We start from the raw sequence: 144,179 nt of genomic DNA, 5'->3' as shown, positions 1-144,179 counted from the left end.
AAATATTGATGGAAAAAAACAGATAATCTTGGAAGGCTGACCCAGAAAATTTTCCCTTTTGCCTCCCTTGTTGTCACAGCAATGAAGGGAATAGACATGGAAGTGTTTCAGAGGAAAACGGTGGATTATATTTTGGCTCCATATGTACCCCTGTATTCATTCATTTAATGCATCAGTACTTTTATCAAGTAGTGTTCTAGGTGCTTCAGGTACATCAGTGAGGAAACAGTAAAATTAAAAAGAAAAAAAGAAAATCTTTGACCTGATTAAAATTCTCAGCATCACTGCCATGAAAATATTTTAGGCTCCATATGTGTTCAATGTGTCAGCCCAAGTGTCAGGGTTTACAAAAGCCTCTTCAACTAATATGATCAGCCTCCTAAGAAACAGAACAGCTAAACTCTTCAACAACAATCACAGGAGCTTGTTTGAGGCCTGGTCAAGTTGCTGGATTAGGTAAGCTTTATAACATGGGTCTTCCTGTTATGGCACCTAGAATATGCCCATTCCTCTTCCCTGAAAAACCACTGACTCAATAAACTTAAGAGTTTATAAATAAATTTGACATTCCATATTTATTATCATTCCATGAACCACAAGAAAATACCAAGCCTTAATAAATATGACCCTGATGTGGAGGAAAGCAAGAGACTGAGTTAAAAACTGGATCAAAGGGGTGCCTGGGTGGCTCAGATGGTTGGGCGTCTGCCTTCGGCTCAGGTCATGGTCCCAGGGTCCTGGGATCGAGTCCCGCATCGGGCTCCCTGCTCCTTGGGAGCCTGCTTCTCCCTCTGCTTCTCTCTCTCTCTCTCTCTCTCTCTCCCTCTCTCTCTCCCTCTGTCTCTCATGAATAAGTAAATAAAATCTTTTAAAATAAATAAATAAATAAATAAATAAATAAATAAATAAATAAATAAAAACTGGATCAAAGTATTAACCAGTTCTTCCTAGACTTAACCAGCCTACAAATCCACAGGCACTAATGCAAACAACCACACTATGCCAGTGACTTTTTGGAGAAGGATGCCAGCTTCAGTGAAGAAGGATCCCATGATAAAAATGAGAGAATTGAAGTCTAATTATGGACCATTTCCTAAGAAAACATGGGCTCTACCCAATGTACATAAAATGACAAAAAAAAAGTTTTCTCATAAGAAGATGCAAGATGGTGTAACATGAAGAAGGAAAATAGAGCCAATGATTTTGGCTGCTTATGAGGACTCAGTTTAGATGTGATATATTCCCTCGAAATCAATGGCAATCTACATCATTTCTCATACACTAATGTCATGAGAAAGAAAAGAAAGGGAAAGGAAGGGAACAGAGGGAGAAGGGGAAGAGGAAAACAGAAGAGAATAAATGTTGCTTGAGGAGAGGAACAGCCATGGCTGGCATTTGAAGAGTGGCAGAAAGGACAAACAACTTTAGTTTCAAAATCCCATGTAACAGCGGAGTAGGCACGTAGTACCATAACAGGTAGAGCAGTGGAAATAAAAATTGTCAGAACATATGTAGACCATAAACTAGAAGCACCTGCAGACAGAGAAAATGCACATTAGTAATCCTGGGAAGTGGTCCTTCCCATGAGGAGCAATGTGGGTCTTCAATCAGCTTGGGTTGAAAAGACATCAAGGGCACCAACTTTCTCTTGTAAGATGAATAAGTTCTGAAGATCTAATAGAAAACATGGTGAGTGTGGTTGAGAGCACTGTATTGTATAACTGCAATTTGCAAAGAGAGTAGAATTTAAATGTTCTCACCAACTCCAAAAGAAGATAACTATATAAGATCATGTATGAATTAACTCAATGGAGAGAATTCTGTCACAGTGTATACATATATGAAATAATCCCATTGTGCAATTTAAATATCTTACAATTATATTTGTCAATCATGCTCAATAAAGCTGGAAAAGTTTTAAAAAGAAAAAAAGAAAAAACATCAATGAACAGAAAAAGGATGAAAGAAATTGATCTGGAAAATAGGACCTTAAACCACACTTGTGTCCAGGTTGTTAAGAAAGATGATAATTAGGACTTTAAGTAACTATACGCATATTTTTTTGTCTTATTCACTCACTCATTTAACACTTTTTTTCCTGAGAACTTCCACCTAGGGCTTCCATTCATTGTTTACAAAGGGTTAAAATTTCATTAGATTTTTTTTGTGCCCAATTATTTTTAACAGAGACTTGTGTTATTATAAAGTACTGAGTTGAAAAGCCTTGCAGGTAATGTATTGAGTTCAAGGATTGGAAAGGGAGAATAAGTCCCTAGAAAGGAAAACTGCAAAATTGGGGGATATTATATTATTATATAAAGAGCTAGAAAGTTCTTCTTTCCTCTTTTTTGTGGCTGTATGAAAAGATAGCATTCATGGGAGTTTGAACATATTGTATAAAATCATAGAATTTTAGGAAAAAAGTAATTTAGATGGCATTGAGTCAGTTACTCTCACTTTACAAATTAAGACATTGAGAACCAGAAATGGTATAGGATTTGCTTTTAATTCTTTTTTCAAATACCAGAGAAATTTATTTAAAATGGTATGGTTCTAGGTCTAAAAATTATCTTTACAAAAGCAGAACTCCAACAGGTCATGCTTTCTATACACTCTAAAATGACAGTAAGAATGATTAAAGTGTAATTATCAATTAATATCCAGGCACATGCAAATTTAAGACTGTCGAATTACTATATACTACACCTGAAACTAACACAACACTGCATCTTAACTTTTAATCCTCTTGATAATTGTAAGACTCAAGGTTTAAAGTCACAACTCCTTAAGCCAAGTCCACCTCTTTTTTAGTACACATTTTAGCCATGCCACCTGCACAATGGCAAAAGCTTCCTTCTGAATCACCTACCTAGCAGAAAATTCTTCCTAATGAATGGTCCTCCTAAATGCATCTTTTACATCTGTGTTCCTCAGGCTGTAAATGATAGGGTTCAACATGGGAATCTATGTAGCATAGAATGCAGAAACCATTTTATATTTTTTTATTTTTGTATTATGTTATGTTAATCACCATACATTACATCATTAGTTTTTGATGTACTGTTCCATGATTCATTGTTTGCGTATAACACCCAGCGCTCCATTCAGTGTGTGCCCTCTTTAATACCCATCACCAGGCTAACCCATCTGCCCACGCCCCCCCCAAGAACCCTCAGTTTGTTTCTCAGAATCCATAGTCTCTCATGGTTCGTCTCCCGCTCCGATTTCAACCCCTTCATTTTTCCCTTCCTACTATCTTCTTTTTTTTTAACATTTAATGTATCATTTCTTTCAGAGGTACAGGTCTGTAATTCAACAGTCTTTTTTTTAAAGATTTTATTTATTTATTTGAGAGAGAGAGAATGAGAGATAGAGAGCATGAAAGGGAAGAGGTTCAGAGGGAGAAGCAGACTCCCCGCTCAGCAGGGAGCCCGATGTGGGACTCGATCCCGGCACTCCAGAATCATGACCTGAGCCAAAAGCAGTCGCTTAACCAACTGAGCCAACAGTCTTAAAAAATTCACAGCGCTCACCATAGCACATACCCTCCCCAATGTCTATCACCCAGCCACCCCATCCCTCCCACCCCCCACAACTCCAGGAACCCTCAGTTTGTTTCCTGAGATTAGGAATTCCTCATATCAGTGAGTTCATACGATACATGTCTTTCTGCAGAAACCATTTTATTAATGTCCTGAGATGAACTTGAAATGGGCTTTATATAAATGAAGAAAAGTGTCCCATACAAGATGGCCACAGCAGACAGGTGTGAGGAGCAGGTAGAGAAAGTTTTCCGCCTCCCATCAGCAGAGTAGATATTCAATATGGTTTTGAGGATAAAAATATAGAAGACCAGGGTGATCAGGGCACTGATATTCCTATTAATCCAGCCATAATGAAAAGAACCAACTTACTGTTCTGGGACACATGCCAGGTAGAGAACAGGGAGAATGTCACAGAAAAAGTGGTTGACAGCATTGGGACCACAGAAGGGTAAGCGAAAAGTGAAGGTCTCATGGGTAATGGAACTTAGAAGGTCCATGGCATAAGGCCCTATCACCAGCTGCACACAGGCCTTCTGGCACATGATGACTTTATACAACAAGGGGTTGCAGAAGGCTATGTGCTGGTCATATGCCATGGTGGCCAAGAGGAAACAGCCGGTCACCACAAACTGACCAAAAAACCACATTTGTACAGCACAGCCCACAAAGGAGATGATTTTTCTCTCCAGAAAAGTATCACACAACATCTTTGGAACAACAGAAGAAGAGGAGCGGACATCCACAAGAGACAAGTGGCTAAGAAAAAAGAACATGGGGGTTTGGAGTCAGGAATCCATGCATATCAGGGTGACCATCCCCAAGTTCCCCCGCAATGTGACAAGATAAATAAAAAGAAATATCAAGAAGATATGAACAAACAATGAATCATGGAACAGTACACCAAAACAAATTATGTAATATATGGTGATTAACATGACAATAAAAAAATTTAAAAAAAAAGAAATATCAAGAAGAGAAGAAGCTTCTGTGGAAGATGATTTGTGAGCCCCACAAAAAGAAATTCAGTCACTGCTGTTTGATTATTGTCCATTGTTGGGTGACAGTCTGTAATGAGAGCAAGAAAAAAAGTTTTTATAGATCAGTAGTTAACTGGGGGCTAGCAATATAATCAGTAATTAAAGGTTAATAATTAATAGCCTTTTACTCCATGAGCAAATACATAAAAAGTTACAGAGATGTATATAACAAACACCCTTGCATTTGCTACTCAGCTTTATTAAATCATAATATGCTAAATAACTTGTTTAAAAATCATGAAAAGCACAGCAAACATTCATGGAATTAGTCAAATTCCCAGGCTCTGAGGTATGGATATTTTCCAGCTGTCTATGTGACCTTGAGCAATTTATTCTTAATGTCTATGAGTTTTACTTATTTATTTAACTTATATGAATGGTCCAAAATTGCCTTCAGCTCTTTAGTTTCATGATTTTTAGACAACAACATCTAGTTTCCATTTCCTTCTGGTTGAATGGAAAAAATAATAACTGGTTCTGAGCCCACATTCCAGGAAAATTGCAAAAATAAATAAAATGTTCAAATCCTGAGTGTGTTCAGCTTGAAAAGGTAACTCACGTTACTAAGATGGGAAAACCCTTCTCCTCCACAGCTATTACTATTATACTTCCTTGTCCTAACAACATACTAATAAAAACTCAAACTGATGTTTTTCACTGTATGTGATATACGTAGAAATGGACCTTTAAAGAGAAAAAGGAGAGGTATCAAAAATCTGGAATTCACAAATTTGTTCACTTACTTCTTTATTCAACAAACATTTTTGACTATCCAGGCATGGACTCCAGGCATAGCCTTGGACACTGTAACCATGTCTGTGTGAAAAACCAAGTATTTGTGAAATAAGAGGGCCTTACTTTCCAGTTAGATACAACACTATAAACAAACACATAAATGCATTTTTATTGCATGTGTATATTAGTTTTCTAAGGCTGCCACACCAATAACCATAAGCCAGAAGTCTGAAAACAAAGGTGTTGGCAGGGCCGCACTCCTGAAGGCTCTAGGAAGGAATCCTTTCTTGTCTCTTCCACGTTCTGCTTCCTCCCAGCATTCCTTGGTTTATGACAGATTAACACCATTTTTTGACTCCGTCTTCCCATGGTTTCCTATTTTTGTGTCTCTATGTCTTCTCCTGTTTTTATAAAAGCATCAGTCCTTGGATGTAGGGACTTCCCCTAATTCAGTATGACCTCAATCATATCTGCAAAGAGCCTATTCCAAATAAGGTTATATTCTCCAGCCCTGGATGGACATGAATATTTTGGGGAACTATTCAACTACAAGGGGAACTATTCAACCCACTACAATGTATAAACATGTATCATCTCAGGGAGCAAATAGTGCCATGAAGGAAAGAAGGAATCTCAGCTCAAATGCCACTATATGCGAGAGACCGCATGAGAGACAGGAATCAGCTCAAAACTAGAACCAAGTGAACCTACAATTAAACACTGGCTCTGCTTTTTTCTACATATATAACTTTGTATTATTAATGTAAATTTAAAAAGGAATGAAAAATACTTAGCTCACAGAGCTGTTTGAAAGACTGGAATAAATAAGCCATGCAAAACACTTGCTATATAGTAAGGGCTCACTAAAAATCAATTCCCTGCTTCTTCTCTTCTCTCCTCCGCCACGTTTGTCTGGGACCTCAAGTCACCTTTTGTTTGTCCCTCATCATAATTCTAAAGCACATAATGTCCCTTTATACAGCATTTATCAATATACTACATTATTTCCCAACACAGAAAAATGTGAGCAAAGCACATCTTTCCTAATGTTTGTATCCCCAGTGCTTATCAGAGCGGGGAAAGTATTAGATAATTGAATAAATGAATGAGGGGAAAAAATTATCATTATCATGTCAACCATATTTTCTCCAATTCCTCATTTCCCTAAGAACACAATTCAAGACATCATGATGAAGAAATATTGATTTTGATAAATTCCTGATTAAATATTTCTGACTCATAAAATAGGAATAGGGAAGACAGACCATTTCAAACGACCCACACAATGTCAAGGTATAGGACACTGTGGAACAGTCATCTGAACTGTCTACGGCCTCACTATTCAATGTCTGGTCCATGAATCAGCAGCACCAGCACTACCTGAAAGCTTATCAGAAATGCAGAATCTGAAGCACCACTCCAGTTAAACCTAGTCAAAATCTGCATTTTTAACAAGATTTCCAGATGATACACACACACATTAAGTCTTCTAAGCACTGCTATAGAGTCTCTTACATTTCTCTACATGTGAACCCTCCAGTGAATCCCTTGTGTAACAAATACAATATAAAATGTCATTGTCCTATGAAATCTAATAATGTTTAAAGTAAAATTTCAATGCTATTATGATATGACTATAGTTGGCAAAAGTGGTTACACATTTATTTCTCCAATAAATTATTCATGGAAGATCCCTAGGAATTGTGTTTGCATTAGTCAAATGGGTGAATGTCACTTAATGATGTTCCGTACACAAATCTAAGCGTCCAACAGAAGCATGACCCATTGCAAATAATGTTTTTATTTGTTCATGAATGGACATGTACAATTGCAGGAAAAGTAATGAAATAGAATTCAGGAATATTAGTTTTGAAAGAGTATATGTAAAAAAAAAAATCCACTAGCTGTGGAATACTAGTCATGTTACATCACCAGACCCTCATTAAAATGGAGAGATTGAAAGAACATTTTGGTAACTCAAAAAGACCAAAAAGACCTGCTATTCAGGTTTAAGAGTCATGTAAATTTTACATTTAATGTCAAGTGTGCACAAGAACACTTGAGCTGATCTATCCTATTTGGAGAGTTTAAAAACTAATTTTGGCCATATCATCATAGCAATATCATTCTATGGACTTGGCTTACCCAATATTTAGCAAACTTACCTCTTTGGTAAAATCCTTTATTCTTCCCCTTTTAATTACTTCAAAATTGTACCAAAATGTTTCAACTTCTGACCTCAGGCAAAAAGAATAAAATGTCTCCAATGTGGTGTTGTTGAAGTATCATGAATTTTTATTATATTCTGATGAAAAAGATGGGTTATCTTTGTCCTGATTAACCAGGGTTTCTTAGCAGATGAAATAATTCCTTGTCCTTTTCTAAATCTCATGTGGCACAGTATGAAGTGCATATTTTTCTCAAGTTTCGAGTCACTTGGCAGCTGATCTCTGAAGAATCCTGAACTTCAAGTCTACATCCATTGAGGAGAAATTAAAGCGACATAGATTTTAGAGTTTGAGCCGATATTACCTCACAATGGAATTTCTCTCAAGGAAGGATTCTGAAGAAAAAAAAATACTGTCATCTTGGGATCATCTCTGAAAAATGAATCAGAGTTCTATGGAACAAGAAGCACTGGATGCCAAGAGACAGAAACTCACAATTCAAAAACTACCCCTGAAACTTGGTACAGATTGTTTAGGGAGACTAGACATAAATGCAGAAAAATCAAATACACACACAGTTTGGAAATATCTTGGTTTAGGTTTATTCAGAATGACTGGGGAGGTTTCTCAATCGGGAAAAGAACTCCAAGAGACAACTTGCAGGTACACTTTTATACAAGTAATATACTCTCAGGGGTCAAATATTTCTGGTTATCAGTGAAATAAATATACTATATTTTTAACTTTGAAATCATTCATATTAGGTGATGCCCCAGAACAGAGCTCTACAGACTAAATTCCATATGTACTCTAATACATATGTAGTTAGAAATCAGAGCACCTGGAAAATTCCACAACCACAATATTAAGTTTCATATATAATTGACATTTGAACATTGCTGGGGTTAAGGGCACCAACCCGCTGAGCAGCCATAATTCTGCATTTAATTTTTGATCCCCCAAAACTTAACTACTACATTGTTATGACCTCATTTAACCTAAATTACCTCAGTAAAGGCCCTATCCCCAAATACAGTCACATTGGGGTTTAGGTCTTCGATAGATTAATTTTGGTGGAATACAATTCAGTCCACAACACCAAAAATAGAGGATATTTTTTAAATATCAAACAACTAACACATAGGTGTTTTTCCTTTTTATTAAAAAAGCTGCAACCTAAAATCAAAATGAGCTTTTCCTCTTGAAATCCCAAAAAACTTATTACAGTTGACCCTTGAACAACATGGGTTTGAACTGCACAGTTCTACTTATATGTGATTTCTTTTTCCATACTGTATGGAAAAAGTACTATAATGTGTTTTCTTTTCCTTAAGATATTCTTAATAATACTTTCTTTTCTCAGCTGAGAATCCTACACTAGATGAAACTATCCACGAAGATGAAATGAAGGCATATTCAAACATGCAAAATCTAAGAGAATTTTTTCATGTGTAGGCTGAACTAGAGATAATACTAATCAGTTCTTTACTCAGAAAGAAAATTACTTCTTATGGAACCTTAGGGATCCAGAGAGGCACGTATTTCAATAGAAAAATTAAGATGTGAATAACTACAGAGATATTAACTAATAGAAACTGATAACAGTGTCTTTTATAGAAAGCTGATGTAAATGATAACAATAAACATTCAAATTAAGAGTGGGTTGAAAGGAATTAAAGTGTTCTAAGACTCTCGGGTTATCGGAAGATGGAGAAACAAGCACTCATTTGTGTTAGGCTCTGATACATCAAGAATGCATGTAGTCAGCATAAGAATGTGTGATGACTAAATAATAGTGAGGTTACCCACATATCACATGAGTCAGACTTTTTTCTCATACTTGAAAGTCACATCATCTTACTATTGAATAAATATCAAGCATATACTATGTCCAAATAGTGGTTGAGTTGTGTAAGTTTAATAAAAAAACATGCACACATGGAACTTTAATTTTAATGAGGGAAGATAATAAATAATAAATTTTAAAATCAATTAATTTCTTCTCTTCCCCTATGTTCATCTGTTTTGTTTCTTGAATTCACATGTGAGTGAAATCATATGGCATTTGTCTTTCTCTGACTGACTAATTTCGCTTAGCATAATATACTCTAGCTCCATCCACTTCATTGCAAATGGCAAGATTTCATTCTTTTTGATGGCTGAGTAATATTCCTATGTGTGCGTGTGTGTGCGCACGTGCGCGTGTGTGTGTGTGTATCACATTTTCTTTATCTATTCATCATCCGATGAACACTTCAGCTCTCTGCATAGTTTGACTATTGCTGATAATGCTGCTATGAACATCAGCGTGCATGTGTCCCTTTGAATCAGTATTTTTGTATTCTCTGGGTAAATACCTACTAGTGCAATTGCTGGGTAGTAGGTTGTATATGTAGGTTTATATATTGTAATATGACTGCTACCTGTATGTCTTCTTTAAAAAAATGTCTATTCATGTCTCCTGCCCATTTCTTAACTGAATTATTTAGTTTTTTTTGTAGAGTTTAATAAGTTCTTTATAGATTTTGGATACTAACCCTTTATCAGATATGTCATTTGCAAATTACTTCTCCCATTCCCTAAGATGCCTTTTGGTTTTTTTCATTGTTTCTTTCTCTGTGCAGAAGTTTTTATTTTTTTTTATTTAAATTCAACTAACCAACATATAATACAAAATTAGTTTCAGATGTAGAGTTCAATAATTCACCAGTTGCATTTAACACCCAGTGCTCATCACATCACATGCCCTCCTTAATGCCCATCTCTCAATTACCCCATCCCCCACCTACCTCCCCTCCAGGAACCCTCAGTTTGTTTCCTATAGTTAAGAGTCTCTCAAGGTTTTTCTCCCTTTCTGATGACTTCCCATTCAGTTTTCCTCCCTTCCCCTACAGTCCTCTGCCCTGTTTCTTATGTTTCCCATATGAGTGAAACCATATGGTAATTGTCTTTCTCTAATTGACTTATTTCACTCAGCATAACACCCTCCAGTTCCATCCACATCAATGTAAATGGTAAGTATTCATTCTTTCTGATGGCTGAGTAATACTACATTGTATATATACACTACATCTTCTTTACCCATTTATCTGTCAATGGACACTTTGGCTCTTTCCACAGTTTGGCTATTGTGGACATTGCTGCTATAAACATTGGGATGCAGGTGCCCCTTCGGATCACTACATTTGTATCTCTGGGGTAAATACCTTGTAGTGCAATTGCTGGGTCGTAGGGTAGATCTATTTTTAACTTTTTTTTATTATTATTATGTTATGTTAGCCACCATACATTACATCATTAGTTTTTGATGTAGTGTTCCATGATTCATTGTTTGCATATAACACCCAGTGCTCCTTTCAGTACGTGCCCTCTTTAATATCTATCACCAGGCTATTTTTAACTTCTTGAGGAACCTCCATACTGTTTTCCAGAGTGGCTATACCAGCTTGCATTCCCATCAACAGTGTAAGAGGGTTCCCCTTTCTCCACAACCATGCCAACATTTATTGTTTCCTGACTTGTTAATTTTAACCATCCTGACTGTTGTGAAGTGGTATCTCATTGTAGTTTTGATTTGTATTTTCTTGTTGCCAAGTGATGTGGAGTATTTTTACATGTGTCTATTGGCCATTTGGATGTTTTCTTTGGAAAAGTGTCTGTTCATGTCTTCTGCCCATTTTTTGATTGGATTGTTTGCTTTCTGGGTGTTGAGTTTGATAAGTTCTTTAGAGATCTTGGATACTAGCCCTTTATCTGATATGTCATTTGCAGATATCTTCTCCCATTCCATAGTTTGCCTTTTAGTTTTGTTGACTGTTTCCTTTGCTCTCAGAAGCTTCCTTTGATGAAGTCCCAATAGTTCATTTTTGCTTTTGTTTCCCTTGCCCTTGGAGATGTGTCTAGCAAGAAGTTGCTGCAGCCAAAGTCAAAGAGGTTGCTGCCTGTGTTCTCTCCTAGGATTTTGATGGATTCCTATCTCACATTTAGGTCTTTCATCCATTTTGAGTTTATCTTTGTGTATGGTGTTTTTATCTTGATGGAGTCCCAATGGTTCGTTTTTGCTTTTGTTTCCCTTGCCTCTAACAACATGTCTTGTAAGAAATTACTACAGCCAATGTCAAAGAGGTAACTGTCTGTGTCTCTAGGATTTTGATGGTTTCCCATCTCACATTTAGGTCTTTCATCCATTTTGAATTTGAGGCAAAGCCTTAGAAACTTTTAACTGTAGAGAACAAAAGAACAAACTGATGGTTACCAGAGGGGAGGTGGGTGGGGAAGGGCTAAATGGTTGATGGGTATTGAGGAGGGCGCTTGTTGTGATGAGCACTGGTTGTTGTATGTAAGTGATGAATCACTAAATTCTTCTCCTGAAACCAGTATTATGCTATATGTTAACTAACTACAATTTAAATAAAAACTTGAAATAAAAATAAATTAAAAATAATCCATTTAAATGTATTATTTGTTGGAAGGTGATAAATGTGATCAATAACAGAAAAGATTAGATCAGAGAAAAGGGAATCTAAATTTCCTGATGGGGTAATGATGATAACAAATTCAATATTCAATAAGTTAGAGTAAATATCATTGAGAAAATGAGCTTCAAGCCAAGGCAGAAAGGTCAGGAAGTCCCCCAGGCACATATTGGAAGATGAGAGATCTCAGCCAGAGAACATTATTGCAAAAACCATGAAGGGACTTCAGGTTCCTAGTTCTGCAGGTAAGGGTCTTGGAAGTTACCAGTCTGTCCTAATAAGTAAAAAAGCTAAAGATACTGAAGAATCAATAACTCTTCTTGGATCTATAAGAGAGGGGAGAACACAGGGCAAACCACTGCCCCCAAGATTGGAGAGATAGACAGGTGAAAGCAGAAAAACACAGTTTGCTCACAAGAGGAAACTGCCATGGGAACCAGGGCCTTGATAGGAAAACCTGAACTAAACAATAGAGTGAGATTTACCTCCAGGAGTTCGACCAGGTCCCCATGGTAAATGTAAGAGAAAAATCCCCTTGTGCTTACATCAGGGGAGAAGAGGAAGGACTCTGAAATCTATCAGAGGCTCTGTATTTCTTAACAAAGCCTGCCCTCAGGAGAAACTGGTTAACTATACAATCCCCTGCTGGGATACTCTCAGAGCCTGATGAATCCGGGGAAAGAGAAATGGCCAACTTCGGCCTCCTCTAACCTTCCACCTGGTGGAAAGAAATAACCCACTCCAGTCTGCTCTCATCATCCTGTCCCAATTTACAAGGGAGAAAAAACACTAAGAAACTCTTCTGAAGTTCATAGTCCAGAGGCATAGCTCCACCAAAAGCCTGAGACCTAATCAGAGGACTACAGAATGCTCCCCTCCCTCCACATCTTGCCACCGCCTTGCTAAAGACCTTTTTATAGCAGGCCCTCTTACCTGGAACATCACCTGGCTATCAAAAAAAATTACAAGGCAGATACAGAAAGGCAAAAACATGATCTGAAGAGACAGAGCAAGCATTAGAATCAGACATGGTAGAGATGTCGGAATTATCAGACCAGGAATTTAAATCAACTATGATTAAAATGCTGGAGATCAAAAACACTGTAAACCAAAATGAAAAATGCCTTTGATGGGTTCATCAGTACACTGGACATGGCTGAGGAGAGAATCAATGAGCCTGAAGATATAGCAATAGAAACTTCAAAAACTGAAAAGGAAAGAAAACAAAGACAAAAAAAAAAAAGAATGGGGACAAATATCTAAGTAAGGTCTGTGGAGCAACAGCAGCAAAAGGAGTAACATATACATAATGGGAATATCAGAAGAAGAAGGAAAGGAATAGAAAAAATATTTGAGGGGTGTCTGTGTGGCTCAGTCAGTTGAGTGTCTGACTCTTGATTTTGGCTCAGGTCATGATCCCAGGGTCATGAGATCAAGCCCTGCATCAGGCTCTGTACTCAGCGGGGAGTCTGCTTGAGATTCTCTTCCTCTTCCTCTCCCCCCAACTCTCTTTCTCTCTCCCTGTAAAATAAATAAATAAATCTTTAAAAAAATAAATATTTGAAGTGACTATTTTCCCCAAATTAAACTTAGACACCAAACCACAGATCCAGGGAGCTCAGAGAACACCAAGCAAAATAAATGACAGCAAAAACTATACCTAGCCATATAATTTTCAAAGTACAGAAAATAAAAAAATAAAGAAAAAAATCTTGAAAGAAGCCAGAAACAAAAATGCTTCATCTACAGAGGAACAAAGATTAGAATTACAGGCTGACTTCTCAGAAACCATGTGCCTTATGAAAATCAACAGCCTTCTGCCAGGAGCCAATATTACAAATCAGGAGATTTCAGTGAGTGGTGGCCTTAACTGACAGAGAATTTCCCTCTGATATCGGGGTTTATTCACCTTTTCTTTACAAAATAGGGGAACCACTTAAAAACTTTCAGGGTGAACAAACAAACAAAAAATGCACTTGCATGTGAATTTCTGTCACTGCCCTATAGGAAGAATCAGTTGGGAAAATTTCTTACTAATACAAAAAAAAACCACCAAAAATCTATTTTAAGATGCGCTGTGTTACACCTATAAAGTCTAAAGGAAAAGAATATGGTGCCATAAGAGCAAAATACAGAGGGTCTCTAACTGATCCCATCTCTAATCACTCCTTTAGGGTGAGTCTCTGGGTGGCAGTAATACTTAGATGGTATATGAAAAACAAGTAGTTAATCCACATGAATACGATAGGAAGAGAACTCTAGGCAGAATACATTAGAAGATCAGAACAGCAATAACTGGAGCTAGAGGAAGACAGTTGGTTTGAATATATTTGCATATTCTTGGAGAAGGACCATAGAGCAATTGAGGAAATTTATAATTATCACTTGCTTCCTGCTGTTCTCCCAATCCCCATTCAACAGAATGTACATCATAAATGTTTAAGAAGTCATTAAAACAACAGAAAATACTTTAGCTCTCATACTAAGAAATGACTATCTCAATAGGTGACAGATTTGAGACATGTTATATGATGAAGATGCAGAATAGAGTCGTTTTAAGGCAAAGTCTTACTGGGAAGAAACTGTTGATCTTTCTAGATAAAAATACATTTCCCTTTGGCACACCTAAGCCCAAGTTTTAACAATTCTTAGTAAGATGGTGTTAGGAAAGTTCACAAAACTGACAATTAACAAAATGAACCGTTCATAATCTTTGATCTAGCTATATCTTACATTTGGAAATCTGTGCTACAGGTATATAAACACCAGACACAAATGTTGGGACATCATTTGTAGGGGGAATAAAAAGGCAACAAGCTGTATCAGTAGGAGAAGGATCCATTCTTTCTATGAAATGTTGTGCTACAAATGTAGTTTAATATGGATATATTTAAGATAACATTTAGTTTACTTTTCAAACTTCATCATTTACATTGTGTTGTTTTGCATTTTATCATTTCAATGTTTTTAATAAGGAGAAAACTTAGCACCTTGTATAAAAATTATAGACTGGGGGGGTGGAGAAAATACTGATCTTTAGAGGGAAAAACTAAGCGATTGAAGCATAGAGTTGCTAAGAATCTCTCCATTTTACTTAGTTTTTGACAAAGATTTCATTCACCAGTATTTAAAAATGTTTCATGAAATCAGAGAATGTTAGAATGGAGATGTAGCCTTGCCAGAAGGCATTGAGTCCATTTGCCCAAATTTATTTACTTACGGATATATTCATTCATTCATTCAGTCAGTCAGTCAGTCAGTTTTGACACATATTACAGCTTTTCAAAAGTAAATTTTAGTTACAAAATTAAATACTTGTTTTAAAATAAGTCCAACAATTCACATGAGCATGAAGCACCCCCCCACCACCACTTGCTACTTCCAAATCACCCTATTGAAGTAACCAATATTTAACAGTTTGGAAAGGAACTGCACACTTCTCTCCATGATCATGTACATACGCACATACCAATATATTTCACACATTAGGTAAGATTTACCTCTACCTTTTTTACTTTTTTTTTTTTTACAAAGTATTGGGAGAGGTCATCAAAAAGACCTGAGCTCTGGTTGATCTGTGAGATGGACCCTGGCAACCGGGGGCTTCTCTCCCCTCTATCTTTGGAATGTGCATTCTACCTACCTTCTCTGCTCCTAAGAACTGCCCCAGGGTCATAACCTTGAAATAGTGATCTGTTCTTGGGAGTCTCTATATGTGAATGAACCCCAGTAAGGCCTCTATATAAACTTTGAAGATTTGGCAGGTCGTAGCTGAGATACATTTTTACTGCAGCACTCAGAACAACCTACTTTATAAGTCCCCTTGCCTGTTAAACCTGCCATCTACCGTTCTGAGGTGGCCTGCATCTTTCTTTGGTCTCTCCCTGCCCTTTGTGATGGGGGCCACTTACTGATTTCACTGGAAGTTCCCAAGGAAGTTGCAAACCAACACAAACTGTGACCAGTTCTACAGATTAAATTTTGGCTTGATTTTTTTTCCATCTATCAATGATTGTATCATTGTTTAAGTTTCCTCCAAACTAGAGCATGAATATCTAATTTCCTCTTTTTATAATTAGCTGTGCAACATTTCAAAGAAAGAATGTATGCTTCTCCTAATGATACAAATTAAAGTAGTTTCCTTTTATTCCCCCTACAAATGATGCTGCAACATTTGTGTCTAGTATTTATATTTCTGTAGCACAGATTTCTAAATGTAAGATACCTAGGTCAAAGATTATGTGAATTTGATAGCTATCATCAAATTACTTTCTGAAAATGTAGCTATTCTGTACTTAGCTATTATAGTTAAGTGTAATATGGCTGCCTATATCCAGTAATAACCTTACCAGCATTGCACATAATCATTTTAATGTTTGCTAATGTGATAAATGAAAAGAAGCATTGCATTGTCATTTTGATTTCATTTACTTAAAAATTGTGAAGTTGAGCAATTTTTTATATATTTATATTTTTGGCCATTTGCATTTCCAGTTGTGCCAATTGCTCATCCATCCATCCATCAGTCCATTTCTCTACTGTGTGTCATATATATGTACATATATGTTCAGCACTTTCCTACTGGGACATTAACTCATTATGAGTCACCCATTTTGCAAGTGTTCTCTCACTTTCCATTGTTCAACTTTTAACAAGATCTATGAAACCTTTATTAATGAACTCTTTCTTTCACTCATAACATCTTTCCCTTATAACATCTGCTTTTTTAGTCTGGAATAAATGTCATCCTACATATGAGAATACATAACTGTTCTGGATTTTCTTCTGGCATACATTAAATTTATACCTTTAATATATCTGTAAAAATATATCTGTAAATTATTTTGTATCCCCCATCATTTAGCAATGAAGACAACTGAAGAAAAAAATATATAGACTGTCTATAAGTAACCTGGTAACCACCCAGGAATTAAAGAGAGCTTCTCATTCTCAGCCCAGTGTTCTTTTTACAACACATTATGAACCAACATCTATGGTATGACACAACAGAGTTCTATTTTACCAAAACTATTAGAGAATTTTTCCTTTCAAACATCCTCCCAATGCATTTTTCACCTCCTTGTTCCTCAGGCTGTAAATGAGGGGGTTCAACAGGGGCTTACCACAGGATAAAATAGAGGAATCACTTTATTGATATCCAGGGAGGAAGTTGAGCCAGGGCAAACATAGATAAAGAAAAGAGTCCCATACAGGATGGAGATAACTGCCACGTGAGAAAAGCAAGTGGAGAAAGCTTTCTGTCTCCCATCTGCAGTCTGGATCTTCAAGATGGCCGCCAGGACGCAAACATAGGAGATCATGATGATCAGGCCACTGAGTATTCCTATAGATCCAGCCAAAAAGAAAAATACAAACTGAATCATGGAAGTGTCTGCACATGCAAGGGAAAGCAGTGGTGAAAAATCACAGAAAAAAATGATTGATGATATTTGGACCACAGAAGGGTAAGCAAAAAGTCAATGTCATAGAGGTCATGCTGCTTATAAAAGCCATGGCATAAAGCCCCATAACTAGCTGCACACAGACCCCCTGAGACATAATGAGTGTATACAGCAAGGGCTTACAGATGGCCATATACCAGTCATATGCCATAGAAGCCAGGAGGAAACATTCAGATACCACAAAGAAACCAGAAAACCACATCTGTGTGGCACAACCCATGAAAGAGATGCTTTTTTTCTCTGCAAAGATACCACACAGCATCTTGGGGGCAATGGAAGAAGAAGAACAAATATCTACAAAGGACAAATGGCTGAGAAAAAAGTACATAGGCGTGTGGAGTCTCGGATCAGTCCATATGAGAATGATCATCCCCACGTTACTCCCCAGGGTGACAAGATAGACAAAGAGAAGCATGACAGAGAGGACAATCTGCTGATAGAGATGATCTGTGAGGCCCAAGAAAAGAAATTCAGTGACTTCTGCCTGATTCTTATCTCCCATTGGTCAGTTGTAACCTATGTAAGAAATTTAAAAATACATTTTATTTTTAAAATATCAATTGGCATATACAAAACAGCCACTTAAACTTATTACAGGGCTGTTTTTTGGTTTTTGGTTGTTTTGATCTGTAAAAGAGGCAGTTATGGAAACAGTGTTGGACTGGTCAACAGTGTTCCCAAGGACTAGTTCCTGTCAGTTGTGATCCCTGTGTAAACTTGAGCAATTCATACTTGATCTTTTTAGATTCAGGTACTCTTGGCCATCAAAAGAGCAGTCTAACTATAAAATCTAAAACTCCCTTGGGTTCTAAAACTGTATTTGAAATTAAATTCAGTCTCTGTATTTCATCTTTATCACATGATAGAATAGTAATGCCTACCTAGGAATACAGTAACCAGTGATATTGTAAGAAATGATGAAAAATTCAGATCCTGATAATTGACAGTTGGGATGGGGTAAACAGAACAGAAATAAAGACCTTTCAGTTCCTGTTTTGATGGAGTAGATAAGTAGCATTCAGATGTCATGAAGACAACACCCATATCTGTGTATATTAATCTCTTCCCCTTATAAAAGCCTTACAAAGGGAAATGTAAGCAAATGTCAGTAGGGTTATTTAGAATGGGGAGGATTCTATCATAACACATAATAATCTTATTAATGTTTATAAAGGACTGCCCTGCAAATGAGAGATTGGATATATTTACTTTTGACCATGATGGACACAGAAGTGGCACAAAGAGATAAGAACAGAGGATTCAAGTTGGGAGTTAAATGAAGTGAAGAAAATTCTACCAGCCATATAATTCAAATGAAGAAATATAATGGTTTGGGAGGCACTGAGATGCCTTTCCTTCAAGATTAATTAATCTACCAAATATTGTATAACAACTTTCCATGGAAATCATATAGAAAAATAATTATCCACTGGAAGCTCAACTGACTTCATCTTGAGTGGTAATTTCTACCAGTAATTTCTATGAATACATGAATATATTTTTTTCACCAAAATAAAATGATTTCCCCTAATTCCCTGTAATGTTTATAAACCTATTTAAGGCATAAATTCAGACAGGTAATTTCCATTTTATTAACGAAATGTGTAAAATGCTTGACATTTTTATTTAGACAAAATTTTCAGGCAAATGTTTTTCTGACTCATCAACTGAGGAAGAATACACCAAGCTGTTTAAAATGACAGTAAGAAGCACAAGGTGTGGGAGTATCCATAAGAAAGATTCTAGGTTCAAAAAAAAAAAAGGATTCTAGGTTCATATGTTTATTATCAACTCAAATAATTCCCTCTATAAACAAACAAAAACATTCCATACTTTGAGGATAGAATGATTAAGATGTGGTCCTTGAAATGCCACAGTGACAAAATAATAGTTAACACACTATTTACGCCTCTTGAGTTTATTATTATTATTTGAGAAAATATTTGTGGCATGCATTATTATTAATGCATACTTATTAATGTCAGCTACTAATATCAATTATTTTTAGGAATTTGCACCTATTGGGGGAAATAAGACCTAGGCATAAAAAGAAAACCTACATTTCAAAATAATATTTGGTTGGTCTAAGACTACATATGCCACAGGATTTCAGAAAAATCTTCTATGTTCACTGCGAGCTGAAGTGGTTGGGAAAAACACTGCTTTAGTTTCATGTCTGAAAGAGTTTGAAATCTATGTTGGAACTGGCAGGCAGTGGTTGTAGATGTCTGTGGACATACCAGGTGAGTGTGTTTGGTGAGGGGAATATGCTACCATCCCTGCCACTGTTCAGCATGCCAATATGAATAAAACACCCTGCCTCTCTTATAAATAAGGGGGGGGTGATCTCTTTGGCTTTTTCATTTCCAGCATTCTCTGACCCTAAAATTCTTCCTGGACATTGGAGTATCAAAAATAAAAAAACAAGTCAATGTTAAAAGATCAAAAAATCAGTTACTTAGTGAAAAGCTGGACTAAACCAAAGACCACTCTCTCTGGAGTACTTGGGCTGGTGAGTTTTTGTTCCCAAAAGTCAAGGTTCATTCTAAAGTCTTTCCACTGTATTTCAAAATTTCTTTTTAATCACTGTGTGGGATACTCACTTCTTTAAGGGAATCCTTTGTTTCCCTCCTAACTGCTTCAAGACGAATGGCAAAACCTAGAGTTTTTTGGTCTTCATAGAAAAATCAGTTTGGAAAATTTAACTTCTTTCTTGGTAGTAACCTTCTGCAGCAGACATGACATCCTAAGCACTTGGTAAAGAAGATAAGTCTCCATGCAGATGAGCCTGAGAGCAAAGAAGTGCTCCTTGTCCCACAGCCTGACTCACATCCAACACAAAATAAGGGGCTCGTGTTTCTGATAGTTTTAAATACATTAAAACCAGGTCTCTGAAGAACTAAACCCTCAAGAGTTTATACCTGAGGGACAAAATTAAAGTGATATCATTGGCATTCGTGCCAAGATTTTTCTCCAAAATTACACCTTCTCTCCAACAGAGGATTCCTGAAAAAAAAATTTTTTTTTCCCCTTTGAGATCCTGCTTGTCAAAACAGGCCATATTTTCCATCTGCAGTGATATTAACAGTAAACACATGTTAAGATGGAGTAGTGTGCTGCCTGGATCCTGAAGCCTGAGTGCAAATCCCAGCTCCACAGTTTGTTCCACAGTTTGGCAAGTGGGCCTTGCTCTTCGTTTTGTTTGTTTTTAATGCTCTGTTCCTCAATATCTTCTTCTGTAAAATGGACATAATAATAGAGTCTGGCTCACAAGACATTGGAAGAATTAGATGAGTTATTACATGTACTGGGCTCACAAGAGTACATGTGACATGATAGTGATCAGTAATATCAGTTACTGTTTTTAGGAATCTACAGCCTAGTTGTGGAGACAGGACCTAGGAATAAAAAGAAAGCCCACAGTTCAATGTATCACTGGCTTGGTTCAAGGCAAAACAAACCACAGAATTTTAGAAGAATGAAGGATTGTTGTCAGCTGAAGTGGTTGGGAAAAATTTCATGTGCAGATTAGTTTGGAAAGACAGACAAGTTTGAGATGATGACCTGAAATTAAGAGGGAGGGCATCACAGGTAGAAGTAAGGAGATGAACAGAGACAAGGAGGCAGGAACATTCAACTTGGTTGGAATAAAGGTTTATAAAGGAGAGAAGAAAATATCGCATCTGAGGAGATAGTGTGATAGGCAGAATAATGGTCTCCAAAGATGTCCACCACCTAATCCCAGGGACCTGCAAATAGGGTACCTTCTGCAACAAAAAGGGACTTGGATGAGGTTATTAATCTCAGGAACTTGGAATGAGGAGATTATCTGGTGGGCCTTCTGGTGCAAGAGAGGGAGATGGAACTAGGGAAAAATAGTTAGAGATATACAACTCCTGGTTTTGAAGATTAAGGAAGGGGGCCATCAGCTGAGGAATGTGGGAAGCTTTGAAAAGATGGAAAAATCAAGGAAACAAATTTGCCCTAGAGAGTCCAGAAAGCAATGCAATCCTGCCAACACCTTGATAGCCCAGTGAGATGCATGTAGGACTTTTTAGGCTGCAGAAATTTAAAGTAATAAATTTGTGTTGTTTTAGCCACTAAGCTTGTGGTAATTTGTTAGGACAGCACTGGGAAGCTAATACAATTAGGTTGGATGACCTCAGTCACCACTTCCTCTGGAAAGCTTCCCATGATCCCCTAAAAGGGATGTGATCTCCCACTCCAGCAACCACCATAGCATTTTCTTCATAGCTCATCCTATCACCTGACTTTGCAAGTTCAAGGATATAGCCTTACAATTGTCTTTATCCTTTGAAGTACCTATCTCAGAAAGTTGCAAAGAAGACAAATTCTATAAGTATTTTTGAGCAAAATGGAAAATAAAACAAAAATATTTTGCAATCCATAATGGTTTAAATGTAGCAATTTAAATCATATCATACACTTCAATTAAAGAAGGCAAAACAAAGGCATTTTACCCTTTTCTTCTACTTGAAATCACCCAAAACTGGAAAGGAAACTGAAAATAACAAAAAAAAAGATAAGTAAAATGACACTTTATTAAACTTCAAAAGGAGGAAATAATACGATATGAAAAAATATGATAAAGCAAATTCTATTACAGGAAAATGCTTCGCTTGGACATTTATAAGAAATTTTCCCTCTGGAGAATGAAAACATTTTAAAAAAAGATAAAATTGCTTAATATGATAGTCAGTTAGCTGGCTGACTGGAGGTGGTCCTCAAGAGGACATAACCATCCATTGACCCTCACACTGGACCTGGGCAATCAGAGGCTCTGAGTCCCTATTCCCTGTCCTTGGAATGTATATGCTGCCCACCCTCCCCACAGTGGGAGCCATTTTCAAGATGCAGCCTCAAGGGGGTAATGTGTTGTTGAGACCATCTGGATGGTGTATGTGACTGAACCCAGTTAAGGCCTCTATATAAATGTTTAAGATTCTGGTGGGCAGGTGTGGAGATCTGCTGCCTAAGACAAGCCTTGAATGGCAGTTCTCTAGCATATTAAACTTGTCACCTGCCATCTGAAGTGGCCTGCCTCTTCCTTAAGTCTCTCCCTGCCCTCTGTGTAAAGGGACTAGTTTTAGATTTCTACCCAGGAAATACCCGAGTATTTGAACCAACAGTTGGTGAGCCAGCTAGGAGACCTAAGAATGGAGACTTGGGAAAGAGGACTCAGGAGGGAAATCCTGAGTTGGCCCATAATCTCTATGTGGAGAAGTGTGGCCTGTATGTCAGAGGCTTGTGGACTGCACCGAAGTACAGAGATGCCCCCCATGCCAGATGCTTTAATGCACTTGTTTGAGGAACTGAAGCAAAGCAGGAAAAAAATGGCTGCTGGTGTGCTGGCCTCTACTGTGGGCAGCTCGCCCAGTCACTGATGCCCAACAAGAGACCGACACGTGCATTAGAGAGTTAGAAGAGCTCAGGTTAGAGAAGAATGTGCAGGGATCCACCCCTCTGCTACCTTCAGGGCTGGCAGACAAGGAGTACTTATATAATACTAAAATTAAATTTTCCCTCATCTGCTAAAAGCATGAAGTTTTCTTGGACTATGGGTCTATTCTTGATAAGACTGTGGAAAGTTTTTCTTTCTCTTCTAAGTAATCTGCCCAGAAAACAAAAATTCTGTGTTTTATCAAAATAATTTCCGGTGGACGAACCATGAGAGATGACGGACTCTGAAAAACAAACTGAGGGTTCTAGAGGGGAGGGGGGTGGGGGGATGGGTTAGCCTGGTGATGGGTATTAAAGAGGGCACGTTCTGCGTGGAGCACTGGGTGTTAGGCACAAACAATGAATCATGGAACACTACATCAAAAACTAATGATGTTATGTATGGTGATTAACATAACAATTAAAAATTTAAAGAAAAACAAATAAATAAATAATTTCCGGTGGCTTCATGTTGCCTTTATCGAGCCTTCAATTACTTAAGAATTCAGTCTTTACCAGACTGACAGGGAAAAGACAAACTAAAAGACTATCAGAAAAATACAGTCCTCAAAGCTTTATTACGTGAAAGTAAGATATATATATATATTTTTTAAAGATTTTATTTATTTATTTGACAGAGAGAGACACAGCAAGAGAGGGAACACAAGCAGGGAGAGTGGGAGAGGGAGAAGTAGGCTTCCCGCGGAGCAGGGAGCCCGATGCGGGGCTCCATCCCCGGACCCTGGGATCATGACCTGAGCCAAAGGCAGACGCTTAACGACTGAGCCACCCAGGCGCCCCAAATATATTAATATAAATATGTTTCAATGATTGTATACATGTTAGGTTAAAAGAAGCTCAAGCTCAAGTATACAACTCTTACAATAACTGACTGAAGGCTTTGTTTCTAAATAGTAAACCTGTATCAAAAGGAGACAATTAGTGGCAACAATGTGTGTGTGTTTTATCATTACATCAAAGGCCTTGAAGATTAGTCAGTGTCCTCCTTGTTTATTATATGTGGTTACCTTGAGGGTAATCATGGGCTAAATCTTTATTAATTATGTGTTATCCCTCAGCAGAGGATTTCATACTTTTCTATATTTTATTGCTGGCTAACAAAATAATAGAGGAAAATTGACTAAAATCTTAGATCAGCATTGGTAGGGCAATTTTGCTTAATATTATTGAGACTATTTCTTTTTTTTAAAGATTTATTTATTTATTTTAGAGAGAGAGAGAGTTAGGGGGAAGGGGTAGGGGGAGAGGGAGAGAAAATCTCAAGCAGACTCCCTGCTGAGCACAGAGCCCAAGGCGGGGCTCCATCCCACAACCCTGAGATCATGACCTGAGCCGAAATCAAGAGCCGGACATTTAACCAATTGAGCCCCATAAAGTATTGAGAATATTCTAGCACATGTTCCATCAGCCAAGCTTAGAGCTCAGATAAAATTCTAAACGTAGAACAAAGGTAAGAACCAATGCAGAAAGATCATGTGACTATTTGCATTTTAAACAATTGCCTTCAATCCACTAGACTTGCTTTCCTGGTTAGGACTAGGAAAGATAAGGGGACACAAAGGAGACATTTCAGGGTCTATTAATGCTATTACTTCCTTACCACTAGAGCCCCATATTTTATACTGCTTGAGTTTAAATGCCTCTGTGTAACTGCTAAATACTAACTCAAGAGATGATTTCAACCATCCCAGAAAATCGAAATACTAAATCTTAGCCAACCTCCAAAATTCTTAGCTTCCAAATGTTCCTCCCCACCCCTTATCTCGAAGTGACCTTAAGCAGCCAATAGCTGTTACTCTGAGATTCCATCTTCCTTTTCCTACATCCTGTCCCATGATTAAGATAACTCATTTCCCCCCTACTTTCCAAGAATGTGAACAGTGAATACTTCTCAGAACAAAACTAAACTTGGAATGACCCTCCCCAGTCAGTCTTGTGAAATCTTTCAGCTACTTGCTCCCCACAGAATACTCATCTCAAAGCTACTCCCAGATTTTAGCATTCTTAGTACATACTTGAGTTAATGACTTCGGATTTTTTTTTTTTTAAGAGAGAGAGAAAGGGAGAGGGGCAGAAGAAGAGGGGAAAAAGAGAATCTCGACAGACTCCCCAGTGAGCGCAGAGCCTGACAGATGTGGGGCTCAATCCCAGGACTCTGAGATCATGACTGAAATCAAGAGTCAGATGCTTAACTGACAGAGTCACCCAGGCGCCCCTGTTTTTGTTCCTTTCAGTGTAGTATCTACTGTACAGAGCTGTAAATATAAAATATATAGGCAGATCATTTAGCAGGCGTCATAGCAGATCTTCCATAAATGGTAGTTAATACTGATGCAGCCAATAAATAAAACATTCATTGCCAGATCATTGATAATGAGGATGATGATGATAATAATGTAGCCTAAGAAGGTTAATGGCAAATAATTGGGTAGCAACTTGAAACAATCACAGTGGAAAAGTAAACTTTTTGAGGACAGACCAAACCCAACAGAAGGGCAACATTGTCAGCAGTAAATCGAAATGCAAAGAGCAAATTACTTTGCCGATTTAAAATTATTGTTTTCATTAGTGATACCACACAGCCTTGCAGATTTCAGGCCATTGTCTCTTTACTGATACATATCTCCAAATTGCTTGCAGACATTTTTGAGAGGAAATTTTATATTTCTTGTGAGAGATTTCTTTGTCAAACCTCTAGAAACAAACTTGGTATTTTCTGGCCATATAAGCCTCTGCCATTAGGATAGAAATAATAAGATTTCTTTTTTTTTTTTTCTCATGGTAAAAGGGAAGGTCTAAAAATTGGCAGTCTTATCACTTGACACTGTGAAATGTGAAATGAAATAAGGTCACTTATGTCCAGGGGTTTTTAAATTGAGCCAGGAGGCCATTAAGGAGATGGGCCTTCTGTGCACCCTCCTCAGTGAAACCATCAACTTTTGAACTGGGTCAAACCACAAATATTCCAAGGACTCAGCCCAAATACCTGCAACCTGCTACAGTAGGACACTGCGGCTTAGTGTTAGCCTTAGCAACCAATTATATTCAGCTAAGATTAGTTTTCTGCCACCAACACCAATCAGAAGTCTTTGTAAACAACATATGCAAGCATTCACTTTTGTCTTTAAAATCCCTTGACTTTTGTTCCCTGAGGGGACACAATTTGGGGGCTACCAAAAGCTGTGCTTCCTGAATTGCAATTCTGAGACCCTCAATAAATGCTTTTGTTTTATTTTAGCTTTGCGTCTTTCTTTGGTCAACACCAAATTTTCTAGCGTCAAAGACTTTCTACGTCTTTGAAAGATGCTTATATTCAGAGAGTGGATTTATTTTTAAAGTGCTCAGGGATGGGGCACCTGGGTGGCTCAGTCAGTTAAGCATCTGCCCTCAGCTCAGGTCATGATCCCAGGGTCCTGGGATCGAGCCCCACTTCAGGCTCCTTGGTCCGCAGGAAGCCTGCTTCTCCATCTCCCTCTCCCTCTGACTCTCTTCCCAGCTTGTTGCAGGTGTACAACACCTTATTTCAACCATCTATACATTACTCGATGCTCACCATGATAAGTGTAGTCACCATCTGTCACTATATATTATTTTTTTAAAGATTTATTTATTTTAGAGAGAGAGCACACAAGCAGGGGGAGGGGCAGAGGCAAAGGAAGAAAGAGAAGCTCAAGCAGCCTCTCCATTGAGCACAGAACCTGATGCGGAGCTCCATCTCACCACCCTGAGATCGCAACCTGAGCTGAAATCAAGAGTTGGCCACTTAACCAAATGAGCCACCCAGGCGCCCCTATTACCATGCATTATTGACTATGTTCTCTATGCTGAACTTTATTTTTTTTCACTTGAAAATGTCTTTATTTTATAAAATTTAGAAAACAAAAAAGGAAGAGGAGAAAAATGTTACCCAGTATCTTAACCATCCAAAGACAAATAATAACATTTGAGCCAATTTTCTTTCAGTTTTTTATTCTGCCTTGTTCCTTTTTCATAATTATGATTTTTTAACCCTCATTTTAATACATATTATGTATTATTACTGTTTTTTTTTCAATTCCAGTATAACTAACATCCAGTGTTATATTAGTTTCAGGTGTACACCATAATGATTCAACAATTTTATACATTACTCAGTTCTCTCCATGATAAATGTTCTCTTCATCCCCATCACCTGCTTCACCCAAACCCCCACCTACCTCCCCTCGGGTAACCACCAGTGCATTGTCTATGTTCAAGAATCCGTTTTTTGTTTGCCGCTTCTTTTCTTTGTTCATTTGTTTTGTTTCCTAAATTCCACATATGAGTGAAATCATGTGGCATTTGTCTTTCTCTGACTTGTTTCGCTTAGCATTATACCCTCTAGTTCATCTGTCTTGCTGCAAATGGCAAGATTTCATTCATATATTCCCTATATATATATATATAAAACACATAAAATAATTATTATATATGTTATACATAATGGAATATTACTCAGCCATAAAAATCTATTATATATAATTTATAATTATCTAATTATAATTTATATATAAATAATATATATTAATATATATAACTATAATATCTATTATAAAATATATAACTTAATTATATAATATTCCATTATATATATGTGTGTGTGTGTATATACAAAACAAATGCTATACTTTCTTAAGTGAATTTCCTTTTAATCTGTTAGCCAAAGTCTTGTATACTGTATACTAGGTTCAAGATTTAGAGAGGCAGAGTCTGTTCTTTTTTTTCTCCTTTTTTTAATTAATTAATTTATTTATTTATTTTGGATGTAGTGTTCCATGATTCATTGTTTGCATATAACACCTAGTGCTCTATTCAATATGTGCCCTCTTCAATACCCAACACCAGGCTAACCCATCCCTCCACACGCCTCCCCTCTAGAACCCTCAGTTTGCTTTTCAGAGTCCATCGTCTCTCATGGTTCATCTCCCCCTCCGATTTCCCTCCCTTTGTTTTTCCCTTCCTGCTATCTTCTTTTTTTTTAACATATAATGTATGATTTGTTTCAGAGGCACAGGTCTGTGATTCATCAGTCTTACACAATTCACAACACTCACCATAGCACATACTGTCCCCAGTGTCTATCACCCAGCCACCCCTACCCTCCCACCCCCCACCACTCCAGCAACCCTCAGTTTGTTTCCTGAGATTAAGAATTCATCATATCAGTGAGGTCATATGATACATGTCTTTCTCCGATCGATTTATTTCGCTCAGCGTAATACCCTCTAGTTCTAACCACATCATTGCAAATGGCAAGATTTCATTTTTTGATAGCTGCATAATATTCCAGTGTGTGTGCGTGTGTGTGTGTGTGTGTATCACATCTTCTTAATCCATATATCTGTTGATAGACATCTTGGCTCTTTCCATAGTTTGGCTATTGTGGACATCGCTGCTATAAACACTGGGATGCACAAAGCCCTTCTGATCACTACATTTGTATCTTTGGGGTAAATACCCACTAGTGCAATTGCTGGGTCGTATGGTAGCTCTATTTTCAACTTTTTGAGGAACCTCCATACTGTTTTCCAGAGTGGCTGCACCAGCTTGCATTCCCACCAACAGTGTAGGAGGGTTCCCCTTACTCCGCATCCCCACCAACATCTGTCGTTCCCTGACTTGTTAATTTTAGCCATTCTGACTGGTGTGAGGTGGTATCTCATTGAGGTTTTGATTTGGATTTCCCTGATGCCAAGCGATGTTGAGCACTTTTTCATGTGTCGGTTGGCCATTTGGATGTCTTCTTTGGAAAAATGTCTGTTCATGGCTTCTGCCCATAGCTTGATTGGATTATTTGTTCTTTGGGTGTTGAGTTGGATAAGTTCTTTATAGATTTTGGATACTAGCCCTTTATCTGATATGTCATTTGCAAATATCTTCTCCCATTCTGTCGGTTGTCTTTTGGTTTTGTTGACTGTTTTCTTTGCTGTGCAAAAGCTTTTTATCTTGATGAAATCCCAATAGTTCATTTTTGCCCTTGCTTCCCTTGCCTTTGGCGATGTTCCTAGGGAGAAGTTGCTGCGGCTGAGGTCGAAGAGGTTGCTGCCTGTGCTCTCCTCTAGGATTTTGATGGACTCCTGTCTCACATTTAGGTCTTTCATCCATTTTGAGTCAATTTTTGTGTGTGGTGTAAGGAAATGGTCCAGTTTCATTCTTCTACATGTGGCTATACAATTTTCCCAACACCAATTGTTGAAGAGACTGTCTTTTTTCTATTGGACATTCTTTCCTGCTTTGTCAAAGATTAGCTGACCATAGAGTTGAGGGTCCATTTCTGGGCTCTCGATTCTGTTCCATTGATCTATGTGTCTGTTTTGGTGCCAGTACCATACTGTCTTGATGATGACAGCTTTGTAATAGAGCTTGAAGTCCGGAATTGAAATGCCACCAGCTTTGCTTTTCTTTTTCAACATTCCTCCGGCTATTCGGGGTCTTTTCTGGTTCTCCCCAAATTTTAGGATTATTTGTTCCATTTCTTTGAAAAAAGTTGATGGTATTTTGATAGGGATTGCTTTAAATGTGTAGATTGCTCTAGGTAGCATTGACATCTTCACAATGTTTGTTCTTCCAATCCATGAGCATGGAACGTTTTTCCATTTCTTTGTGTCTTTCTCAATTTCTTTCATGAGTATTTTGTAGTTTTCTGAGTACAGATCCTTTGTCTCTTTGGTTAGATTTATTCCTAGGTATCTTATGGTTTTGGGTGCAATTGTAAATGCGATTGACTCCTTAATTTCTCTTTCTTCTGTCTTGTTGTTGGTGTATAGGAATGCCACTGATTTCTGTGCATAGATTTTATATCCTGCTGCTCTACTGAATTCCTGTATGGGTTCTAGCAGTTTTGGGGTGGAGTCTTTTGGGTTTTCCACATAAAGTATCATATCATCTGCAAAGAGTGAGAGTTTTACTTCTTTGCCGATTCAGATGTCTTTGATTTCTTTTTGTTGTTTGATTGCTGTGACTAGGACTTCTATACTATGTTGAATAGCAGTGGTGAGAGTGGACATCCCTGCCATGTTCCTGACCTTAGGGGGAAAGCTCTCAGTTTTTCCCCATTGAGAATGATATTCGCTGTGGGTTTTTCAGAGATGGCTTTTATGATATTGAGGTATGTACCCTCTATCCCTATACTCTGAAGAGTTTTGATTAAGAAAGGATGCTGTACTTTGTCAAATGCTTTTTCTGCATCTATTGAGAGGATCATATGATTCTTGTTCTTTCTTTTGTTATGTTTTGTATCACATTGATTGATTTGCAGATGTTGAATCAACCTTGCAGCCCAGGAATAAATCCCACTTGGTTGTGGTGAATAATCCTTTTAATGTACTGTTGGATCCTATTGGCTAGGATTTTGGTGAGAATTTTTGCATCCATGTTCATCAAGGATATTGGTCTGTAATTCTCCTTTTTGATGGGGTCTTTGTCTGGGTTTGGGATCAAGGTAATGGTGGCCTCATAAAATGAGTTTAGATGTTTTCCTTCCATTTCTATTTTTTGGAACAGTTTCATAAGAATAGGTATTTATTCTTCTTTAAATGTTTGATAGAATTCCCCTGGGAAGCCATCTGGCCCTGGACTCTTTTTTGGGAGATTTTTGACGACTGCTTCAATTTCCTTAGTGGTTATGGATCTGTTCAGGTTTTCTATTTCTTCCTGGTTCAGTTTTGGTAGTTGATACATCTCTAGGAATGCATCCATTTCTTCCAGATTATCTAATTTGCTGGCATATAGTTGCTCATAATATGTTCCTATAATTGTTGGTATTTCTTTGGTGTTGGTTGTGATCTCTCCTCTTTCGTTCATGATTTTGTTGATTTGGGTCATTTCTCTTTTCTTTTTGATAAGTCTGGCCAGGGGTTTATCAATCTTGTGAATTCTTTCAAAGAACCAGCTCCTAGTTTCGTTGATCTGTTCTACTGTTCTTTGGTTTCTATTTCATTGATTTCTTCTCTGATCTTTATTATTTCTCTTCTCCTGCTGGGCTTAGGCTTTATTTGCTGTTTTTTCTCCAGCTCCTTTTGGTGTGGGGTTAGATTGTGTATTTGAGACCTTTCTTGTTTCTTGAGAAAGGCTTGTATTGCTATATACTTTCCTTTTAGGACTGCCTTTGTTGCATCCCAAAGATTTTGAACAGTTGTGTTTTCATTTTCATTGGTTTCCATGAATTTTTTTAATTATTCTTTAATTTCCTGGTAGACCCATTCATTCTTTAGTAGTCTGCTCTTTAGCCTCCATGTATTTGAGTTCTTTCCGACTTTCCTGTTGTGATTGAGTTCTACTTTCAAAGCACTGTGGTCTGAAAATATGCAGGGAATGATCTCAATCTTTTGGTACTGGTTGAGACCTGATTTATGACCTAGGATGTGATCTCTTCTGGAGAATGTTCCATGGGCACTAGAGAAGAATGTGTATTCTGTTGCTTTGGGATGGAATGTTCTGAATATGTCTGTGAAGTCCATTTGGTCCAGTGTGTCATTTAAAGTCTTTATTTCCTTGTTGAACTTTTGCTTAGATGATCTGTCCATTTCAGTGAGGGGGGTGTTAAAGTCTCCTACTGTTATTGTAGTATTGTTGATGCGTTTCTTTGATTTTGTTATTAACTGGCTTATATAATTGGCTGCTCCCATGTTAAAGGCATAGATACTTACAATTGTTAGATCTTCTTGTTGGATAGACCCTTTAAGTAGGATATAGTGTCCTTCCTCATCTCTTATTATAGTCTTTGATTTAAAATCTAATTTGTCTGTTATAAGGATTACACTCCCCAGCTTCCTTTTGATGTCCATTAGCATGGTATATTGTTTTCCACCCCCTCGTTTTCAATCTGGAGGTGTCTTTGCATCTAAAATGAGTCTCTTGCAGACAGCATATTGATGGGTCTTGTTTTTTTATCCAATCTGATACCTTGTGTCTTTTGATTGGGGCATTTAGCCCATTTACATTCAGGATAACTATTGAAAGATATAAATTTAGTGCCACTGTATTACCTGGAAGGTTACTGTTACTGTATATTGTCTCTGTTCCTTTCTGGTCCATGTTATTTTTAGGCTCTCTCTTTGCTTAGAGGACCCCTTTCAATATTTCTTGTAGGGCTGGTTTCGTGTTTGCAAATTCTTTTAGTTTTTGTTTGTCCTGGAAGCTTTTTATCTCTCCTTCTATTTTCAATGACAGCTTAGCTACATATAGTATTCTTAACTGCATATTTTTCTCGTTTAGTGCTCTGAATATATCATGCCAATCCTTTCTGGCCAGGCAGAGTCTGTTCTTAATGAAGTCCTCCCTTGACTTCCAAGAGGTAAATGAGAAGTAAAATTTCCTAGGCAAGCAGTTTCTAAAGGATATCTTTTTGTAATATAATTGTCCAAAATTTTATTTGGAATTGTTTTCCTTATCTCTTTTTATTATAATTTCATTGAACCACATATGTAAGTGGATTGATTTAACTTAGGCACTTGCACCATATTAAACAATAAGGGTTCTTTTTGTTTGTTTGTTTGTTTGTTTGTTTATAATATGGGTACTAAATTTTGTTTAGGTTTTGTGATTCCAACAACTTTCGTTAGGTTACCTCTTACATGACCATAATTAATTACCCCCTTTCTTGTAAATGTGTGCTAGTCTTCCATTGTAAGACTGAGGGGTTTTTCTTTTTCCATGTCTTTGAACATAGGCTGAACTTACTAACTTGCTGGATCAATGAATTGAGCAGATTCTTGGATAGAATTCTGGAATTGGAATGCTCACTGGACAGATGGCAGTAAGAGTCCAATGCTGGGTCATAACCACTAGCATGCCCAAGCATTACAATTACTAAGACTCACCAGCAGTGAATTGGGATGGGGTATAGGTTAAAAATACACATTGGCTTATGTAATTATCTCTAGGTTGTGAGAGATATGGGGAGTGATGGTAACAATTGGACTATGGAATTAGTTGTTGTTGAATGTCACTAACATGCTAAAAGATGAGAATAACAGACTCAGGCCAGACAATTTCCAATTCAAGATATGATGTCAAAGACAGATAAGCAGCATTTAAAAAGGTCCTGATCTCCTACAGTTAGAGACCAAACAGCATATAAACTCAACCCAACAACCTGAGAGTAGAAAATAGAATCAGAAAGAAGCTGAATTCACAACCTTTGCAAGTTTCCTGTATAAAAGCCAGAACTCTGATAGGGAAGGATTTGGACGCTGAGAATTGAGATTAGGACATCTGTGTGGACGTGCTTGAGATATTCCAGTTCCCCCAAAGCTTCTGACCCTACAGAAGTGGCCCTCACCCCCTTGCTGGAAGAGACAAGTTTTTCTTTGCCAGAGAACATAAAGAGGCCTCACCTGAGTGAGACGCAGCACAAGATAATAAGTGTTTTTCTCAAGATCTTGTCCCACCTCCCCTCTTAGCTTTTAGACCTAAACCAGGGGCAAGGCTCAGAACAGAATGGTCTGATGACTAAGGAGAATTGGCCTATTAGTCACCAAAAGAGTTATAGGACTTGGCTAATAAGTACCAGCCAAAACTGGAAAATGTGCAGTATACATCTTGAAGGTAATGTGCTTAGGATGGGAGGAATATATAAATAAGGAAGAATTTACTGATATAGAACTCCAGTAACTCAAAATTTACCTTGTAGGCAAGACACCAGAAGCAGATCCTAATGCACTTGGATGACTCCATAAACCTTGGAAAAATGGACAGCCTACAGTAAGTGAGGTAGAGATACCATTATTGCCTAGCAAGAGTGTTGAAAAGGGGGACTAAAGGCTTAGAGATGTAAGGATGCTTGAAAGGATTTATGTTATAAGTAAATATATATGATGATGATGCTATCAGATATCCATCAAAGAAGGTATCAGGTGGGGACTGTGTTCCCTGAGAGGACACTTCTTCCCCTGAAGCAATAAAGAAAAACACTAGTTAAGAGGGACTCCAGGGGCACCTGGGTGGCTCAGTCGGTTGAGTGTCCCACTCTTGATTTTGGCTCAGGTCATGACCTCAGGGTCGTAAGATCAAGCCCCATGTTTGGCTCTGAGCTCAGCATGGAGGCTGCTTGAGATTCTCTCCCCCTCCCTCTCTATCAACCTCTGCCCCTCCCCGCACTCATGCTTTCTCTCCTCTCTCTCTCTCTCAAATAAGTAAATAAAATCTTTTTAAATTTTTTTTAAAAGAGGGACTCTAGCTAGCGGAAAGCCAGTTGTATGAGATATTCTTATGCATCTAGGCTTCCTAGAGTCAAGGGGAATGATAGGATTCCAGAACACTTGAATACAGAAATTACTGCCACCACCCAAGACATAGAGGATGCAGCAGAAGTAACCGTATTACTCTATTTAATTCAGCAGTCTGGCCCATCCAGAAATCAAATGGCTCTTAGAGAGTGACTGTAGACTGCTTAGAGTTCAACCACGTAATAGCCCAACCACAGCTTATAATGAACAATGAATATAGATAACAATGTTATACTATAATTATGTAACATGATAAATAACACAAAATGGCAATCATATTACAATATATAAATGTATCAAATTAACACAATGTCATCTTAAATGTATACAACATTATATGTCAGATTCATTCAATAAAATAAGTAAATAAATAAGCCAGGAGTAGAGATGTGTATGAGGTAAGCTTTCCTTTACATTATTTGCAGAAGTGCACACATAGGTACAAATATGCATGCTTTTATATGCAGAGAAAAATCTCTTGATAAGAAATCTCTTCATAGGAATCTGTTTGGAGTGGATGGGAAATTTACATTTATTTATATTTTCTTTATGCAATATAAATTTCGCACTACTCACTATCATACTTTATAAGCGGAAAACAGCAAACCTTTGAAATTATTTAGGGAGGAATATTTAAATTCCATTAGCCAAGGTATAGTACATCATTAGTTTTTGACATAATGTTCAATGAATCATTAGTTGCATATAGATATTCATATTTTTATTAATTTAAAAAAAGAATATGAAAAGTATGTATAGCATGTATGATCTGACTAAGGAATTACATCCAAACCTACTATTTTATCCATGTCTTTACCTCTATACCTTGTAATTAAGTGTCTTCCTAAAGTTGTCCAAACATAAACATAACATGTAAGCCACCAGCCATAAAGCAAAAGATTTATTTCTTTAGAAAATGTATATGTATTTCGACATGAATGATACAAGTGTTGGCAGAGATAGTCCTAGCCTGAAGCGGCTTCTGATTGTTGATGTCCTACCTTACCCCACCATCTTCAGTTCACTGTGGCGTAATCTCTTTTGTGTCCACCATTTAATCCCTGGGACAAAGCCAAGAGGTACAGTTATAAAGCTGATACTGCTACCTTGATAAATAATATAATACCTTATCCTAATATTCCCAGCTATTTACTTGAGTCATATTTGTAGTTTCCCCTGATCTAGGAACAGTAATTTAAAATGAGCTTTAGCCACTTACTGGGCACCCCTACCGTATCATAAGATTGCCTCTCCAATTACTAGCCAGCAAGAAAGAGGATAACTTTGAATGAACTTTAGGCACTTTAGAAAGTGTACCCTGCTTCCCTCTGTCACACTGGGTAGTATGGCAGACTCTGCTGTGCCCCACTCTCACCGGCCAACTTTCACCGCCTCCACCTGCATTTCTTTATCTGAGGATTTCTCTTCCTACTGCTTTTCTACTAGTAGTGCCAGAAATGCCCCTCCCAAAAAAATTAACCCTCCCTGGGAGCAGTTTTCAACCAAAGACTGATTCAAAAAAAGGAGAAAATGAAGCAAAAATGAATAAAAAACAGATGGAACAACAACAACAACAACAAAAACAGATGGTACAACAAGAAAACAAAAAGCAAGATGGTAGATTTAAAGTCAAGCATATCAACAATCACTCTACATCTAAATACACCTAATAATTGGGGCGCCCGGGTGGCTCAGTCAGTTAAGCGTCTGCCTTCAGCTCAGGTCATGATCCCAGGTCCTGGGATGGAGCCTCACATCGGGCTCCCTGCTCAGCAGGGGGTCTGCTTCTCCCTCTCCCTCTCCTACTCCCCCTGCTTGTGTGCTCTCTCTCTCTCTGCCAAATAAATAAATAAAATCTTTTTTTATTATGTTACGTTAATCACCATACATTACATCATTAGATAAGTAAAATCTTTTTAAAAAATAGATAAAATAAATAAATATACCTAATTAAAAAGTAAAGTTGATATTGTGAATAAAGCAAGATCAACAGTATGCCTCCTATGAGAAACCCACTTTAAATATGCAGACACAAATAGTTTCATATTGAAAGGCTAGAGAAAGATAAGCTTTGCTAATATTAACAAAGGGGTAGGTGGTGTAGCTCTATTACATCAGACCAAACATATGTTAGAGCAAAGAAAATTATCAAGATAAAGACCATAAGTTCATAATGATAATGGGGTCAATTTATCAAGAAGATATAACAACTCTATACATTTATGCCCTTGATAACATAGCTTCAAAATACATAAAGCGAACACCAACATAACTATAAGAAAAAACAAATAAGTCCACAATTAAAGTTGGGGATTTCAGCATTGTTCTCTCAGTCATTGATATAATAAGTAGACAAAATATCAGTAAGGATATAAAAGGTTTAGACAACACTATGAACAAAACTTAGCACTTCTAGAACACTCTAGTCAGTAATAGCAGAATACATACTGTTTTTAAATGTACTTAGAATATTTACCAAGATACAGCATCATAAAAAAGTCTCAAATTTAAAAGAATTCAAGTCATGGAAATTATATTCTCTGACCTCAATGCAGTTAATTATAAAACAATAACAGAAAGATCTTTGGAAAATTCCCAAATATTTGAAAAATAAATAAGCACTTCTAAATAACCTCTGAGTAAAACATTTTTAAACAGAGAAATTATTTTTAACAGAACGAAAACATATCAAAATTAATAGGAAAAAATGTAAAGCTCCACTTATGGGAAATTTCTAGCACTCACCACCAACAGAGAACAAGATAAAAAGTATTCAATCAATGACTTCAGCTTCTATTCTACCTGAGAAAAACTAGAAAAAGAAGTGCAAATAAAACCCACATAAGCACAATGTGAAACTCAAAGGTTTCAGGTCCTGATCCCTGGAACCTGTAAACATTTCTTGATTTGGTTTGATGGGTTTCACTGATATAATTAAATTAAAGATCTGAGATGAAGAGGTTATTCTAGACCTCTGGGTGGGACCCAAATGCAAAAAAAGTACTCTTAGAAAGAGATGCAGAGGAGGTCAGAGAGAAAAAGAGAGAGAGGAGAAGGCAATGTGAAGACAGAGGCAGAGACTGGAGTAGTATATTTGCCAAGCCAAGGAATTCTGGCAAAGCTGGAAGAAGCAAGGAATGAATTTCCCCCACCCAAGAACCTCTAAAGGAAGTATGACCCTGCTACCCTCTTGATTTAAGCCCACTTTTTGGTAATCTGTTACAGTAGCCACAGTAAACTAATATACAGAAGAAAAGAAACTTAAGAGTCAGAGTGGAAATCAATTAAGTAAAAAAACAAAAGCAACACTTTTTTAAAAGCAATGGAATCAAAATGATGTTCTTTGAGAAGATCAATAACATCAATACACTTATCAGACTGATCAGAAAAAAAGAAAAGAAACAAATTACAAACATCAGCAATTAAAGAGGTGGCAACACTATAGATTCTACTACAAATGGAAGTGGCCTGAGTTAAAAATATACTTGGACTTCTGAGATGTTGCACATGGCTTGGCTGGTTGTTCAGGTACCTGGAAGATGCAAGATTGGAAAAGCAGAGACAAAGAGCTCTGGGGGAAAAGCACATGGATAGAGTGTATCCAGTGGATGCAGATCTTTGTGTCTTGTATCACTGCCAACAATATCACCTGGTGCAGACATTGCTGAGCAGGTGGACAGGATGTCAGCCAGCCTGTGTCCTCAGTCACCTCAGTCCAGCACAATGAACCCATGAACAGAGCAACCATGGTGCAGGGAAGGATGTACATATTTGTACAATCATGGATGTCGGAATACTATTTAATCCTGACATGTCACTCAGCATAATGCCCTCAAGGTCCATCCATGTTGTCACATATGGCAAGATTTCATTCTTTTCTATGGCTGAGTAATACTCCATTTTTTTTTTTTTATCCATTCATCTATTGTTAGACGCTTAGGTTGCTTCCATATCTCTGCTATTATAAACAGTGCTGCAATAAACATAGGGCATATGTATCTTTTCAAGTTGGTGTTTTCATTCTCTTTGGATAAATACCCAGAAATGGAACTGCTAGATTGTATGGATTGTGTAGTAGCTCTATTTTTTATTTTTGAGGAACCTCCATACTGCTTTCCAGAGTGGCTGCACCAATTTCCATTCCCAACCAACAGTGTACAAGGGTTCTCTTTTCTCCACATCCTCGCCAACACTTATTTTTGTCTTTCTGATAATATTTTGAAAAAAAAAAAGAGATACATTCTAAAGTACTAAGAGTAGTTATATGCCTGTTTGGTGGAATCACAGATCATCCCTAGACCTGAGGAAGCATGAGCAACAACAGTCGTATTGACGTACGGAAAGCAGAAATTGTTAATGCAATTAGGAAGAGGAAGAGATGCTTGGATGCAATAGGTGTGATTCGGGTGGCTTCCAGGAGGCTCCAGGAAGCTTATGGCTCCTAGCTCACAGCTACTCAGGGTGCTAGTCCTTACAGGGTCAGTTTACCATCACCTTTGCCAGGAAGCTTCCCTTGTGCCCAGACTAGTGTTATCTTCCCAGGCACTGGACTCCTTGGAATTCTAGCTGGACCCCTCTTACTGCAGACATGGCAGGTACACATACTAAGCCATATGACAAGGCACTGTTCTGTACTAGATAGAAGTCTCCTGTAAGGATGGATCTATATTGGAATAAGCTCTGTATTCCCCCTCCCTATGCCGCCTAGTACAATCATTTGTCCAAAAAAGAACTCACTAACATGTATATTTTCAAGTGCTACATTTAAAAGCCCTTATGGCACCTTAGTGTCAGCTGAATCAGGAGGAAAAACTAAGAGTGGGCCACTGGAAACAATTAAGGACGTCGGGACTCAACTAATGTAAGCTTTAGTGTCCTGGCCTATAAAATGGGAATACTAACAGTATCTGCTTTATAGGATTGTAACAATGATTTAATGAGCAAACTCAGCTAAAAACCTTAGCACATTTTCTGTCAAGTAACAAGTTGTCAATAAACATTAGCTATCATTACAATTAATTCATTAAGAAAAGAAGATACTGAAAAAACAGAGCTGGAAGAAATCTTTTAAAAAACATTTAGCATCATGGCTAAGGATATGTGTTCTTAAATCAGAACATCCTGAGATCAAACCCCACCTCTGTCATTTATCAAATCATTTGCTTGCTCTCTTTGCCAGTTTCCTCATTGGCAGGTGGATATAATTGTTTGGCCCCAGTAACATAATACATCCAAAGTATTTAACAAATGTCATTTTCTAAGCTCAATAAATATTTGGTTATCATGATCAATTTTTTGGCTGTTTTGCAAATGAGCAAACTACCACCCAAAGCAGTAGGGACATGTCCAGGGTCCCAGAGCAAGTCAGTGTCATTGTTGGCCCTAGAATCCAACTTCCTTGACTCCCACCCCAGTTTGGGAAAAAAACATACACATACTAAAAAGTCTGCTAAAGTCTCAACCCAAGAAGTCATAACTAGAATGACTCTAGATCTGGCCATATTAAGAATCCACAGAAGCAGCCTTTGAAACCTGGCCAATGACAAGAAAAGACCAATGGGTGGCAGTATATTCATATACAAAGAAGTTGGTTGTCTTGATTTCCAGTCTCTTAGAATGCCTTTCCTCTCCTGACACAAAATCACAGCAGAAAATCTGAACTTGACTATTAATATCCTGCCCATGCCACAGTGTCTCCTTTGCCTGTGTAAGCTTCAGATATCCCCATTTACGAACTCAGCTACCAATTCAAAACAGAATCTCTTGCAGCAGTTTGCTCCTGAAAGCCTTACTGTTAATTGATTTGCTAAGGCAAAAACAGCCTTTCTAGAACTGCACCTCGGTGGTGCAGTCAGATGCTCGGTTAAGCATCTGACTCTTCATTTGGGCTCAGGTTATGATTTCAGGGTCGTGGGATCCAGCCCAAGTCAGGCTCCATGCTCATTGGGGAGTCTGCTTGGGATTCTCTCCCTCTCCCTTCCCTACCTCTCCCCCGACCTCTCTCTCTCTCAATTAAATAAATATATCTCCAAAAAAAGAAAAAAAAAAGAACTCAAGGAGCATCACTGCATCTAAGGGTTACCCATTAAATCGTTCTAGTGTTTACTGAGTAGAGAATATCACCTTATATTTCACAGTTCACGGGGATAACATTAAGATGCCTCACTGCTACCTCCACAACCCTTCCCCTCTAAAAAATAAAATATTTGAAATAAAAGGAAATTAGGATTGCCCATTCTGAGGGTAAAAGTTTAAGTGAGTGGAAAATAATTAAGAGCAAAAATATACAAAGTCACTTTTGAAAGATCTGTCCTGACATTGGACAGAAATAAGATTCAATCACTTCCTTATCTAAAGGTAGAGTACGTCCAATAGTAGAGGAGTTTGCCAGTAATGCAACCACAAGAGAAGGAAGGAAGGAAGGAAGGAAGGAAGGAAGGAAGAAGGAAGGAAGGAAGGAAGGAAGGAAGGAAGGAAGGAAGGAAGGAAGGAAGAGGGAAGAAAGCTCTAAAAACAAAGACTAGGGGCACCTGGGTGGCTCAGTCAGTTAAGCGTCTGCCTTCAGCTCAGGTCGTGATCCCAGGGTCCTGCTCAGCAGGAATCCTTCTTCTCCCTCTGCCTCTGCCCCTCCCCCCTGCTCATGCGCGCTCTCTCTCTGTGTCAAGTAAATAAATAAAAATTTTTTTGAAGATTTTATTTATTTATTTGACAGAGAGAGAGAGAGAGAGAGAGCAAGGGCAGGAACATAAGCAGGGAGAGTGGGAGAGGGAGAAGCAGGCTTCCCGCCAAGCAGGGAGCCTGATGCGGGGCTCGATCCCAGGGCTCTGGGATCGTGACCTGAGCCCAAGGCAGACGCTTAACGACTGAGCCACCCAGGCGCCCCTAAATAAATAAAATCTTTTTTAAAAAAAGCCTAAATGGGAAAATCCCTATTCAAATGTATTATATAGGGGTAAAGAACTCTGGAATATCATGCTTATGGAGGCTTAGCCACATGCCACTAAATATTCCAATTTTAGTCACAAATTCTTTACCCATCTCCATATCCACCAAGCAAGCTTCAAACTAGTATGTGGCATCCCACACACGGATATGTAGATATTCGCCAGGGAGTCTGAATGAATGAGGCCCATGTGAATTTCACTGTCTATGGAAACTAATACCTAATAATAAAATCATAAATTGATACTCTTATCTATCATTCTCTTGTGAGCTTTGGGGGGCTTTTAGGTATCACTCTATTGTGATATTCTTTGGCACAAGTCAGAACTCATCAACCCAATGACCCTTCAGACCAAGATTCTGTACTTGAAAACCTAACTAGATCCTAGACCTAAAGTGTCCACAGTAAATATTTTAGTGAGATCTATGAGCAACCTCTTAGCTTCTTCTCATGACACTTCAAGTCCATAGACTTAACTTTCAGGCATCAGCAAATGTCCTTTGATGAATATTCAGCTTACTTACATATATACTCCTGTTTTTTTCCTCTACAGAGATAGAAATAAACGGTCACCTGGTTACTTCATAGACTTAATGATGATGGCTGTTAATGTGTCATGTAGCCTCTTCCTCAGCCATACGGGCATTCAGACAATTGGATGATATCAGAAAAAATACTAAGGTCAATTGGTGAAGTAGATCCCAAAGAGGAGCAAATTTGATGTAATATTGTTTTAGATGAAATAAATTGACAACTGAAAATCTGTTATAATCACACATCTATCTGCCGCTTCAAGGGTGACTCATGAATCCTCCATGACACAGCTCCTCCCTTCCATTTGCCAAAACAGTGAAAGGTGATTGATCTCACTAATTTCACACAAAGCACTGTCCTTCCTAGTCAAGTATACTTAGGTGATTGATTTATTCATGCTTATATGAAATATTTAGCTGAAGGGCACTCTAGAGATCATAGAATCCAACTTCTTATTTTACAAATAAGGAAATGAAGGTCTCACACATGCAGCATGACTCATGGTCATGTAACTATTGGGTGACAGCAAGCTGACCACAGGGGATACTGATGCCATACTAGAAATGACCTCAATAAAAATAATATTGAGATTTTATTTGGGGCAAAATTGACCCCAACCTAAACAAGTGAGTGTTCACTGACCTTTCCAGGTTCCAAAGTGGATTAACGGTCACAGTAATCTACATGATATCATTTTAAGTTTCCATGAAAGTCCCCGGTGCCCCATTTATGAATATTTGCAAACTCCTGATCACTTGACTCACCTATACTCTGGCAGTGTCTGACATGCTGTGATTAAAATAGCATTATTTTAGCTTAAGGTTTTACCTCCCTGTTACATTTGGAATGCAAATGTATCTGGGAGATACATCACAGGTCAGTCAACCCTCAATAAGTCTTCAAAATGAAAGAACTCCTTTCTCTCTAAAGAGCTATTTGTTGATTCATTGATGTCTTTGATCATGTGTTTAATGAGTACCTGTTCCTCTAAGAGACTGTGCTAAGAGTTGGCGGAATTCATGGAAATGAATAAGGCAGGATTGCTGTCTTCACAGATTTCACAGTCTATCAGGGGAAAAGGGGATCTAATAAGATGTGACATGTCACAGCAGTTCTGTGAAAACATGCTCTTGCTGCAATGGAGGACTGAGAACCAATTTTATTTGAGGGGGATGGAGTAGGGGAGAGTTAAGAAGGCTTCCTGGAGCAATCCACAGAAGGTTTTGTTGGGAGAACATTAGAGAAAAATATGAAGGCATTCTATATCTAAGGGGGATGGGAGAAAAAAACAGTGTGAAGGGAAGAGGAGAGGAGAAAAATCAAGAATTTGGGTTCCTCAAAAGCTGATTTATCAATTACCTGTGTGACCTTGTCCAGCTAAGCCTAACATTTGCTCTAGACATGAGCTGCAAATATACATAGACTTTTTACTGAATCATATTCCAGAGTGAATACAAAATTAACATAAAACATCAATTACACATGGTTGGATAATTGAAATGACTCATGACTCCAGTACAGCAGGAAAAAAGAAAGCAGAGGCGAACATCAAAGAGGTCCAGGACTTCAGACACAGATCTGCAGGGTGCTTCCTCAATCACATAGGATGCACTTTTATTTCTGAATCATGAAGTACTAAGGTACATGCAGGAGACCTTGGGCTCAGGAGAGCCACAGGCTTCTCCAATGGAGTGGGATTATACCCCTCTGCTTGCATAGCAGAAAAATTAGGCTTCATGGCCAAGAGCAATAGAAGAATCCAAGAGAACACAACAGAAACTAGGTGCAAAACCTTCTAGCTGTTTTTTAAGAGCAAAGCTAATAAACCAGTAGAGATTGCCTACTGAGTTTCTCTTAGACCCCAGCACAGGAATATTTATCACTAGTTAGTTAATTTCATGCTGATTTGGCAAGAGTCTGCACCTTGGCTCCAGTCATCCCTGGAAATAAGCATAAGATTCAACAGATCAGCTGCTATTAATTCTGTATTTACACATAGAACCTGCACTTCCTCAAACCAGAAGAAGACAATCAAGGGTAAAGTGCTAACACAATGGTAGGAAAAACATCTTTTGGCTCCATTCCTACCTCTCATCCCTCCATTCTCCCTATTTAAATATTTTTTTTTGGTGATAACTATTATTATTTTTATTATTTTATTATTATTATTACATATTTTAATTGAAAACTTGTTTTCAAATATTTTCCTTCAGCCCTTGTTGGGGCCAGAAGATGCCTGAAGTTTTGTTGGCCACTGGCTGCAATTGAGACTGGCACTTGCTCTTCCTTCTGAGGCCAGACTTAGTTGCCACTAAGTACATCCAACCAGTACATCCAACTCATGGCTGACCAATCCCAGCTCTGTTGCTGGAGGTAGTGGGTCCTCTCTCCAACCTCAAAAACTATGTTTCTCTCAAGCACAAGAGGGAGAAGCACTGCTTTCTCCCTGCCACAAGTAAAACCTTTTTGATCTTCTGCAATAAAAGTTAATCAGGTTAAGGGTGGATGTTCTGGGCCTTGTCTTCTGATGCAGGGTTGGCTACATATAAACTTTGGAGCCACTGGTATAAATTGCTTTCCACTCAGATCACAGGAATTCACATGAACTTGCCAATGGTTGAAAAGGAAAGGACTTTGAGTCAAGGTTAGAACATAAAGCAGGGGCACCTGGCTGGCTCCGTCGGTAGAACATCCGACTCTTAATCCCAGGGTCATGAGTTTAAGCCTCACATTGGGCATGGAGCCTACTTAAAAAAAAAAAAAAAAAAACCCATAAAGCAGAGAGTGAAAGCATTCACAAGTCCAGAAATGTCTCTCTGTCTATGAAGTTTTTTAGCGATGCCTTCTCCAAAGGGCTGTTGATGGCCTCAAATCTAGTAAAATTGATGTTTCTCTGAAAGCCTGACTCACTGTCCTAGAAACGTTTAGATGACAAGTTAGTAATTCAGTCCTGACTTGAAAAACCACTACAGCATGCCACCGTCCAACCACAAATGGAACAATGCTTAGAAGCTCATAAGTAAGCCAGCTGAGTTTTTGATTGAGCAATACAGAGTTAGGACTTATTAAATAATACCAAAAGCCAACTGTTTTTTTCCAGTTTCATTGAGAAATAATTGATATACATCACTGTGTTTAAGTTTAAAGTATACAGCATGGTGGTTTCATTTACTATTGTAAAATGATTAGCACCATAGGTTCGGCTAAAACCCGTCTTCTCATTTAGATAAAATATCGAGAAAAGAAGGAAGATAGAAGAAAAAAACTTTTCCCATTGTAATGAGAACGCTCAGGATTTACTCTCGTAACAACTGTTCTATACATTGTATAGCCGTGTGAGCTATAGGCATCATGTTGTTAATAGCCAACTGTTAATTGAATCTAAACTAGACTTGGGGACACAGGGAAACAAATCTCATGCCCAGGAGGATGTAGGACTGAGGAATGAAACTCAAGGAGGGCCCCAGAAAGTAGAGATGAGTAAATGTCACCCCCGCCCCATAGCAGCCTGGGTGCGGGGACAGATGCATGGCCCTGGCTTCCTCCCAGTGCACCACTGGCACCCATAAGGGGAATGGTCAGAATCATGAAGTGATTTACACTCACCCTCTGACTGACTGGGAACCCCAGAGGGCATGGACTAAATCCCAATACCTCAGGGTTAGAGATGGATATCTAGTGGTTGCTTCCCTCCTTGTTCCCTTTCCTACTGATAGCAAAGAGCCTGGTCTTACACAGAAAGACTAAATTCTAATTCTAATTAATTTGCTCCCGAACAAAACTGTTCCCCAGCCTCAAGGTTTACACCGCAGGGAATATGATGCCTTCAGCCAGGCTCCACCCAGCAGCAATTCCAGAATATCAAGGATGAATTTACATTTCAGTAAAAGGCTAGAGGAGCAAGCCAGATATTGGACACCTCTCCACAGGAATGTACAGAGATTGATCAGAGTGAGAGTGTCCTCGGATCTAGATTTACAGCCTTCTCTCCTCAGCTTCTCAGCCCAGGCAGAGCATTTAGCCACAGACTAGTTAGTGCTGTGCCCCTTTTTTCTCTCTCATGAAGAGGAAAGAAAAGTCAGAAGTGGTGTGAACAGAAACTTGCAAGAAAAACAGTCAAGAGTGGAGGACAAACTCCCCTTTCCAGGGAGCTAGGACCAGGGAATATAGATGTTATGTGAGCAGCTCATCACACAGAAGGCAAGACTTGGGCAGGAGACTACAGAAGGAGAGGAGAGACCAGAGATGGGATGGCAGAAATGAGCAGGAAATTTCTAAAGTAGAAAAACTACTGAGGGGCGCCTGGGTGGCTAAGTTGTTAAGTGTCTGCCTGCCGTTGGCTCAGGTCGTGGTCCCAGGGTCCTGGGATCGAGCCCCGCATCGGGCTCCCTGCTCAGCGGGAAGCCTGTTTCTCCTTCTCCCACTCCCCCTGCTTGTGTTCCCTCTCTACTGTGCCTCTCTCTGTCAGATAAATAAATAAAATCTTTAAAAAAAAAAAAAAGAAAAACTGAGTGGCTCCTGGAAGCTGTAAGTGCTAGATAATGACAGGACAGAACAGGTGAAGAATATTCACTTTAAATGTGAATTTGATAGGCTTTCAGTAAATGTTAAATGTTAAAAACACAGTTCCTTTCTTTGAAGAGCTAAAAAAAAAAAAAAGGTTAAAAAAAAAGGAAAAAGGAATAAAAGTGAGATGTTCACCAAAGACGAATGAACACCTATTAACACATGAAAAAATGTGTTAAAACAAAAAAAAAAAAAATGTTCAAACAGGGAGGCAGGCTCCTGGTACCAGTATAGACCCTGAATGACTAACATGAAATCAATTTTTATGTCAATAGGAGAATAATATACATTTACAGACATGAAAGACCCATTGTCATTTTGGGGGTTTGTGAGGATGAAGACCTATCTTAAGCTTTACAGTCTTTGGAACACGTATCTCCAAAGGGGATTGAGATCCTCAGGGAGACCTGCCCACCTTACCGATATGCAACCACCTTTCATTTTCTTATATCACAAATTTTTATCACACTGTCTACATAAGTGGAATCACTTAACTAGTGAGTAGGCCTAGACTTCCGCCCATAATTTATGAAGCTTTGTTGTTTTATCTTCGTTGTGAATATGGTAATTCACTTAAAGGGATGAACCCCTTTTTGGACAGAGGTGGGTATGATTTTAAAAAATGGCCCTATCAAGAAGGCCAGCTTCTAGGTTTGGAGATGGGGAGTCTGAGAAAGTAGTGGTTCTCAAAACAGGGCTGAAAACAGGGCTGCTTGAATGAAAAAATGGAATATCAAATTTAGTTATAGCTTACGTCTCCATGTACTCTCTACACAAAAGCAGAACTCAACAGAACTGTCTCAGTGAAAAAATTACTCATCAAGTGAGAGACAAAAGTATGAAGTCAGAAGTGGTATGCACCTCTACACTTGACACAAGCAAGTTTGGAAAGAGATGTGATCTGGTAGGATGGTGGGTAGAGGGTGCTCTCTTAGGCCTGACAGGAGCAGTCAGAGGTCTAGTTTGCTTTGAACACTTAGGGACACAGGCTGAAAAGATTGTTTACTCATCACATGAGCATCAACACAGGAAATAAAAGCCTCTGGGTAGAAAAATACTTCAGGTAGGAAAGTCAGGAACTTGCAAGTACACAGCCTTAAATTATAAATGGTGAAGCTACTGTGAACCTGCCCAATGTTTAGCAGCCAGTAAAGGCTGGTGGGAGAATTTTAAGAACCGTTTTTCCTTGTTTAATGTAAATTTGATAGAAGAAAGAGTATCTTCTGACTTCCCTATCAATTGAGTGTGTGTGTGTGTGTGTGTGTGTGTGTTATGTGTGTGTTCATCTAAATTGAAAAGCGGAAGAGGTTCATTGGTGGGAAGCTTATGAACAAGGACAAATGTTCCACACAGACAAAATCTATCCATATGAGATGAAAATGCTTTGGCACACTAAGATACCCAAGGAAAAACAAGTTTCTGGGTTTAAAGCAGGTAAAGACTACGTAACTCATCTTCTCTGGGGCAATTACGCAGGCTTTGTGGTTAAGCTGGATTTGCTCTGCTCTGCTATGTTATTAAGTTCTGGCTTCTGTCTACACTCACTCCTTTGATGTTCTTATCTGGTTTCATCGTCATATGCCAATGTCTCCTGAATGTATATGTCCCATTGAAACCTCTCTCCAAACACAGACTCCAAACATCTACTTGACAAATATTCTTGGATATTTTATAGGCAACTGAAAATTAATACATTCAAAAACAAAACTCCTGACATTCTCTTCTTAACCTCATCCACCCACAGCCTTCCCCATCCTAACGGTATTTCCATTTTTCTAGATACTCCAGCCAAAAATTTTGAAGTCGTCCTGATTTTCCTCCTCCTTTTCTACCCCACATCCAACCCATTCACCAATGCTATTGGCTCTACAACAAAATATTTCCATACCCAATTATTTCCTACTCCCTCCCTTGCTACCACTCTGGTCCACCTATTGATAATTCTTTCACTGGAATTATCGCAACCCTCTCCTATCTGGTTTTTCTGCTTCCACCTTTCCCCCTGAGTCATGAAATGGAATCTCAGCACAGCAGTTAAATGATCCTTTGAGAAAAGAAGTCAGACCAGGTCAGTCCTCTTGCTCAAGACGTCAGTGGTGGTTCCCATCTCACCTGGAATAAAACAAAAAGCCCTTTCCATGACCACTGTCCTTTATTTCTCTTACTTCATTTGCAATTACTTTTCTCCTGACTCACTACCTTCCAGCCCCCACTGGCCTCCTTCCTGTTCCTCCAACACATACTGGAAATAGTCTTACCTTCCACCTGGAAGTCTCTTCTTCCACATATCCATGTGGCTCACTTCTTCACCTCCTTCAGTTTTTGGTTCAAATTTCATTTATTCGTGAGATGTTTCCTGACCAGATAAACTTTGACTGCACTCCCCTCCAACACACTTCCTCTCCCCTCTTTTTTTGCTTTGTCTGAAACAATCATAACCAGTTAAGGTACTATATATTTTGCTTAGTTATTTTACTTATTATCTGACACCAACCCTTGAATATAAGCTTCATGAAGGTGTACATTTTTTGTCTTTTTTCTCCTCTTAACCTTTTATCTCCCATTCCCTTGCTTTTTCCCTAGTACCTAGAATAGTGTTTGGCATGTCATTGATAATAAATATTCTTTTGTATTTTAATCGCTCTAATTTCTCATAGCACATTCACTCCACCTCTGAACTTGCAATAGATTTCCTGGGGGTAGGTCAAGAGCTTTGAGAGTCATAATTCTGGGTCAAAACTAGATGTTCCTCCCCAGCCAATATCTAGCCACTATCCAGGATCCAAAGGCCTGAATAGCTCATGGCTGGCTAACTCACCTATACCGAGACCACCTCACCTATATACACACACACTGAGAAGTTGGGGGAAGGGCACTGAGGTTTTATAGTCCTTTATATGAAAGTTTGAGTCCAGTGGCCCTTGAGGCCTCCTTAGGATGCTAATCAAATCCTCCTATAAGAACTGGTTACCTCCCAAGATCCTTTGATAAACCAGAATTTTCACACTTCTCCTCCCCTTCAACTCTGTACACTTGACACAAACAAGTTCGGAAAGAGATGTGATCTGGTAGGATGGTGGGTAGAGGGTGCTCTCTTAGGCCTGACAGGAGCAGTCAGAGGTCTAGTTTGCTTTGAACACTTAGGGACCCCATCTATGGACTGCAACGATAGGTATCCCAGAGACTTCCCAGACCCTCTGCACCTCTTCTTATAACCCACACCATCACCACCAGCAAGACCAGTCTGGCCTTGAAAACGAAGAAGTCCACAGTACCCTTCTCATGTAAGAGAGAAGAGGCCTGGAGAGGACCCGCTGATGAAGAAGCCAGCAGCCACCGGATGAGGAGAAACAACTAGGTTGGCAGGAAAGTTACCATAGACAAGTTCCCCCAAGAGACTCCTCCCATTTCATTCACTATACAGTCTCCTCAGGAGGCCAACCTGGAGAGAAGCAGAGAGATGAGGCATCTGAAAAACAGGACCTTAAGAGATCTGTTCATTTATGTTTCACAGATTGAACTCAAGTGTAATGGTCCCTGTTACTTAGCAGCATGTGGGCCCTTAAGATGAAATCAGCTACAGGAAAAAATGTTCAAATACACATTATTTGTACATCTGAATGCAGTATAAATGGATTCCCCCCCCCACCCCGCCTACATTTGTCTTTGCAACGCAACCCCACAGTCTGGATCTCTCCAAGGGATCTTGATGGATCTTCAGTCTGGGTCTTCTCTGCCAGGCTAGCCTCTCCAATCCTGAGGCTTTGCACACTACTCCGGCCATCATTAATTCATTCATTCATTTTTCTTTCAATTGTTACAATAAATGAGGGCAGCTAAGGTATAGCAAGAAGAGTCAATTTAGAGATAAAAGATTTGCCACCAGTCCTCAGAGCCATTAACCATTACCTGCTCTGGTACTTGGGCAATGCCTTAACTTCTCTGAGTCTGTTTCCTGATCTGTAAAATAAGGACAATATACCCAGCTTTGAACTATGGGCATTTGTAGTAAATAAAAAAAGTAAATATGAAAGAGATTGATGCTTTTCAAAGTGCTCTGTAAACTTAGGGCATTGTTATTATGGATGCTGAAAAAGTACCATCAGTTGATTGCCCACTTATGCTGCTGCAGGGTGCAAATTTGAACAAAGACACACTTCCTGCCTCAAGCTTTTTATAATCTAATGCAGTCATACCTTAGGTTCATCTGGCTTACCCTCTCAGTCTTGCTCTGGCTTATCAGAAATCCGTTTACTTCATCCTGAGAAAGGAGGTTTACACAGAGGTTTGGTTCCAGTCTCTTACCCTGAAACGAGTTACTGGATCACGTACAATTCCCTGATCCCTGATCCAGCACCTGCACCAAACACTGTCTGTTCGCACACCAGGTAGGCAAGAAATATGACACAGACACACACACACACATGCGTGCAGAGGGACTGAAATGGCTCTGCCTCTCCAAACTCTCACCTTGGACATCTCTGCTATGCTCTCAAGCACAAAGGAAAATCTTTGAAGATTCCCTTGCATAATGTTTGCAACATTGTATATAAATCTCCCAGCTTGTTTACCTCATTAATTCAGTCCCTATCGGCGTAGTGGGAAATTGAAGTAATCAACCAAATAATGAACACCTGAGAATTTGTTATTGCAGGGCCTGGAATTAGCCAGAGAAGCTGGTGATGCTCCGCAAAGTGGCTGGAAAATAACTCACCTCGCCACCTCATTTTGCTAAAACTATACAGAGAGAGAGAGAGAGAGAGAGAGAGAGGGAGAGATGTATATATAATGTTATATTAACATATGTTGACCAAGAAGAAGAGGTTATAAACAACCAAAAGCATCTATTCGGGGTCTTAGGGATTGCAATCTGGGAGTCACAGAGAGGCCAAAAATTGAAAGTGTGCTCTGAATTGCAAGCAGAGGGTGCAGGCTTAGAAAGGCAAAAACCACAAGGTTATATAACTTGTTTTGAAGGAATTAAGATTGGTGCTGACAGAGTTGCACTGCCTAAGACACAATTGTCCATTTAGCTAACAGATGCTATACTATCTCAGTTTCAGTCCAAAGTAGAAGGATGAATTCCAGGCGGTGGTCGAGGTGCAGCTGACAGGTTGCAACTGACAAAATTCACAAGTCCATAGTGTTCCGAAAATTGAAGCACAAGAAGTGCATTAGTCCTGCTTCCTCAAGATCCTCCCCACCCTATTTTGAATGCTGCTCTTAGCAATGCTTCCTCCCCACCCTATTTTGAATGATGCTCTTAGCAAAGTGAGAATCTTTTTTCACACATAATTATTGTATTTTATAATTTTGTATTAGTTTTGTATTTATTTTAATTATGTTTAATTAATATTAATTTTATAATTATTGTATACACTGGAAATTAAGCATGAGGATAAGCCTCCCATAGGCCCCATCGTGCTTGGGCATGGGGGAAGAGAGTCCAAAGGAAAAAATATGTGAATTAGAGCACACATATTGTATTTAAGGATATAACTCCCTTATGCCACTCTAAATACTTCTCTACAAAACAAGAAACCAGGTTTTTTAAAAAAAAAACTATTTGCACACACACAGAAAGAAGGTGATATATATATAAGCCTATATATATATATGTATATATAGGTTTTTTCCTTCTCCTGTTTCCATCCCCAAGGTGAAATCAAATTCAAAGATACTACTTTTCTTAAGGAGGAAAAAAAAAAAAAAAGAAAGAAAAACAGACCCTGAACTTTTTCTCCAGAGATTCTGCAGAGGGAGATAATTAAGCTCCTTCTCTCTGATAAGATATGCAAACTAATTATGAGCAATTATCTGACACCAAGGTACAAGCAGCTGCAGGGCTTTTACTCTGAGCCTACATCTTAGGGAGGGCACAGTTCTTTGGTTTCTGTCTGTTATGGAATAAAATCAGAGTGAGATTACAATGAGGCTGGGAGAACACCAAAAGTCTAATTAAATATGAAAGGCTGATCCAGGGAGCAGGAGAGTGGTCTTGCTTTTAGGAAGTCTTTTAATTTTATTTAATTCTTACTCTAAATGCTATCCACGTGAGATAAGTCTTACTCTTAAGGTTAAACAAAGACATATATTATTACAAGCTAGTATTTGGACACAGAAGTGGGGCAATATGCCCAGCATGGCCTGATCCCTGATAGGTAGCCCCTGACAGAAATAAAGCTGTGTCTGTTCTACAAATTTTGCATTGGGTACAAACATTCATTCATTCAAAAAATATCTTAGACATGAGACATGGCTCTGGGTTCTTGGGATTCAACACACAAATGTTAAATAAACAAGTGAAAAAAGAGAGAGAGAGGTTTAGCCAAATTTAAGAAGTTATGAGAAAAACAAAATAGAGAACTAGTCCAGAGGCTAATGAGCAGAGCAGGGAGAAGGCTTTTCAGAGGAGGAAACTAGGAAAAGAGCAGACTGTCAGATGAACGGGCTCTCCAAACCCCCTTCCACACAGAAGGCACACAAGCGTGTGTCCTGAATCAAGAATAAGCTTGATTTGCAAGGCGCCTGGGTGGCTCAGTCAGTTGAGCGTCTGACTCTTGATTTCGGCTCAGGTCATGATCTCAGAGTCCTGGGGTCCAGTCCTGTGTGGGGCTCCGCGCTCAGCAGAGAGTCGGCCTGAGATTGTCTCTCTCCCTCTCTCTCTGCCGTCCCTGCTCTCTCTCTCTCTCAAATGAATAAATAAAATAAAAATAATAAGCTTGATTTGCATAAACAACAAAAAAAAAGCTTTAAGTAAACTCTGTTTTCCCCCATTTTATAGCTAAGAAATTTGAGTTTAAAAAAGTTGCCCAAAGTTCTTTACAAATATGTTCCACTGGTGGGAATTCTTTTAACTTTATTTTCCCTTTTTGGATGGCAAATCATTTACGTTTCATTGAAGCAACATAAAAACACATTAAGTCTCGCTTTCCCTTCTTCCCTCTGTACCCCAGCCCATCCCTCATCCCCATGCCCTAGCACTAACTTAAAAGTGGGTTAGTTTTGGTTTTATGAGCCTCATTCAAGCATTAATGCAAATACAAGCAAATACAATTTCATACTCTTATCCTCCTTCCTTATTCCAAAACAATATATACTACATAAAATATACTGCTTTTCTGTTTCACTTAAAAATATATCCTGGAGGCGCGCCTGGGTGGTTCAATTCATTAAGCGTCTGCCTTCGGCTCAGGTCATGATCCCAGGGTCCCCTGCTCAGCGGGGAACCTGCTTCTCCCCTGTCGCTGCCCATGCTTGTGCTCTCTCTCTCTCTCTCTCTCTCTCTGTCGAATTAATAAATAAAATCTTATATATCTATATCTGGAGGCTGCTCCATGACCACATAGTTTCTCATTTTGCCGTAAGCTACTCCCGTGTAGAGGTGAACAATAGTTTATGTGATGTCTTCCTCTGATGGAAACCTAACTTTGGAAAGTCATAGGAAACCTCCTATGACTTTGTAGTACAAACAGTAAATAACCTTGTGCATATTTCATCTCGTAAAAGAGAGATCACTGAGTCAGAGTATTGCTAAAAGTTGCCATTTTGCCTTCCACTGAGGTAATAGATTTCTACTCCCACCAGTATCTCATGGAATGTTCTCAAAGTTCAAGAGGAGTGTTTTGTAAACTTTTGGATTTTCTCCCATTGGAAAGGTGAGAAATGTCATCTCTCCTTAATCTATAGCAGCTCTCTTTATGTTAAAGAAATTAACCTTTTATCTGGGACATAAGTTGCAATTTTTTTTCTCAATTTGTCATTTGTCTTTTCGTTCTACTTATGATGGTTCTTTGTCTTGCCATGTGGAAGACTTCATTTTTTTAATTATATTTTGTTCTTTAAGGTGATCAAATTTATCAATCCTTTTTTTTACGGCATGTGGATGTTTGTGTATAGTTACAAAGGCCGACTCAGGATTATAAAGAATTCACCCCTGTGTTCTTCAAACAACATTTTGGGTTTGTTTTTTATATTTATATCATCCCACCAGCTGGAGTTTATCCTTGTGTATGGTAGTGACGTATGAATCTAACTTCTAAAAACCAGGATATAAATTCAGATCTGCCAAACCTCTCTGGCTGTACCCTAAAGTTTGGCAGTAGCCCTTAAAAGAAAGAAGGTGTGGTATATATATATATACAATGGAATATTCCTCAGCCATCAGAAAGGATGAAATCTTACCATTTACATCGACATGGATGGAACTGGAGGGTATTATGCTGAGCGAAATAAGTCAATCTGAGAAGGACAATTATCATATGATTTCCCTTGTATGTGGAATATAAGAAACAGTGCAGAGGATCATAGGGGAAGGGAGGGAAAAACGGAATGGGAAGAAATCAGAGAGGGAGACAAACCATGAGAGACTCTTAACTATGGGAAAGAAACTGGGGGTTGCTGGAGGGGAGGTGGGTGGGGGGATGGGGTAACTGGCTGATGGGCATTACAGAGAACACCTGATGTAATGAGCACTGGGTGTTGTATGCAATGATGAATCACTGAACCCTACCTCTGAAACTAAAAAGAAATTTACTGAAACTCCAAAAGGCCTATCTGACCCAATCAAAATTAGGTTAATGACCCATGTGACACAAGTTTCTACAGGGTTCTTGGCAGGCTGTTTCGGGACATGCCATTCTTTTCCAGCCTGTCCTAAGGGTTAGAGCCAATATGACTAAGCTCCTCAAAAGAAATTACTAAGAAAGGGCCTGAATAACTCTTCTGTCAAAAGAAGGCAGCCTTCTTTTGTGTGAAATGAAGGCTCGTGATGGTGTGCTTGTGAGTCCCTTCACTTTCTATCAGGAAACCCGCATCTTAGACCTAGCTATGAGATTTGGACAAGCCACTTGATTCCCCTTGGTCTGTCACATCAACTATAAGAGGCATTTGGGCCATTTGTGCTTTGATATTCTTAGTACAGTAGTCCCCATTTATCCACAGGGGATACATTCCAAGATCCCCAGGGGATGCCTGAAACCACAGATAGTACCAAACCCTATATATACTCTGTTTTTATGCTTACCTACAATAAAGTTGAATTCGTAAATTAAGCACAGTAAGAGGTTAACAATAACTACTATTAAAATAGAACAATTATAGCATATACTATAATAAAACTTATGTGAATGTCTTTCTCTCTCAAAATATTTTATTGCACTGTACTCACCCTTCTTGTGATGATGTGAAATGGTAAAATGCCCATGTGATGAGATGAAGGGAGGTGAATGGTGTGGGCATTATGACATAGCATTAGGCTACCACTGACCTTTTGATAATACATAGACAGGGGGGTCATGGGCTCCTGACCGCATTGACCATGGATAACTGAAACTATGGAACATGAAACTGCAGATAAGGGAGGACTACTGCCTTAGTAAGTCACTTACAGTCTATGCGGGTCTGGCCAGGACTTAAGTCCAGCAGTATGTCTACTATTGTGTCGATTCCTCATGGTAGGGTGGTAACAATAAAATAACAAACATTTATTGCATGCCAGTCACTCACTGCTCTAAGTACATCTCATGTATGAACATATTTAATCCTCACAACAACATTGGGAGGTAGACACTGTTACTTTCATTTCATGGATGAAGAAAGTGAGGCACTATGTTTCAAAGCCACTCACAAGGAAAAGTGTGACAGAGAGAAAAGCAAGAGAAGGAGGAGATGGTCATAGTCAATTACAATTAAAGTATCTCACTTTTGTAAACTTTGCAAAAACATATGATTGTGTGAGCACATTCCTGGGATTCCTCACAGGGCCTGGGAAGGGACTGATCCACGTGAGGGGTTTCTTGGCAAACTGACCTCTAAAGGAAGCACCCTTTGGGAACCTATTTATTTAGATATTTAAATGATGAGAAAGAAGCAAATCATGTGAAAATATGGAGAAACAGTATCTTTGGAAGAGATTGCGCTGATTTGACCAGTGCAAAGCCTCAAAGCAAGAACAAATTTGAGATGTTTAAGGCATTGGAAGAAAGCCACCATGTATAAGATGTAGTTTCATCTTTCTAGCAAACTCAGGAGAACAAAGGTGTTAAGGAATTCAATGTGGAACTTCCACCTAGAAACTCATGCTTCATTATGATGAGCTTAAAGAAACATCTGAGCCTATCTGATAACCTGCAATGCCCCCTAGAATTCTGACAATGCCCCATAGAGCCCCAGAGACTGGGGACAAGGAAGTTCATACAGAGGTCAAGCAAAATTCAAGCTCCTCATTCCAGCCTTACCACTGCATATTTCATGTATCTGTTTCATATCTTGGGTTCCTCACAAGGACTTACTAGAACCAAGGGCTTTATATAGGGAAAAGTTGAATAGCTACAGAGCCCCAACCCCACCCTTTAGTCTGAGAGGACCTGAAGCTCAGAAAGAGTAAATGGCTATCCCAAAGCCTCAGTTAGATAGGGACACACCACTGCAAGAACTCCAACCTCTTGGTTCCCATTCTTGGATTCTTTCTCATACATCATATCATGCCCATCCATAATTTTTAGTAGGTTTTCTTTCAGGTATTTGATATTCTTTTTAAATACAGCATCACATTTATATTATCTCTCCACCTTATGAGACAAAGCAAAGATCTGTAGAACTTGCTCAGGGTAATAAATACACCATTTGCCACAGCAGAAGATGAGAAGGAAAAAGGGAATCTTTTGCAGCTGCTAATTCTACCAACTGGAGCTTCTACTAGAAATATTATTTCTTGATATCTCAACAAAAGAATCAAGGCATGATGTGTGTGTTGGCAATGAAAAGGCTAGGAGATATCATCCTTCCCCCCCCCGCCCCTTCACCCCCACCATCCTCACCCTTTTTCAAATCCTCATTACTTCTCACCTTAAACCATCGCACAAACCGTCTCATTGCTCACTCTGCCTCTGGTCTTTCCCTATTCCAGTCTGCCCTCCACGGTCTTGCCCAATTCATATCTTTCAAGTAAAGCTCTTATAAAAACATTCTCCCTCACACACAACCTTGAGACTTTCCTACAAATAAGATCATAGAAATCCCAGAATCTTCAAGAATGTTCAGATCCAATCACCTAAACTCGGCATTCAAAGCCTTTTGCAATCCAACACTAACATTATAATTCCCATTTTGTCTGCAAATCCTGCTTCCATTCACACTGTGACCCAGGAATTTTGAGTGTTACTCCTGCCCGCACTGTGCTCTTTATTTTTACAAACATAGATCTTTGCTTATTACCTCTACCCTCGTGTTCTCCCTGAGTGCTGCCATTGGACAGCTTCTTTATCTTTCATGGTCTAATTCCATGTCACCTCCTTTACAAAGGTTTCCTTGTTTATGGCAAACAAATAAGAATTCTTCCAACTTTGGCTCCCCACACTGGAATGGCAGTTTTAACTGCCTTGTGTTGTCGTTATTTGTGAAATTATTCTGTTCCCCTTATATACTGTAAGGGAAGAACTAGTCTATCGATCTTGGCATCTCCTAAAGGGCCTCACAGACTGCCAGGGGCACAGTGAGTGTTCGGTACCATATTTGGTGAAAGAACAGGATGGAGAGATCCTCAGTATTCCATTCTTCCAGTTTAGGATCAGTCTGCAGACAACAGGTTGGAAATTGAAGATAAATTCCTTTATGAAATATTCAAAGGCTCTGCCCAAACAGGGAGAAAAATGGGGGATCACTAGGGTGCAGCTTGACAATACCTAGATACTGAATAAAATTAGTTATAGCCAAATGACACTATGACAAAACACAAAGAGCTTCAGCTGGAACCATTTGCAGCCATGTCCACATTCTGGTCAAGTCACTTCCCAGCTGTGTGACTTTGAGCAGGTTCCTGTCTATTCTGAATCTTTCCTGCAGAGCCAGGCTAAGGGTCAGCCATGAAGACTGCCTGAGAAATTGCAATTAACATTTTGGAACCTAATATTTATGCCATAAAAAGTAACAATGATTACAAGAATCAGAAAATCAACTGCAGAGCTGAATATTTATTACTGAAATCAGCCTGCACAGGTATGAAAAACCATGTGGAGCAGCAAACACCTCTTAGAAACCCGAGTGTATCTTGTCATCTGAAGAGTTTATTAGGCCTTCAGAGATCACCTTTCTCCCTTCCTGAGAATTTGTTTTGCAGGCTTCTCAATTATCATCAGATCTAAAGAAGATGAAGAAGACACAAGACTATGGTAGCACATCCAAAAAAAAAAAAAAAAAAAAATGAGTGCACCTGAAATTAAAGACCTAAGGACACTTCTAACCATGGTGGGAGGGAACAATCAGGGATGACATTGAAAGGAGCCACAAGGCCTGGCACTGCTGAGATGGGAAGAGAGCCTGGGGTTTGTTTTAACTGAGACTCTCTACCTCCATCATAGAGAATATATGACAGAGTAGAACGTGAACATCTCTGGGCCTTCTTTAGGCATTGATCCATTCATTCACCCCGTAATCAAGTCCTGAGCACTGCGTAGTGCCAGGTTTGAAAAATGCAAAAGTGAAAATGGCCTGTCCCTCAAATGACTCATGGTCTTATGGAGGAAAGACAGCAAGGACAATGCAATCAAGATGCAACAAGAGCTATAATCACATTGTGCCCAAGCGACAGGGAGAACACAAAAGAGTCCTAGCTCTAGCAAGGTTGATTGTGAAAAAATAAAAGTGTTGCTTAACCTGAGTTTTGAAGGATGAACAGGAGTCTCCCAGGAAAGCAAGGTGGTTTGCACAAGCAAGGCACAGTGCCCCCTTTGTGAGTCCACACATAGCCTAGTGTAGTAGCACAGAAAATTCAACACGGTAAGAGATGGTCAACCAGTGGTGGGCAGAGACTGCGTGTTTACCCTTTCTTACGGATCCTCTGAGAATGCCTACTAGGACGTTCTAAGGAGGGGAGTGTTTATTATTAAACCTTATGTTATCTGTAGGATTAATTTCCCTATGTGATAGAGCAGAATCAGAAGTATGTTTTGGCTATGGTCAGAGAAAAGGACTGAAGTCACAGCCAGGAAATCAGACATGGCTTCTTTTTATCTGAGAGCTGGAAGGAACCTCAGATACTATCCAGTGTTGTGTCTCCTGGCATCCTCAACTACTCTATGAAAAATTTTGTTTTCATTCAACTTATAAAAATACTATGTATATTAGGATGGCCACCTTATTAGCAAATTCTGCCAGGCAATTTTGGTGCTCAAGTGTTTTGTGTTTCTGGTCTTAAATATCTGGATACTAAATGATCAGCCAAAGTGATAGCTTTGGCTTCTAATTCAGTACTCTTGGGGATCCGCAAGCCCTTATGTTTGAGAACGACTTTATCTGATACAATCCCTCAGTGTGACACCCAGAAAGGGCAAATGGCTTTGTAATGCATCCAGCTAATCAGTAACTCAGACTAGAAGCCCAGATGCCTGGCTCAACATTTGCTTTATCACAGGTGAGCCACCGCCCCTCTTAACAGGCAGCCACCAGTCCCATGACTTTCAAGACCTCCAAATACATATCCAACTTCATAATTCACAGCTGTGATTTACCTTTTTTTTTTAAAGATTTTATTTATTTATTTGAGAGAGAGAGAATGAGAGATAGAGAGCACGAGAGGGAAGAGGGTCAGAGGGAAAAGCAGACTCCCCGCCGAGCAGGGATCCCGATGTGGGACTCGATCCCGGGACTCCAGGATCATGACCTGAGCCGAAGGCAGTCGCTCAACCAACTGAGCCACCCAGGCGCCCGCTGTGATTTACCTTTATGGTCAGAGTTTGATCTTCCAGTTTATCTTAGACTATGTCTGTACTCCACTTCTGAGAAGCAAGCAGAAAAGTTCAGAATAAATGACTCCAGCTTGGGATAATGAAAATAGCTTTTTAAAAAATCCTCACTTTCTGACCCTCTTGTATTGCGGAATTCATGACTTCATATATATTAGGAGGGATCTTTCTTATGTCCTGATTAGATGGTACCATGAAACTTCTGACCTTAAAGTAGGTGTTGCTTTTTTGTTCATTGAAGTGTGTAGCAGCTGCTTTCCTATTAGGAAATCTTTAAAGCAGATCAAGCAACCAATTTTTTGTTGTGCTTTACCTATATTTGATATTTTATAAGTAGTCACTGAATGAGTAGCAAATTGACATTATCTAAAACACCCATTTCATACAGTAAATAACCTATCTCAGAACTAGGAGGTGAGTGTGCTACAAGGTGTGGGGATTCGTGGAACAACAGGGCCTGGTTCCTAAGAACCTGGCTGTTTAGCAAAATCACCTGGGGGTTTTGGGAAAATGCAGACTCTGAAACCCCACCATAGATTAGTTGAATCAGAATTTCCACAGCCTGGTACCCAGAATTCAACATTTGCAGTGGCTGTCTAGGTAACGCATGATTATCTAATCTACCCAAATAAACTCTTGCCATACTTTTCAGAGCAAAAGATTCTAAGTTAAAATGATGAAATCAGTTATGGCAGTCAGTTGGAATCCCGCATGAGAAATGAGACCCTCCAGGATCAAGGTAATTGGGATGAGAGGTCCCTTTCCTTCATCCAGCTATTTCCTCTACTTGGGACCCTACTTATTCAATCATTGAACATATAATTATTAAAGGTATGTTGTGCTAGACCTGAGGATATAATAGTAAATAAAATATAAATCACCATCTTTTCATGGAGCCTGTGATCTCAGTGACTGTAGTACTATGAGAATTCTATCCAGGAGATTTCCCTGAATTTATAAACTTGACTTTTTTTTTCCTGATATTTCCTTACTTTTCACATTTGGTGCAGACAAGCCTTTTTTTTTTTTTTTTTTTAAGAACTATTTCCTGCCTGTGCTTAGGACTTCCACTCAAGGGATGAGATCCATGCCCTTTCAGGTTTGGGTAGCAACTACAGAACTCTTTCTATTCATTCCTCTCCTTTCTCTATCTCTTTAATCAATGACCAACAGTGAGGACAGTAACATTTGGAACCAGAAAAGCCATCCCAGAACCACACAGTTTGTTAATTCTATTTATATTTTCTCCTGGGTTAGCCAAGGACCCTCAACCCTTTCAGGCTTGCTTCTTCTTTACAAATAATGCTCTCTCTGCTAAAATCTGCCAATCACTGTGCAGGAGGTTGGAAATGGAGGCATGAAGGTCATGTTCTCTGCCCCTTAGTAGGGCATCCCTGTGTGATAACAAAGTTAGGCAATTAAAAATAGACACATACAAGGTGGTAGGAACCAGCACAAGGATGGCACAAGATATATGTTCAACAGGTTTATGCTCGACTGATATTTGTTGATTTATTACAGGGAACCATATGAAACTAATGATATTTGGCTGGTTTGACATGCAAAGAAAAGTGGAAATTATATATAATTCAATCTAATACAAGTTCTGATAAGATTAAGCATTAGACAATGTGAGAGAGCAGGGAAGGAGGACCAAGGAGCTGCCTTTTGAAAGTTAAACTTTTACTTTTTTTCTGGTTAGAAAAGCAATATATCAGAGAAGAATCTTGGAGAATAAATTCAGTCATACAACCCATTTCCACTGTCAGTCCTCTTATCCAAACTACCATCACCTTTTACCTAGACAAGGGCCATCAGGGCATCCTAACTGGTCTCTCCACTTAACGTTTCTTCTCCCCTCTTCCTATGCAGTATTCAGATGAATGATTTTGGAAAATCTCAAATCAGATCATGTTCCTCAGTTACCTAAAACTTCCCAGTGGTGACCAGTTATGCTTTAAATAAAACACATTTCCCATCAAGGTATCGGCCTGACCTGGCATTTATTATCTGTTTAATTCTTTCCATGATACTCCCCCAGTCCCCATCAAAGACAGCAGGCACACGGACCTTCATGTCCAGGTCCCCCACAAGATTCTTTTACATCTGTGGCTCAGGGGAAGGTTGTGTCATTTCAAAAATAACAAAAAAGTTCTATAAACTCCAACTCCATGTCAAAACTTCATCAGCTAGGTGTTGTTGTCATAACTTAGGTTGCACCAGCAAAAAGCAAGGACACGTAACTTCATACTTTTTATGAATCTTGGGGTAAAAGTATGTTTCTCTTGAGGCATTTTGAATTATAGAAGATAGCTCCAAATTCCCCACCTTGTATTCTCTTTGCTCCACTGTTTGTTGGTTTGTTTTCGTTTGGGGTTTTTTGCCCAGAATCAAAGTGACAAAAGGCATTTAATGAGCTGTGATCTGGTGATCTTTTCCAGCCCTGTTCCATCTGTCTGACCTACACTCTCATTTGGGCCTCTCTCTGATCCCTGCATGAGGTATAGGCTGCCTAGATATCAGAGCTCATGTCCTATCTCCCTTGTATTCTGTAACATCATCTGCATCAGTGACTATATATGGAAAACAACTCACGGGTTCAGTTCCAAACCATATGTGTGTGGTCCTATACTGAGATGAGGACCTGCCCTTTAAGAACTTTTAGGGAAGTATGTTGGGGAGAGGCAAGTGAACACACAAGAAACAATAGAACAATTGGCCCAAGCAAATATTTAGCACCTACTGTATACATGCAAGACCCCAAGATAGCCATCAAGGACAAAAGTCTTAACTGGTTGGTCAGGTACGTTGGTGGAGAAGTACCAGTCTTGGTATCAGAAGACCTATGCCGGTGTTTTTGTGTCAACAAGATGTGTGGATTTAGTCAAGTGTTTTTTTTTTAATTTAATTTTATTTTGTTATGTTATGTTAGTCACCATACAATACATCATTAGTTTTTGATGTAGTGATCCAGGATTCATTGTTTTTCTATAACACCCAGTGCTCCAAGCAGTAAGTGCCCTCCTTAATACCCATCACCGGGCTAACCCATCCCCCCCACCCCCCACCCCTCTAAAACCCTCAATTTACTTTTCTGATCCTATTTCCACATCTATAAAATATCACTGACACCTACCTCCAAAAGCCACCTGTGGGTTAGGAAGATAAATGGATGTAAAAGAGTTTTCTAAACTCTAAAACTCTTGCTACAATGATGATGAGGATGAGGGTGATGGGGTGTTTGCATGAGGCAAGTGCTGGGCTAAACAATTTAAGTACATTATTTCAATTAATCTTCACTGATGTATTTATAAATTAGATCCTATCACAATCTTCACTTCACAGATAAGATTCAGAGAGGGCACAGATTTTTTTCAAGGTCACATAGCCTATGTAATTGTGGAACTAACATTGGAATCTAGATCTATCTAATTCCATAATTAATACTCAAACATCACGCTGTACAACCAAACACCTTTGTCTTTGGAAAGTACTTTTATTAGAAGGTCACTGACTGTGGGTTAGAGACCCTGGGTTAGAAACCCTGGGTAAGGCCTGGGCCTATAACTTATTCCATGTCTGACACTGGATAAGTCCCAATCACCTGTTTGTAAGGAGGTTGAACTCTAGCCTTTCTCAGGTCATTTAGGTCATTCTCTTTAGGTCATTTGACATTCTATTCTCTTTGTTCTAGTTGATACGCTAGACATAGCCCATTAGCTAATTAACAACCGAATCACCCTGGCTTCATGCCAAATGAATGAAGCAGACTACAGATACCAGAGGGGATTGAAGAGGAAGATCTCCAAGACTATTACAGGTGGAGAAAGTTTTCAGAGAGGATGGGTCTGAACTACTTATTATTTTCCTCCATAGTCACTATATTTACAAATATTTTATTTTTACTTAACCTAATGTGGTGGCATGACCTGGCAAAAGTGGGCAATTATAGCCCCTTCAGCAGAAAAGAGGAATCGCATAAACCCCAGAAAGAGTCAGGCAGGGAGGCAAAATTGGCAGTTGCATGCTTCCTGCAGACCACCACAGTACAGGGACAGCATTTTGTCATCAGCTATAGTTAACTACAAGTTGTAACCAAATGCCCAAGAGTTGCTTGGAGTTAAGTCTTCCCCCATGAGGCCTATGGCTGCTTCATCCATCCACACCATCCCTGTCACTGTGGGAATGATCAGGTAAGGCACTGATTCCTTACCATGGGTGATTTTGTCCCTCCAGTGAACATCTGGAAATATCTGGAAAAACAATTTGTATATCATGATTTAGCAGAGGGATGGGGCAGCTTTCTACTGACAACAAATGGGTTGAGGCCAAGAATGCTACCAGACATCTTACAAAGCTCAGGACAGCCCCACTCCTATAGCCCACCCCCAGAAATAAATATCAGAGCTCCTCAACCTCAGCACTATTGACATTTTGGGAATTATCTGACCCAAAATGTCAATAGTGCTGAGGTTGAGGAGCTCTGATATAATGGAACAGCAAATACAGGAAACGCACTCATTCCCACTCCAACCAGAGGGGAGAGAGAGCCACCAGACCAGCTTGTGCAAGGTTTTTGGGAAGTGTAGGAAAAGCTTTAAACTGAACATGTTGGTTTTTAATAACTATTTCTTTTAAAATAGTTTAAGATTCATGAGAGTTGCAAGAATTATAGTGTAGAGTTACCATGTACCCTCCTCCTAGTTTCTCCCTCTGATATTGTTATATAACCACGGTACATAGTCAAAACCAGAAAACTGACCGTGACACAATACTATTAACTCAGGTACAGACATTATTTCGATTTCACCCACTCTTTTTGTTTCTTTGTTTTATCACATGTACAGACTCAAGTAACCATCACCATAATCAAAATAGAGAATTGTTCCATTGCAACAAAACTCCCTTGTGTTACCCCTGGATAGTCACCTCCCTTCCCTCAGCACTAATCTCTGATAACCAGTGATCTGTTTTTCCATCACTATAATTTTGTTACTCCAATAACGTTATGTAAGTGGAATCAGAGAGTATATAGCCCTTTTTTTCACTTATCATAATACCTTTGAGTATCACTCAAGTTGTTGCATATATCAATAATTTATTCTTTCTTACTGATCAGTGATATTCCATTGTATGGATATACCACCGTTTTTTTAACCCTTTACTTGTTAAAAGACATCTGGGATTGTTTCCAGTGTGGAGCTCTGGTAAATAAAGCTGCCAGGAACTTTTGTGTTCAGGGTTTTGTGGGAACATAAGTTTTAATTTCTCTAGGACAAATACCTAGGAACACAACTGCTGCATCATTCATACAACAAATGCATATCTAACTTTAGAAGAAACTACCAAACTGTTTTGCATTGGATCTGTACCATTTTACATTCCCAACAGCAATGCATATGAGATCCATTTATGAGACTGATGTTTTAAAATGGAAAGTGCTATATCTTAACAACCATAATGAGACTGTCTTAATAACTAAGGCATCTGACTGCAATCATATTAATGGAACTACTGCTCACCTGGAAAGGGAGGATCCAAAGAACAGAGGAGGTAACAGTTATTAAAGAAAATAAAACCTTTATCTTTGTTTCTCAACAAGTAAAGACTCCTCAATAAAGCATTATGTCAGCAAATGTCATTTTCTCTGAAAGGCAAATTTCTATTCCCAGTTTTTATCACATAGGTAACTGCCACTTGGAGCTTCGGATCACCATGTGATAACTTGTGGCATCACTGAGATAAACAAATTCGAGCCACATGCAAGGAACCTGACTGCTCAGTGAGTCTCGTTGACCTTCTATGAAAAATTAGTACTTTTAGTGAACCTGGAAGCACCTGGATCTGCCAATTCATGATATGGATATATCATCAGGTAAATTACTTAACCTCTCCAACCTACTGCAAATTTAGCAAACAACAGTTTCTATATTATACTTTTTATGCAATTTGAAAATGTATGTAAATCACTTAAAGCAATGCCTGAGATCTAGTGAATACCTAATAAATGTTCACTATTTATGGCATACAAGAGGGTAGATTAAAGATGACAGAAGTTTTGATTCCTGGTGACTGATAATGCCTTAATATTAAAAGAGATGTCAGGATAAGGGGCTGCTTCAGAATAGGGTTCAATGATTTTTGAGGTAGATTGAATGTACTTTGCTAAGAGTTTTCTAGCATGTATGGGGAAATAAATATTTAGATCTGCACTTATCTGCAAGTCTCCAGTCACCTGTGGCTATTCATAATAAAATTTTAATTAATTAAGTGAAATTAAAAAATTCAGTCTCAGTAACCACATTTCAGCACTAGCCACATTTCGGGTCCTCACCAGCCACATGTATTGGACAGCACAGATATAGAGCACTGCCAAAAAGGCAGAAAGTTCTATTGAACAGAGCAGACAGATCCTCATACTCTTGATCATATTTTTAAATAACTGAGTTTTTGTAATATAATGTATTTTGTTTTGTGTGTTTAAAATATCTTTCCAAGGAGAATTTCATAGCCTTCACCAAATTGCCAAATATGATTTAGAGGCAACAGTAAAAGACCAGAAGTAGAGGTAGAGAGACCTTGAGACACCTTTGTGGAGAAGTCACGAGAGTAAGTGCTATTGCACAAAGAGAGAAGGTACATGTGAGGGAGGTAGAATCTCAGGAAATGCTCACCCGATGGGAGGAGACTCTAATGAATGATTGGAAAAGGCAAGGAATCAAGGGAGTCCTGGCTTCCACTACTGAGAGGAATTCCCTTTACCAGCTTGGAATTACTAAGACCAAGAAGGGGCAAAATAAGAACTCTTAACAACCAACTAAAATGGTTGACAAACCCTACATCACCCAAACACACTAGCCACGAATATTTAACACTACCCATGGTGAATCACCTATAATAAACTTAGCAGAGTACATTGGACTCATACACACTAGGGATCAAATTCCACTCAATCCCTTGGTAAATATATGATCCAGAATAACCTGCTTAATCTCCCAGACCTTCGATTTCCTCATCTATATAATAGCAATGCAAATACCTACCTGTCTGTTGTGAAGAAGAAATATAATCATTCATGTGAACACATAGCCAATAGTAGAAATGCCATAAATGTTAGCTGACATTTTGAGTGTTTTGTCCTGGAGCAAATCTGATATAGAATTAAAAAGGAAATGGTAGCAAAAGCCAGTTTTAAATTTACCTATTTACTCAATGCCTTTGAATTCTTTCTCCCTTTGAAGCATATAAAGATTGCAAATAGGCTAGAACATCATGCCCTGCCAGCTTTTTGTTGTCATTGTTCTTTAAAATTATTGGGGTAAAAGTAAACACTTGCTACTGGTGAAATAAGTACAGCAAGTGGAAATTAAAGGCGTCCCCTCTGGACACTTAAGACACTCAGACTTTCTTATATACTTATCTAAAATCATTATATATTTCTTGAGTCCCTTTGATTAAAGTACTATAAGAAGTTGCTCAGAAGATATCTTCTTACACAGAAAAGAGACAGCCCCTCTTTATTTCTTTAAGATCTGCTCTGGTTCAGGCAATGTATGTAGTGTCAACAGAAATGAATCCACCAGCATCCTATTAGCACCTACTAGAAGCTCAGTACCACCCCAAGCTCTGGGAAAGGGTATAGTCATCAGCCAATCAATCTGCTGGTAAGATGGCAAATTCTGGAATATAATCTAGCAGCAGATGTATGGCAATATGAATTCAGACTCTTAGAAAAGTTCTCATATACTCCTTTGCCTTTAAAATTATTAAACTTTTATGAAACTGATAAGCATAAATTCTCAAAGTCAATTTGATAACAGTTGTCAGTAACTATAAAAATAGTCAATGCTTTGACCCTGTATTTTCCATTCAAGACATTTTTCCTGTAGAAATAATGCAGATAAATACTTATTTAAGGGGATTTTTTTATTTTGTTATTAATAATGGAAACAATTTGAGAATTGCCTAGATATTGCAATTATAAATAAAAGATGGTACCTCCATATGTGGAATTTGTTAGCTATTTGAAGTTATGTTTTTCAAAGAATACTTTGCAGAGAGGAAATGTTAAGAAAAAATACATTAAGACTCTTTCTCTGAATGAAGGGGAGTAAGTCGGAGATGGAGACAAACCATGAGAGACGATGGACTCTGAAAAACAAACTGAGGGTTCTAGAGGGGAGGGGGGAGGGGGATGGGTTAGCCTGGTGATGGGTATTAAAGAGGGCACGTTCTGCGTGGAGCACTGGGTGTTATGCACAAACAATGAATCATGGAACACCACATCAAAAACTAATGATGTATGGTGATTAACATAACAATAAAAATTAAAAAAAAAAAAAAGACTCTTCCTCTGAGCTGTTGGGTTTGTTGGTGTTTCCCTGATCTGGGCTGCCGAGGTCCTGCAGGGCCATGAAGACGTCACCATGCCTAAAGCCTTAAAGGGAAAACTTGTAGGACAGGGAAAAAAAACGTCATCCATCCATATAGTAGAAAAGCAGCTCAAATTACAAGAGAGGCCCACAAACAAGAAAAAAAAGGAAAAATTGAAGAATGAAAAGGCATTGCGTCTGAACCTTATCGGTGAAAAACTGCAGTGGTTTCAAAGTCATCTTGATCCCCAAAAAGTAGGATATTCAAAGAGAGTTGCTTGTGAATTAATTGAAAGGTATTTTAATCAGTTCAGCAGTGAACTAGAGCAGACTGAATTACAGAACAGCATCAAAGACAGGCAGGGAAGGCGGCTCTATTCCCGGGAGACAGTCATCAAGCAGACAATGGAGTGTGAGAGACAACAGTACGAAGGATATGGCCTTGAGATTCCAAACATTGTAAATGCAGGTAATCTGAGAATTTTTAGGGAGTGGGATTTTGATCCGAAGAAATTGCCAAACATTAAAATGAGAAAAATTTGTGCTAATGATGCCGTCCCCAAGAAGTGTAAGAAGAAAACTGTGACGACAAAGATTTAGGGGAACTGGAGCTAAAAGATGAATCAAGTGATTCAGATGAGGAAATGACAGCAGTGGCCCAATTGTCCTTTGCTTGAGGTGAAAGAAAATAATTGGAGAGCTTCAAGTTCTGTTTGACCTGATTATGGTAAATAACTGTCCAGATACAAGAATTTGCAATGTAACTTCTTTGATGGTGAGAATCCCATTTGCAGTTTTAAAAACAGTGTTAGGATTTTCATTTAAAAATGAATGTTGCTTTTCATTTACATTAAGTTGCTAAAATAGATATAGTGAAATAAAAGCACAATCTAAGATCCATTTAATCTGAATTTCCCGGGCAGGGGGAGGGATATGAATAAGGACAGAAATGTTTTGATTTTTTTCCTCATGTTTACCTCGGATCACCTGATCTCACATTCTGTGGCTTGTATGAGCAACGTGTTTGCTGTAAGGGTCCTATGGATACTTCTTGAGCAGTGATGATAGCAAAATTGGCTTTCAGTAATAGTGTTTCACTAATCTTCCTCTTAAACCTAACACCTATTTTCTTTCCTTGTAAAATAAGGAAAATGTGACAGGGAATAAATATACAGTGATAGATTGTACGTTATTTTTGTTATCTTTAAGCCAGAGTTAAATGGTAAAGTAAAAAACTTGTGACTATTTTCATGATGTTGGCCTCCCACACTTACTCTGTTATCTTTTGATCAAGGGGATAAATGATTTCAGGTTAACTCTGTTTCTGTATTATTTTACCGCTTCATGAAAAATGATAGCTTTTACTTGTGGAAATAACTAATGATTAGAGAATCAGTTATTGCAATTGTGTTATTTGTGTTATTTATTCTTCTAAGAGATAGGCTAAATGACATATAACTCAGTATTTCAAGTATCAGGAAAGACATGGATATGTTAGAATGTTGTTCTTCATAGAACTTGTTAAAGGCAATTATCTTTTAGGTTATTTTCTAAAGGAGACAATGCAAATGTATTTGAGTATCTTCAAGAAAAGAAATACAAAACATTAATGCTGTAAGAGGTTAACTAGATATCAACTAAGTCTTATTAACAATTTATTTAAAATGTTACAGCTTTTTTATTATTGAAAATTAAGAATAAAATTTATTTTCATAAAAAAAGAAAAAACACATTAAATAAATAAAAGTGGGATACAAAATAGTATTGTGTTTTAATTCAAGTTCTTTACTTGGGTTTCTTGAATTGTATGCAATAACTCTCTGAAATACCCCTCTTCTGTCTTGATCCCCTATCTTCTGGATCCCTCAGCTGTTCCCACATCTTTTTATTCTAATGCCCTGAAAATTTCACCTTCCACCACCAGCCTAACTAAATATACCTTTTATTTTTTAACTCATATTGAATCTGGTTCCAGATCCCAAATTATGGCAAGAATGTCTCAAATCAAGCATTGTTAGTGCTATCCCTTGCCCCTTATGGTAAAAAGCCTCAGGGTTTACTTGGTACTGAGGGAAATAAAATGATAGAAGATGCCCCTTCTTCATGTATAGCAATTGCCCTCATCACTGCTGATCATTCTGCTACACAAAACTATTTTTAACTATCAATATTTACTGATTCTTCCACTGTGAGATGCATTGAGCTACATGCATTTTCTTACTCCTCATAACAATCCCTTAAGAAAGGTGGCCAGTACCTCCATTTCTCAAGCGCTTGCTGTGTAACTTAGGAGGAGTCAGCTTTCTCTTATAAAGCAAGATGAAATCCCAACTCTGACATTTGATTTTTCTCCTTCTTTACTACATACAAAGTCCCAAACAAGAGACTGTAATAAAGGAGGGGGATGGATTCTATTCTATAAACTGGTCATATTTTCCTGAACTGACCATGTATTTAGTGTCATTTACTGGCTGAAAGTAACTTTATTTCTTGTTCAGCATACTGTGATCTTCTCAGGACATGTTGGGACCATGGTAAATTCTCTGGATACACAGACACGTTCAAATTCTCAGAGACTTCCTGATCACTCCAAGATCTTTGTTTCTGAATACAATGTCTTGTTAACATGAACCAAGTATCTGCTTCCAGGCCTGGGGCAGGAAAAACAAGACTGGCACATCTTTGTATGCCAGGAAGTAAAGATACCCATCAAAAGCTGATGGGAATATATCAATAGGACAAGAAGTCAGCTTTCTTTAGCCATAATTGGTAAAATTGGTAAAACGAATAATGGAAGGAATGATTAGAGTCCATTAATCTAAAAATAATCCATGATTACTTATTCATATAAATAAATAAAGATAAATGGATAGATAGATGGATGATAGATGATAGATAGATAGATAGATGATAGAGTCCTTATACATCCATGAAAGAGATGAAGCAAATGTGGTAAAATTCTGACAGTTGGTGAATTGAGATGATAGGTATATGAGTATTCATTTTTCTATTCTTACAACTTTTATGTTTCAGGTTTTTAAAAATACAAATTTGAGGAAGGAATTGAACCAAGTGACTTTGTTCTTAAATGATTATCAACTATGGACTTCAAAAACTCTCTGAAAATAAAAAGATTTCATCTCTCTTTAACACCAAGGGATTCAATGAGCACTGATCATCCACATTATTTTTGAAATTTAGTTAACTCTTTGACATAGATGGCCATCATGTTCCATTTCGTCAGAATGTTAAATTTTGCCACTTTAATTCCTATAAAAGGTAAATTATTCTGACGTGATGCATAGTATGTATTCTACTAGTAAGTTCCTAATGCTATGTTCAAAACTCATATAATAGTGGTGCTGAAAATAAGGGGGGAAATGTTTGAATTCAAGGTCACCAATAAAATTATTTTAATATATATTTTCAAAACACCTCCAGAGCCTCCTCTATTCACGTATCCTATGAATCACCATAGTGAATTCCTATGTCCACCCACGAAGACCTGTCTAGATTTTTCCCCCAAAGCAACTTGCTCTGGCAGGTCAAATCTTCCTTCTTCACTGTGACTCACACACACACACACACACACACACACACACACACACACACACTCATACACATGGACTTAGGGGAAGTACCATCAAGATTTTGATGAAACACGATGCTAGTTTTCTCTTCACCTGAAGAGACATACTTTATGAATCTCTGAAAGGTTTGCAGAGAGGAAGAAGAAAGGAGAATGCAGAAAAGAGAGAGAAGGAGGAAATAAAGAGGCTAGCCTGGGAAAGGAGAAGGAGAGAAGAAACATCAAAACATCAGCTGTGGGGGTGCCTGGGTGGCTCAATCACTTAAGCATCTGCCTTAGCTCAGATCATGATCCCAGGGTACAGGGATCAAGCCCGTCCTCCAGCTCTCTGCTCAGTGGGGAGCCTGATTCTCCTTCTCCCTCTGCCTGCCTCTCTGCCTACTTGTGTTCTCTCTCTCTCTGTCAAATAAATAAATAAAATCTTAAAAAAAAAAAGACATCAGTTGTGGGATGGCAACTGTTTTAATAAACCAACGTTGTTACAATCACATCTCCCCACAAACTCGGCCCCACCCATGCACGGCGGGTATGTAGGAAGGGTGTGTAAGTACTTGCAAACATGGCTTCTGCTTCCAGGAGGCCAAAAGACCTCACACGAGGTTCAGTAAACCCGGGGACCATTGCCAAGGTTCTCATGAAACCACACAGTAAGCTTACAGTGTCTGCCAACATCGACAATGGACTATTACTGAGCAGGAAGCAAAGTCACCAGAAACTGTTAAAACAAACCTGCGGTGACCAGTGGCATGAAGCCACCTGAAGCATGACCACCAGGGCACTCGTTTATTTATTTATTTTTTAATATTAGAGAGTAGATGCAAACCACCTCCATCTCCACCACTTTTGAGCCATGTAATCCCTGGCACAGTATTGAATATATTCGATCCTTCTGAATCTGCTTTCTCCTGCCTGAGAAATAGAGCTAATAGCACTTCTTATGCCACTCTGGTAAGAAGTAAGTAAAATGAGGGAGGTAAATAAGACGGACCCCAGCAAATGCTTAACAAATGTCTCTTTTTGCCATGTGTTCTCTCTACAAACAATGTAGATAGGAGGCCAGCTAAAGGCCCCTGGCAATCCTGAAACTCAGTCCATTCTCCTGATCATTCATTCATGTGTTTATTCATGTGCTTAACAAATATTTGTGAGGGCCTAATACTAGGTTGAACTCTACAAATAGAGTGATGAGAATCAAACAGGCAAAAGCCCTGCCCCCCCCCCGGACCTTAGAATTTAATCCCCCGCTCTGTCCTCTAGCCTTCCCCACCCCTTCCCTGACTGGTGGAACACGAATTCGTGGGTGTTCACGTTTTCCTTCTCAGGAACCATCTCCCTTCTCCCCATGAGATAAGGCAGCAGTTGAGATCACCACAGAGTCTCTGAGAAAAGTAAGCCATGACGCCACACGGGAATTCGGCCCTTGGCAGGACCAGGGCCAGGCAAAGGGCAGCTGACGGGGGACCATTTGGGTGCTGGGAGTGTCTGCAACTAAGGCTGTTCTTCCTGAATGTCAGCTTTGAGACAATGAGACTCTTCAAAGCCAAAGCACCAGTAGCTAATTAGGATGTTCTTCAAACAAACTGTTGAAATGATAAAGAACTTCAGAACAGTTGTCCTGGGAAAATGGGTGTGCATTTCCTACAGTCACTCCATTCACAGAGCCAGGGCATGCCCCGAACCAAATGAACCCTTGTGGAAAGCAGATCACAGGTTATCATAACAGCTACACTCACATGCACTTATATAATGTCAGTCTTCCAGGAGCTCAAAGCACTTTATAAAAGGTAGCTAGATAGCAACTAATCATAGCAAGTCAACAGAAGAATTGAATCCCCTACAGTCAGTCCAACATGCTGCATGATATTGTGGTTGATAAGAAAGGTTTCATTTTTCTCTGGGCCATGAGGGGATCCGGTTGGAATAGATCTCATGGAAAATTGGAAAACCTTGCCCTCACTATAAAATCACAATGATTGTAATCACAAGTTTCTGCATTAAAACCACACTTCCAGCTTCATTATCTCTTCTGAACCTCACAACACTTTAAAAAATAAGCAGAATGTAGTAAGGGAGAAATGAAGGGGGGCTAATCGGAAGAGGAGATGAACCATGAGAGACGATGGACTCTGAGAAACAAACTGAGCGTTCTAGAAGGGAGGGCGATGGGGGGATGGGTTGGCCTGGTGATGGGTATTAAGGAGGGCACGTACTGAATGGAGCACTGGGTGTTATGCGCAAACAATGAATCACGGAACACTACATCAAAAGCTAATGATGCAACGTATGGTGATTAACATACCATAATAAAATAAATAAATAAATAAAGTAGCATTATAATGACAAAAAAAATAAAATAAAAAACAGGCAGAATGGATATCATGATACCCAATTTAGCAAGGGTGGAAACTGAGGTTCAAAGAGGATAAATGACTTCAATAAACATGCTCAGCTTTTAAGAAGGAGGCAGCATGAAAGAGGTGTGATTAGTTCTGCTAAGACCAGAACTTTCTCGCTCTCCATGCTGTTTTCAAACAAGTGTTTCTCTCTCCCTTCGTGATAAGAGTTTGAACAACAAGCAGCACTAGCACCTACTGTAGAATTTCATCTTATGTCACTGTTTTTTTATGACACTGCAGAGCTGGGAAATGTTCACTGATTGACTTAAAAGGAGTCAAGGAGCCTAGAGAAGAGATTCCAAGTGGTAGAAGGTGGTGCAGAGACCCAAGCCAGTGATAGAGTGAGGAGGAACCCTCCACTTGCTTCTTCAGTCTGTAATTTATACTTTGATATTTTGTGTCACCACCTCAGTTGCTGTACTGACACATCTTTGTCTCCTTTTTTTGCCTATTTAACTATCTTCCCACTTCCTTTAAGAGAACAGAATTCTTGTAAAGACGCCCTAACTGGCAATCGCAAGCGCTCATCAAATATTTGCTGTGGTTGAATAATATGCTGACTCAGAGATAAGAGAATCCTAGAGCAGAGACTAACATTTATAGAGAACTTGATACATGCCAGGCATTGTCTTAAGCACTTTACGTGAATTAGCACATTTAATGTCACAAAAGAAAATCTATAAGGCTTTTATTCTCATACCTATTTTACAGATGGGGAAAACGAGGCACAGCAAAGTGAAGGCTTTTGCCCAAGTTCACGGCACTAGAAGCATTAGTACTGGGTTTTGAACCCTAAAAGTCTGACTCCACAAAGATACTAAATGCTTGGGGGTTGAGGGGAGGGGAAATGCATTTTGTTCAGTTGTTTTGTTTTTAGCAGCTGTCCATACAGAGAAGAGGAAGCTCTGTCCATTCCTTATTTCCAGGTTATCTAACATGGCAACTAGAAAATAATTAAATTGGCTGTAAATCTTCAAAGAATTATGTAAAGGCAAGAAGGTCCTTGATGCAGGAAGAATTTCTATAAGCTTCTGACAAGTTCCAGGCTCAGAGGTGGGGCACTTGGATTCGGAAAGTCTTGTATTGGTCTAACCTGCCTGACTCAGGGTGCTGCCTTGAGTCCCGCAAGTGATTGAATGCATATATTCAAGTCATAGTAACCCCTACTCTGACCTGCTAGGGAGTAATGATGTCAAGAAGATTCACATTGTTTATAAAGATGCCAGAGAGGCCTGGAGGAACAATGCCAGCCCGCAGCATCTCCTCAATGCAGGCTTGGTGGATGGATCTGTAAATACATGAATGATTCACCTTCCCCTAGTAAGAGATGTTAGCTTTGCAAAAAGCTCACTGTGGGATTGACATCTCAGAATCATATCCTTCAAGGAAATTTTGGGTTAAACACACCTTTTTGTAATCAGGACAATCTTGAGCATTACCTCTTAGGTGAGGCATTTACCTCATTTTTCCCCCACAAGAAAGAGTTAGAACACTGGGTGTTATACCCGACTAATGAATCGTTGAACACTACCTCAAAAACTAATGATGGACTATATGTTGGCTAAATGAACATAATAAAAAAAAAGAGAGAACATGATGAGGAAGATAGTTACTGAGGAGGGATCGCCCTCTATGAGGCTGGGAAAAGCCCCTCCAAGTCTGGGAAGGATTTGAACACAACCACATACACATACACCCATATTCTGACAGACTTGCAACCCTTCTGAAAAGGAATGTGTTGCAGGAACCAAGTGTACTGAGGCCTTTTGCTAGGAAAATCTCCATTACCAATACTTTCTGAGCCTTCCAGACACCTTGCACATAAAGCAGGAACCAAGCCATGCCCAGTTACCTTATTTAAAGAGGTTCTGGTCCCCAGCTAGCAAAGGCTCTTGTGCTCTCTCTCTGTGACAAGGCCAGTATAAGAAATCATTCTAAACGGTCCCCTGAACCACAAGAGGTCCTTCTGGAGAGGGCCAGCCACAATCCTAGCGCTCCTGATGCACAAACGACTCAGAAGCCAATTGTTACGCTTTCCTACAAAATGAAGTAAAGACGCTTTCTCTTTTTGTACACTGTTAAACTTGAAGGGCTACTGGCCGCCATCAATTTTAACATCTCATGTTACAAATGAAGAAACAGTCCCAGTGAAGGGGCCAGGCTTGCAGCAGTCGGGGACGAAGCTGGGACTGGCATCCCAGTCACCACTGTGGGAGGTACTTCCTTTCTCGACTCCATACCACTTCCTTCTTTCTTATCTACTTTCTCTGGGGTTTTCTTCTCATTTCATTCACATTTATCATTTCTTCTGTCACTTTCCTTCTCTTCCGCTCTCACTTTCCCTCTCTCTCTTTCTCCCACAGAATTGAGTAAAACAAAAATGGAGTCCACTGGACGTCAGTCTCTCCTAAAAGAAGATAGAACGGAACTCCTAGCCTAGAAAGTGCCAGTTGTGGGGCCCTTTGTTTTGGGAGTGGAAAGAGGTAGAATCTAGAGAGCCTCACCTTCCGTAGTCAAACACCTGTAGTCTCTTCTCCTGGACCTTAATAATGATGGTCATTTTAATAACAACATTAAAAATAATAATAATATGAAGTGAGGCCCCAAACACAGACAACTATGTTCCAAAGCAAAAATAAAACACATAAAATGACAGTAATAGCACTACTACATTATTTATGTCCAGGTGTTAGGCATTAAACTAGCTTCTTCCAATACATAATATAATTTAATCTTCTTTATAAATTCACAGGTATGGTTTTCATTCATCCCACTTTGTAGAATAAGGAAACCTACACAGAGATCATACGAATCTTGTGCAAGAATACTCAGCTTAGGTATTTCTGAATCCAGAGTTTATTTCCAGTGTTATAAGCAGCCTCCTTACCCCCAAAACAAACAAGTACAAAAGCTTTAAAGGAATGAGTAGCTAGACTCAATAACCACGCAAGTATAGACAAGAAACTAAAAATTACAGAAGTCCTGCTATGTGCCAAGTGTCTCCAATGCAACACCAATGGAGGGACAAGAGAGTCTTTGGTTATCTCCCCCAACACACACCCACACTTCCCATCAGTGTGTTTGCATTCTGTAGTATAGCAAAATGACATTATTTCAAGCTTACATAAGAGGTCAGCCTACTCCCCTGGGCAAGCCGTTTACCTGCCCCTGACAAATTTCCAACCAGATTGTTGCCCTCAAACCTCAATTATACTGAAATTCTGCAGGTAGCCTGAATGTATTTGCATAGCCTACAAATACCAAGGGTATATATGTTGGATTCATGAAACCTCCATACAGAAGTCATGGAAACTACTGAGGGTTTCTGTAAATACCACAGCGTTTGTGTTAGTTCAATGTAATACTGAGAATAGTGCTTCTTTCATTTTACAGATGGGAAAACTAAAGCCCAGAGAAGTAAGGTGATTTGCATCATGCTCTACAGCTAATAAATGGTAAACAGAAATATGATCCCAGGTTCATCTAGCTCCAAAATTCATGCTTTATATATATTTTTTTCTTGGATCCTTATTTTTATTTTTTTAAAGATTTTATTTATTTACTTGAGAGAGAGAATGAGATAGAGAGAGAGCACGAGAGGGGAGAGGGTCAGAGGGAGAAGCAGACTCCCCGCTGAGCAGGGAGCCCGATGCGGGACTCGATCCCGGGACTCCAGGATCATGACCTGAGCCGAAGGCAGTCGCTTAACCAACTGAGCCACCCAGGCGCCCCTCTTGGATCCTTATTTTTTAAAAAAAACCTGCTTTTTCTAAATTATAAAAGCAACATGTATTCATTTGTAGAAAATCTGGGAAATACTATTAAAAATAAAGATGAAAAATGTTTCAATAACACTATAATCCAAACTAATGACAATATTTTAACATTTTCCCTTCCAATCATATACTATTCAGTAAATAGAATTTCATCAACTGATATTTTTGATTATATTGTATACATGAGGCCATGAATTTAAAAATTCTATAAAAACTTCTTTTTAAAATATGTATATAATATTCAACATATACATAGTTCATCAGCCTTCTTTCTTATTGCTGGACATTTAGGCCATCCCTGATTTTTAGCAATTATAAACAATACTAGAATAAAACCCTTAGTATATAAATCTTGGGCTGAATTATGGATGATTTACTTAGGACTGATTCCCAAATATAAGAATCGGTGCTTTCTGTCATTTCATGCTCCTTCTTTTCTTGAAATTAAGACCCTTCCCCCCTACCACCACTACACACTACCCCAGAAGCTCTCTTTCTGCCTCATTTCTAAACCACTGAGTCAAGTTATTATCATATATGTCTAGACCCTAGGTTTGAAGAATGCAGGGGAAAAAGTCGGGGATCTGGAATCTGGGAAGTCTAAATTCCTGCACCAATTTACTTGTCACTGAAGTGATTCTGGCATGTTACCTGAGGTCTTCAGCTCATGTTTTCTCACCTGGAAAATGGGACACTAAGAGTACCTCCCTCAAAAGATTGATGTGAGGATTAAATCAGTTATAGGATGTGACAAGGGCTTTGTAAACCATCGTGCATTCTGGCAAACATCAGTTGCTGTTTCCTTTAGGAGTGCGACAGAGTTAGACAGCTTTCAAAGATAAAAGAGAAAAACTAGTTTTCTGCTCATTGGCTTTTTTGGCAAACCTAAACCATTATTTTTTTTATAATATAATTTTTTATTATGTTAGCCACCATATAGCACATCATTAGTTTTTGACGTAGTGTTCCATGATTCATTGCGTGCGTATAACACCCAGTGCTCCATGCAATACGTGCCCTCCTTAATAACCATCACCAGAAACCACTCTTTTAAAAATGTTGTATTAAGAAGTGTACATATTGCATGGAGCACTGGGTGTCATACACAAACAATGAATCACGGATCACTACATCAAAAACTAATGATGTGCTATATGGTGACTAAGATAACATAATAAAATAAAATAAATAAAATTTAAAAAAGTTTGAAAACTCTAGGGAGAAATAACAGCTGTCACAAAGAACACTTCCCAAGTCCACCGAGCATTCATGTCATCCTGGAGATTTTGAAAGTTTTTGCTCCCGTGTGGAATTAACAAACCTAAATGTCTCCATCCACAGGCTTGCCAGAGACCTGATGAACCGCACCCCGTGGGGTAGCAGTGTAGGACAGCACAGTGACCTGAGCCTTGCCCCTCCGCCCTGGGGCGGGCCACAACTTTCAGAGCGACTGATTGGCTCAAGCTCTTTCTTAAGGGACAATTAATGCGGAAGGAGGATGCTGCTAAGACACCTGCCAGCAGAGAAAGGAGAAGTGAGGAGAGAATGTTGGTCTCACCTGCCAGGAAAAAAATGTGATCCAACCTCTATCAGTGCAGAACAGATTCAGGGCAGGCAGAGAAGTGAGAAGCTGGGGATGTGCTCACGATCAGGTTTGTGAGGAGGTAACGAGGCTAAAAAGTGTTCTGGGCAGACATCACATTGCAGTGGAATAAGAAGAAAGGAAAAGAGTCATTTTATGATTCAGTCAGAGGCAAGGATTAGAAATTTCAGGAGTCAACCCAGAAACCTCAGGGGTGCGGTGACAATGAAGCTTGAAGTCAAGCATGCAGGTAATGGGCGCCTTGCAGGAAAGGGTCAGCAGCATCCAGGTGAGACACGTCAAGCAAACGGGAAACCAGTAACAAATGAGAGAAGTGAGGACTCTGTAAAGCAGGAGGCAAATGGGAAATGTAACGTGCCCAGAAAAATCCTCAACATGTATAGCTGGCAGGAGATCCAGAGACACAATCGGGAGGCCGATCAGTGGCTGGTGATCAATCGCAAGGTCTACGACGTTACCGGCTGGGCCAGGAGGCATCCAGGTGGGCACCAGGTCCTCAGCCACTATGCTGGCGAAGACGCCACGGTAAGGAACCCAGAGCTCTGCCCTCTCTCTTCCAGCTGCTGGGTGGCTGGGATTCGGCTCTCTTCCCAAAAGTATTTTGAGTACGTGCTCAAACTCCACAACGGCTCATCTCCTCCCAAACCAATTTCTCAGGATTCCTATCCAGCAAGAACCTGAAAGCAAATTAAGCCTCAAGGTCTACCTCCCACTTTGGGATGAGCTCAGATGTTGACAGTGGATACTATTTGCGTATTTTGGATTTTGTTTTGTTCTTGTTTTGTTGTGTTTTGAATTAAAGTCACTGTCTGTTTTGCCTTGTTTTTTGAGAACAGTTGACACAGTGTTAACATTAGTTTCAGATGTACAACACAGTTCAGCAACTCTATATATTATGCTTTGCTCACCACAAGTGTGACTACCATCTGTCACTGTCTTTTAAGAAGAAAGTAACAAATAGGTGAGTAAAATCTGGGGGAAAAAATGTCTGTGCCCAAGGAGAAATTTCTCAGACTCTTATAAGTGGGGTGTGTAAAAGATAGACAGCGATTCATCTGACAGGTATCAAAATGTCAACAACCATAATGCAAACCTACAATTATAGATGGTGCTTTTCTAACCCAAGTCACAGAATCATCTCAGACGATGTGTTGGCAAAGATGTGGTCCTTCAACCACCTTAGAAATAACTGATAAACCCACTCAGCTTGAGACAGCTGGGTGGATAGATCTGTAATTTGCTGATGATGTTTATCTCCCAGAAATTAGGAAAAGGCCATGATTCTGCATCCAATTCTAGCCAACAAGGAGGAATTGAGTAATAAAGTAGAAACCATCAGAACCTTAGGGGAAAATACCCATGCCACCTAAGGATTCATATCTTAAGAATGAAAATCCTGAGCATGATCAGCCAGGCATTTATTTACTTAGGTAAAGAAATCCAAAAATATTCAGAGAAAAGTTTCTTCCAAAAGAAGATGGCTCAAGAAGAATGGGAGACTCAGAAAGAATGCTGACAAACGTAATATTCCATAGCTAATCAGAATTCGGGGAACCTGAACTTTGTAACTAGTTGTGTGAACACGGGAAAGTTATTGAAATTCTCCCAGCCTCTACTTCATGATTTGCAAAATGGAAATGACCTCACCCATCTGACGGGTTTATGGTAAATGGGCCTAATACTTGTAAAGTGTTTAGCATAATGCCAGACACTTAATAAAGTTTCACTAAATTGTACCTATCATTATTTATCTCACTGGCATCCTTAGCCTCAGAAGTGTAATTATTATTTCCTGTTTACCACCAGCTTAGAAATTCTGATTATATTTGGTGTCATCTGACTGGGAAAAGAGGGGGCCCGTGGTGGAGAAGCTTCATACTCTCTAGTGAAGGAGAGCAGAACATACAAGACCTGCAGTCAGATGCTTACTCTACAACTTTAGAGGTGTTTGCAGGTTGTGCCCTGAGAGGCAACTGTGGACCAAAGAAAGTATAGTCTCTGTGTGGTGGCCCTGGACGCAAAGGTGCCCAAAGGTAGACACCTTTCTTTTATTTACATGGAAACTCTTCTCCAAGCTTCCATCCTCCTCATAAAAGGTGAATAATGATAGTCTTTGCTGTAGGATGATTAATTCATTCACTCATGTAGCCAGCCATTCTAAAACCCTTGTTAAGAGTCCAACCTAATGATTATGGGTACAGGTTTGGGAATGAAACAGGCCTGGCTTGTATCTGAGCTCTACCACTTACAAAGAATGTCTTGAGGGGAGGCTGCTGAAGCTCTTGGAGCCTCAGGTTCTTTATCTAGAAAGTGGGGATAATAATACCTTCATCTTAGCCTTGTGAAAGTCAATAATGCCTATGGTGCTTGACATAGATTAAATACAGAAAAAATGGCAGTGTTTGTGCTTTATTGTTACTTAGTTCTACTGAGATGTGTTGTAATCTTCTCCAAAGAAAAGACAAGACAAATAAGTCCATAAAAAAAAAAAAAAATGGGTACATCAGCTCCTGTTATTGCATGTATGCGTTATCTTACTGTTTTCCAACTATATGATTTACAACTAATGACACGATGGGGCACCTGGATAGTACAGTCGGTTGAGCATCCAACTCTTGGTTTTGGCTCATGTTGTGATCCTAGGATCATGGGATCCAGTCCCATGTCGGGCTCTACGCTCAGTGAAGAGTCTGCTTAGGACTCTCTCTTCCTCTCCCTCTGCCCTTCCCCAGCCCCAAAAATGGATAAAAAAATCTTAAAAAAAAAAAAAAGGAAACTAATGACATGGTGCTAATAATTACAGTCTAGGCCTAGTCTTCTTACCTGAAAAGAGCTTACGGGAAAATTCCAAGTAGGATTGATTATATAATTAACAGTGTATCTACATGATGGGCTATTTTGCAATTATTGAAATGAGGCTTACAAAGCATTGAGGGCAGGACATAAAACACGACTTGGCCACAGGTTTTATGTAAAGCAACAGTAGGAAAGGAACAAAGGCAATCTTGTGATGCATGCACATGAGCAGCATGTCCAGAACAAAGAAAGCAAGTTAAGTATCCTCCTTATCGCTGGACAGTCACACTCTAAGAAGGACGCTGAGAAACTTGAGTTATTTCTTGTGTGGGTCAAAGGTCAGTTTGACAAGGAAGGGATGACAAAACCTTAGAGGAAATATAGAAAAGTCCATTTCAGCTATTTAGAGGACTACCATGTGAAAGACAGAAGCATTGTGTCCAACTCCAAAAGGGTGGTATGGAGCCAAGGGAGGTGACGGTAGGGCAGGAGGAGGAGAGGATGTGCATAGAGGTGCAGTGAAAATGGGATTCACCTCGGGACTAAGCACCCAGCCAGAATGGGCATCCTAGCTTAGCCACTTCCTTAGCTTAGCATAATATTGGCACATACGATGTGCTCGGTTAGCATCAGTGACTATCATGGCATGAAGAGGAGAGGATGGAGAGGAAAGGTAGAGAAGAGAGAGGGTCTTAGAGAGCTGAGCCATGTCTTCCTCTTCTTCCATGATGCAGAGTGACACTGCCCTAGCCCAGCATCCCTCCCCACCCTCAACCACCACAAAACCAACAGGATTTCTAAGCTGTTGATGAAAGGAAAGTAATAATCAATAATCATAGTTGCATCTCTATGGGTTGTCAATATTTCTTAAATAATCTGGTTCTCACTGAAACAATGGTTCCTGTAGAAAAATAGATGGAGAAGTAGAAAGAGAGGGGTGCTGAGGTGCTCACAGGTAAAGACAGGCCGTGAGGAGATGCTTTCTTTCTGAAAGGCCAGCCTGGCAGCTAAGTAAAGGCTGAACTGAAGAAGAGTCAGCCAAAATGAAGGAGGGAGCCCAGGGAACATGTTGAAGGCCTGAACAAGACCTTCACTATAGGAATGGAAAAGAGGGGGTGGGTGCTAAGGATACACAGGAGATGTAGTCTACAATATGTGGTGAGCGACTGGTTGAATAATCAGGGAGAAGCAGCCTGGCTGACTTGTGCATGTGCAGTATAGGGAAGTAGGTGGCTATATCCATTACAGGATAGGGAAGCCAGGAGGATGGCATTTTCCATAGAAATAGAATAAACAATCCTAAAATTTCTGTGGAACCACAAAAGACCCCAAATAGCCAAAGCAGTCTTGAGAAAGAACAAAGCTAGAGGCGTCACACTCCATGATTTCATTACATACCACAAAACTATAGTAATAAAAACTGTATGGTATTGGCATAAAATACAGACACATAGATCAATGAAACAAAATAGAGAACCCAGAAATAAACTCACACATATATGGACAATTAATTTTTGACAAAGGATCCGAGAATATGGGAAAGGATAGTCTCTTCAATAAAATGGTGTTGGAATAACTGGACAGCTACATGCAAATGAACGAAATTGAACCACTGTCTTGCACCATACACAAAAATTAAAAATGGATTAGAGACTTGAACACAAGACCTGAATCATCAGGGTAATGCAAATCAAAACCACAATAAGGGATCACCTCACACCTCTTAGAATGGTTATTATCAAAAGACAAGAAATAACAAGTGTTGGTGAAGATGTGAAGAAAAGGGAACACTTGTACTCTATTGATGGGAATGTAATTTGTGCAGCTACTATGGAAACAGTATGGAAGTGCCTCAAAAAATTAAAAATAAAACTACCGCATGATCCAGTATTCCATTTGTGGATATTTATCTGAAGAAAACAAAAACACTAACTCAAAAATATATTTGCCCCCAAGCTCATAACAGTATTACATACAATAGCCAAGACATAAGAACAGCTTAAGTCTCCACCAACAGATGAATGTATAAAGAAAATGTGATATATATATATATGTAAATATATATAATGTAATATATATATGTTATAATATATATATTAGTCAGCCATTAAAAAAGAATGAAATCTTGCCATTTGCAACAACATGGATGGACCCAGAAGGCATTATACTAGGTGAAATACGTCAGGCAGAGAAAGACAAATACCATATGATCTCACTTATATGTGGAATCTAAAAAAGAAAACAAAAAATCAAGCTCATAGATACAGAAAGCAGATTGGTGGCTACCAGAGGCGGAAAGTATGGGGTAGGAGAAAAGGGTGAAGGGATTCCAAAGTACAAACTTCCAGTTACAATAAATAAATCATGGGGATGTCATGTACAGCATGGTGACTATAGTTAGTAATACTGTATTGTATATTTGAAAATTGCTGATATTAAATCTTAAAAGTTATCATCACAAGAAAAAAATTGGGGGAACTATGTAAAGTGACAGATTTTAACTAGACTTATCGTGGTGATCATTTTGCAATGCATACAAATATCAAATCATTCTGTTTACACCTATAACTAATATAATGTTATATATCAAGTATACTTCAATTAAAAAAAGAAAAACAAAAAGACTGCTAAAGAAGGAACAATACACAGCTTCATTACAATATAATTTGAAAAGCTATAGGAGCTATGGGAGCCCAGAGGAGATCATAAGTAACTTTCCTGAGTGAGTTAGGAGAGGCAATATAATCTGAATCTGGAAGGGTAAAGAGGAGTTTTTATAGAGAGAAAATGGAGAAAGGCAGTCAAGGCAAAGGAACCAATATGCAAAGCTTCAGAACATGAGGCATGGAGTGTTTATTGAACGGGGAGAGGTCTGGTGGACAAGATGGTTCGTGAAATGTAATGGTGAATGGTGAGCCTGGAGAGGCAGTTTGGAGCCAGAGGAAAAGTGATTCAGGGGATTAAAACCTAATGTGGAGTGTCTGCTGGTGGTGGCCGCATTGGTGTCTGGTAGAGGAGTGGGAGTTGGTGGCTGCGGCCTTTGGGCTGGGATGAACCGCGCTCTTGGTGGAGGCCGGGGAGCTGAGCCAGAGCCATGGCCAGTACAGTGGTAGCAGTTGGACTGACCATTGCTGCTGCAGGAATTGCAGGTCGTTATGTTTTGCAAGCCATGAAACATATGGAGCCGCAAGTAAAACAAGTTTTTCAGAGTCTACCAAAATCTGCCTTCAGTGGTGGCTATTATAGAGGTGGGTTTGAACACAAAATGACAAAACGAGAAGCAGCATTAATACTAGGCATAAGCCCTACTGCCAATAAAGGAAAAATAAGAGATGCTCATCAACGAATTATGCTTTTAAACCACCCAGACAAGGGAGGATCTCCTTATATTGCAGCCAAAATCAATGAAGCTAAAGATTTACTAGAAGTTCAAGCTAAAACATGAAGTAAATGTGTGATGAATTTTAAGTTCTTGCTAGTTTATGTATACAAGTGCTAGCTTTTTATAATAAAATGCCTCAAAGCTACAAATTTTAAAAATGATTTGGCACAAACTAAAAAAAAAAAAACCTAATGTGGAAAGACATCATTACTACCCGTTCAGCAGATACGTACTGATTTTTAGCATCATCCCAAAACAATCTGGCATCATTTCTCTCTAGAGAGGCATTTCAGAAAAAGAATTATGCATGTTAAGGCTGGAATAAACCTTTACAGCTGCATGGCTTTAAAGTCACGAAGTCTTTAGTTCAAATCCCTGCTCTACTATTTACCTATTTATTGTGGCATTGTGGACAAGATGTTTCTCTCCTCTGAGATTTGAAGAGGGAGTCTCACAGAACTTAGGTGTTGATTATGAGTTGGTCCAGAGAGTGCCTTGTACATAGGATACATTCAACAGATGTTGGCACTGTCCCCTGACCCCTTCATTTTACCCCCTCTCCTTTAACAAGATTATACTATTAACCCTATATCCTTTAGCAGGACTATACTTGCCCAAGAGTGTTAATAACATAGCTTATTTTTATAGGTCTTTCAAAAAGAGGATTTCATGACTTACACAATATCCAGCCTCTATTAGGAAATTCTTTTAACTGAATATTCTAAGACTACCTAAATTCTTTTGTTTTACTGCTCATCAGTACAATGAAAAGACTTCCACATAGCAGGACAATGCCTACTATTCTGGAAAACTCTGTAGGTTTTCAGGATCTATTATCACCATATTGCCTGCAAATCTTGCTGGGAATCAGAAAAAAACAATGAACCCAGAAGAACATTATTGTCAGCACACTGTTCCAGGACTCTGCATGACTGGTCAAAGTAAAATGAAATTTCAATGGCTTACCTTTCTTCTACACTCGTACCTCGATCTATCAGAATGTTTTCCATCCTAATCTGCTCCTACACAAGCAGAATATGATTTTTCACTATGGACAATCTCAAAATACTTTAATCACCTTCTTAATCATTGAATGGCTCTCTTCCTGGTTCAGGGAACTAAGTTTTAGACTTGTAGAATGTGACAGTTAAGAAACACTTTGAAATCATACAGTGTAGCAAATCCCAAGGAAAGTATGCATAAGCAGAACGGACAGTAGGGCCTGGACTGGTTCTAGCAAATACAAAGCCCTTTTTACATCATTGAATCTAGAGATCCTTAGGTGAAGGAAGTCTAAAGAGTCAAAATTGTACCTCTCTAATTAATGGTATTCATTATATAAACACCTTCTAGTAAGTAGGCTTCTATGTAGTTCATCAATGTATCTAAAGTTGCTTTACACTTTGAAGATGGAGGATTCATTATATTCACTAAGTCAGAGCTCATACCACATTAGGCATTGGAATATATGAAGAAAATCTATGAATTGCTGTACTGAAGAGAATGTAGATAGTAAGTTCTTAGCACTAGAAGTATACATACAAGAAAGTTGGCTATTAGGTACTGAGAATTTACCATATGCCAACTGGATTCTAGTTTTTTTCACTTAATCCCTACAATAACTTTATGAATTGTTTGGCTATTATCATCACCCTTATGTTAGAGAAAATGGAAGTACAAACAGGTCAAGAGGCTTGTCCACAATTACACAGATATTAAGTAGAAACCAGAATTTAGATGTAGGAATGCCACTCCAGGGTTCACTTTCTTAGTGAAGACTATGGAACACCAGTGCTTTAGAGTCATGTGTAAGACTTCCATGTATTCAAGTTACAATCTTGGTTCTATTTCCTCATTTTTAATCACTCCTGTCCCCAATGCCACACTAGCAGAAAGTCTAGAATCTACCTCTTGGAGAATTCTCCCTCCCCAAAAACTGTTTAAATCCCTGGGATAGAAGAGAACATCTCTTACTTCCAAATATAAGCAGGATATAAGAACCACCACTGCTTCTCATAGACTCTATGAGGTGCTACTTAACATGGAGCTGAGATGGGAAAAAACACAGTTGGTTACCTCTATTCTGTGCCTGGCTGTTACAAGCCCTTGCAGAGATTGTCTTAGCATTTTTTTTAGAAAAAGTGAGGACTCCCCTTCTGTGCCAAACTGTGCCAAGAGTGTACTACTTTAGACAACCCAGACCTCAGAGCTGTGCTCCCATGCTCTCTTGTGCACTTGTCCTACACTACCATTGTCAACTTTAACCTGGCCTTGTTTAGAAATAATGTAATTCAAAGGCCTCATTCCTCTTGGTTTTGGCCAAGAACCAAGAGGGCGATTTGATGGGAGATGGGATTTTCATAGCTAGTCGTGTTTACTCCGTGCCTCAGATAGTGTGAGCAACTTCCACCAAGCCTGATGTTGGGCTTTAAAGAGTCACCATGGCTCATTAACTCAAGCCAACTACTTCTTCTGGTGCTCAACAAAATAAAGAGTGATCTCTTTCAATGCTCAGGAATGTCCTGCCTGAGTTGGTCTTGCCTAGTGAAGCAGTGCATTAAGTAGGTGGATCTCCAGCCTGAGGCTTTCATAGAGGATTTCCAAGGGTAATTGTGATTATTCAACTTGAAACATCCACCTGGAGTTAGACGAAATCCTCTGTAACAGAGTCTACTGATTCCCAAGATGGGTGCAGGATGAGGTAAGGAAGGGGACTATTCTGTAGGTAAGTGTGTGTCTCCTAAGCGTCCAGCAATTCTCTTTGATTTACAGGATGTTTTCAGAGCCATGCACCTGAAGCTTGACATTGTAAGATTGTACCTTAAGCCACTGCTCATCGGAGAGCTTGCCCCGGAAGAGCCCAGCCAGGAGAGAAACAAAAATGTGAGTGAGGTCTTGGGACCCAGGAGCACGTGGAGGGATGGGGACAAGAGCCAGTTGACTCTTTCCTGATATATCCAAGAACTGATCATTTTCCGTGAGACACCAGCCGTCATGCCTGGGTGAGCCTGCCATAGCATGAATGAGTAGATTCTGCATATTTCAAAACAATGTCATCCTCTTGAGACCCTCAGAACACTTAAACTTTTGCGTAAGAAAGGAATGAAATTTTTGGTCCTGCACCAAACAGTAATTCCATGTCTCTGAGTACCTACTTCATGCCAGGCAATGTACACATACAATTTTTTTTTTCAGTGGCTGCTTGTAACTGTTTGATGTCTGTGTCTATGTTTCCTGCTAAAGTAAGTTCCATGAGAGCAGGGAATATGTGTATTTTGCTTATCCCTATGTCCTCAAGAACCCATCTGCACAGGATCAGACATGTAGTAGAGACTCCATAAATAGCTATTGAATGAAAGATGTGAATAGATCCTAAAACATCCCCTTTTAAATTTGGTGAAATTATAGTCCAGGGAGAATAAATTACTTTCTGGAAGTCCCACAGTTGGTGGGTCAAAGAATTGGGACTCCAAGTCACTTCTTTCTGGCCCCAATCCCTTAGGTATTCCCAAGGAAGGGTGTCACTCTTTCTTTCTCTAACACTTTGGCTACCTGAAATACTGTCTTCCAAAGGCCAGGGTCTCTGTAAGATTAATAGCAAATACAAAGCCCTTTTTACATCATTGAATCTAGAGATCCTTAGGTGAAGGAAGTCTAAAGAGTCAATATTGTACCTCTCTAATTAATGGTATTCATTATATAAACACCTTCTAGTAAGTAGGCTTCTATGTAGTTCATCAATGTATCTAAAGTTGCCTTACACTTTGAAGATGGAGGATTCATTATATTCACTAAGTCCGAGCTCATACCACATTATGGTATGATTTTACATAAAGCTTAAAGGGATTTTAACTAATAATGAGCATTTTTTCTTGCAATTTGTTTTGTTAAAACTGTTTACATTCCGTGTAATTCTTCAGAAATAATTTGTACCAAGTGCTGATCCATATGTCACTGTGAGGAAGATAGAATAAGGATTATGTTTCTGCTTTAAGAAATGAGGAGACAGGGGGCGGAGCAAGATGGCGGAGGAGTAGGAGACCTAGATTTCGTCTGGTCTCAGGAATTCAGCTGAATAGGGATCAAACCATTCTGAACACCTACGAACTCAACAGGAGATCAAAGAGGAGAGTAGCAACAACTATCTGAACAGAGAAGCGACCACTTACTGGAAGGTAGGACGTGCGGAGAAGTGAATCCGAGGCGATATTCAGGAGGATAGACGGCGGGGGAGGGGCCTCCACCGGCCGCTTCTGGCAAGTGCTAGAGCCGCGGAGCACAAAATCGGACCTTTTAGAAGCCGGCTCCGCTGAGGGACGTCGCTCCAGTGGCTAAGCGGGGGGTGGAACACTCGCGGGACAGTGGGGCCTCAGGACCCTTGGGGTCACAGAAAGACCGGGGGAGCCTGAGTGCGCCAGAGCTCCCAGGGATCGGAGCGGGGAAGCCGGCTGCAGAGACGGAGCCGAGGCGTGGGCTCTCAGCTCGGGGTTGCCATAAACTGTGATCCGCGGCCCAGTCGGGCCACTGCTCCTGCAGCAGGGACCCAACAAGCGGCAGATCCGGGAGACTCTCCTTCCTCCCCCGGGAGGAGCGGCGCGGGAACGCAGCACAGGGATCTGCTGGGTTTGGAGCCTCCACACGGGGTCGGGTGCCAGAGATAGAAACGCTCGGTCGCAGGCCGGGTGAGCACGGAGAGCGGCCGGAGACCAGGGACAAGGGAGTGACTGCTTTTCTCTGGGGGCGCACTGAGGAGCGGGGCCCCGAGTTCTCAGTTCCTCCGGATGGAGATTGGGAGGCCACCATTTTCACCCTGGTCCTCCAAGGCTGTACGGAGAGCTTGCAGGGAACAAAAGCTCCTGAGAGCAAACCCGAGCAGCTTGCTTAGCCCGGACCGACAAGGGCGGGGCAATTCAGCCTCCGGCAAAGACATTTGGAAACCACGGCAACAGGCCCCTCCCCCAGAAGATCAGCAGAACAGCCAGCAAGCCAAGACCAAGTTTACCGATCAAGGAGAACGGGAGAACTCCAGCGCTAGGGGAATACTGCACATAGAATTCATGGCTTTTTTTTACCATGATTCATTAGTTCATCAAAGTTAATTTTTATTAACTGTTTTTTTCTCTTTCTTTTTCCCTTTTTCAACCAACATCTTATCAATCTCTTTTTAAAAAAAAAAAATTTTTTTATTTTTCATTTTTAGAGTCATATTTTATCCCTTCATAGTAGTTACCCTTATTTTTGGCATATATATATAAGTTGTTCTCTCTTTAAAATTTTGAGATACAGTTTCTTCTAACAGATCAAAATATACCCTAAATCACTAGTGTATGGCTCTGTTCTAGTCTCCTGCCTGATCACATTCTCTCCCTTTTTTCTTTTTTTTTTTTAAATCTTCTTTCTTTTTTCAAACAACTTCTTATCTTATCAAGTCCTTTTATAAAATCTTTCATAATTTTCATCTTTACAGTCATCTTCTATCCCTTCATTGTATCAACCCTTATTTTGTACATATATGTCTTTCTTCCTTTAAAATTTTAGGAGGCACTTTTTTCTAACAGACCAAAATACGCCCAAAATCTAGTGTGTGGCACTGATCTATGCACTAGCCTGATCATATTTGATCACATTCTGCTTTTTTTGTATTGTTCTGTTTTTGTTTTTATCTTTTTTTTCTTTTTTTTTCTTTTTCTCTTTCTTTTTTCTTTCTTTCCCTTTTTTTTCCCCTGGTTTCAGGTCTTTTCTGATTTGTATACAGTATATTTGCTGGGGACGTTGTAAACCTGTTAGCATTTTGTTCTCTCATTCATCTATTCTCCTCTGGACAAAATGACAAGATGAAAAAAATCACCTCAGCAAAAAGAACAAGAGGTAGTACCGTCAGCCAGGGACCTACTCAATACGGACATTAGTACGATGTCGGACCTAGAGTTCAGAATCATGACTTTAAAGATACTAGCTGGGCTTGAAAAAAGCGTGGAAGTTATTAGAGAAACCCTTTCTGGAGAAATAAAAGAACTAAAATCTAACCAAGTCAAAATCAAAAAGGCTATTGATGAGGTGCAATCAAAAATGGGGGCACTAACTGCTAGGATAAATGAGGCAGAAGAGAGAATCAGTAATATAGAAGACCAAATGATGGAAAGTAAAGAGGCTGAGAAAAAGAGGGAGAAACAACTACAGGATCAGGAGGGCAGAATTCGAGAGATAAGTGATACGATAAGACGAAACAACATTAGAATAATTGGGATCCCAGAAGAAGAAGAAAGAGAGAGAGGGGCAGAAGGTATATTGGAGCAAATAATAGCAGAGAACTTCCCTAATGTGAGGAAGGAAACAGGCATCAAAATTCAGGAGGCACAGAGAACCCCTCTCAAAATCAATAATAATAGGTCAACACCCCGACATCTAATAGTAAAACTTACGAGTCTCAGAGACAAAGAGAAAATCCTGAAAGCAGCTCGGGAGAAGAGATATGTAACCTACAATGGAAAAATATTAGATTGGCAACAGACCTATCCACAGAGACCTGGCAGGCCAGAAAGGACTGGCAAGATATCTTCAGAGCACTAAACGAGAAAAATATGCAGCCAAGAATACTATATCCAGCTAGGCTGTCATTGAAAATAGAAGGAGAGATAAAAAGCTTCCAGAACACACAAAAACTAAAGGAATTTGCAAACACGAAACCAGCCCTCCAAGAAATATTGAAAGGGGTCCTCTAAGCAAAGAGAGAGCCTAAAAGCAGCAAAGATCAGAAAGGAACACAGACAACATACAGTAACAGTCACCTTACAGGCAATACAATGGCACTAAATTCATACATCTCAATAGTTACCCTGAATGTAAATGGGTTCAATGCCCCAATCAAAAGACACAGGCTATCAGATTGGATTAAAAAAGAAGACCCATCCATATGCTGTTTGCAAGAGACTCATTTTAGACCCAAAGACACCCCCAGATTGAAAGTGAAGGGGTGGAAAACCATTTACCATGCTAATGGACACCAAAAGAAAGCTGGGGTGGCAATCCTTATATCAGACAAACTAGATTTTAAAACAAAGACTGTAATAAGAGATGAGGAAGGACACTATATCCTACTTAAAGGGTCTATCCAACAAGAAGATCTAACAATTGTAAATATCTATGCCCCGAACATGGGAGCAGCCAATTATATAAGGCAATTAATAACAAAAGCAAAGAAACACATTGACAACAATACAATAATAGTGGGGGACTTTAACACCCCCCCTGACTGAAATGGACAGATCATCTAAGCAAAAGATCAACAAGGAAATAAAGACTTTAAATGACACACTGGGCCAAATGGACTTCACAGACATATTCAGAACATTCCATCCCAAAGCAATGGAATACACATTCTTCTCTAGTGCCCATGGAACATTCTCCAGAATTGATCACATCCTAGGTCACAAATCAGGTCTCAACCGGTACCAAAAGATTGGGATCATTCCCTGCATATTTTCAGACCACAATGCCTTGAAAATAGAACTCAATCACAAGAGGAAAGTCGGAAAGAACTCAAATACATGGAGGCTAAAGAGCATCCTACTAAAGAATGAATGGGTCAACCAGGAAATTAAAGAAGAAATAAAAAAATTCATGGAAACCAATGAAAATGAAAACACAACTGTCCAAGATCTTTGGGATACAGCAAAGGCAGTCCTGAGAGGAAAGTATATAGCAATACAAGCCTTTCTCAAGAAACAAGAAAGGTCTCAAATACACAATCTAACCCTACACCTAAAGGAGCTGGAGAAAGAACAGCAAATAAAGCCTAAACCCAGCAGGAGAAGAGAAATAATAAAGATCAGAGCAGAAATCAATGAAATTGAAACCAAAAGAACAGTAGAACAGATCAACGAAACTAGGAGCTGGTTCTTTGAAAGAATTTACAAGATTCATAAACCCCTGGCCAGACTGATCAAAAAGAAAAGAGAAATGACCCAAATCAACAAAATCATGAATGAAAGAGGAGAGATCACAACCAACACCAAAGAAATACAAACAATTATAAGAACATATGATGAGCAACTCTATGCCAGCAAATTAGATAACCTGGAAGAAATGGGTGCATTCCTAGAGATGTATCAACTACCAAAACTGAACCAGGAAGAAATAGAAAACCTGAACAGACCGATAACCACTAAGGAAATTGAAGCAGTCATCAAAAATCTCCCAAGAAACAAAAGCCCAGGGCCAGATGGCTTCCCAGGGGAATTCTATCAGACATTTAAAGAAGAATTAATACCTATTCTCCTGAAACTGTTCCAAAAAATAGAAATGGAAGGAAAACTTCCAAACTCATTTTATGAGGCCACCATTACCTTGATCCCAAAACCAGACAAAGATCCCATCAAAAAGGAGAATTACAGACCAATATCCTTGATGAACATGGATGCAAAAATTCTCACCAAAATCCTAGCCAATAGGATCCAACAGTACGTTAAAAGGATTATTCACCACGACCAAGTGGGATTTATCCCTGGGCTGCAAGGCTGGTTCAACATCCGCAAATCAATCAACGTGATACAATACATTAACAAAAGAAAGAACAAGAATCATATGATCCTCTCAATAGATGCAGAAAAAGCATTTGACAAAGTACAGCATCCTTTCTTGATCAAAGCTCTTCAGAGTATAGGGATAGAGGGTACATACCTCAATATCATAAAAGCCATCTACGAAAAACCTACAGCGAATATCATTCTCAATGGGGAAAGGCTGAGAGCTTTTCCCCTAAGGTCAGGAACGCGGCAGGGATGTCCACTCTCACCACTGCTATTCAACATAGTATTAGAAGTCCTAGCCACAGCAATCAGACAACAAAAAGAAATCAAAGGCATCCAAATCGGCAAAGAGGAAGTCAAACTCTCACTCTTTGCAGATGATATGATACTGTATGTGGAAAACCCAAAAGACTCCACCCCAAAACTGCTAGAACTCATACAGGAATTCAGTCAAGTAGCAGGCTATAAAATCAATGCACAGAAATCAGTGGCATTCCTATACACCAACAACAAGACAGAAGAGAGACAAATCAAGGAGTCGATCCCATTCACAATTGCACCCAAAACCATAAGATACCTAGGAATAAATTTAACCAAAGAGGTAAAGGATCTGTACTCAGAAAACTATAAAATACTCAGGAAAGAAATTGAAGAAGACACAAAGAAATGGAAAAACGTTCCATGCTCATGGATTGGGAGAACCAACATTGTGAAGATGTCAATGCTACCTAGAGCAATCTACACATTCAATGCAATCCCCATCAAAATGCCATCCACTTTTTTCAAAGAAATGGAACAAATAATCCTAAAATTTGTATGGAACCAGAAGAGACCCCGAATAGCCAGAGGAATCTTGAAAAAGAAAAGCAAAGCTGGTGGCATCACAATTCCGGACTTCCAGCTCTATTACAAAGCTGTCATCATCAAGACAGTATGGTACTGGCACAAAAACGGACACATAGATCAATGGAACAGAATCGAGAGCCCAGAAATGGACCCTCAACTCTATGGTCAACTTCTCTTTGACAAAGCAGGAAAGAATGTCCAGTGGAAAAAAGACAGTCTCTTCAACAAATGGTGTTGGGAAAATTGGACAGCCACATGCAGAAGAATGAAACTGGACCATTTCCTTACACCACACACAAAAATTGACTCCAAATGGTTGAAAGACCTAAACGTGAGACAGGAATCCATCCAAATCCTAAAGGAGAACGCAGGCAGCAACCTCTTCGACCTCAGCCGCAGCAACTTCTTCCTAGAAACATCGCCAAAGGCAAGGGAAGCAAGGGCAAAAATGAACTATTGGGACTTCAACAAGATAAAAAGCTTTTGCACAGCAAAAGAAACAGTCCACAAAACCAAAAGACAACCGACAGAATGGGAGAAAATATTTGCAAATGACCTATCAGATAAAGGGCTAGTATCCAAAATCTATAAAGAACTTATCCAACTCAACACCCAAAGAACAAATAATCCAATCAAGAAATGGGCAGAAGACATGAACAGACATTTTTCCAAAGAAGACATCCAAATGGCCAACAGGCACATGAAAAAGTGCTCAACATCGCTCGGCATCAGGGAAATCCAAATCAAAACCTCAATGAGATACCATCTCACACCCGTCAGAATGGCTAAAGTTAACAAGTCAGGGAACGACAGATGTTGGCGGGGATGTGGAGAAAGGGGAACCCTCCTACACTGTTGGTGGGAATGCAAGCTGGTGCAACCCCTCTGGAAAACAGTATGGAGGTTCCTCAAACAGTTGAAATTAGAGCTACCATCCGATCCAGCAATTGCACTACTGGGTATTTACCCCAAAGATACAAATATAGGGACCCGAAGGGGTACGTGCACCCCAATGTTTATAGCAGCAATGTCCACAAGAGCCAAACTGTGGAAAGAGCCAAGATGTCCATCGACAGATGAATGGATAAAGAAGAAGTGGTATATATACACAATGGAATATTATGCAGCCATCAAAAGGAATGAGATCTTGCCATTTGCAACGACGTGGATGGAACTGGAGGGTGTTATGCTGAGTGAAATAAGTCAATCAGAGAAAGACATGTATCATATGACCTCACTGATATGAGGAATTCTTAATCTCAGGAACAAACTGAGGGTTGCTGGAGTCGGGGGTGGGTGGGAGGGATGGGGTGGCTGGGTGATAGACATTGGGGAGGGTATGTGCTACGGTGAGCGCTGTGAATTGTGTAAGACTGTTGAATCACAGATCTGTACTTCTGAAACTAATAACGCAACATATTTTAAGAAAAAAGGAAAAGAAGAAGATAGCAGGAGAGGAAGAATGAAGGGGAGTAAGTCAGAGGGGGAGACGAACCAGGAGAGATGATGGACTCTGAAAAACAAACTGAGGTTTCTAGAGGGGAGGAGGGTAGGGGGATGGGTTAGCCTGGTGATGCGTATTAAAGAGGGCACATTCTGCATGGAGCACTGGGTGTTATGAACGAACAATGAATCATGGAACGCTACACCAAAACAAATGATGTAATATATGGTGATTAACATAACAATAAAAAAATTAAAAAAAAAAGAAATGAGGAGACAAACTTGCCAAGAAACAACAGACTCTGAGGACAAAGAACTGGTTTGGGACGGACCTCGGACAAACACTTATGCTCGCCCCTCAGGTCCACGTGCATCCCGCACAGCTATGTGTCAGGACGCACAACAATGCATTTGACAGCAAGGGCTCTGAGGCTGCACATTTGAACTCACAGCCCAGCCCCGCCATAGGTTGTATGGGTTCAGGCCAGTTACTAAACCTCTCCATGACTCAGTTTCTCTCTCTCTGTAAAATAGCAACAACAGTAGCACCAACCTCCTAGGAGATATTGGGGGATTATGGAAAGAGTTAAATGCATTTCAAGTTAGCACAGTGTCTGGAACATAGTACATGCTCAATAAATTTTAGATACTATCATTATCATGAACTCAGCGGTGACACCAGCAATTGACAAACCTCCAGATATGTCCCCATCATTTAGAGCAGGAGGCTTTCGGTTTAAAAAGAGAAAATGATGCAGAACTTAATTGTTTTTCCTAAAATTTTCTCAGTGGAAAAGAAAGTCCACTAATGGTTGAGAGCTATAAGACAATCATTCATTATCTAAAGGAGTATTGGTCTGTGGGAGAAAAGGTCTGTTGTAAATTTTCTTTAGTACATCTATAGGGATACACAGATATATTCATATGTGTGTAAAATAACACATATATACTCAGATATATGCATACAGACAATTAGTTTGAGCACAACACTTGTGTCAGGTGGCATAAGTTGAAGTCCTGCATCTGTCACTGACTTGCTGATTTCAGAGCAGTCACTCTTCTGGGCTTGCTGAACTCCTGCTCTGTACAATAAATGGGTTGGAAAAGATGACCAGGATGGAAGGCACTCTAAGAGATGGCCTCTTAAGATTATCCGTGGCTACCAGAATTCCGAAGTTGATAACAGCTTGAGAAATGAACCTAGGCAGCAGATCTTTTAAAAGTTGAATCAGTGAATTTTGAAATGAAAATGTTTGCTTCTAGAATTTTGTTCATAGTTTTTTCTTCTGATACTGCAAATGTCTCTCCTTTGGTGTATCTGAACCATCCTGGTCTCTTTCTCATACCCTGGTCACTATGTCAACTGTCCTGGTTTCAAACCCATTAGTCGTTAAGCTAAAAGATATCTCTTTGCAGACCTTGCACTGATTCTCCAGTCTGACTGGCAAGCTGGTAAACCAATACTAGCCTTGTACATACACACACATGCACGTACACCTGTTACACAAACATGGAACCAGGACCCCCATACAGGGCAACAGACAAACACTAACACCACCAGAGATCCTGTCTTGTTTCTAGGGCTCCATCAAGCAGCTCACAGGAAAGTCATCCTTTGAGCTAATCTAGGTGAACTGTATTTTGCTGTCATAATCTTTAACGAAAGAGCCCTTCACACATACTAAACTGCTGATGACATAGAAAACACTGTGTAAACTGTACCCCTAAGTATGGGGTATCCATATAGACAATAGCATAATCAGAGATCAATCAACACCTGAAACAATACTCATGGTTTATCACTACTCATCTTTCTCTTCTCCAGAAAAAAAAAAAAAAATATATATATATATATATACATATATATATTATCATAACTTTTTAAAAGGTTTTGTTTGCTCATGGTTTTATGTTTTTAATTTTGCCCAATTAAACATATTAATATCAATAAATTTCTATTCATTAAGATTAAGATATTAATAAGCTAATAAAATAGATTATTCACTGTGTTCATTTGTGTTCCCTGAGGGAACTAATTCCTTCCCTGAATATTTATTTCTCAGTCCCAGTTGGTGGAAGATTTCCAAGAACTGCGAAGAACATTAGAGGCCATGAACATGTTCAAGGCCAACCGGGTGTTCTTCTTCCTTCACTTGGCCCAGATCTTGATTTTGGAGACCCTGGCTTGGCTAATGGTGTGGCATTTTGGCAATGGCTGGCTTGTGACAATATTCATTTCCTTCCTTCTCGTAATTTCCCAGGTAAGCAGGTAGCCTAAGCTCAGGCAGTGGCTTAGGGGGAAGGTTCAAAATGTTTCCTTCTCTCTTTAGACTGGCACCAGCTGCTGCCTGACACTTCCTGGCAAGCTACTCATCAGTGTCTGACACACCTTGCCAGACCCCAGTTCTTTTTTCTGTAAAGTGGGATAACAATTGTTTATGGAAATATTCTGGACTAAACAAGTTAATATGTAAAATGCCTAGCACAGTGACTGGCACATAGGAAATACTCAATTCATAACACATTCTACTTTTCACCCAATTCTCTACATACCAGTTTAGTAACTGAAGTCCTTTGTCAGCCATGTAACACTCACTTTTATCTTGTATTCACCTTCCAACCAACAAAGAGATAGAGGCAAACCAAGAAACAGAATCTCAACTACAGAGAACACACTGACAGTTGTCAGAGAGGAGGGGGGTAAGGGGGTGGGTAAAATAGGTCATGGGAACTAAGGAAGGCACTTGTGATGAACACTATGGGGGTTGTATGCAAGTGTTGAATCACTATATTATACACCTGAACCTAATATTATACTGTATGTTAACTAACTGGAATTTAAATTTTTTTAAAAAAAGAACGTATGGATTCCACCATAAATGATAATCAACTGGCACATAGCAGAACATTTGATAAATCTTTGTTGAATGAAGTATGAATCTCTGATCATGGCCTTCTGTGAGCACAACACTGTTGTGGACATGACAGGAAATGCACCTGGTTCCTGCCTTTGGGAAGAGTCTTCAAGTGCAGGAGATTGATGTTCAAATTGCTAAACATACTACATGACAAAATGACATTAATGACAAGAAGAGGAACAAGCGTGTGCTGTTGAAGCAGAAAGAGGCATTTAATTCTCCTTGGAATATCTAGGGAAGGTTTCGATGTTAATTCCAGAATTTTATGTTAATTTTTTTCTTGAAATGTCAACTTGCTTTTATTGAAAAGCAGTTCTTTTGGAAACTGGAAAGGTAACAAACATTTTTTGGTGCTTACCATAAGCCAGGCACTTTGTAGGTATTTAAGTTACCCGATGGTCCATGAGTAAGGTATTATTATCCCTACTTATCATATGAAGAGTTGAGGTTCAGATTGCTGAGTATCTTGCCAAGATCCATGCAATACATACATGGTGAAGAACAGTTGAGAACCCAAATCTGCCTGACTCCAAAGGCCGTACTCTTTCTAATTCTCACTGGAAGATTTTGACAGTGGCAAGGAAAATGTTCTAAGCTGTAAGAACCCCATGGACAAAGGCACACAAGCGGGAAAGAATGCAACATGTGGGAAATAGAAAGTGACTGTGGCTTGGGGTCAGAAGAGATCTCCCACCGTTCCTCTCCAAAGGGCTCCTAATAAAGAAGCAGGCTTATTTATTAATTTCTTCTTGACCCCCCTCCCCCGCCAACTTCTCTAACAACAACTTCTCTCTTCTAGGGTCAGAGTTCATTTCTGCAGCATGACACGGGACACCTTTCCATGTTTACGAAGTCCAAGTGGAACCACCTGATGCAGAAATTTCTGTTGAGTCATCTCAAGGTACAGGATGTTAGGGGAGTGTGATGGGATTCTCAAACATTTCCTAATGCAGTGGTTTCCAAGTTTGTGCACTCATGTCAGTAAAAAATGTTTGTGTACAAATAAATTTGCAAATAAGTGTAAATATACTAATAATGTAGATACTATATATATGCTAATATGTATATAATGTTATAGCGTATATGTTAAAATGAGGATGTTAAATTTTTCAGAGGAAAGCTTTATTTTTATTTGAGAAGTTCCAATATCTTTTCTTACCCTAATAAACTCTTTGGCCTAATCCCTGGAACCCCATTAAGAAACCACCTCATTGGAGAAGGACTGTGCCCTGTAAAATCACGAATGGGAGTGTTCATAGAAGGAGACTGAACATTTACTGCTGGGAAGCTACAGGAATCCAGCAAGCCTGATTAGTCTTGGAAGGATAGGGTATGAAGAAATAAAGGAAAGCCTGCAGAATAGATAAAAGTGAAGAGAAAGAGAATGGACAAGAAAGTTCAGATGGCACCATTCAAGAGTTGAGGATTGCAAACCCCAGACTTCTGGAAAAAGCAGTGGTTATGATGGTAGTTGATCTTGTCTCCCCTCACAACCCAAACATAAGCTCTAGGAGGGCAGGCACGCTCTCCTATGTGCCACTGCAATGTAGCTAGCAGAGTTCCTGGCGCATATTATGCCTTCAATAGCATTTGTTGAGTGGATGGATGGATGGATGGATGGATGTGTGAACCAAGGTAACAGTGCAGGACTGCTAGAAGTGGGTTCTAGCCTGGCTATGATAAGGCTCCCTGTGTGATCTTGACTGAGTCATATTCTATCTCTGGCTTTCAGTGTTCTCATCTCTAATATTAGGACTTAAACTGAATCTCTGCTTTTCTATGACATTCTGGGATTTATTGACTATGTACTCTGGCCCAAAGGGGGAGAGGTGCGTCTAAGGCTTCCACTAAGCTGAATCTTGCATCCGAGCTAGGTCACTTTAGGAAAAACTCATAAGCACTGACTCAGAGTCTATTTGTTTTGCCCTAACACACTGGTTTTATATTGAACTGGAAGATACTTAAAATCACAGTCTTATCAACCCTCTTTCCAGGTGAGCAAACTAAGTTTAAGTAGATTAAATAGCAGAGTTGGATCTAGATTCATATTAGAATTATGTCTGTTACTCAAAATGGTTAGAATAAATAATATATTGTCATTTTGCATGACAAGTCTCATTTAACTGGAAAATTCCTGTAGGTACACTGCTCTGCCTTCTATCCACCAGTGCTAGATTGACAAAGTGTTTCTGTATTCACTCAGAAATCTTTACCACAGAATAAAAACAAAGACAGTTTCTTCTGTCCTTGTGAGAATTAGGTAATGGGCTCTCCAATTCTCTCTGTTTTGAGGAAGTCAGAGGAAAAGGGGGACTCATGTGCCCTGGAGATAATTAACAGTTGATGTGGTGCCACTATAGGTAATATTTCAAGCTCCACCCTTGCTGGTCCTTTTAAAAAGTCACTGCTTTCCCATTGGTCCAAATTCTTCCACCGCTCTCTCTCTCCCTCTGTAAATTGTGTTGCCAGAAACAATTTTGCACTAGTTGAAATGAATATAACCTTGATGATTCATGAACGGAGTAAGTAAATGGGAAATGCTCTAAAGGCAAATTGAGTGTACTCTGCCCTTTTTGCAGGCAAAACCAGTGATTCATGAGAAAAATGAACATAAGCTTCACTCTGTGCAGGAGAGAAAACTATCTGTGAGAAGGAAAGGCAGGCAGGAGGGAGGTAACAAAGAAAATTATAATATAAGCAGCAACACCTTCACCTTCTATGTACATAGCAATTTTAAATTTCAAAACTTGATTTCATGTCAATTTACCCTCCCCCTGGAAAAGCACAGATATTGAGATCTGGGGGGGGGGGATTTTTTTTCACTCACTGCACTAAGTAAATGTGTATGTCTGGTCTTCATAGTATTTGTGCAATAAAAGAGCCCTTCTGAAAGCACACTGCCAAATATCTGCACACATTTTGGACTTCTGTGCAAATCCAAAATCCAAATGGACTCCCTGTAGCATATCTTTCAACTGCCCTCCCCCAACACCCACACAGTTTGAAAACTCTAAGAATCAAGTACGTTACAGGGACAAAGAGACAAAATATTTGATACTAAGACCTACCTTGAAAATCTGGCCTATCCTGTTTCCATGACTACATCTGAAAATAATTTGGAGGGAGGAGTGTGAAGCATGTAATCCTCTTCTTATCTATTTCACAGATGAGGATTTTGCCCAAGGCCACACACATCCAGTAGCAGGGATTTGAATTCAAGCCAAAAAATGCCTGAAGCCAAGGCTTGGATTACTTAGACAGCACCAGGAAAGGACCTCACTTGGAAATAAGAAATGACTTAGGGTAGTTTCTAGATGGCATTTGGTGTGGGCAGCCTAGCCTATTTGCATGCAGCTGATAATCTTCACTTCCCCATGGATCAGTCTATCCTTTGGCTCCAGTAATTGTGGCTTCCAGACCTGGGGGGTGAGGGTAGTGCCTGCTGCTTTAGATCACACCCATAATTACTCTGACCACTGTTCTAAAACTTCAGAACCTTGAGCTGTCAAGATCTGCTCCCCAACCTATCATGAATCAAAACTTGTCTCTCCTATTACCAGTTTCCACAGATAGTCATGACTGCAAAGGTACAGTCAGTTGGTGGAAGAGGCCAAAATGTTGGCTCTCAAAAGATTTAATTAACAAAGTGAATCATTGCTTATCACAGTGTCCTTATGTGCTTACTGGTCCCATTGAGGTTGTATGTTTCATAAGTGTGGGAACCCCATTTTATCACATCTGACTTTATATTCCAAATGTTTGGGTCCATGTCTGATGCATGGGATGTACTTCAAAATAAATAATGAATGGGTCAATAAAAGGGCAAATGCACAGCTGTAAGAGTGAGTGGGGGGTATGCAGTTTGATGGGAGAAGGGCAGAGTGCAGTGGAGCCCCAGAAGGGGGAATAAAAATTGATGAATACACATTGAGTTTGACATATCATGAGCCATCCAAAAGGAAATATTTGGAAAATGACTGCCCTTTCAAACATGAGGTTCAGGGGAGAGATCTGGGATGGAGGAAGAGAGATTTCACTAATGGATGGTAGGGAGTGGGTTAGAGGTGAAAAGAGAATATCTCTCCTGATGGATAGGGTTGGGAGGAGTTTGCTAAGAGAGGACTCTGCAAAAGGACCACGGAAAGACAAGGTTAACACTTGCAGATTTTCAAACATGCCCAACCCCCTCTACAGCAGATATCAGTGTCTAGACCAGCATAGTCCAACAGAAATATAAGGCAAGCCACATTAAAATGACATAAATCATTTTAAATTTTCTAATAGCCAAATTTTAAAAGGTACCCTTATTACCCATATATATATATTCAAAATATTTTCATTTCAACATCTAATCAACAGAAAAATCATTAATATGTATTTTACACTCCTTTTTTCATCCTGAGTCTCAAAATCTAGTATTATACACATACAGCCCATCTTAATTTGACCAGTCATATTTCAAATGCTCAACAACCAGCATGTGGCTCGTGGCTACTGTATTGAACAGTGAAGATCTAAAATACATATAGCCAGTTACTGAGAGAGGTCAAATATGCAATAAAAACACAAATGCTCTTCATTCTTCTGTAGTGATTAATGTAGTAGGGGAAAAGAGGAGAAATTTGGTATCTCAATATGCCAACATTACACATACATCATCTCATGTCTCCACAAACAACTCACGAAGGTACTTGTCATTATATTACATTTACTGAAGATGGAATAGAGCCTCAAAGAGGGTGAAATTTACCGAAACCACACAATAGTATTTATACATCCAGGATATGAAACCACATCAATGTACTCCCAAATCTTAGCTCTCTTAAAACCTTCAGACTGTCATTGAGAGAGAGAAAATCACAAACAACCTAATCAGAGATGATTTGAGCTTGGCATCAATTCAAATATTTTTATTCTAATTTATTTTTATATGAGAGCATTGAAGCCTGAACATCCAATGATCTGAGCCAAGCCCCCCTAAGAAATCATTTCAGATCCATGATTCTTTGAAATACTCATTGAAGCAGGATTCCTAGCACCATTGTTCCCCAGAGCTAATTAAAATTTAAGAGCTGAGTTTTCTTTATTTGTAAAATAAGAATACTCTTTGCCCTATCCACCTTCAGAATTTTTTTAAATGAGGACCCCCCTCCAAAGAAAGGGAGTTGGAAAAACATCTCATTGCAACAGGTTTTTATGAAATTTCATGATCAGGAATTGCATTAGTCTGAATTTGTGTTCCTGGATCACACAATTATTTGTTTGTAGGTTTTGAAAGCCTTTGTCCAATAAGTCATTCTGTGACCCAGGAGCAAGTTCAAGAAGCTCAGATATCTTACTTTGACTTTAGAGATGCATGTAGAAAACTCTGACAGAGAAGGACATTTCAGAAGAGAAATCTTGCCACTAATGAACCCTCTTTTCTCCTCAGGGCCTATCAACAAAATGGTGGAATTACCAACACTTCCAACATCATGTAAAACCAAACATCTACCCCAAAGACCCAGATATTAATGTGGGCCCACTTTTCCTGGTTGGAGATTTACAACCTGTCAAGGTATGTTTAGAATTCCCGAGCACATGAGAAATGTTCCTGGAAGTGGTTCCTGGAAACATCTATGGTCTCGTCCAGGAAAAATTAAGTAGGAGGTTCCCATTTCAAGCACATTCTCAGACCATGTCTCTTTTAAGTCCAGGACACAAACATGAAATAACCGAATCTGGGGTTGTTTGAATAGAAGGAGATGTAGAGCATGTGATTCTATGACCTTAAAGGACATCCAGCCAACCTCCTACAACAGGAAATATGATAACCCATATCATCCTGCTTGAGCAATCCCGGTGACAGATCCCTGTTCAATTGCCATCACTACCTCTGAGGAAACACAAGATGTTAGATAGTGAAACCAGATGACTAAGGTTGACAATGATTCTCCAAAGTTTAATGAGGACATGGAGACATTCATTCAGAAAAAACATGTCAGTACATTCAGTAAGCATTAAATCACAAATACCTGAACAACTAGTTATCTCACCTAATTCTAGCTCAGTTAGAAAAAGCTATGCTGATATTTTTAGTTCATGTTTATTTGGTTCATTTATACATGAACCACAGGCCAAATACTTTGTAGGACACTGAGAGATCTCACCTCTAATTTGGACTTCTTAAACAATAGAAAAAGGAGGGGAAAAGTCAATTCCAGAATTTCTCAGTTTCTGGGTTTTTTTGTAACCTCAACTTAAAATCATCATGTGAAGGACTTTTACCAAATTTTTTAGGAGAAAGTCTTACTTCAACAAAGAGGTACAAGGATAATCACAGAAAGGTATTTCTCCTCCAAGAGAAATGATAGATCCTGGTACTTAGAAAGAGGCTGCTATTTCCTAAAAGAATTTAGGAGTTTTATTAAAATAAAAGAGTATAGCTCTGTCAGTTTCTGCCTGCACTTGGCGCCACATAAACCAAAAATTGTGCAGCTTTTTGAAAATAAGTTTTCTCAGCTTTGGAAGACCCAACCTTCTCCAGCTGAATTAAGAACGAGTCTCTTGACTGGATTAAAAAAAAAAAGTCTTTGGCTGTGATCATGAATTGGTTGCTTTTGACAAATGGCTCCACAATCAAGTTGGACCTCTCTGATGGTTGTGGACTCCTATCACCAAAATTGTGACACTGATTTCTCTAATCATCCCCACAGAGCGAGGATTTGTCTTACTGACTTTTATGAAGCAGGCAGACCCTCTCCAGAAGTACCTTCTTTAGGGCTATGTTCAATACATATGCTACCTCTTTACAAATGATGGAGGTCACCTCTCCAAGTTTTACAGCTGTTCTTGGGACACGTCCCTAGACCTTAGGGTTCTATGTGATATAGTTTCACAGTTACTGTCCAAAGCTTTGCTTAAAATTATTTAAACTCTAAAATTCAGTTATCTTACATAAAAAATGATTCTGAAGAGCCTTGAACTTTCCCTTCCTTCTCATTTTACTGCCAACCTTTCTACCTATGCTCACGTTCTGGAAGATGTAGAGCCCTCCTTTGGAATGATACTCAAAGTCAGTCCTCCATCTAGGTGTGCCATCTCCCAGGAATTTTCCACCTGCTCTTTTTTCCATGTTTCCCACTACTTAAATATCTGGAGGTTTGGGAATAACTGCAAACAGCTCTTATTATATCATCACCGTGATATTTCTTTTTATCTATGACAGTAAGAAAAGAAAGAGTCAACCCTGCTATCCAAATAGGAAAAGAAGTCTATATGTAAGAGGGAAGGTATCAACAGAATGGGGGAGAGAAGAAATCAAATGCTGCCCATAGTGTTGTGACCAAGTGAACTATAGTAAAAATATAGAAATATAAATTTTCATTTATTCATTCATTCTTTCAGCTAAAGATTTATTGTATGTCTACTAGGTATTGGAGATATAATCATTACCTCTAAGCCTCCCCTTGGGGTATTTGCTGCCCTTGTGTGCTGAGCACAGACTAAATTAACTAAGGAGACTCCTAGAAAATGAATCAAATTCCCAGTATTAAGATTATATGTAGAGGTGCCTGGGTAGCTCAGTTGGTTAAGCATCTGACTCTTGATTTTGGATCATGATCTCAAAGTTGTGAGATCAAGCCCCACTTCAGCTCTGCACTGGGCATGGAACCTGCTTAAGATTCTCCCTCTCCCTCTAACTGCCCCTCCCTCCCCCCTAAAAAGATATATATAATATCATTATGCCTTAGAAATAGTAAATCACAGGGGTGCCTGGGTGGCTCAGTTGGTTAAGCGACTGCCTTCAGCTCAGGTCATGATCCTGGAGTCCCTGGATCGGGTCCCGCATCGGACTCCCTGCTCAGCAGGGAGTCTGCTTCTCCCTCTGACCCTCCCCCCTCTCATGTGGTCTCTCTCTCTCTCATTCTCTCTCTTTCAAAAATATATTTTAAAAATCTTAAAAAAAATAGTAAATCACAGTGTGAGATACATGATAAGAACATAAAGGAGAGAAGATGGGAGAGATAAGAGGGGCCATGCCTGTATCTTTTTTTTTTAAAGATTTTATTTATTTATCTGAGAGAGAGAGAGAATGAGAGATAGAGAGCACGAGAGGGAAGAGGGTCAGAGGGAGAAGCAGACTCCCCGCTGAGCAGGGAGCCCGACGTGGGACTCGATCCCGGGACTCCAGGATCATGACCTGAGCCGAAGGCAGTCGCCCAACCAACTGAGCCACCCAGGTGCCCCGCCATGCCTATATCTTTTACCACATGATCATTTGATAAATATCTGTTGGATGAATGGATGGAGATGGAGACTGGGCTTCAAGCAGAATTCTAAACACCACAGTTAAGATGAGCTAGGAAAACTCAGCAGAAATATCTCTTTTGATCACCACTCCACTCCATATAAGTACAAAAAGTTTCAAAATGGCTTCCATAGGGAATTTTTTTTTTAATCACCATCCCCATAGTCAAATGCGAGAATTACCCACATTTAATTAAAGCAAAAAGATGCCTCAGTATTTCCTCTTATTACAGTTCTGGTTCTTTTAGTGCCTCAAATTTGACAGCCAACAAACTCTGACCAGATGGCTCTTTCTATAGAGATTTTAGACACACACACACAAACACACACACAGCATTGTCCTTAAGTGTAATGACCAGAAGTCTTGTCTCTTATTTTAGTTTTATTTCTCTCTCCATTCAGTATGGTAAGAAGAAAATCAAATACATCGACTATGAAAAGCAGCACCTGTATTTCTACATGGGTGAGTTTCCAAGTGGCTCCAAGCCACATTCTTTATCATCCCATCAAGTCAAGCCAGATGGCATGTTTGCAGTGCTCTCACAGAGAGACCAGCCCATGTCTTCTTGTGACTGGGAAAAGCAGCATGTCTTATTTTAGGCTTCCTGGAGCAAAACTCTGAAAAGGAAAATGGAAAAGCAAATAGACATTTTTAATGTGCATCTCATGAGATGCTTCAAGAGAGATGGAAGTCACAATGCCAATCAAGGGATCTTGCATCTGGGACTCTTGTCTTTGAAAGGCTCACCACCTTTCAAGAAGAAAAGAATAGTGGTATTTGGATAGGGAAGAAAAAGAGATAAGAAAAGAATGCCAGAGTATTGACAGTGTGAAGCCAGAAAATGTAGTCTTGGGAATAAAAGGCACCTGTAAAGCTTCTGCGTGAAAGAGAGATGGCTACTCCCATGGCCTACCTACAGCTGCAGAAGATATTTTGGTGGACAGAGACATGTAGATACATGTCAGTATATATTTTACTTTTAAGGTAGTAATTAAAATGGCCCAAGCAGCAAAATTTATTAATAGTCTACTACAAACAGCCTAAAATTAGCATGATTTTTTTTTTTACAGAAAGCCAATATTTGAACAATCAACTGTAAAGATGCTTTAAAACACACAAAAAAACCTTCCAACTTTCAAAGTGTATTTTGTAAGATAAAGGGTTTTTAATTTCTAAGCTGGTATCATTGACATCAAAAAGCTCTCAAGAAGAGCATAGCTGTTAAGATATAGAACTTTGTTCAGTTTCTCAGTGGAGAACAGTTGGCATTTCTATTCAACGTTTGAAGTTCAATAATCCTGCAAATGTTTAAACTCCCACCTCATAAACACAAGTCACTGGAAATTCTTTATGATAGTTGCACCCAATATAAGTGAAAATCACATGTATGTACAAATATATATATATAATAAATCTGAATATGGGTTCAAGCTTGAAAGACAATAGGCAGCTAAATAATTCTGATACTGATAAAAATATCATAAGCAAAAATGTTTTGTTGTTGTTGTTGTTTTTAGTTTCAGAGGTAGAATTTAGTGATTCATCAGTTGCATATAACACCCAGTGCTCATTATATCAAGTGCCCTCCTTAATGCCCATCACCCAAATACCCCTTCCCCACACCACCTCCCCTCCAGCAACCTTCAGTTTGTTTCCTAGAGTTCAGCATCTCTTATGGTTTGCCTCCCTCCCAATTTTCATCTTACTGTATTTTTTCTTCCCTTCCTTTATGTTCATCTGTTTTGTTTCTTAAATTTGACATATGAGTGAAATCATATGGTATTTCTCTTTCTCTGACTGACTTATTTAACTTAGCATAATATCTCTAGTTCCATCCTTGTCATTGCAAATTGCAAGAGTTCATTCATTTTGTTGGCTGAGTAATATTCCATTCCATTGTGTATATATACCATATCTTCTTTATCCATTCATCTGTCAATGGACATCTGGGCCCTTTCCATAGTTTGGCTATTGTGGACATTGCTGCTATAAACATTGGGGTGCAGGTGCCCCTTCGGATCACTACATTTGTATCTTTGGGGTAAATACCTAGTAGTGCAATTGTTGGATCACAGGGTAGATCTATTTTAAACTTCTTGGGGAACCTCCATACTGTTTTCCAGAGTGGCTATACCAGCTTGCACTCCCACCAACAGTATAAGAGGGTTCCCCTTTTTCTGCATCCTTGCCAACATCTGTTGTTTCCTGACTTAATTTTAGCCATTCTGACTGGTGTGAGGTGGTATCTCATTGAGGTTTTGATTTGGATTTCCCTTATGCTGAGCGATGTGGAACATTTTTTCATGTGTCTGTTGGCCATTTGGATGTCTTCTTTGGAAAAATGTCTGTTCATGTCTTCTGCCCATTTCTTGACTGGATTGTTTGTTTTTTGGGTCTTGAGTTTGATAAGTTCTTTATGGATCTTTGATACCAGCCCTTTATATGATTGTCATTTGCAAATATCTTCTCCCATTCTGTAGGTTGTCTTTTAGTTTTGTTGACTATTTCCTTTGCTGTGCAAAAGTGTCTCATTTTGATGAAGTCCCAATAGTTCATTTTTGCCTTGTTTCCCTTGCCTTTGGAGACGTGACTAGCAAGAAGTTGCTGCAGCCAAGGTGGAAGTAGTTGCTGCTTGTGTTCTCCCCTAGGATTTTGATTGATTCTTGTCTCATATTTAGGTCTTTCATCCATTTTGAGTTTATTCTTGTGTTTGGTGTAAGAAAGTGGTCCAGTTTCATTCTTCTACATGTGACTATCCAATTTTCCTGGCACAATTTATTGAAGAGGCTGCCCTTTTTCCATTGGATATTCTTTCCTGCTTTGTCAAAGATTAGTTGACCACAGAGTTGAAGGTCCACTTCAGGGTTCTCTATTCTGTTCTATGATCTATGTGTCTGTTTGGGGGCCAGTATCATACTGTCTTGAGGATTATAGTTTTGTAATAAAGTTTGAAGTCCAGAATTGTGATGCCTCCAGCTTTGGTTTTCTATTTCAACATTCCCCTGGTGATTTGCGCTCTTTTCTGGTTCCATACAAATTTTAGGATTATTTGTTCCAGATTTATGAAAAATGCTGATGGTATTTTGATAGGGATTGCATTGAATGTGTAGATTGCTCTGGGAAGCATAGACATTTTAACAATATTTGTTCTTCCAATCCATGAGCATGGAATGTTTTTCCATTTCTTTGTGTCTTCCTCAATTTCTTTCATATGCGTTCTATAGTTTTCAGAGTACAGATCCTTTGCCTCTTTGGTTAGGTTTATCCCTAGGTATCTTACGGGTTTTGCTGCAATTGTAAAAAGAATTGATTTCTTGATTTCAATCACAAGAAAAGATTTGGAAGGAACACAAATACATGGAGGTTAAAGAGCATCCTACTAAAGAATGAATGGGTCAACCAGAAAATTAAAGATGAATTTAAAAAATACATGGAAACAAATGAAAATGAAAACACAACAGTTCAGAACCTTTGAGATACAGCAAAGGTGGTCCTAAGAGGGAAGTATATAGTAATACAAGCCTTTCTCAACAAACAAGAAAGGTCTCAAATACACAACCTAACCTTACACCTGAAGGAGCCAGAAAAAGAACATCAAATAAAGCCCAAATCCGGCAGGAGAAGAGAAATAATAAAAATTAAAGCAGAAATCAACCAAATCAGCAAAGAAGAAGTCAAACTCTCACTCTTTGCAGATGATATGATACTTTATGTGGAAAACCCAAAAGACTCCACCCCAAAACTGCTAGAACTCATACAGGAATTCAGTAAAGTGGCAGGATATAAAATCAATGCACAGAAATCAGTGGCATTCCAATACACCAACAACAAGACAGAAGAAAGAGAAATTAAATCCATGCTCATGGATTGGAAGAAAAAATATTGTGAAGATGTCAATGCTACCTAGAGCAATCTACACATTTAATGCAATCCCTATCAAAATACCATCCACTTTTTTCAAAGAAATGGAACAAATAATCCTAAAATTTGTATGGAACCAGAAAAGACCCCGAATAGCCAGAGGAATGTTGAAAAAGAAAAGCAAAGCTGGAGGCATCACAATTCCAGACTTCTAGCTCTATTACAAAGCTGTCATCATCAAGACAGTATGGTACTGGCACAAAAACAGACACATCGATCAATGGAACATAGTAGAGAACCCAGAAATGAACCCTCAACTCTATGGTCAACTAATCTTTGACAAACCAGGAAAGAATGTCCATGGAAAAAAGACAGTCTCTTCAACAAATGGTGTTGGAAAAATTGGACAGCCACATGCAGAAGAATGAAACTGGACCATTGCCTTACACCACACACAAAAATTGACTCAAAATGGTTGAAAGACCTAAATGTAAGACAGGAGTCCATCAAAATCCTAAAGGAGAACACAGGCAGCAACCTCTTCGACCTCAGCCGCAGCAACTTCTTCCTAGAAACATCGCCAAAGGCAAGGGAAGCAAGGGCAAAGATGAACTATTGGGATTTCATCAAGATAAAAAGCTTTTGCACAGCAAAAGAAACAGTCCACAAAACCAAAATACAACCGACAGAATGGGAGAAGATATTTGCAAATGACATATCAGATAAAGGGCTAGTATCCAAAATCTATAAAGAACTTATCCAACTCAACACCCAAAGAACAAATAATCCAATCAAGAAATGGGCAGAAGCCATGAACAGACATTTTTCCAAAGAAGACATCCAAATGGCCAACAGACACATGAAAAAGTGCTCAACATCTCTCGGCATCAGGGAAATCCAAATCAAAACCTCAATGAGATACCACTTCACACCAGTCAGAATGTCTAAAATTAACAAGTCAGGAAATGACAGATGTTGGTGGGGATGCGGAGAAAGGGGAACCCTCCTACACTGTCAGTGGGAATGCAAGCTGGTGCAGCCACTCTGGAAAACACTATTGAGGTTCCCCAAAAAGTTGAAAATAGAGCTACCACACAACCCAGCAATTGCACTACTGGGTATTTACCACAAAGATACAAATGTAGCAATCTGAAGGGGTACATGCACCCCGATGTTTATAGCAGCAATGTCCACAATAGCCAAACTATGGAAAGAACCAAGATGTCCATCGACAGATGAATGGATAAAGAAGATAAACAATGGAATATTACGCAGCCATCAAAAGGAATGAAGTCTTGCAATTTGCAATGACGTGGATGTAACTGGAGGGTATTATGCTGAGTGAAGTAAGTCAATCAGATAAAGACATGTATCATATGATCTCACTGATATGAGGAATTCTTAATCTCAGGAAACAAATTGAAGGTTGCTGGAGTGGTGGGGGTGGGAGGCATGGGGTCACTGGGTGATAGACATTGGGGAGGGTATGTGCTATGGTGAGCGCTGTGAATTGTCTAAGACTGTTGAATCACAGACCTGTACCTCTGAAACAAATAATACATTATATGTTAAAAAAAAAAAAGAAGAAGAAGACAGCAGGAAGGGAAAAATGAAAGGGCGGAAATTGGAGGGGGAGATGAACCATGAGAGACTATGGACTCTGAAATAAACTGAGGGTTCTAGAGGGGAGGGGGTGGGGGGATGGGTTAGCCTGGTGATGAGTATTAAAGAGGGCACGTACTGAATGGAGCACAGGGTGTTATACACAAACAATGAATCATGGAACACTACATCAAAAACTAATGATGTAATGTATGGTGATCAACATAACATGATAAAATTTTAAAAATGCACACAAAAAAAGATTAAAGCAGAAATCAATGATATATAAATCAAAAAAAAAAAAAAAAACAGAACAGATCAACAAAACTAGAAGCTGCTTCTTTGAAAGAATTAAAAATGCTTTCTTCTTAACCAAAATCAAATTCATGGCAATTCACAAAGAAAGTTTTCATGGAACCCTAAAATACGGTCATCTAAAAAATGCTTACACATTTGAGAAATAAGACAAAATCAGGGAAGGTCCCAAATATTTCCTGTAGATCAGTGTCCTCTACCAGAAAAATGTTGTCCCAGTGGGACTTAGACAAAAATGTCTGAAGACATTTTTGGTTAACACAATGGAGGGGAAGGGATAGGGCTGGTACCCAGTAGGTAGAAGCCAGTGGTTCTGTTAAACCCCCTACAATACACAGGACAGCCCTTAACAACAAGCAGTTACCAGGCCCAAAATGCCAACATTGCTGGGATTGAGAGACTCTGTTGCAGATTATCTGATTTGCCCAAATGTTGGGCACCAGTAGTCATCTGTAACATGCCTGACCAGGATGGCCTGTGGGCCCATTTTTTGAGGTATGGGGGTCAATCCCCACTGCTGCCCCTTCCACTGCTGGAATTCTGCAGCCCCTTCCTATGATAGTCACCTTCTCCTTCTCCTGCACGACCAAAAAGAGGAATGAGGATATCAGTGCCCCATTTTGAAAGGTAGCTCATCTCCAGCCTAACCAGAGGTGTGTTCATATAAGAAAAAAGCTGTTGGAATTTCTTTTCTGAGGCTTCTTCCCTGTCTGTAGTGCTGCAATATGACCTTAGCTTATGAGCAATAAAGGGATGGTGTGGATTCACTGCAGAATGCCCATCTCACAGAACTCTGCCCTTGGGAGCTGTTTCATTGTGTCCTTTTCCTTCAATTGCCAACTTAGCATCTCAGGTACAAGTACGTCATGCTCAAACTGTCAAAGAGAAACAGAGCTGGAATTTTTTAAAGGTGACAGGACAAATTTTATTCAGGCTTCTGTAGTAGGGGAAAAGGACTTCAGTATAAACTGAGCTTAGTTCTGCTAAAACTAAAGGTGGGAGACTTTTTTAAACACTGGGTGTGCTAAGAAAATTACCAAGAGACACTGAGGGGAGGGAAAGTTGGTCAGTGTGATTAGGCCATCTGTGTCTGCTACCTGGTGCTTATGAAAGTTAGGATCCCACTTCCTCCTCCCCACAGAGAGACTGGGAGACAGGGCATATCCTGGACAATTATATTCAAAGGAATGACTCCCAGGTCCTTGAGAAAGATATTTCTGGGTTGTAGGAGATCCATTTCAAAGAGACAGAGAAAGGATTTTACAATTGTAGGTTTTCTAACAGAAATACTCTAAGAAAAGGAAGGTCTGAGACCTATAGTCAGTTTTGGCAGTATTGAACTTTCTCAGGCAGACCTCTAAGGGTCTGGGGTCATCCCAAAGGTGTGGCCTTGAGCTGTTAGAAACTCTGCTCCTGTTGTACTAGTCTCTCAGTGTGGGGTATAGACAAAATTATTTGTGCTAAGAGTTTGTAGAGTTTGAGAGTCTGGAGGCCAACAGTGAGACCTAGTTGAAAAAGAAGGCTCTAACTAAAGTCTGGTCAAGGACAGAGTTGTCAAAACTCAGAGGGACTCCATTAGACACCTTTGTACTCTAGGCAGCTTCACTGGTCCTGGCGGAGAAGCAGGTAAATAACCAACTGGTCAGAAAATGAGTATTGCTTCTGTATTTCTACCACCTTGACATATTGTGACAGGGCCCAATCCTAAGGATTGTGATGGACTGAAGGATTCCATGTACCTTGAGAAAGCATGAAAGTTCAAAGCAGAAGCCTTTCTGGGATGCCTCTATCAAGAATGACTCAAATTTTCAAAGCTTCCTTAGTCTTCTTGAGAGAGCTTGAACCAAATTCCTGTTTCAGCCTCAGAGACTCAAAGACCCCCATGGAGTCCAGGCTGTGGATCTCCACTTTACATCGCTTCTCAGGGCAACATTCCAGGAGTGACATGCACTGGGGTCACAGTCTACTCATTTACTCACCATATTTGTTTGTTGTTGTTCTTTTTCAGTTGGGATCCCACTCCTCATGCCTGTATATTTCAACGTGAAATCCATGCAACTGATGTACTGCCAAAGGTATTGGGATGTGAGTAACTTGACTCATCCTCTGAAGCTAGATGAGATAGAAAAAGGGACATGAAAATGCTCAGTCCCTTCTAGATGTAGCTTCCTTGGCTAATAAGGCATAAGACTTAGCCCTTGCCCAATGAAGGGGAAATGAAATTGTGCCCAGGACATTTAACTGTCAATCATTCTCTCTGCAGGACATTGCCTGGGTCAGCAGCTTTTACATCCGCTATTTCATCACATTAGGCCCTTTCTATGGAATCTTCGGAACCATTTTGCTCATATATGTGGTCAAGTAAGAAAGCAAGGGTATTCTTTTATTCCCATAACCTAAATGATCCTCTTACCTTCCTTATCTGAGCTGTTTGTAATTAGCAGAAGATTGGGACAGCAGGCCCAATTCCAGCAGACATTCCCATGAAACTATCAAAAAAAAAAAAAGTTGAAATAGTTGAATAAGAAAAGTTCCTTGAAAAAGACTTTGCCGGATCTTGTCCTTTTCTTTCCACATGTTTAATTCCCAATTGCAAAATTCCATCTGACCCCCAATTTCTTTAGAATTGTAATCCAACTGGACACCATAATCCTTGCCAAAAATAATGGAAGGACAGGAATTTTTACTGGTTATTTTATGACTAGAGATTTTTCCCAAAACTAAAATGACCAGAGAGCTCTCTTCAACTTTCCAATTTATTCCTTGCCCATTCTTTCACATTATTATTCTAAACCCTACATAATAATAAGGATATTGACAGCTACTATACATCAGGCACTTGGATAAAGGATTTGTCTGCATTATCCTATTTGATGTAATCCTTGAACAATCCTTTGATGATGTAGGATAGCATCATCTTCATTTTTCTGCTAAGAGAGCTGAAGCTCAGAAAGATTAAATCATTTGTCAAGGTTATAGAGCAAGTAAGGGCCAGTGCCAGTGCCAGAACTTGAATCCAGTTCTATCTGATGACAAAGCCAAAGTTGTCATCACTTTGCATATGTCCTAGGTATCTTTTGATCCTTGGGCCAATGCTGCAGCAAACTTTGGGGTTACTGCTCCCATACATTAGGCTGCAAGGCTGGTCATGGGACCAAAGCCTAGTGTGTCAGCTCTCTATATAAAGGGCCTCCAAAGAGGAAAACAAAGGACTACCATCTTATTGGAATCTTTGATTCCCTTCCATTTCTTCCAATGCTCAGCCAGATCTGCCAGCAGTTGTACAAGCCCAGTGATAGGAACTGAAATACCCCAAGGAGTCATTACTTCCTCCTTTTATTCTCTGAAAGGTTTCTTGAAAGTCCCTGGATGACATATGTTACCCAAATGAGCCATATACCAATGAAAATGAGCAGAGAGGAGCATCGGGACTGGTTCAGCACCCAGGTAATGTGAAATTCCTAAGAGAAGATCCTTGAGACCATACTGATTTAGTCTGGTTACCTCAAATAATAATAATTTATACTTGTGGAATGCTTACTAGGGGCCAGGCACTGTCCACTGCTTTGCGTGTAACTACATGACATAGGTGCTATGGTTTTACTACTTCATAGATGATAAAATTAAGGCATAAAGAGGTTGAGTAATTTGTGTAAGATCACACAGCTAGTCAGTGGTAGAAAGCAGGTTTTACACATAGGCAGTCTGATTTCAAAGCCATTCCTCTAAACTAAGGGTCAGTAAACTAATAGTCCAAGGGCCAAATCCAGCCCATTGCCTGTTTTTGTAAATAAAATTTTATTGGAATACAGCCATGCTTGTACAGTTACATATTTTCTATGCCTGCCTTCCTTCTACAACAACAAAGCTGAGTAACTATGACAGAGAATCAAAATATTTATTGCCTTGCACTTTATAGAAAAAGTTTGCTGACCCATCCCCCACACAACACAGTCTTACAGGTGAATCTGAGTTCCTAGAATTACAAAATGAATTTTACACCTAGAAGGACCCTGGAATTCACCTCATTTCATTGTATAGATAGAAAGGCCCAGAGAGGAGACATGGCATGTTCTCTGAGCATGCTGTTAATGATTAACAGAGTTATGATCAGTGCAGAATACCCCAGCCTTCTAAGTTTTCCACTGACTGTGTCATAATTAACTGGAGAATCCTGTTATTATACCACTTTGTTCTCCAAGCTCATTCCTAAATTCAGTGGACCTTCAATTAGAGCATAGAGTATTGGTTCTCAAACTTTTTGGCCACAGAACCACCTTATACTCTTAGAAGTTACTGAGAACATCAAAGAGCTTTTGTTTATGTAGATTATATCCACTGATATTTACTATATTTGAAATTGAAAAAGAATTTTAAAACACTCATTTATTAATTAACTTTAAAATAACAAAAATAAAACCAATCAATACACTTTAAACATCAGACTGATGATGCCATCCCATATTTAGAAGCCTCTGGGGAAAAAAATCCACTGTACAGGCATGAGAGTTTGAAAATGAAAAAGGCAAATTCTATCTTAGAAGTATTCTGGAAATAGTTTTGACCTTGCAGATCCCCTGAAAGGATCCTAGAGAACCCCAATGTGTGCTGAAGTACACTTTGAGAAACACTGACATAGAACAACCACAATAATAACATTCAAAATGGCAACCCCAGCTAGAATTAAACCTTAGAAAGGTGTTGAATAAAATAACACTCATAAGAGTTCTTAATCTTGGCAGTCTGGAGAAGCCCATGAACCCCTTCCTAGGATAAGGGTTTTAAATTCATAAAATAAAATATATTAGATTACAAAGAAAACTACTTACACTGAAATGCACTTCTATGCCCAGAACCCAGGGTTGGAACAATTGAATGCCTTACTTCCCATCTAGAAGTCCTTCAAGTGTACTCTATGGAAATGGTATTCTAACCCCTACAATCTCTACCAAAATCCTACAATCCCACTTTCCTCTGCCAGAGTCCTCATCCATGAAAACTTAGCCCTCTGTGTCCAAAGGCTGATGGTGATTTAGCCCCTCAGGTCCCACATACTTCTCCATATCTATTGCCTTGTATAAACTTCTTAGCAAAATGTCTTATTACCTTTTTAAATCATAAGCTCCTTGAGACCTCACACTGTGTATCTTTTTATCCCTCATAGTTTCTTACACAAAATAGGTACTTGTTGAACAATTAACTTATTAAAGGAATAAATAAATATTTTCTTTAACACTTGGCTCATTTACATCTAATGTAAGATTTTTCTTTGCAGGTCTTGGCCACCTGTAATGTTGAACAGTCCTTTTTCAATGACTGGTTCACTGGGCACCTGAACTTCCAAATCGAGCACCAGTGAGTAATAACAGTCCATGGTAAAAGGCAAGGGCTGTCACTTAGAACAGTCCCCCCATACAGTCCAGAGCAGAGCCCTACACTCAAGATTTCAGAGGGAAAAAATGAACTACAATTTTCTAAAGGCTGCTATCTTTCTATAAACATTAATGGTAAGGAAGGGAAGAAAGAAAAGAAGGTATAACAATTGTGAGTAAAGGAAGTGAAATCTTGAAAAAAATACCAATGACTCATTTTCTAAATCCCCAAGGACTTGGGAATTGGGAATTGTTTTTTGTATTGTTTTGTTTTCTTTTTGCATGTGGTTTGTTGGCAAAACCCAAGAAAAATCATAATACTTGTGTAACCAAGTTGTGTTGAAACTTAATTAAGATTTAATATTAATACCAATCTAAATCTTTAGAGCTGAGGTTACAAAACAATTAACAATGAAATCCCGTTCCTGCTGCAATTTCCAAATGATATCTGGAAATACTTTACCAATGGGCAGTTAGGTGGACGTGCACTAAAGAAAGAAAAAATGATAGTACTTTGAAAGTCAGTCTCTCCAGAATATTGAAGGAAGAGACTTTCCACATCCTTTTTATCTAAGCCATATCCATGATAGTCAGAGAAGGAAAAAGATCTTATAATTACTCATGGGATTTTCTCATTCTTTCTCTCCTGTTAGTCCTTTAAAATCTCAGCAAGGGGCACCTGGGTGGCTCAGTCAGTTAAGCATCTGACTCTTGATTTTGGCTTATGTCATGATCTCAGCACCATGGGATCAAGTGCCACACTGAGCTCAGCTCTCAGCCCAGAGTCAGCTAGAGATTCTCTCCTTCTCTTTCTGCCCCTGCCCCCCCCATGCCCTCTCTCTCTCTCACTTTCTCTCTCTAAATTAAATAAATAAATAAATAAATAAATAAATAAATAAATAAATAAAATCTTTAAAATCTCAGCAAAACAGTAAAGATTATTATTAATATTTTATCAAAGAGAAGGTTAAAGGCCAAGAAGTTCATCTGGCTGATTAGTGAAAGCCTTGGATAAAACCCATCTCTCCTCACTTCTTATTTCTATCCTAGAACTTTCCCCCACATACCTTGACTGAAACTCTGAAACTTACTGAATACTCAACATATTCATTGTACAGGAGTTAAATGTATATACAGAGAGAGACAGAAGAGTGAGAGGGGTGGTTATCTCCAGCTTTCTAGGTAATTCAAAATGGTAGAAAGCCCTCTACTTTCATTTCACCTGGCCAAAAATAAATATATTTGATAGAGGTAATTCTCTTAGACCTTCCCAAACATTTGCCACCCACAGGGCTTGCAGAGGATTAAGAGATAAGATTAGAATGTTTTGACAAGAGTTTTGAACTTCCTGGAACAGAAGTACTGTACAATGTCAAGGTTGAGTCTGCATTGCTTATAGAGTTTTATCTAGCAATAGGGAAAGAAAACTCCTTCAGGCTTTTATCTAAGATCTTTTGATCTAAGTTTTATATCTCCTGTCTCTGTTTCCCTAGTCTCTTTCCCACAATGCCACGCCATAATTATCACAAGGTGGCACCCCTGGTGAGGTCACTGTGTGCCAAGCATGGATTGCCGTATGTGAGTAAGCCCATGTTGGAAGCATTTGGAGATATTGTCAGGTAATTAGAGTCTTTCAGCTCACAGCACTTATTTCCCCACCCTGCTGGTCCCTAGACTGTCACTACCTTGTGAATCATTTACTCAACAACTATTTATTGAAGGGCATCTGTATGCCCAGCATGGACATGAGACCCTTCAGGGAACAACATCAACAATGCAATGATAATAAATAATTCTTACCGTGTTCCTACTGCCTTCTAGGTACTTCTTAGTGAAAATGCCTTGCTTCCCTACTAAATTTCAAGCTTCTTAAGACCAGGGATCTGTGTTATTTGTCCCTGTATCCCCTGCAGAGCCTTCTTATCAGGCTTTATAATTTATGTGCTGGAGGAGACTCTCCAATCATCTTGCTCAGAGTTACAAACTTAGATGCCTACAGGGTCCAGGGACATAAATGTGTGGATCAGAGAGTGATAACTGACCAAGAACAGAGAAACCTGCTGGAACTGAAAATCTGTACTCATCTTGGTGTATTCACAGCCCCCTACAAAAAATTAAGAGCCCATGATCTGGGTGTAATAAGTTTCTCTTTCTTTTCAATTAGGAAAAAAAAAAAGAAAATACCAGTGTCTTGAATGAAGCCAACAAGGCCAGGCCTGGCCTGATCTGACCTCTTGACAGTGCTCCCAGTTTCAGACTCCCCACCACTCCCATTTCCCTCTTCTGCCTTCCAGATATCTGGCTTCTCTTCAGTTGCTACAGAACTCTCTGCCCCTTACCATTTCCTGTCCTTTGCCACATTTTCTTCTGCCTAGAATGTTCTTCAGCCCACTACCTCCCCTCATATCACCTTCTCAATTTCCATCTGCTTTCCAAGGCTCATAAATGCCTTTTCTTCATCTCAGTCTCCCCTCACCCCCAGGACTAAATCTATCATCCACTCTTGCAACACCTGCTTCTCTTCACTTGTGACCTTTATCATAATCATGATGAAATAACATTATGGATTATATTATTTAATATATGTCTCCCAACCTAGACCAAGAACTCCATGTAGATGGGACTCATGTCTCTCCTACTCATTGCTATATCCCCAAAGCCTAAAAAAATATCTTTCATGTTATACAATATAATAGGTGGGTAGATATAGGATGGGTTGGTATAGAGGTATATGCTTTATCTTTAGGGACTCAGAGACTTTTTTAATACTAGAAAAAAGAACAATTGATGATTTGGAGTACAAAAGAGAATAAAATGAAATAAAAACTCAATCTCTTCCTTATAGGAAAGGTGAACTCATCTGTTAAAAAACAATGCAGTGTATTTGACTCCCTTCGCTGGGCAACAGAAAAAAATGTCTATCAGATATAGTTGAAAATGACAACATTGCCCTGAATCAAGTAAAAGATCACATGTTATATGGAGAAACTCCTTGTACATTAAAGTCTCACCTACTGATGATTTTGTTTACCTCTCCTGTAGGGCCTTGAAGAAATCTGCAGCCCTCTGGAGGGATGCTTATTACAAAACATGAAACAGAGCATCAACCTTAACACACATGTAGCTGCATCTCTAAAGAGGGTTCATGAATGTAAAAGAGATCTTTACTGCTTACCTGCTGGTGTCACTGGCATAATTGAGGGTGCCAGGAGTGTGAATTCCAAGGATACGTGAAAAGCCCTTCCCTGAAGATTTTCTCTGCAAATGCAAAGCAATGGAAACACAAGGTGGTTAGGGTGACAAAAGGGAAATGGGAGTCAAATTCTTTTATTTCTTCAATAGAACCTTGAACTTAGTCCTACCAATAGACCTAATTGGATCATCTCCATCACTGTGACATAAGCACAGGAACCAGACAAAATTCTACTGATGGGGTGGGTATAAGAAGAAGTGGGCCAAAGGAGAGACCTCTGATGGGCACTTTGGGAAACACTGCAATTGCTCTTAGAAGAGAATGGTGTATTTAGGAAATTTCTATTGGAGTACAAATCTTTGTTTATTCCTTACTTAAATGTGTGAGCCTCCTTTTCTTTAAAAAATGAGTCTAATTAACATTAAAGCCTCCTTAAATGTTTCAATCTTCACTTTGGATTTTCATTATTGTACCTACATGTGTGTAATTGATGTGTATATATATTTTGCTTCTAAATTATAAAATCTCTTAAAGGAGTTCCCTATATCCATGCCCAATAACCACTGATCAAGGAGGTTAAGGTTCTATGTTTTAAAATTATTGGTCTTCTGCTAAAGTATAAACTGTCCCTGAGCATCTGATTGATTTGTCTAATCCTTACCCACCAGAGCAGAATTACTACACCTTGTTATTGGGTAACTCTGATGAAGAAAAGACATTTGTTTTCTGTAATGTAGACATTGGGCTGTGTCAAGGCATTTTTTAACCTTAGCATTGAATTAAGCAAGCACATGTTAGGACAAGAGAGTTTCAATGCTAGAAGCATTAGTGGACTCTCTCAGCACCATACTGATATCTAGCAACTGTGCTTTTGCTCATCTATTCATGGGGTCATGTTAGAGCTGACCCTAGCTGTGGGGAGGGAAAACAAACAGCACAAATTTCCATCTGCAGCTCCAAGCAAGTCAGCATTACGGGTTATCTGTTGTCTGAAATGCTACCAGGAAGTATTTCATTCCCTTTCTCCATACCCTGTAAAATACTCTTTTTCTTTGTTTCTTAATTAAGTCCCTGGGTTCCAGAACAAAGATTCTATGGCAGAAGGAAGTGTGATGACTTGAAAGAAGCCACTGGTGCTAAAGCATTGGGAGCAGAGGCCAGAGTGGTACAAGAAGGACACTGAAGAACAATACATGTGGTTACTCAAAGGTCCAGGAGAGTTAACCATGTATGTCAAAGCTCAGAAAGGAAGAACTGGTCGGGAGGAAGAAACATTGAAATGCTAATAATATCAAATAGGGAAGTTGGGCAGAGGATAGAAAGGAAGAGAGGCTTTATTAACCTCATGATTCTTTATGATATAAGCCCTGAACTGATGTGGCAAGAAACCACATTCAACCTGTTGGTGGACCTACACATGATTTCTCCTGCCTGAAATCAGGGTTGCAAGTGGTTGTGGGGTACAGTGGTTGGTTTTCTCTGCCTTATCTGGCCCAGCTCCCAGACATGCTCCAGCACTGTTTCTTCTCCTGGTCACTTGAAATAACAACCAGACCTCTCTCTGGACAGACTCACTGCCTCAAAGACATCCCTCCATCAGTGTTGAAACTAGCCCACTTGGCCGTTGCCCAAATGAAGTTGGTTACTGTGGGACTGAACAAATCTGGGAGATTGAGACACATTATGTAGGGGAAATCTGTGAAATCAGTTCAAGAAAGTTGCTAAAGAATACAAATTTATGATGGAGTAAATTTTAACCTGCTTAGTGGGTCTCATGTCAGCATTACCGTCATTTTCCTGAACTAACTATCTCAACTGATTTCTCTCCCTCACTCTGTGCTGACTGGTATTTGTAGTTGGTGAGGCATTTTATTACTTCTTGATTTTATTACTTCTACAACAAGCCTCCTAGAGAAGGAGAACCAAGCCCTGTCATGTTCACAGCTTCCCAGACCACTGAGCACTGAGTTAGAATCTAGATGGTCAATACTCAGAGTATTTCATTTCTGTTCTCCAGAACATAGGGTTCTGCTCTATGGCTGCATGAATGAAGTTGGGCCAGACTTCTGCCTCTTTAAACTAAATGACTCCTGAAAGTGTCACCTGGGTGGAGCAATTAGTTGAGCATCCAACTCTCAGTTTAGGTCAGGTCATGATCTCAGGGTCCTGAGATTGAGCCCTGCATCAGTCTCCACACTTGGTGCAGAGTCTGATAAGACTCTCTCTCCCTCTGCCCCTCTCCCCGCTTGCTCTCTCTCTCTCACAAAAAAAAAAATAAATATAGTAGGAGGAGGGAAAATGACAGAAGAGTAGGGGATCCACATTTCATCTGGCCCCTGGAATTCAGCTAGATATCTATCAAATAATTCTGAACACCTGTGAATTCAACCTGAGATCTAAGAAAAAAAAAAATGCTACAATTCTACAAATGGAAAAGTGACCACTTTTTGCAAGGTAAGAGGGGCAGATGCGTGAATCTGAAGGGATATATTGGAAGATAAACCATAGGGGGGAAGGGATTCTTCATAAACCAGCACTAGAAAGTGATATAGCAGCAGAGCACAAAATCAGAACTTTTAAAATTCTGCTCCAGCGAAGGATGCCCCTACCTGAAAGGTGCTCAGGTGATGAAGTGGGGCAGAATCCTAGGTGGGACAGTGTGGCGGGGATCTCAAGATCCCTAGGGTAACAGAAAGAAAAGAGGTGCCTGAGTGTGGCAGAGCTCCCAAGCATTGGAGCAGGGAAGCCAGCTACAATTAGCAAGCCCTGGAGTGGCCTCTCAGCTAGGTGTTGCCATAAACCGTGAATGGCTCTCCAAGCAGGGACCCAGCAAATGGTAACCATTGTGAGATGAGGCAACTGCTCCCCAAGCAGAGGCACAGGAAGTGCCTGGGCTGTGGTGAAACCCTCCCATCCCACCCCTGGGAGGACTGGTGTGGGTGTGCACCAAAGGAGTCTACAGAGTTTGGCACACACAAAAGGGATTGACTGCTTCTCCCTGAGGGCACACGGAAGAATGGGGGTAGACATCATTCAGCTCTGGGGCTGGAGATTGAGGCCCTGCTATTTTTATTTTTATCTTCATCCTCTAAAGCAGTGGAAAAAGGCTTCAGGGAACAAAAGCCACATAGAGCAACCCCAAGCAGCTTACACTGAGCCCTGCCCCTGGCAAGGGGTGGTGCAACTCCATCAAGGCAAAGACACCTGAGTGTGTACAGGCTCCTCCCCCAGAAGACCAGCGGATCTCAGGTGAATACCAAGTTTATGGAACACACAGAACTGAAAAACTCCTGTGCTAGGGGAAAACAGTATACAGAATTCAAGGTTTTTTCTCATGAGACTCTAGTCTTTCCATTTCAAATTTTCTTTTTCTGTTTCTGTTTTCTTCTTTTTCCTTCTCAACTGATTTTTTATTTTATCAACCCTTTGTTTTTAAGTCTTTTTTTAACTTTCATTTTTACATTTACATTTTATAGATATATTCTTCAGTTTGGGCTTCCTATCATGGTATTCAATTTTATTTTTGTATATATATAAGTTTTTCTTTCTTTACAATTTTGGGATTCATTGTCTTCTAACAAACAGACCAAAACATACCAGGACCAAGTGGATGACCTGGTTTTGTCCTCCTGAGAGATTATATTTTCTCTTTTTTCCCTTTTTTTTTTCTTTCTTTTTTGGTTTCTGACCTCTTCAGATTTCTCTAGTGTGTTTTTTGCTAGGGTCATGGTTGATATTTTTTATTTTGTTCTCTCATTCATCTATTCTTCTCTGAACAAAATAACTAGAAGGAGAAATTCACAGCAAAAGAAAGAACCATAGACCTCTCTGCCATACACCTAATCAATATTGATATAAGTAAAATATAAGACCTAGAATGCAGAATAATGATTATAATGTTACTAGCTGGGCTTGGAAAAAAAGTATAAAAGACACTAGAGAATCTCTTAGTGCAGAAATAAAATCTAATCAGGCCAAAATTAAAAATGCTTTAACTGAGATGCAATCTAAAGATGGATGCTCTAACAACAAGGGTAAATGAGGCAGAAGAGAGCCCCTGATGTAGAATACACAAGGATAGAAAGGAAGGAAGCTGAGAAAAGAGACAAAAACAACTAATACCACAAGGGGAGGCTTTGAGAAATCAGCAATACCATAAAGCAAAATATATTCAAATTACTGGGGTCCCAGGGGAAGAAAAAAGAAAGAGAGAGACAGAAGGATTATTTGAGCAAATCATAGCTGAGAACTTCCCTAATCTGGGGAAGGAAACAGTCATTCAAGTCCAAGAGACAGAAAGAAACCCCCTCAAAGTCAATAAAAACAGATCAACCCCCAATATATAATAGTGAAGCTTGGAAATTTCAGAGATAAAGAGAAAATCCCGAATGCAGCTCAAGACAAGAGGTCCTTAACATACAAAGGTAGGAACATTAGACTGGCAACAGACATATCCACAGAGATCTGGCAGGCCAGAAAGGGCTGGCATGACATATTCAGGGTACTAAATGAGAACTGCAGCCAAGAATACTTTATCCAGCAAGGCTGTCATTCAGAATGGAAGGAAAGATAAAGAGCGTCCAGGACAAACAGAAACTAAAAGAATTTGTGATAACTAAACCAGCCCTGCAAGAAATATTAAAGTGGATCCTGTAAGCAAAGAGACACACAAGGGACTTTACAGGTAATACAATGGCACCAAATTGATATCTTTCAATAGTTACTCTGAATGTAAATGGGCTAAATGCTCCAATCAGAAGACACAGAGTAATTTATTGGATATAAAAGCAAGATCCATCCATATGCTGTCTAAAAGGGACTCATTTTAGACCCAAAGACACCTCCAGATTGAAAAGAGGGGATGGAGAACGTTTTATCATGCTAATGGACATCAAAAGAAAGCTGGAGAAGCAATCCATATACCAGACAAATCAGATTTTAAGCCAAAGACTGTAGTAAGGGATGAAGAGGGACACTATATCATATTTAAAGGGACTATCCAACAAGAAGATCTATCAACTATAAATATTTATACTCCTAACTTGGGAGCAGCCAATTATATAAACCAATTAATAACAAAGTTAAAGAAACACATTGATAATAATACAATAATAGTAGGGGACTTTAACAGCCCACTCACAGCAATTGACAGATCACAGCAGAAGATCAACAAGGAAACAAGGGCTTTGAATGATACCCTGGACCAAATGGACTTCACAGAGATATATACAGCATTCCATCCTAAAGCAACAGAATACACATTCTTCTCTAGTGCACATGGAACTTTCTCCAGAATAGATCACATACTGGGTCACAAGTCAGGTATCAACTGGTACCAAAGATTGAGATCATTCCCTGCATATTTTCAGACCACAATGCATTGAAACTTGAACTCAATCACAAGAGGAAATTTGGAAGGTACTCAAATATTTGGAGGTTAAAGAGCACCCTACTAAATAATGAATGGGTCAACAGGAAATTAAAGAAGAATTTTTTTAAAATTATGGAAACAAATTAAAATGAAGACAAACTATTCAAAACCCTTGGGATGCAGCAAAGATGGCCTTAAGAGGGAAGTACATAATGATACAAACTTTTCTCAAGAAATTAAAAAAGTTTCAAATACACAAACTAACCTTACACCTAAAGAAGCTGGAGAAAGAACACCAAATAAAACCTAAGTCAAGCAGGAGAAGAGAAATAATAAATATTAGATCAGAAATCAATGAAAAAAAACCCAAAAGAACAGTAGAACATATTAATTAAACTAGAAGCTAGTCCTTTGAAAGAAAATAAAATCAATAAGCCCCTAGCCAGACTTATCAAAAAGAAAAGAGAAAGGACCCAAATTAATAAAATCATGAATGAAAGGGGAGCAATCACAACCAACACCAAGGAAATAGAAACAATTATAAGATCATATTATGAGCAACTATATGCCAAAAAATTAGGCAATCTGGAAGAAATGGATGCATTCCTAGAAACTTATAAACTACCAAAACTGAACAGGAAGAAATTGAAAACCTGAACAAACACATAAGCAGCAAAGAAATTGAAGCAGTAATCAAAAATCCCCCAACAAACAAGAGTCCAGGACCAGATGGCTTTCCAGGGGAATTCTACCAAACATTTAAATAACTAATACCTTTTCTTCTGAAGCTGTTTAAAAAAACAGAACTGGAAGGAAGACTTCCAAACTCGTTCTATGAGTCCACATTGCCTAATCCCAAAACCAGACAAAGACCCCACCAAAAAGGAGAATTACAGACCAATATCCCTGATGAACATGGATGCAAAAATTCTCACCAAGATACTAGCCAATAGGATCCAACAGTACATTGAAAGAATTATTCAACACAACCAAATGGGATGTATTCCTAGGATGCAAGGGTGGTTCAACATTTGCAAATTAATCAACATGATTCATCACATTAATAAAAGAAAGAACAAAAACCATATGATCCTCTCAAATGATGCAGAAAAAAAGCATTTGACAAAATACAGCATCCTTTCTTGATTAAAACTCTCCACAGTGTAGGGATAGAGGGAATATACCCCAATATCATAAAAGCCATATACGAAAAGCCCATAGCAAATATCATTCTCAACTGGGAAAAACTGAGAGCTTTTCCCCTAAGGTCAGGAACGTGACAGGGATGCCCATTCTCACCACTGTTGTTCAACATAGTACTAGAAGTCCTAGCCTCAGCAATCAGACAACAAAAAGAAGTAAAAGGCATTCAAATTGGCAAAGAAGAAGTCAAACTCTCTCTCTTCGCAGATGACATGACACTTTATGTGGAAAACTCAAAGGACTCCACCCCAAAATTGCTAGAACACATACAGAAATTCAGCAACATGGCAGGATACAAAATCAATGCACAGAAATCAGTTGCATTTCTATACACTAACAAGTAGACAGAAGAAAGAGAAATTAAGGAGTCGATCCCGTTTACAATTGCACCAAAAACCATAAGATACCTAGGAATAAACCCAACCAAAGAGGTAAAGGCTCTGTATTCTAAAAAGTCCAGAAGACTTATTTTTTTTATTTTTATGTTATGTTAGTCACCATAAAGTACATCATTAGTTTTTGATGTAGTGTTCCAAGATTCATTGTTTATGTATAAAAACTACAGGAGACTTATAAAAGAAATTTGAAGAAGACACAAAGAAATGGAAAAACATTCCATGCTCATGGATTGGAAGAACAAATATTGTTAAAAGGTCTATGCTGCCCAGAGCAATCTACACATTCAATGCAATCTCTATCAAAATACCATTGACATTTTTCACAGAGCTGGAACAAATAATCCTAAAATTTGTATGGAAACAGAAAAGATCAAGAATAACCAGAGAAATCTTGAAAATAAAACCAAAGCTGGTGGCATCACAAAGCCATAACCAACAAGACAGTATGGTACTGGCACAAAAACAGACACATAGATCATAGAACTGAATAGAGAGCCCAGAAATGGACCCTCAACTCTATGGTCAACTAATCTTCAACAAAGCAGGAAAGAATATCCAATGGAAAAAGGACAGCCTCTTCAATAAATGGTGCTGGGAAAATTAGACAGCCACATGAAGAAGAATGAAACTGGATCATTTTCTTACACCATACACAGACATAAACTCAAAATGGATGAAAGACCTAAATATGAACAGGAATCAATCAAAATCCTAGAGAAGAACACAGGCAGCAACTTCTTCGACCTTGGCTGCAGCAGCTTCTTGCTAGACACGTCTCCAAAGGCAAGGGAAACAAGGGCAAAAATGAACTATTGGGACTTCATTGAAATAAAACACTTTTGCACAGCAAAGGAAATAGTCAACAAAACTAAAAGACAACCTACAGAATGGGAGAAGATATTTGCAAAGGACAATCAGATAAAGGGCTGGTATCAAAGATCCATAAAGAACTTATCAAACTCAACACCCAAAAAACAAACAATCTAGTCAAGAAATGGGCAGAAGACATGAACAGACATTTCTCCAAAGAAGACATCCAAATGGCCAACAGACACATGAAAAAGTGTTCCATATCACTTGGCATCAGGGAAATACAAATTGAAACCTCAATGAGATACCACCTCACACCAGTCAGAATGGCTAAAATTAAGTCAGGAAACAACAGATGTTGGCAAGGATGCAGAAAAAGGGGAACCCTCTTATACTGTTGGTGGGAATGCAAGCTGGTACTGCTACTCTGGAAAACAGTATGGAGGTTCCCCAAGAAGTTAAAAATAAATCTACCCCAAGACCAGCAATTGCACTACTAGGTATTTACCCCAAAGATACAAATGTAGTGATCCGAAGGGGCACCTGCACCCCAATGTTTATAGCAGCAATGTCCACAATAGCTAGACTATGGAAAGAGCCCAGATGTCCATCAACAGATAAATGGATAAAGAAGATGTGGTTCATATATAAAATGGGATATTACTCAGTCATCAGAAAGGATGAATATTTACCATTTACATTGAAATGGATGGAACTGGAGGGTATTATACTGAGCAAAACAAGTCAAGGAAAGACAAATACCATATGGCTTCACTCATATGTGGAATATAAGAAACTTCACAGAGGATCATAGGGGAAGGGTTGGGAAACTGAATGATAAGTCATTAGAGAGGGAGAAAAACCATGAGAGAATCTTAACTATAGGAAAAAAACTGAGGGTTGCTGGAGGGAGGGGGTGGGGGGATGGAGTAATTGGGTGACGGGCATTATGGAGGGCATGTGATGTGATGAGCACTGTGTATATATGCAACTGATGAATTATTGAACTCTACATTTGAAACTAATGGTGCAATTTTGTTGACTAATTGAATTTAAAAAAAGAAAAAGAAATAAATATCAATCAGTCAATCAATCAATCCTGAGAATTAAGTCACAGCCCTACCTAAAATTCTTCAGTGGATACTCATTTGTCTTGGAATAAAGACCAAGCCCTAAGATTGCCAACAGACTTTGCCTACATTGGCCCTCCCCATGCACTCTGCCCCTCCTTATGCCACTCTGGCCCTTGCGCCCTCTGCTTCAGACCCCGTGGCTTCTTCTAGTCATCACACCCTTCATGGCATTATTCCACTGAATCCTCATAATAGCACTATGCGGCCAGTCCTATAATCAATCTCATTTCAATTTGCAGCTTAGGTAAGCCAGACAACTTGCCTGATGTCACAGGTAGGAAGTGGTGGAGTAGTTTAAGACTCAGAGATATCTGACTTCATAGTCAACGCTTATTAATTTCTATGCCAAGAAATTCAAAGTAAAGAAGAATTATGTGACATTCATAGACATGGACAGTTGGCATTTCTGGAATATCTCCAATAGCTTGCCAGGAGCTTATGGGCTAAGCATTGAGGTAGTTAGCTTTTCACCTCAGCAGGAACAGGCGTCCCAGGAAAGGGAAGGCCGGAGGAGCATATGACAGGCAAAAAACCAACTCAGAAAGGATTCCTGTTGACTAACTTCTACTACTCACCAATCCTAAAAGGGTATCCTTCTCAGAGAAATTTCATTTGGGAGTAGTCAAGCTGAGATTTAAGTTTTCAGAAATGACAGGCACTGCATAAACCTAGAGGAACAGGATGAAGAAATGGATTTGAGGTTTTGTGGTGATTTAACATGAATTCAGCTAAAGGAAAATTCATCTTCCCTGTGTCTATTTTCATGTGGCCTTCCCTGAAGCCCTATTTCCTCTAAAGCCTCATTCCTCTTGGTAAAATGAGGCAGTAAGAACATGCCTGCACTTTCAGTTGGGCATTAAGTAATGGTGACTGGAAAAGAAGTCAGAACCTAGATTCTAATTACAGCTCCTTAACACCCTACAGTGAAATTGGCCAGGTCATTTATACCCTTCATACTTCAATCTGTGAAATAGGTGTGGTGCCTACTATTACCTGGTCTACATGCATCATAGCATGGTTGGGACAAATGAGTAAGGCAAATGAGTAAAGCAATAGTTTCATAAGCTGAGAACACCCATTCAGATGCTCATTATTGTTATTTTGTTATAATGAGGTTCCTCCCATTTGAGACCTACCAAAAGCAAGAGAGGCCATAGAGTCACACAGACCAACAGGATGGAAAGACACTAATTTATTTTAATAATGACAGGGACACCTTTCCCTAAACGAGAAGCTTATGAGTCACAAGTGAGAAAATGATTTGTCCTGTGGCAACAAGTAACGCCGATGAGTCACCTTCCACATCTGGCTCTACTAAATCCCTTGGGACCAGCATCCAGATCTCAGGCTGGAGAGATAGAAGAGATCCAGAGGTTCTACTTATCCAAACTCCTGGTTAACCATGTGAAGGCACAACTCTCATTGTTGGAAATCATACCCAATATAAGCGTACCATTTGTTACTTAATCAGTATATTATAAAGGATTCTCTTGACTATTCCCATGCTAATCATCAACCTTAAAGATGCAGAAGGTATAGGACACTGAACTTAAACTGCCTTGATGGCAAGAATATACTCAGGGATATTTTCTTTCCCAGCATCATTTGTGGAAGTTTGCAAACAGGTAGCAATGTTGAAAGAATTTTACAGTGAATATCTGAGTAGCCATCACCTAAATACAACATTAACATTTTAGAAAACTCATCTCATTTCATACCTATCCATCTACCTATCTGTCCATTAATCCATCTGATGTTAGTATGTGCTTCAAAGTAAATCTCCAGAGGTTTACTTTTAAAAATAAGCCTCAGATTAGGCAAACCACAAAACTGTATTTCTCTTCTTCAATAAAGAATTGGTGAAAATTGTGGAGCAGCTTCATCTTGCAATGAATTTTAAGGGAATTTTGCTATAAGAGAAAATAACATTGTTAACTTTCTGCAATATTAAGCCAAAGAGAATAAACATTGGGCATACTTTATCTTTCATTGTTTTTCTATTATTCATACATTTATCTCATCATGGACTTTCATTTGGCAACAGCCTTTTTACTTTTTTTTATTTTTTTATTGTTATGTTAATCACCATACATTACATCATTAGTTTTTAATATAGTGTTCCATGATTCATTGTTTGTGCATAACACCCAGTGCTCCATGCAGAATGTGCCCTCTTTAATACCCATCACCAGGCTAACCCATCCTCACACCCCACTCCCCTCTAGTACCCTCAGTTTGTTTTTCAGACTCCATCATCTCTCATGGTTCGTCTCCCCCTCCAATTTCTGCCCCTTCATTCTTCCCCTCCTGCTCTCTTCTTCTTTTTTTTTCTTAACATATATTGCATTATTTCTTTCAGAGGTACAGATCTGTGATTCCACAGTCTTGCACAATTCACAACGCTCACCATAGCACATACCCTCACCAATGTCTATCACCCAGCCAACCCATCCCTCCCACCCCCTACCACTCCAGCAACCCTCAGTTTGTTCCTGAGATTAAGAATTCCTCATATCAGTGAGGTCATATGATACATGTCTCTCCCTGATTGACTTATTTCACTCAGCATAACCCCTTCAGTTCCATCCACATCGTTGCAAATGGCAAGATTTCATTCCTTTTGATGGCTGCATAATATTCCATTGTGTATATATACCACTTTTTCTTTATCCATTCATCTGTCGATGGACATCTTGGCTGTTTCCACAGTTTGGCTATTGTGGACATTGCTGCTATAAACATTGGGGTGCATGTACCCCTTCGGATCCCTACATTTGTATATTTGTGGTATATACCCAGTAGTGCAATTGGTGGATCATATGGTAGCTCTATTTTCAACTTTTTGAGGCACCTCCATACTGTTTTCCAGAGCGGTTGCACCAGCTTGCATTCCCACCAACAGTGTAGGAGGGTTCCCCTTTCTCCACATCCTCACCAACATCTGTCGTTTCCTGACTTGTTAATTTTAGCCATTCTGACAGGTGGGAAGTGGTATCTCATTGAAGTTTTGATTTGGATTTCCCTGATGCCAAGCGATGTTGAGGACGTTTTCGTGTCTGTTGGCCATTTGGATGTCTTCTTTGGAAAAATGTCTGTTCATGGCTTCTGCCCATTTCTTGAATGGATTATTTGTTCTTTGGGTGTTGAGTTGGATAAGTTCTTTATAGATTTTGGATACTAGCCCTTTATCTGATGTCATTTGCAAATATCTTCTCCCACTCTGTCGGTTGTCTTTTGGTTTTGTGGACTGTTTCTTTCGCTGTGCAAACCTTTTTATCTTGATGAAGTCCCAATAGTTCATTTTTGCCCTTGCTTCCCTTGCCTTTGGCGATGTTTCTAGGAAGAAGTTACTGCGACTGAGGTCGAAGAGGTTGCTGCCTGCGTTCTCCTTTAGGATTTTGATGGACTCCTGTCTCACGTTTAGGTCTTTCAACCATTTGGAGTCTCTTTTTGTGTGTGGTGTAAGGAAATGGTCCAGTTTCATTCTTCTGCATGTGGCTGTCCAATTTTCCCAACACCATTTGTTGAAGAGACTGTCTTTTTTCCATTAGATATTCTTTCCTGCTTTGTCAAAGATTAGTTGACCATAGAGTTGAGCATCCATTTCTGGGCTCTCTATTATGTTCCATTGATTGATGTGTCTCTTTTTGTGCCAGTACCATACTGTCTTGATGATGACAGCTTTGTAATAGATCTAGAAGTCCGGAATTGTGATGCCGCCAGCTTTGCTTTTCTTTTTGAGAATTCCTCTGGCTATTTGGGTTCTTTTCTGGTTCCATACAAATTTTACGATTATTTGTTCCATTTCTTTGAAAAAAGTGGATGATATTTCGATGGGGATTGCATTAAATGTGTAGATTGCTCTAGGTAGCATTGACATCTTCACAATATTTGTTCTTCCAATCCATGAGCATGGAATGTTTTTCCATTTCTTTGTGTTTTCCTCAATTTCTTTCATGAGTGTTTTATAGTTTTCTGAGTACAGATCCTTTGCCCTTTTGCTTAGATTTATTCCTAGGCATCTTATGGTTTTGGGCGCAATTGTAAATGCAATCGACTCCTGAATTTCTCTTTCTTCTGTCTTGTTGTTGGTGTATAGGAACGCCACTGATTTCTGTGCATTGATTTTATACCCGGCCACTTTACTGAATTCCTGTATGAGTTCTCGCAGTTTTGGGGTGGAATCTTTTGGGTTTTCCACATAAAAGTATCATATTATCTGCAAACAGTGAGAGTTTGACTTCTTTGCCAATTCAGATACTTTTATTTCTTTTTGTTGTCTGATTCCTGTGGGTAGGACTTCTAATACTATGTTGAACAGCAGTGGTGATAGTGGACATCCTTGCTGCAATCCTGACCTTAGGGGGAAAGCTCTCAGTTTTTCTCCATTGAGAATGATATTCGCAGTAGGTTTTTCATAGATGGCTTTTATGATATTGAGGTATGTACCCTCTATCCCTATACTCTGAAAAGCTTTGATCAAGAAAGGGTGCTGTACTTTGTCAAATGCTTTTTCTGCATCTCTTGAGAGGATCATATGATTCTTATTCTTTCTTTGGTTAATGTATTGTATCACGTTGATTGATCTGAGGATGTTGAACCAACCTTGCAGCCCAGGGGGAAATCCCACTCGGTCATGGTGAATAATCCTTTTAATGTACTGTTGGATCCTATTGGCTAGTATTTTGGTGAGAATTTTTGCATCCATGTTCATCAAGGATATTGATCTGTAATTCTCTTTTTTGATGGGGTCTTTGTCTGGGTTTGGGATCAAGGTAATGGTGGCCTCATAAAACAAGTTTGGAAGTTTTCCTTCCATTTCTATTTTTTGGAACAATTTCAGAAGAGTAAGTATTAATTCATCTTTAAATGTTTGGTAGAATGCCCCTGGGAAGCCATCTGGCCCTGGGCTTTTGTTTCTTGGGAGATTTTTCATGACTGCTTCAATTTCCTTAGTGGTTATAGGTCTGTTCAGGTTTTCTATTTCTTCCTGGTTCAATTTTGGTAGTTGATACATCTCTAGGAATGCATCCATTTCTTCCAGGTTATCTAATTTGCTGGCATAGAGTTGCTCATGATATGTTCTTATAATTGTTTGTATTTCTTTGGTGTTGGTTGTGATCTCTCCTCTTTCATTCATGATTTTGTTGATTTGGGTCATTTTTCTTTTTGATAAGTCTGGCCAGGGGTCTATCAATCTTGTGAATTCCTTCAAAGAACCAGCTCCTAGTTTCATTGATCTGTTCTACTGTTCTTTTGGTTTCTCTTTCATTGATTTCTGCTCTGATCTTTATTATTTCTCTTCTCCTGCTGGGTTTAGGCTTTATTTGCTGTTCTTTCTCCAGCTCCTTTAGGTGTAGGGTTAGGTTGTGTATTTGAGACTTTCTTACTTCTTGAGAAAGGCTTGTATTGCTATATACTTTCCTCTTAGGACTGCCTTCACTGCATCCCAAAGATTTTGAACAGTTGTGTTTTCATTTTCATTGCTTTCCATGAATTTTTTTAATTCTTCTTTAATTTCCTGGTTGACCCATTCATTCTTTAGTAGGATGCTCTTTAGCCTCCATGTATTTGAGTTCTTTCTGACTTTCCTCTTGTGATTGAGTTCTAGTTTCAAAGTACTGTGGTCTGAAAATATGCAGGGAATGACCCCAATCTTTTGGTACTGGTTGAGACCTGATTTGTGACCTAAGATGTGATCTATTCTGGAGACTGTTCCATGGGCACTAGGGAAGAATGTGTATTCTGTTGCTTTGGGGTGGAATGTTCTGAATATGTCTGTGAAGTCCATTTGGTCCAGTGTGTCATTTAAAGTCTTTATTTCCTTGTTGATCTTTTGCTTAGATGATCTGTCCATTTCAGTGAGGAGGGGTGTTAAAGTCCCCAACTATTATTTTATTGTTGTCACTGTGTTTCTTTGCTTTTGTTATTAATTGCCTTGTAGAACTGGCTGCTCCCATGTTCGGGGCATAGATATTTACAATTGTTAGATCTTCTTGTTGGATAGGCCCTTTAAGTAGGATATAGTGTCCTTCCTCATCTCTTATTACAGTCTTTGGTTTAAAATCTAATTTGTCTGATACAAGGATTGCCACCCCAGCTTTCTTTTGGTGTCCATTAGCATGGTAAATGGTTTTCCACCCCCTCACTTTCAGTCTGGGGGTGTCTTTGGGTCTAAAATGAGTCTCTTGCAGACAGCATATGGATGGGTCTTTTTTTTTATCCAATCTGATAGCCTGTGTCTTTTGATTGGGGCATTTAGCCCATTTACATTCAGGGTAACTATTGAAAGATATGAATTTAGTGCCATTGTATTGCCTGTAAGGTGATTGTTACTGTATACTGTCTGTGTTCCTTTCTGGTGTATGTTGCTTTAGGCTCTCTCTTTGCTTAGAGGACCCCTTTCAATATTTCTTGGAGGGCTGGTTTTGGGTTTGCAAATTCCTTTAGTTTTTGTTTGTCCTGGAAGCTTTTTACCTCTCCTTCTATTTTCAATGACAGCTGAGCTGGATATAGTATTCTTGGCTGCATATTTTTCTCATTTAGTTCTCTGAATATATCATGCCAGTCCTTTCTGGCCTGCCAGGTCTCTGTGGATAGGTCTGTTGCCATTCTAATGTTTCTACCATTGCAGGTTACAGATCTCTTCTCCCAAGCTGCTTTCAGGATTTTGTCTTTGTCTCTGAGATTCATAAGTTTTACTATTAGATGTCGGGGTGTTGACCTATTTTTATTGATTGGGGTTCTCTGTCCCTCTTGGATTTTGATGCCTGTTTCTTTTCCCAAATTAGGGAAGTTCTCTGCTATAATTTGCTCCAATATGCCTTCTGCCCCTCTCTCTCTTTCTTCTTCTTCTGGGATCCCAATTATTCTAATGTTGTTTCATCTTATGGTATGGCTTATCTCTCAAATTCTGCCCCCGTGTTGCATCAGTTGTTTTTCTCTCTTTTTCTCAGCTTCTTTATTTTCCAGCATTTGGTCTTCTATATCACTGATTCTCTCTTCTGCCTCATTTATCCTAGCAGTTAGCGCCCCCATTTTTTATTGCACCTTATGAATAGCCTTTTTGATTTTGACTTGGTTAGATTTTAGTTCTTTTATTTCTCCAGAAAGGGTTTCTCTAATACCTTCCATGCTTTTCTCAAGCCCAGTTAATATCTTTAAAATCATGATTCTGAGCTCTAGGTCCGACATCGTACTAATGTCCCTATTGAGTAGGTCCCTGGCATTGGTACTACCTCTTGTTCTTTTTGTTGAGGTGATTTTTTCCATCTTGTCATTTTGTCCAGAGGAGAATAGATGAATGAGAGAACAAAATGCTAACAGGGTAAAAACGGCCCCAGAAAATATACTCTAAACAAATCAGAAAAGACCTGAAGCCAGGGGAAAAGAAAGGGAAAGAAAGAAAAAGATAAAAACAAACAAAAACAGAACAAAACAAAACAAAAACAGAATATGATCAAATATGATCAGGCTGGTGCATAGATCAGTGCCACACACTAGATTTTGGGTGTATTTTGGTCTTTTAGAAGAAAGTGCCTCCCAAAATTTTAAAGAAAGAAAAACTTATATATGTACAAAAATAAGGGTTGATATAATAAAGGGATGGAATATGACTGTAAAGATGAAAATTATAAAAAATTTTATAAAAGGAATTGATAAGAAGTTGTTTGAAAAAAGAAAGAAGATTTAAAAAAGAGAGAGAGAGAATGTGATCGGGCAGGAGACTAGAACAAAGCCATACACTAGAGATTTAGGGTATATTTTGATCTGTTAGAAGAAACTGTATCTCAAAATTTTAAAGACAGGACAACTTATATATATATATATATACATATATATATATATATATATATATGCCAAAAATAAGGGTAACTACTATGAAGGGATAGAACATGACTCTAAAAATGAAAAATAAAAATGTTTTTTAAAAAAGGGATTGATAATATGTTGGTTGAAAAAGGGAAAAAGACAAATTCAAAAAAAAAGATAGTTAAAAAAATTAACTTTGAAAGACTAAAGAATTATGGTAAAAAAGCCATGAATTCTATGTGCAGTATTCCCCTAGCGCTGGAGTTCTGCCGTTCTCATTGATCGGTAAACTTGGTCTTGGCTGGCTGTTCGTGTTGATCTTCTGGGGGAGGGGCCTGTTGCCATGGTTCCCAAATGTCTTTGCCAGAGGTGGAATTGCTCCGCCCTTGTCGGTCCGGGCTAAGCAAGCTGCTCGGGTTTGATCTCAGGAGCTTTTGTTCCCTGCAAGCTCTTCGTACAGCCTTGGAGGACCAAGGCAAAATTGGTGGCCTCCCAATCTCCACCCGGAGGAGCTGAGAACTCGGGGCCCCGCTCCTCAGTGCGCCCCCAGAGAAAAGCAGTCACTCCCATCTCCCTGGTCTCCGGCCGCACTCCGCGCTCACCCGGCCTGTGACCGAGCGTTTCTATCTCTGGCACCCAACCCCGTGTGGAGTCTCCAAACCCAGCAGATCCCTGCGGTGCGTTCCCGCGCCGCTCCTCCCCGGGACGGAAGGGGAGTCTCCCCGGCTCTGCCGCTTGTTGGGTCCCTGCTGGAGGAGCAGTGGCCCGACTGGGCCGCGGATCACAGTTTATGGCCACCCCGAGCTGAGAGCCCGCGCCTCGGCTCCGTCTCTGCAGCCGGCTTCCCCGCTCCGATACCTGGGAGCTCTGCCGCACTCAGGCACCCCCGGTCTTTGTGTGACCCCAAGGGTCCTGAGACCACACTGTCCCGGGAGAATTCCACCCCTGCTTAGCCACTGGAGCGACATCCCTCAGCGGAGCCGACTTCTAAAAGTTCCGATTTTGTGCTCCGTGGCTCTAGCACTTGCCAGAAGCGGCGGACGGAGGCCCCCTCCCCCGCCGTCTATCCTCCCGAATATCGCCTCGGATTCACTTCTCCGCACGTCCTACCTTCCAGTAAGTGGTCGCTTCTCTGTTCAGAGAGTTGTTGCTACTCTCCTCTTTGGTCTCCTGTTGAGTTCGTAGGTGTTCAGAATGGTTTGATCCCTATTCAGCTGAATTCCTGAGACCAGATGAAATCTAGGTCTCCTACTCCTCCGCCATCTTGCTCCGCCCCTGCAGAAGGACTTCTGATGCCCGCTACAGAGAATCCAACAAGTAATTGTGGAGACCCTGTACTGGGGTTAACGCAGGCTGCCGGCACATAGAACGTGGGCATGCCATTGTTCTGCCCTCAAGGAGTTGGCAATTTTATAAAGAAGCCAAGATTGATATAAATTAAAAAGAAGGATAAAATTAAGACAGCCCAACGCTGTCAAAAATAGCAGAAGGGAGTGGGGTACAAGGGTGCCACTGGGTAGCTATGCAGGAGCTGCCTTTGTCAGGATGCAGGGGGAGGAGTCAAGGGTGGTAATGTGAAGCGGGGGCTAGGAGAAGGGGAGATGGATGACAACAGCAGTGGGGGAAACTGGCTGGGGGGGCAGAGTTGTGGGGGGAAAGGCCCCTGGGGGAAGGGAAGGGAGGAGGTGGTGGGGAGAGGGGCAATGGGGCGGGGGAATCGCAGAGGAGGGGGCAGGGGTGTTTGGGGGCGAGCAGTGTGGGAAGGGGCTGCCAGGCTCCAGAAGCCCTCGCGGGAGGGCCTCCACAGGGAAAGGGGATTGGAAAAGCTAGAGGCAAACGAAGCCGAGGCAGCAGAATCCGCCTCCCTGCTCCCCCCGCATCTAGGAAAGTTACCTTCCCATTTGAGGGCCCATCTTTCCACCCAGAGTACATACATGGACTTGGACGACTTCCTACTGGAGAATGGCATCCCCACCAGCCCCAGCTACCGGCCCAGAACCTGCTATGCTGTGGCTGAGCTGGAAGGAAAGCAGTTCCCACTGTCTTCCCCCACATGCACTTTGCCGCAGATTATTGGGAAGCTCAGGCAATGTTAATTATTATAATACCAGTTAACATGTATTTAGCACTTACTCTGTGTTAGTCACTTACACATATCCCCACCAAAAAATTGATACTACTATCTTCCATTTATAGGAGAGGAAACAGAAGCACAGAGAACTTAAGTAACTTGCCCAAGGTCACACGGGTGATAGGTAGTGGAGGCAGAACTTGAACCCAGGATGTCTATCTCGATAGCCAAGTACTGCTTAGGCACTGGACCAGGAAGACATTCCCACTGCATTGGCAACAATGTCTACTGAGCTTTGACCTCTCTGCCTTGGATTTCTCATGTGCTAAATTAAGCTGGGGAGGGAGACAGGAAGGTAGCTAAATTCTCATCTGACTCTGCTAGTCTGGTAGTTTTCATAGCCAGAGGGATTATCATTACCTGTAGGTCCTCACATGCCCTCAAAATTTTTATTAATAATTTTCAATAGTATTTCATATCTCTCCCCTACCAGAATGTAAACTTCCTGACAGGCAAGAACTTACCAAGAGTCTTATCTCTTGTTCACTGTGAGACCCTCGGTGCCCAGAACAGTGCCAGCATCAAATCAGGTACTCAGTGAATATCTGTTGAATGATTAAATAAATTGAGCTCTTCCATCTGTTGTAACAAAATCCCTTAGCCATATAGAAATCATGAGGCATCAATCATTTTGGAAATTTTTCAATCCAATAAAGCTGGTATCACTCTAAATCTCAACTTTCCCTGTTCATAGAACATCTTAAATGATCATGATGATATTATTAGCCTAGGAAATGCCCCTATCCAAAGGTATTTTTGGAATTGAGGGCCAAAGCCTAGTACCAGCTGACACAAAGAAGGTGACCAAAATGAATCAGAGCCAGGTGTCCATCCAAGTAAGCCTCACATTCTTTGTATAAATAGCAGGATGGAGCCGTAATAAACAGGTAAGTGTTTCGAGTGAAAAGGATCAATGTGCCTTACTTATGCTGCTTTAATAACAAGTAGACTGTCAGAAAGGAAGAGATTTGGAGACCAGCTACTCCTCCCTCAAAGCTGTTGGACTCCTTGGAACCCTCTGGATCACTGTTAGCTTTTCACTATTTTCAGTTTTGACCAAGTCCTTTACAAAGTCTTTTGAAATCCATTTTATGTGTCATTTATACTGAGGGTTGATTGTGTGGCAATGTCTTATCTGCTTTATCTGCACTTTATTTTAACCTACTTCTGTCTTCTCCATCCCAGTTAAATGGCACCACCATTTACACAATTGATCAGAACAAGCATCTAGGAGCCCAGCTTGGTTTTCTCTCTCTTCCACTTCCTACATTCAAACCAAAAGCAATTTTCCTGTAAACTACCTTCTCAAAACAGTGCAAATAAGTATCATTGTCTCCATATCCCTTATACTACTCTAATTCAAGCCCCTGTTATCTTTCAAAAGAAAGATGGCATAAGCCTCATCAAAGGTCTTCCAGCTTCCATTCTTGCTCTTATCATCTGAGTCTAGTCAGCCACAAGAATAATCTGTCCAATGCAACGATATATCTAATGTCACTTTTCCCACGATGAGACCCTATTATGATGACTCCTTATCATACTAGAATAACATTCAAACTTCTGAAGGCTCTGTGTGATAAAGCATTTGCCCATGTCTCTGACCCCATCTGTAACATGGCCCCCTTCAGTCCCTCCAGCCCACTTTCTTGTTCTTGGAACACACCAACAGACCAAGCTCGTTCTAGTTCCCACTTTAAGGATTGTGAATTATCCTTTCCCACAGGTGGTTTTGCTTTTTCCCACTGTGCCATCTCTATAAGGAGGCCTCTCCAGACTGAGGTGGGACCTCGTATCAGGCACCATCACTCCACAGCATTTTATTTTCCTTAAAGCATTTATCCTTGTTGGAAATTGTCTTGCCTATTAATGGGTTTCTCTGTGTTGACTCTGCTTTCCATACACTAGGATCCAACTTCCATGAGAGTCATATCCATATGTTCCTATTTCCTATGTGACCCCAGTGCCTAGAGCAGGGCCTCCCATAGGGCAGGTGTAATAATACCTATTGCATTAACATAGAACATTTCACATAAAATCACTGAATTTATGTTTTTCCTCAAAAAAGCAGGATTTTGCCATTTGGGTTCTTTTCCAACTTCAGGTCTGGCTCAGACCTGGTGACTGAGATCTTAAATTCTGGATTCAAACTGACTTATTTGAATTCCATATTCAATGGCTACCTCTGTGGTCATGGCTGACTCACTTCACATCTCTGAGCTGCAGTTCCTTTATCTGTAAAATGCAGATAATAACAGTGCTTACGCCATAGGTTTGTGCACAGATTCGACAAGACAATGCATGTAAAATCTTTGAGCCCAATGTCTCCAAATGGCAAACACTAAGTACACATTATTGCTATTATCAGTGTTGGTTTGGTGCTCTCAGTAGTCACCACCATAAAGTAGAAGGGGTAGATTTCCCCATCAGAGATTATGCCTCTTTCAATCACACCCATTCATGTGTTTATTCCATGGATCATCCTTCTAGTACAGTCAGCATTTGGTCAATCAAAGTACAACTAGGACAATGTCTGCTACTTAATAGGTAATCAGGCAACAGATTTAAATTTATTGAGCACTTCAATAAACATGGATTAAACAACTGAATGCATAATACCATCCTTAAACCCATGAAACCTAAAGTCCAAAGTCTCCAAGAGGTTTAGTAACTTGCTCATGTTCACTCAGTTAGTAAGGGAGAAAGCCAGGACTCTGAGAGTTCATGCTTTAAACCCCTTTAAAATGCCATCCAGCCTGTCACCTCACCCATCTTGCTAGGAAGAAGAACAAAAGAGACACCCTCTTAATACCACATGATAACCACTGGAAGAACACCAAATATGAGAAGAAGAGGCAATAAAGCAGGAATTTATAACAACCTTTTGTTGTTCAGCCACAGTGTCTGCCAGGATATCTATTCTGGGGGAGAAGGATTTCAACTCTGCAGAATCACTCATTAGGCACTGGCACTCAGGGAAGAGTCCAAAAGAGCTCTCTGAAGTGATGGTCTAGAACAATAGGGTCCCACCTGTGAACTTTCTTTTAATGATGCCACGGAGCTAATGAAATGAGGCATGGACATAATCAAGTTAGAAGGGCATGTGAA

General features: G+C 39.4%; 1 protein-coding gene and 4 pseudogenes across 1 annotated transcript; 3 read left to right on the top strand and 2 right to left on the bottom strand.

Moving 5' to 3' along the window:
* Nucleotides 1–2,886: 2,886 nt before the first annotated feature.
* Nucleotides 2,887–4,596, bottom strand: LOC148162609 (olfactory receptor 5G3-like; annotated as a pseudogene).
* Nucleotides 4,597–16,974: 12,378 nt separating this feature from the next.
* On the bottom strand, nt 16,975–17,924 carry LOC114215401 (olfactory receptor 5G3-like; annotated as a pseudogene).
* A 50,436-nt stretch (nt 17,925–68,360) lies between these two features.
* On the top strand, nt 68,361–68,983 carry LOC114215222 (translation machinery-associated protein 16 pseudogene; annotated as a pseudogene).
* A 10,891-nt stretch (nt 68,984–79,874) lies between these two features.
* On the top strand, nt 79,875–122,117 carry LOC114215223 (fatty acid desaturase 2-like protein FADS2B). Its single transcript, XM_028111109.2, has 12 exons — nt 79,875–80,195; nt 88,621–88,731; nt 98,729–98,926; nt 100,383–100,484; nt 105,015–105,140; nt 108,275–108,335; nt 115,660–115,736; nt 115,915–116,012; nt 117,002–117,098; nt 118,927–119,006; nt 120,517–120,642; nt 122,066–122,117. The coding sequence occupies exons 1-12, from the start codon at nt 79,875–79,877 to the stop codon at nt 122,115–122,117; spliced, it is 1,449 nt and encodes a 482-aa protein (XP_027966910.2).
* LOC114215312 (mitochondrial import inner membrane translocase subunit TIM14 pseudogene) lies at nt 85,477–85,917 on the top strand (annotated as a pseudogene).
* Nucleotides 122,118–144,179: the final 22,062 nt, after the last annotated feature.

The sequence above is a fragment of the Eumetopias jubatus genome, unplaced genomic scaffold, assembly GCF_037043125.1.
Source record: "Eumetopias jubatus isolate StellerSeaLion01/CBP00866 unplaced genomic scaffold, mEumJub1_p1.0 scaffold_13, whole genome shotgun sequence".
Lineage (NCBI taxonomy): Eukaryota > Metazoa > Chordata > Mammalia > Carnivora > Otariidae > Eumetopias > Eumetopias jubatus.
Note: the sequence above shows the minus strand (reverse complement) of the source record. Positions and strands in the feature narration are given on the sequence as shown.

What these genes read in the sequence shown, in the direction of transcription:
- LOC114215223 (XM_028111109.2), top strand. Translation starts at nt 79,875, where the DNA reads ATGAAGCTTGAAGTCAAGCATGCAGGTAATGGGCGCCTTGCAGGAAAG. An exon ending in GCCAGGAGAGAAACAAAAAT is followed by an intron (nt 88,732 to 98,728) that starts GTGAGTGAGGTC and finishes TTTATTTCTCAG; the next exon opens with TCCCAGTTGGTGGAAGATTT. An exon ending in GCATTTGGAGATATTGTCAG is followed by an intron (nt 120,643 to 122,065) that starts GTAATTAGAGTC and finishes CCTCTCCTGTAG; the next exon opens with GGCCTTGAAGAAATCTGCAG.